Here is a 135,007-nt window from a genome sequence, read left to right as displayed (position 1 = left end):
TGTTTTTAAGCTCGGGATTTCGGGATCCGGGAATCCCTTTTTTTTCGGATTTCGGATTTCGGGATGTCGGGATTTACTCTATTTGAATTCGGGACCTCGGGATTTCTTTTTTTTAAGTCCGGGATTTCGGGATCAGGACCCCTCCTATCCCCCCTCATTTAACCCCATCCAATCCCTCATTTCTGATCCTGAGAAAAAGGGGGGTCCAGGCGGTTTGAATTCTCTGTTTTGAAGATCAATTATAATTCAAAATAGGGACAAAACACACTCTGTTCTTTTTGCTTTTGAGGCTTGTATAAGCCGTATAAGGCCGCGATATTGTAATACGGGATGTCATTTTAATTTAGGGATAAATTGGATTATTTCAATTGTGTTATATATATATATATATAATACAACAGAGTATGAGTACTATAACTTTTCCCGCGTTAATTTATCTCCAATGACAAGGGTTTGAGACTATACAAATCCTTGCCAATGAGGAGTCTAACAACGTCTTTATTTTATTTTAATACAAGATGTTTTTAATTTACAACTATAAAAATTTTATGCATTTAAAATCTTTTGAAACAAGTAAACGAAAACTGTATCAGCTCTTCTTTTACACTAATAACTATATTATCTTAGTGCTACGTACCAAATTTCGGAGGGTCTGTAAACATTTAATTGTCAAATTTTCACCCCTTTTTTTCTAATCTTCAAATGTTTTTAAGCTCGGGATTTCGGGATCGATCCTTTCGGGATCCGGGAATCCCTTTTTTTCGGATTTCGGATTTCGGGATGTCGGGATTTACTTTATTTGAATTCGGGACCTCGGGATTTCTTTTTTTTAAGTCCGGGATTTCGGGATCAGGACCCCTCCTATCCCCCCTCATTTAACCCCATCCAAACCCTCATTTCTGATCCTGAGAAAAAGGGGGGTCCAGGCGGTTTGAATTCTCTGTTTTGAAGATCAATTATAATTCAAAATAGGGACAAAACACACTCTGTTCTTTTTGCTTTTGAGGCTTGTATAAGCCGTATAAGGCCGCGATATTGTAATACGGGATGTCATTTTAATTTAGGGGTAAATTGGATTATTTCAATTGTGTTATATATATATATAATAACGAAAGCTATTTTTTTATTTATATGTTTTAATCTTTAATTGTTAAAATTTTTAATTGAATTTGAAAGGAGCTACCATTTTACTTTAAAAGAGGAGGTGTTCTTAGTCCGAACACATTTATTTGTTTTTTCGACGCGATCAAATTCAGATTATTTTTTTCCAAAATTTAACCTATAAGGTATGGGGAGAATTAGCAATCAGAATAATTTTTGTTTGTCATCTGCTTTCCAGCCCAGAATATTTTTTTTCATCAAATTGGGCATCAGCATATTTTTTTTTAGAAATGGAAGTTGAATAGTCGTTCCCTAGTGTCCTTTAATAGCATCGAACTGAGATTACTATAACAATAAGGCCTTCGAAAATAGTTGAATAAATTACTTTTGGAGTGTCAAGAACTCGTTGGAAGTACTTGATAAATTGCATGCTCATATTGTTGATTTTGAATCTGTTCAAAGTTTTGATTTTTCTACCCTGTATACCACATTGCCTCACATTCTCATTAAGAAAAAATTCACACACCTAATTAAATGGGCATTCAAACAATCAGAATGTGAATATATATGTTCAAACTCTTTTAGGTCATTTTTAGTAGCAATAAACAAAAAAACTATGTTAATTGGACATGCTTTGATACTATATATGCCCTTGAATTTTTACTAGACAACATTTTTGTTCGCTTTGGGGATTCCGTATATCGTCAGATTATCGGAATTCCAATGGGGCCTTACTGTGCACCACTTATTGCGGACCTCTTTTTGTATTGTTATGAGTTACAATTTATGACAAAAATAAGCAAAGACCCATCAAAACAACACCTGATAAACAAATTTAATAATACTTTTAGATATCTGGATGATATTTTGGCTCTCAATAATGACGACTTCAGTATGTATATTAATGAAATGTATCCTGCTGAACTTACTTTAAATAAAGCTAATACTAATAATGACCACTGCCCTTTCCTCGATCTTGATATCTATATCACTAACGGAAAGCTGAATACTAAAATTTATGATAAAAGGGATGATTTTTCATTTCCTATCGTTAATTATCCGTTTTTAGATGGTGACGTTCCCTTGTCACCATCTTACGGTGTTTATATATCTCAACTTGTACGATTCGCTCGTGTTTGTAACAATGTTTTAGATTTTAACGAGAGAAATTTATGTATTACTGAAAAATTATTACACCAGGGTTTTCGATATCACAAACTAGTCAAAACTTTAACTAAATTTTATCATCGGTATAAAGACATCATTCGTAAATATAGCTCAACATGCAGACTTTTTATACGTTCAGGTATTTCACATCCAATTTTTTATGGAAATATTCTTTATAAAGCACAAAGGTGTCAGTATTCACCTCAGAAACTTACAAAACCTTTAAATAGACTGATTAAGAAGGGATATAATTACGATACTGTTGTCAAGTCATTAAATATTGCATATTTTGGCGTTAATATTGAGTCACTGATAAGGTCTTTGCGTCGGAACTAAAGACATTTATTCTAAAAACAGTTGTTGGCATGACACGGGCTATGTTCTTCTCATATATGTTATGATATGGTATGATACTAAACCCCTAACGGGAAGGATTGTGTCTGATATTCATATGATGAAATCATAATCTTTCAGTCAGTTTAATTGAAGTCTGGAGCTGGCATGTCAGTTAACTGCTAGTAGTCTGTTGTTATTTATGTATTATTGTCATTTTGTTTATTTTCTTTGGTTACATCTTCTGACATCAGACTCGGACTTCTCTTGAACTGAATTTTAATGTGCGTATTGTTATGCGTTTATTTTCTACATTGGTTAGAGGTATAGGGGGAGGGTTGAGATCTCACAAACATGTTTAACCCCGCCGCATTTTTGCGCCTGTCCCAAGTCAGGAGCCTCTGGCCTTTGTTAGTCTTGTATTATTTTTATATTAGTTTCTTGTGTACAATTTGGAAATTAGTATGGCGTTCATTATCACTGAACTAGTATATATTTGTTTAGGGGCCAGCTGAAGGACGCCTCCGGGTGCGGGAATTTCTCGCTACATTGAAGACCTGTTGGTGACCTTCTGCTGTTGTTTTTTATTTGGTCGGGTTGTTGTCTCTTTGACACATTCCCCATTTCCATTCTCAATTTTATTATGTGCAATAGTAATCTCAGCATGGAAGTAAAATGAATATAATACTTCCATGGTTATATATATATAGTAATCTCTTGGAGACTAGGAAGCAAAACCCCTCCTTCTTATTTTATTCCTTTCTGTATAACTTATCAGCCTACAAAATCAACAATTGATTGCTGTAAATAAATTTATGATAAAATCAATTTTTAGCTGATTTGATCATATCAATATTATTGATTATTGATCCCGACAGGGTTTTGTTCATAATCAAATAAGTATACAATACAATGACATAACCTTATGTAATCACTATTGAGTGGTCATTATTAAGACGTGTGATAGCGATCTGGACATGTTCGTACACGGATAGATTTGACCAGTATGTAGTGATCGGAAAGCGTGGCATATTCGTTAACTAATGCAGATCAATTACGTGTAAAATTGTGTAACGTACTGTATCATATCTATATTAGTGAAGCATATGGTTATCTGTGAAACATCTTGTGTAAAAATTCTGCATGTATTTGGAGGAAATCATAACATTTAAGCTTAAAGGTATGTTTATGTACACAAATATCTAATGTTCGAACACAAAGGAAACTTGACAAAGATTAAATAATTTACTACAAACAGGATCTAAGAAATTGTTATGAATATATATTTCAAGTACGTGTATTTTTCATCATTATTTTGTTTGAAACTAAGATAATTCGAAAATCTTAGACAAATTAAGCTCAATGATTAGTCCCGATAAAAAAAATAGGACTTATGATAAAATTGTAGGTTCGTATGGTTGTTTCAGTTCATAATCATATGAAAATACGTTTTAAGAGGTAATTTAAAAAGATGCATGAACTATTTGCCACTGGCCTGCATGATGTGAAGCCAACAGCAATCAATCAATATGTATATTATTACTACGTTATATCCAACATAGTTATCACGACAATATACCTAAAATTAAGGAAAATATTACATCTTTATTCTTTCATCGTATCACCTTATTTGCCCGTCTGAATGTGACTTACATAACAACGTTGACTTATTGAAAGAAGAGGAAATTCTATTCATGATTTTAATACATAGACACCTCAGTCACTATCAACAAAGGTTGAATTAAAACGTAGAAATAACAAAAGTATTTTAAACTGCTGACATTTTAAAAGTTATGCAAATAAAGATTGTCAGACTGGCAAATTCGATCTTTGAAAATTATATGTGTTGAATACGGTTGCACCACATTGGTGGCCTTCTGTTTTTTTTCTGCCCTTTGTTCGGGTTGTTGTCTCTTTGAATAACCATTCCCCATTTCCATTCTCAATTTCGTTACATCAATTTCTACGGAAAGCTTCTTTGTTTTACTATATTATTTTACATCCTATTTTCAATGAGTTTCCAACAACCGCCCACCCACCCACTTTTGATCCGCCACTGCCTTTTTTCTAGTTTTTTTTGTGTAGGAGCTTTATATTTAAATATGAAATGCGATACACACGATTGTACATTTTACAACACATACATGTAACATACATTATATAGCATAATACATCGATCCCTGACATATATCTGGAAGTTATGTAAAACATATCTTTTTAAAATACTTCCGTTTATTGTATCGTTTTGCTCAAGGAAAGATCATTAACCTGTTCTTGTCAGCAATATTGTATGTCTATGATTAAAAGCTATCTGCCGGCTTAAAATTATAGATAAGAGATGATTACGCCGCTGGCTTTAGTTATAGAGATGTCGAAGGACACTTTGAGATGTCTAGTCGTGTTCTCTGTCTGTCTTGTACTACGGAAAAGGTTAACAACCTATATCATTTGAGGAAAATTTAAGGAGAATCAAAATCAAACCCCTTATAATGTAGGGATAGTCATACAATCTTGTTTGAAAGCTGTAGGAGTTATAGCCGAACCAGGGGCGGATGCAGGAATTTTCGAAAGGGGGTGCTAACCCAGGGCAAAGGGGGTGCAAAACATATGTCCCGATACAAATGCATTGATCGGCAAAAATAAAGGGGGGTGCGCACCCCCGGAACCCCCCCCCCTCTGGATCCGCCACTGCGAACTATACAAATTCTTGGTACTATCTACATTGCATGTGTTATGTTAAAATGATAAAGCCCAACAATTCCATTTTTAAAATCAAATTACATGCACACCATATCAAGTAAACTAAATATATGCTATATATAACATACACAATATACTGACAACTGTTTGCTTGTAAATTGTATAGTTTATAGGAGTTAATCAGACAAACCATATACCCGTTGTAGGATAGACGGGTAAAATTAAAATCCCCCCCCCCCCCCCCAACACCTACATTTTGTCGCGGGAGATACAACAAAATAGATTTCTTAATACATGTATATAGTAATTGACGATGAAATCTTTGCTCAATGTATTCACCTCCATTATTATTGAAAAGGATAAAACAACAAATGTTTGATATTAAACCTCGATCAATATCAACGGCGTAAGTCTAAAAGTACTACTGTCACGTGGGATCAATCAGAAAAAGAGCAACAGCTTCTGTATAGTCAGTCTGTGGTATAGTGCGAGGTTGTGGGTCAATCAATGATTCAAAAATTATAGTATTTGCTAATCCTCCAGTAAGCATGTATTATTTGGTTGGAGTCACATGAGCTAAGCATGTATTATTTGGTTGGAGTCACATGAGCTAAGCATGTATTATTTGGTAGGAGTTACATGGGTGGTATATCTGTCTGCGGACTGTCATCTTCTGAAATTTGAGCGTTAAAAATTTACGGCTCAGTGTGTCGATCTAGTGTTCACTTCATATTCATATCACATTAATTATAGGCAGTGGCTATTCGTCCGGCTAGCCGGACAAATAGTCAAAAATGTCTATTCATCCGGCAAGCCGGACAAATAGCATTTTTTCTGTTTTTTTGCTATTTGTCCGGCCAAAAAATATGATGAAGCCTGATTTAGCATCGTGTTTTGAAGGTTTTAAATAAAGCTCTAGTTGCTTTTAAATAATTATATTGTCTAACATCGTCTTATGAAAAAGAACTCATTCTAATAAAAACAACAACAAAAAACTATACATTTGATTCAGGTTTTTTTTATTTCTAATATTCTAAAGAAATTTGGGTAGGAAAAAGGGGGGGGGGGGGGTAATAATCTCTTTTGTAGTTCTGCCTATGAATTTCATGTAAGGTAAATAGTCGGGCCAATCATTATTGGCTTTATCTATGATTCAAAAATATCCTGAATTTATGGTTTCTGTGATGTTTGGTTAAAGAAAGGTCCCCATATGATTATGCACGATTCTTCATTTAAATTGTTAGGCGATTTTTTTATTCATAGGAAATTAGAGAAAAGGGCAGACACGTGTAACCTGTCCCCAAAAATATGATTGTGTTTTCGATAAGATTGTTTTAGAAAAAAATGTGTATTAGATACAACAGGAAAAAAGGGGGGTATCCCAACCCTGGTGTCAGGCTTATTCCCAGTCAAGGCATATCAGTATGTTCATATATATCCGTTGTAGTATAACTTGAAAATAATACTTCCAAGCAAGTTTGATATATATTTTATTCCGAATGCGTTTTGTCTCCATAAGCATGATAAGGTAAATGGGGTTAAATCATGCATCAATTTCACTTTGATTTCAGGCTTATTCCTCACAGTTAACATGTACCCGCTATTGTTCTGAAATCACTCCAATAGACATTTGTTTAAAGCAATCACATTCTCTCAGGTTTTCTCTATGACATCTTTAAATATAAATCACGATCCCAATTCTCAAAACGTCCATTGCATGTACGCGAGTTTGTTATCCGACACCGCGTGTGTTATCCGACACCTCATCCGGGACACTTTCCGCGTCACATGACACTTTTATTGATATTGAAGATTTGCGCATCCGCAGAAGGATGGCCGGACGAATAGAGAATTTTAACTATTCGTCCAGCTAGCCGGACGAATAGACACTCCGTTAATTATATGTTAAAAGTTAAGAGATGGGGAAATATATTATATTCATATTCAAACTCATATTTCGAAACTAAACTGACAATGTCATGGCATAACAACAATAAATAAAAACACATAAAGACAAACAACAGTATACAAAACACAACATATGAAATTTAAGACTGAGCAACACGAACCCAACCAAACACTGTAAGAAACCTCATGTGCCAACCCCAAAGCATCTAGCAAGTGCAAAGCGTCCTGATATATACTTAAAACAATACTCATATTGCTCAGATTGGTTGTCATTGTGCAACACATTTAATAACACCATATTTGAAAAAAATTAGAACTCCTTTTGTCACAAGACACTGTCAAACATCCAAACATACTATCCACACTCATCTGTGTCCACACTTGTATATACTCACAATTTATTTTTCAGTGGACATTAATCACCAACCTATCATCATCATCTACTTGAATGAAGGCCAATTAAAAATGTTTATATTTTCAGAATAGAACAATCGCCATGGAAACAGAACCTGTAGTTTATCTGGACATTTTCAGTCGAATAAGAACGTTATATGAAGAGCAACGCTTCACAGATATCACCATTATGGTAGAAAACCAGTCGTTTCCGTGTCACAGGATAATACTCTCTGCTGCCTCAAGATATTTTGATGCCATGTTTTCAGCAAACATGAAAGAATCCGAAATGGACGAAATTTATTTGCACGATATAAAGGCAAACACTTTAAAAGATGTTCTTGCATTCGTCTATTGCAATAAGGATATTATTACTCAAGAAACAGCGGAAGACATAATAAGAACGGCATCAATGCTACAAATCGACAGCCTTCAAAAACAATGTGAACACTTCATGGCGAGAAATATCAACACTGAAAATTGTGTAGGTCTTTGGGCACTCGCACGAAATTTAAATTACAAGAAATTAAAAGAAAAGAGCTATCCTTGTATTTTGAGTAATTTTTTGGAAGTCTGTGAGAATGAAGAATTTCTTCTTCTTGAAAAAAATGACTTGATTGAAATTATTAAAGATGACGGATTAAAAGTTATAGACGAGGACGTCGTGTGTGAAGCAGTGTTTAAGTGGATTAGATTTGACGAATGTAGCCGAAAACATAATCTTCCAGAAATATTCCAGCATCTGAGACTAACACAAGTTAGTATAGATTATGTTCTAGACGAGTTAGACACAAATCCATTGGTTGCCGAATTCAAAAGTTGTGTTAGTGCCGTCAAAACTGCCATAAAGTATCATGCCATGCCAGCAAGAAGACAGACACTGACAAATGTCAAGGACGAATTCAGATGTGTTTCCAATAAAACTCATCTGATCACCGTACTTGGTCGGCGATACAGAAAAGGTGGCGAAACATCATTAGAGTTCATTGGTTACAATATAAAGGAAAAGAAATGGGTATCATTACACAACCACGCCCTTCCATATGACATAGGCGAAGACTTCGCCGTATGTTCGTTTGGCGATGACATATTCGTTACCGGTGGCACGAAAACCATGGAAACGTGTCTCAGATATTCGTCTAAATTCTCACAATGGAGAGAAAGGTCTAAACTATGTAAAGGTCGGTACCGCCATGCTATGGTGGCGTTGAAGAACTCACTATACGTAATTGGCGGATACAACTTTGGAACTCTGAGCTCTATCGAAGAATATGATATGGGAATTGAAACCTGGAAAAAAGTAGGCGAACTACAACATGGAGTTGATGCCACATCAGCAGCGGCTATTGGTGACAACTTATATGTGTTTGGTGGATGGCTAGGATTTGCACAAGAAACCGCAGCAATTCAGTGTTTTGAAACAAAAACAAAGACCAGCTACCAAATAGGAACTCTTCCTCATCCATGTAAATATACAAGAGCAATATCAGTGAATAATCGTATCCAAATTATCAGTCCACAGGGAGAACTTATTTCATTCACTCCTAACGACGGTTCAAAAATCATCAGTACCGTAAAAGACTTTTCCAGGAGGAATTTCGGGGTTTTTGTAAATGCGGATGGAGTGCATATTTTCGGTGGCGAAAAAGAAACCTCAACTGATAGTGCTGAAGGCGACATTTGTGACGATGTTATACTTGTGACGGAAACACAGAGCGAGAAGCTTAAATCAATGAAACTTCCTGTTCCCATGGAGGTCTACGGCTGTATACGAACAGTTGTTGACAAGAAATATTCTTTAGTAGATTTTCAAAAGACTCTTTTAGAGTTTGATATATAAACTAATTAAAACTGTGTCTTAGTTTGCAAAGGCTCTGTTTGAGTTTGATATATAAACTGAGGTTACAGCTGTCTCTAACTTTGCATACTCTCGTTTTGGAGTTTTGATACCTATAAACAAAACGGTCTCTGACTATGCAGAGACTCTCCTTTTTGAGTTTGATATATAACCTAAGCTGTCTCTAACGTAACAAAGACTCTCTTTGTGGTTTAATGTACAAACTTTACTGTCTCATTTTGGCTTAGAAAAAAAATATGAAAGCATTGAAACGGTTATAATAGCGTATTCAAAAGCCAAACTATTTACATGTACAAGGCTTTTAGGAGTGAGAGCAGTAAAAAGAAATTTTCAGGTGAAAGAAAATGTCAAAAAAAACGATGGTGAGAGATGGACAAACAGAGACTACAAATGAAATTTGAAAAACTATTACTTCAGTTATTTGATATTTGATGTTTTTTGTTTGTTACTGGATTATCCATATCAATATTTTTATATATTTATTTATTTATTAATTTATTTTATTTATTTTAAGATAGGACAAGAATTTATTTATAAAAATTAATATAAAATAAATATTTTTTAACATCGTATACTAAGTCTCTTTTTTTCATATATTGCCAAGTCATGATCCTGGAAACTTTTGTTTTCAATTCTTCCCACATTAACAAGAGTGCACACGCTGAAATTAGTCCGGCGGCTACAAGCATATTTCAGACGAATTGTGCACATCCTGTTACAAGCATGAAATTTTGCATAGACCTTCCTCAACTATTTCTCTTTTATTTCAGATAGGGAGGCATTTGAAAAAAATTACTCACTTCCGGTAAAATCCAAAATGGCGGACGTCATACTTAAATCAGCCTAATATCGAAGGCTAGCGTGTAAAAATGTGTTATTATCATGCTTCTATCAAAATATTTGGTACAGACTTTGTTTTTTACTACTTTTGGATAAATTAAATAGATTAGATGTCTTCAGAAACCCCACTTCCGGTTTAAATATAATAAGGCTGACATTGTACTTAAATAAGCTTATTTTTTAGGGAGGGTAACTGAAATGTGTTTTAACGTATTGCTACTATAATTACATTGTGTATGAACCTTTCTTCGAGGTTTCTGATGGATGCAATGCATAAGACATATGTCTTAAAAACCCTTTCTTCCGGTAATATCCAAAATGGCGGACAGAGAAATATCAATTTTTTATTCAAATTTTCATTTTTTTCAAAATGTAAAGAAAATGATTTTATTTTGTGCCGGTCATTAAACTTTTGGCTTAAAGTTATCCTCAAAACCACTTATTCTAGCATGTTGTAAATATTTAGATACAAAGTTGACACTTCCGGTTAAAAATATGACGTAGATTTCAAAGATGAGTCCTCAATCTATTTCTTCGATGTAGAGTTTTGGATAGATTGATTAAACAAAATAAAATCACCATAGTACTAAAAATTATTTAAAATTATTACTATTTGGCCACCAAGAATACATGTTTATTCACAGTCTCCATGACATGCACACTTCGCAGTGCACGGGATACCCGATTTTCCACATTAAAAAGGGCCGCGGTATCCTTTCTTACATCCACAATGTATAAGCTTTTGACAAAATGATGAGGCTTCAAAAAGAGTTTTTCAAAAGTTATCCTCTTGGTTCCCGCCTGGAGTGGGTAGCATAAGAGCCAATCCCAAGCTCGTCTCCCTAAACACCTACCTAAGTATATTGCATGATTTACATGCTGGAAAAGACTAGACCAAGTTGAGGAATAGCCTTAAAAAGCCGTCCCTGTTGCGCAAATAGTTATTTTCTTGCTTCGTTAACCATGTAATACCCATCTGTTAAGTTTGTGCGATCTAACAGTAAAACCCCGGTGATTTAGTCTGATTAATCATCATTCTATTTGTTAAAGTCACATCTTCAAATGCAATCAATGTCTCCCACATAGTCTTTTCCCCCCTTTCAAGTAAAGAGAGAACCATATCACAAGAGGTAAAGACATGGATAACAATAAGTGTTTCAGATCACTCATTGCCTAGTGCATTTGAAAGGCCATTGATAGATATTAATCCAAAGTATTTTGCCCTCCCAAACACAATCCATAGTTCGTCCTGACCATTTGTTGCTATAACTACCATACGCATTCAAGACTTCATCCACTCGTATTTCAGTTTCAAGGTATTTTATTTAGGTAAGGACATAATACCCAATCAGCATACTCAGTAGGCCGCAATTCACAATCGGAGAGCTGATTTCCATCATTTACAAAGACTGTGGTATTGTTTCTGACATCCATAAATTCTGCAAAAACACATATTTTCTTGCCTTGTTAACCTATACTGTTTCTTTTTTTTCTCGATCTTCTAACAAAACCACGTATCGTTTTCAATGACATTAAACATCAAATCCATATGGTGATGTTGGCTGGTCAATCATCATTCTAAATGCTAGTCACATCTTCAAACTCCATTAATGTCACCAACTCAGTTCCTTTCTAGCAAACGTGTTAACTTTTAATGCCTAGTGCATTTGAAAGGTCATTGATTGATATATATCTATACTTTTCCCTTCCAAATGCAAACCAAAGTTTGTATGCCCCTATGTCACGGAATAGCGAAACAGCAATGACATCAGTATCGACTGTTTGAGTCATGACTCAGTTAAGTCTATGTTTCACACACTTTTATTTCTGGCCCATACTTTATGACGGGTTGTGATACTGTTCTCCCTTTGCTTGAAAAGGAAAAAAAAAGACTGGGGTCTGCGTGGGAGACATTGATGGTATTTGAAGATGTAACTTTAACATAAAGAATGATGATTTATCAGCCTAAATCACCGGGGTTGTACTGTAAGATCGCACAAACTTATCAGATCTAACATGATTAACGAAACAAAAAAAGTCAATTTTTGCACAAAAGGGAAAACTCATTTTAAGTGAGGCTATTCCCACGACTTGTTCTAGTCTTTTCAAGCATGTAAAACGTGTAATATACTTATGCAGGTGTTTAGTGAGACGAGCTTTGTATTGACTCTTATGCTACCTAGTCTTGTCACTAATGGATTGCGAAGGGTCAAAGAGGGTCCCTTTTAAAAAAGACTCTTTCTGAAACCTCATCATTTTTTCAGAAGCTTGTACATTATGGATGTAAGAAAGGATGCCGCGGTTATTTTTAATGTGTAAAATTGGGTCTTCCGTGCACTGCCTTGTGTGCATGTGGTGGTGACTGTGAATAAGCATGTATTATTCGCCAAATAGTAGTAATTTTAAATGTTTTTTAGTACTATAGTGATTTTATTATGTTTAAATCAATCTATCCAAAACTCTATTTCGAAGAAATAGATTGAGAACTCACCTTTGAAATTTACGTCATATTTTTAACCGGAAGTGTCAACTTTATATCTCAGCATTTACAACATGATAGAATAAGTGGTTTCAGGGATAACTTTAAGCCAAAGTTAAATGACCAGCACAAAATAAAATCATTTTCTTTACATTTTGAAAAAAGTTGAAAATTTGAATAAAAAATTGATATTTCTCTGTCCGCCATTTTGGATATTACCGGAAGTGAGGGTTTTTAAGGCATATGTCTTATACATTGTATACATAAGAAGCACCACAGAAAGGTTCATACACAATGTAATTATAGTAGCAATACGTTAAAACACATTTCAATTACCCTCCCTAAAAAATAAGCTTATTTAAGTACAATTTCCGCCATATTGGATTTTAACCGGAAGTGGTGTTTCTGAAGACATCTAATCTATTTAATTTATCCAAAAGTAGTAAAACACAAAGGTTTGTACCAAATATTATGATAGTAGCATGATAAAAGGACATTTTTACACGCTAGCCTTCGATATTGGGCTGATTTAAGTATGACGTCCGCCATTTTGGATTTTACCGGAAGTGAGACATTTTTTTCAAATGCCTCCCTATCTGAAATGAAAGAGTAATAGTTGAGGAAGGTCTATGCCAAATTTCATGCTTGTAACAGGATGTGCACAATTTTTCACAAAGCCGCCGGACTAAATGTCTCACCTTCTTTACTAGGGCAGAATCAATTTGCGCCAATTGCAGTTTTGAAAAGGTATTAATTGCGCCACTATCTTTAATTTTGATGGTATTAATTGCGCCAATAAATGAAATGAAATAGCGCCACATTTACCTGTAGATATTTTTTTACCTTTAGCATACCTGTACATGTTTTACCTATATCATATAATTAACCTTTCCACATAAGATTTACATTGTATCTGAACACTCATCAAATTTAAGAAAACTGACCAGAACATGTTTTTTTTAGTAATAAAATATTTTTTCACCAGTCAAAATGTCGGATATACCATTCAAAAAATAGAGTCTGATAGAGGAAAACCGGTCATCATTGTTGAAGAAAACAAAGTCCGTCAAGCATTTGTAACAAAAACTGGAGAAATAAGATGGAGATGTACAGTTAAGTCGTGTTGTGCTAGGTTATTCACAGATGAATCGTGTACAATTATTTTGAATGGAGAATTAGATCATATTCATGAAAAAAATATCCAGAAATAAGAACGTCAAATTTGAGAACTTCGTTCAAAAGAAAAGCAACCGATATGTTGTCAGAGTGACCTTCTAAAATAATAAATTCAGAGCTCTTCAAAATTGAAGAAGACAATTTAGAAAAGAAAGATGTATTTTGGCTGATGGTACCTATAAATGTTGTCCAAAATATTTCAAACAACTTTTAATTATACTATACATGTCTAAGTCTTTATTACCACCATTTATTTAAATTTCGAAAATAGAATGCACAAAACAGTAAGAGACATCTTTCCAGACGTCGTTATAAAGTCATGTAAATTTCGTCTTGGTCAGGCTTGGTGGAGGAAAATTGCCGGTCCAAAGCCCGGATAGAAGGAGGAGGCAAGGGAAGTCATATATAGATAAAAATGAATAAAAGTGGCGCAATTAGATGATTATTTTATTGGCGCAATTAGATGATTATTTTATTGGCGCAAATGATACCTATAGTTTTGATAATTAGGTGGCGCAAAAGAAGTATTGGCGCAATAAAGTTGTGGCGCAAATGAGTTACTTTTTGGCGCAAAAAGATATCGCCCCTTTACTAACCATTATAACTACAACTATTACATAAACTTAACATGATCCAAGCAAATGAGGTCAAGGTCACATAAACCAAACGAGAAATGCATTGTACACTTTGCAATCATTAAGTACCTTTAAAATAGTTGACCTATTGCTTATAGTTTACAGACTAAATACTTAATATTGACCTATTAACCATGAAAATCAGGTCAAGGTCAGATGAATCATGCCAGACAGACTTGTACAGCTTAAAATCTTTCCATACAACAAAAATAGTTGACCCATTGCTTGTGGGCTAAGAAAAACAGAACATTACACATAACTGTACACTAAGCAATGAACCATGAAGATGAGGTCAAGGTTAAATAAAACCTCTGAGACTGATACATACATCATAAAATATTTCCATACCCCGAATATAGTTGATCTAGTGCAAAAAGTATTAGAAAAAGACCAAAAACTTATCTTTAACCACTGAACCATGAAAATGAGGTCATAGTCAGATGGCATCTGTCAGCTAGACAAGTACACCAAATATAGGAGACCTATTGCATACAGTATAAGAAAAACATACCAAAACACAAAAGCTTTACTATAACTGAACCATGAAAATGTGGTCAAGGTCCAATGAAACCTGCCAGTTGAACATGTACATTTTATACACCTTAAAGTCCTTCCATACACAAAATATACTAGACCTATTGCTTATAGTAACTGAGATATGGGCTGACCACTAAGTTAACCTTGTTCACTGTTCCATAAAATGGGGTTCAGGTCAAGTGAAAACTGTCTTGAAGGGCATGAGGACCTTGCAAGCACTTCGTAACATGAGGCATCTATATACAAAGTATGCAGCATCCAGGTCTTCCACCTTCTAAATTATAAAGCTTTTAAGAAGTGAGCTTATGCCGACTACGTGGATCACTATCCATATGTCGAGCTTTCTGTGTCAAAAGTCACAGGCTCCACAACAAAACCAAATTTAGAGGCTCTTAAGAGCATGTGTCGCTCACCTTGGTCTATGTGCATATTAAACAAAAGACACAGATGGATTAATGACTAAATTGTGTTTTGGTGATGGTGATGTGTTTGTAGATCTTACTTTACTGAAAAAACTTGCTTCTCACAAATATCTTCATCTATAATGAACTTGGCCCTTTAGTTACAGAGGTAAATATTTTGTTAAAAATTTACCAAAATTTACCAAATTTATGAAAATTATCAAAAATTGACCTGGTAGGTCAGGTGAGCTAAAAAGACCACATTATATAAAAAAAGAAGATGTGGTATGATTGCCAATGAGACAACTCTTCACCAGTTAACAAATGAAACAGAAATTAACAAATACAGGCCACGGTAGGGCTTTCAACAATGAGCATAGCCTATACTGCATAGTCAGCAATAAAAGGCCCTGAAATCATAAATGAAAAACAATTCAAACAAGAAATATATCTGATATGGAGTATAACAAAATCAGAGTTCTATATTTTAATTAGACTGCCTGTTTGACAGTCAAATACAGAGATAATGAGATCTATGAATGATCATGCCTTATTCCAGTGGCTAATATTACAGAAAGAGCAAAAGTGAAGGCCATATAGATTTTTGTAGCAGAATGAAAATCATTATGGACCAATATGTCTAACTGCTGCTTACTTGGCTGAGAAGTAGCAATAACAACTTTCACATCTTTGGTTTGATTTGACAGGAAATAAAACCAAAATTATCCACATTAAGGGGCCTGAGGGCCATCAAGGATATATGTCATCAAAGGTATTATATTTTAGATAAAAGCCCCTATCATGCCTATTACAATTATATATATATAAACACAATAATTTATAACTTTTAATAATTTATCAACATAATATTACAGTATACTGCAATTTTAAAACACTTCAATAAAATAACTAGCAACAATCACAAATATCCATGAGGTCAAGTTTAGAGTATTTGTTTGTCTCACTTCAATTAAGATCTCAAGATACAAATATATTCATAAATTTCATGTGCATATGCAATGTAAAACTAAAACTTATATCTAAGTAAAATACTGAAATGTCAAGCTTAAGGTGGTACCCAACACCTTCTGACACTAAAATCAATTTGGCTCATTTAATTTTTTTAAATTTTGACAAAGTGTTTACTTTGACCCTTTGACAAAAATATAAAAATTTCAAAAAATTTGAACCAAGCTATTTTATCAAAAAAAAAATACACTGGTTATTTAGCAGTTTTACAAACACTAATTTTGATCAATGAGAAGCTTAATTATACAACACAATGTCATTAAAACGTTTGGCTGATTTTACAGAGTTATCTTCCTGTAGTGTTAGGTACCACCTCAAGAGTGTAATTAAAATAAAAAGTATAAAATATATTTCATTTATATTCACAACAGAAACAAATTCGGCAGATACTAAGAAACAAACTAGCTTACAGATAGAACAAAATTATGACAACCAGAGGGTAAAATCATTTACACATGGTTCTAGCCTCTAGGTATATTTCTTTGCTTTTTATGTACTATTTTCTCTCTTCCTTGATTATTAATGTATATGTGGGTCAAATAATTACATAACTTGGAGTAATTTATGGTGGCATTTAATTATTTAAAATTTATTTTTCTGGATAAATTCTTAGCTGAATAAGTATTTTATGTAGTGTTCACCAAAGGAATTTTCTGTAAAAGTTGCATTGTACATGACAGATATGAAACTTAGACTTTAATATGTTCATGAAACTATCAGGAATCCAATAGAATACTGAAATTGTAAGGATTAGAACAATAACAGCACATAGTACCACAATGCTAATCAGATGGTGATATTGTTAAGAGGAAGAACACTGATAGGAAGACATGACAAATGTATTTTATTAAAAATTTGTAAGGGTTCCGCGGAACCCAGTGTCTCGCCTACTTTTGCTGTAAATCGCAGGCTCAAACAAAATGAGGAAAAAAATCAATAAAAATATTCCTCTTGATACTATCTTATGATTGTAAGAAGCTTCTGTCCAAGTTTGATAAAAAACTAGGATAGTTAATGAATCTTATAAATGTTTTGAAAACTTTAACTGCAGACTGTATGTAATGCTAACTGGAAGAAAATCTAAGTCCATTTAAAAGTAAAATTCAGAAAAAATGGAGTTATCTTTTTACAAAATTTACTTCTGGATACTATCTTATGATCATAAATAAGCTTCTTTCAAGTTTGGTACAAACCCAGGATAGTTTAAGAAAGCTATAAAAATTTTAAAAACTTTAACCACAGAGTGAATGTAAAGTATCCCCGCAGTCCATTTAAAAGTAAAATACAGAAAAAATGGATTTATTTTTTTACAAAATTTACTTCTAGATACTATCCTATGATCATAAACAATCTTCTATCCAAGTTTGGTACAAATCCAGGATAGTTTAAGAAAGTTACTAAAATTCTAAAAACTTTAACCACAGAGTGAATGTTATGTTTCTCCTCAGAAAAAACTAAGTCCATTTAAAAGTAAAATACGGAACAAATGGAATTTTATTCTTACAAAATTTACTTCTGGATACTATCTTATGATCATAAACAAGCTTCTGTCCAAGTTTGGTAGAAATCCAGTATAGTTTAAGAAAGTTATTAAAATTTCAAAAACTTTAACCACAGAGTGAATATTTGTTGACGCCGCCGACGACGACGGAATGCAGGATCGCTTAGTCTCGCTTTTTCGACTAAAGTCGAAGGCTCGACAAAAATTGTCTGAAATAATTCAAAACTTAATATAGATGAAAATCTCATTTTCCTATTAGGTTATTAAAGTATTGTTTGTATATATGCCTTCATCTCCTTGGGGTAGAAATGTGCATTTCATAAATAAATTAAAAAAAAAAAAATTTAAATAACAATTTTACATGTTTTATGTAATCTATTTTGGAAGACCTAACACACTGACATATACAGCTTTGTATTCTTTTGTTTCTCAGAATAAGCTATTTTATGAAATTGTCAGAGGGTCGTATTTCAAACTACTGTGGATTCATTATTATTTGTGGGATACTAATTTTTTTTTTTATAGGGAAACCATAAATTTAAATGTTTAACAGAGAACATATTTTCTAAAGACTTGTATGTATATAAACACCAAATTGTAAATCAAAGACAAATGCTCTCTTTACCCATAAAAATAAACGAATACACAGTAAGAAAAATTGATTCTTGAGGAAAATCTCATTTTTCAATAGTTTGAACTGAAATGTTTTTAAGCAATTTATCTTTGAAGTATTGCACATTGATCTAAATTGTCCTCTCACTCACACTTTTTTCAATTTGTACATAATTTTCATTGTCACAATGAATTACAGAATTAAAAAAAAAATCATTGTCAGTCTACCTGAAAGATGAAATAGAATTTGACCTCACACCTAAGCTCTTTTTCTGACTAGATTTAGCTGAACTAAAGACAGGTACAAATGGTTTAGAAAGAGTTCCATTTTGGGTAAAGCTCTGACTTCTGCCATTGATTGTAGTGGGGTTTTCCCACTTAAAAAAGCCACATCCATTTCGATTACCAGAGCTGTTATATCCGGACGCTCCACAGCAAAAGAAAAATCGTCCCATATTCGGACCAGGTGTCTGTGCCATTCTTCTCTTTGATCTTTTACCACAATTACACAGGGGTGGGGTCCCTTTCATTCCTGAAGAGTTCACAGAATTGTTAGCTTGTCCACTGAATGGTGTTTTGAATGTTCCTAAAGTACTGGACGGTGTTTTAAATGATGACAAAGAAACTTGAGTTCTACAATTTCCTTGAGTATTTACAGGTGTTTTTAAAGAATCAGAATATACTGACAAAGTTCTAGAAGGAGTCATTGTAACTTCTTTTACATTTCTTTTGGATGTATTTGAATATGATGCCTTAACTAACAGTGTTTTGAGTGCCTCAGTCGGGGGCGATGGTGTTTTAAACACAGGGAATAATGTTGAAGTTTTTCCATTTCCTGGAGTAATATCAATCTTTGATTCAGGTGCTGAAATGTTAGGTGTTATAGTTGATTCACAAGAATGAACTGTCCGTTTAGGTAATGTTGTCTCAGATCCACTGGACTTTTCCTCCACACTTTTTCCAGGAGATGAATAAAATTTTTGCACAGCAATTCCAACTTTATTGTTGCTACTCCTTAAACTGTCCGTAGGTTTTTGACCGGACTGTTTTGGGGGTGATCCTTTTCTGACCTTTGGAATACTATTGCTCCATATGACACTATTTTGTGGTTTCTGACAACTTTGTTTCGTTGGTGACAAATGTGGATATGCTTCAGTGATTTTTAAAGGTGAAATATTTTTTTTAGTTGTTGAAACTCTTTTTGGAAGAGGTACATTTACACTAACTTCTGCCAGTCTATTGTTTCCAGTAGAATTTAGACCATTGACAAATGCTTTTGTTTCAACTTCAGGATCAATGTAAATTTGTGTGGGATCAAATTTCCCTGCAATAATTCGTTTAACCTTCACCTTAGTCAACTTTTGAAGGGAAGGTGATTTCTTGGTTGATTTTGAATATTGAATAGGGGATATTTCACTTATCAACATTTTTGGTGAGTAAGACCTTTCTAAAGGAATTCTGCTCTTTCTCTTACGTTCTGGAGTTTCCGTGGCAACACTTATTAAAATATTATCTAATTCCTGACTGCTAGCTATGGCATGATCCAAATCGTCATCAAAACATGATTCATCATCTGCAATGTCGGTCTGCTTTCTGCGTTTATGTACAGGACTTTTTGATGGTGTTGGTTGTTTCCTTTGGTGAATCTTATGTTTGTTGGGTGTCAGTTGCTTTATTGGGAGGTACTTATCCCCACCTGGAATGTTTGACTAAAAAAACAAAGATATAAAGTTGTTGTACACAATCAAAATTAACATGTTAAGCATTAGCATATCCTTGTCCCATAAAGAACTGAGGATTCATTGATTTTCGAGGGTACCAATTTTTGTGGATTAAGGAAAACATTTTATTTAAGTGGTTCACATGCACCCACAAAAATTGGTATTTAACAAAAAAACAATAAATCCTCATTAATGTATTTAAAATGGATCAAAGTCTCAAATAACTGGGTTGTCATATGTCTGACTAACCAAGGCAAGTTTGTACAATTTAATGCCAATTGAATTTAGGAGAAGATTTTTCTGTAATGTCTAACACTAGAAGAACAACAGGAAGCTACTTTAACTCAAGTGATATACAACCTGTACCTTCCTTCATAAATTTTGTTGAAAAATGACTTGTTTTATAAGTATTTAAAAAAAGAAAATAATCCTTAAATAATTCCACAATAGCATATGCAAAACTTCTGATAACATATATACAATCTTCCTGTGCAGTTTCAGGGAGTTGATTATACACATTAGGTTTCCATTTTGACTACAAAAAACTATAAAAAGTCCATTTATTAGTAAGGTGGATGTTTCTTGTTGTCTTATTAGTATTGTGTGATTCTTTTGTTTTCATGGGTACTTATTATTCTTGGATCAATGAAAACTTAAGGTTCTTGGATATTTATTTTCTAGGTTTTGCATGCAAGCTATTGAGTTAAGGGGAAGATTTTCTTTGGTTACATCTTCTGACATCGGACTTCTCTTGAACTGAATTTTAATGTGCGTATTGTTATGCGTTTACTTTTCTACATTGGCTAGAGGTATAGGGGGAGGGTTGAGATCTCACAAACATGTTTAACCCGCCGCATTTTTGCACCTGTCCCAAGTCAGGAGCCTCTGGCCTTTGTTAGTCTTGTATTATTTTAATTTTAGTTTCTTCTTTACAATTTGGAAATTAGTATGGCGTTCATTATCACTGAACTAGTATATATTTGTTTAGGGGCCAGCTGAAGGACGCCTCCGGGTGCGGGAATTTCTTTCTACATTGAAGACCTGTTGGTGACCTTCTGCTGTTGTTTTTTTCTATGGTCGGGTTTTTGTCTCTTTGACACATTCCCCATTTCCATTCTCAATTTTAAACCTATAGAAAAATTGTGATTTGCCTGAATCAAAGTAATCCATGAAAAATTTGTTTCCAATGAATAATAATGAATCCACAGTACATTTTGTACTTAATAATCTGGTTAATTATATAACAAACACAATATGCAGTGGTGTTTACTTGTTTAGTAGAATTCTGTCAATCCAGTTTTAATGATTTTCAGAAAAACAAACATGTCTCAATGTTCAGGCTAAAAAATACAAACAAAGAAACGTGGTATGATTTCCAATGAGTTAAATAAAGTAACCTAAAAACAAATAAAATAATCAGTGTTCTCCCCAGGCTGTTTTAGTACTGAGCTTTTCAGCGCTACCACAATTTCCCGCTGTTCTGTTGCACTGACCGAAGCCCTATCAAAAGGAAGAGTGTCGCTATATTTTTTTCTTAAATTTTCAAATTTCCCTCTTATTTTCACTCCAGATCATGTGATCTATTGGTTTACTATTTCTGAATGTATTATTTCCGTTGTATTAAGTAACTCCGGGGGACCAGTCTAAAATTTTTTACAAAATGGCAACTTTGAAAGATAAAAAAATCCAAAGATTTCAACATTGAAATCTAATTTTTTAATAAAAAAATAAATAGAGGCATATATGAATGAAATGAGATGAAATAAATTGACTGCATTTCCAGACGACACTCACAAACGTGTTTACGAACTATGAACAATCAATGATTTTAAAAACGATTAAACACAGGGGTTTGTTACAAATTATTTGCCAGGTTTTCTATCTGAAAATGAGCATGTCTTTAAGTAATAATTATCACCTATTCAAACTTATAATTGTTCAGTCAGCAATTTTACTATTTGAAAACAATTGAAAGGATATGATTAGAAAGATATGAAACCCCAAACTGATACGACTGGAGAAATTTACTTTCTTGATGTCCAGTTTGGTTGAAGCTATTTGAATATTATAAAACATTAAGGTCAGAAAAAAGAGAAATCATTATGCTAAAAAATGTCAATTCCTGTCAAACGTTGTAAGCTCAACAGTTCACTGCTAAAATGGGTTATAAAACCAAACACAGAAGCTGACAATGACCTAGTCTTTGTTGTTGGTCCTACATGTTCTGTAACATCATCTGTTAGTGCTTAGAAATCTTCACATAGCAGTCTGGACCAATAATGGAAAAAAGACTTCTCCTTGGTTTTTATACACAGATAATATGAGGATTATATGAATTTACAATGGAAAAAAAAAGGAAAAAAAGACTCTTCTTCTATATCCAGATATTAACTATGGTCTGGTTGTTGTCTCTTTGACACATTCCCCATTTCCATTCTCAATTTTATTTTATTAACATTAACAAACAAAGGGGTAACTTCCATGAGCATGATGAGGACATCAGAGAAAACATCAATAGCATTATATAAGAAAAACACATAACAAATCAACCAGAAACAAAGTGTGCCGAGTGAAAGTTACTGAGAATTGTCGAAATTTACACGCTTACCACAGCGCTATCCAAAATTCTGTGGGGAGAACACTGATAATAATATTCACATATATTGAAGACATTTACTTGTCATACCCCCTTCAGTGATTTGGTAATGTTAAGTATACAGCCATCTTGTATCATTCTGTACGCCAGTATTGCTGTGTTTCTGGAATCATGAAGACCTAAAATGTAAAAAATCTTGATCAAGAAAAATTTGTAAGGGTCCCCAAACAAGAGTCTAACATACTTTTGCTGTAAGTCGCAGGCTCAACAAATATAGGGAATAAATTATTAAACATTTTCCTCTAGATACCAGCATTTGATCATAAACAAGTCGATGGAATGTAGAATCGCTATGTCTCGCTTTAGCGACAAAAGTTGCAGGCTCAACAAACATGAAACCTACAATTCTTTATAAAATATCAAGTAATGGATATTTTTTGTTGTTGTTCAGATTTTTCAGTTTTCCTTACATTGACAACTCTGAAGGAAATGTCTGTCATACAGGAAGTTCAGCTTTATTCAATGTACTGGTAGGGCACTCATTGCAAAATAAAATTATTTGTACTTGTATTCATATTTTTTATTTCAGAGCTTTCTGCTTGTAAACAAAACGTATTTTTAAAATTGTCAGAATTTGTAATTAAAGTGTATGAGATTTACATGAAACTTTAATACCAGAAGTCTGAGACAGGCCTCAGTGGTTGTCGTTAGTTGATGTGATACATCAAAAGTGTTAATCGTTTTTCATATAATTTAGACTGTTGGTTTATCCATTAATTGGTTTTACACTAGTCATTTATTGGGCCCTTTATAGCTTGCTATTTCATTTGAGCCAAGGCTCCATGTTGAAACCAAACCTTGACCTTTAATGGTTTACCTTACTTTAAAAATTGTGACATGGATGGAGAGTTGTCTCATTGGCACTCATACCACATCTTCTTATATCTAATTACTACAGATGTGATTAAATCATACAAACCAGAATGCTCTCGTCCTTCAAAATCTATACCCAAATCCTTCAAGGCTCCATTTAAACCATTTGGTTTTCTGCTGTAAAACTTCTGCAAAGAAATAGAAATATCAATTAAAAAATATGAAATTTTTAATTTCTTATGTTTCAATTTGTTTAAAAGTTAGGAGCACCAGAGATCCCTCCCTCTAATTTACATCTAATGCTAATGTGCTGTTAAAAGACGAGAAACCTTGAGAGCCTGAATCAGTCCCCTGGCAAAATATGAGCAAAAAAATAGACTTTTCTATAATTTTGGTATAATTAGTTCCAAAAGTAATACACTACACTGTAAAAAAAAACATTTGTGCACTAGAAATAACTGTGTTCTCAAGCCATCTTGCATATCCTGACATGTTGAAATTAATTGTGGACTTATAAGTTTCTTGCTATCTTATAAAGTTCTCAAGAGAATGGCTATAAACTACAGGCAGGGGTACTACTTGTACAAGTAATGTTTATTAACTTAAGAGGTAAAACAAAAATATACTTTAACAGGTGAATTACAATGTTTGAATAAATAAGTAAATCTTTTTTACAATCCCACAAAATTCTCAAGTTTTGAAATGTAAAAACATGCCTTAACTGATTTTTCACAGGTTAGCTCATAAATCTTTATTAGAGTTCAATGTTTCATCTCATTAATTCAACAAAGAAACTGATTGTGCAAAGATCTTAAGTATTTGTGCATAGCCTTCAAATATTGCTACTTGGGGGCTTGTAAATGAGCAGTGTTCTGAAGAAAACAGACAAATGGGATGTGCATTGTCATGAAACTACACTTAAATGATTAGTTAAGACAGCTGCTAAGGGCAGACAATTTAAATCCTAAGAATTTAAGAAATGAAGATAGGAAGACTTTTTCACTTATTTATACCTGGCCACGTCCACTTGTATTTTTGGTCTATCTGATGAGTTAAGCCTTTTTCAACTGATTTTATAGTTCGTTCTTATGGTGTACTGTTATACCACTGTCCCAGGTTAGGGGGAGGGTTGGGATCCCGCTAACATGATTAACCCCGCCACATTATTTATGTATGTGCCTGTTCCGAGTCAGGAGCCTGTAATTCAGTGGTTGTCTTTTGTTTATGTGTTACATATTTGTTTTTTGTTCAGCTTTAGAATTGATAGAGAAATGGTTTGGTGGAGAGGAAGAGGATGAGAGTTTAGCTCCCACATCTACAGATGGTAATGCCTATCAATTCAATGCAGCAGCAACCATTCCACAACAAGGTTTCTCTTTCTGATCTCAGGACATTAGAAAAGTAGACTGTGATATCAATTAAATGATTAGGATGATGATGTCTTAGTGAGGTTAAATGCTGAGAAACGTTTTAATAAGAACAGAGAAGCATAATACTGCAGTGAAATTATAATAGAATACAAAGTGCTATCACTGTTTCCATGTTATGTCTATTTGTAAAGTGCTCAATTGTACTAATATTTTTAATATGGAAGAATTTATGATTTTGAAACTGTTAATATATTATTTCTTGTCTAAAAAGAGGCAACATATTGTAAAAGTTTAATTTATATTATTTTAAATACCATGTGATTTATTAGAAATTAATTCACTTAGATGCAAAGAGTTGTTTAATATAAAAATGATGTGGGAAAATTTGTCAACTGAGAAAAATAAATTGACAATAGGGTTGCAATGATACAAGTATGATTCTCTTTTATTTGAACCAATGCTTTACAAATAGTTCTATTTCCTTTAGTAAGAAATAGTCAGTGTTTCAACCTGTTCTAGCAACGTAAAATTAAAACATTATTTTTTTTTTTTACACATTTTTTGTCCAATTCTAATTCTAATGTATTGTGGTTATTAACATCATTGCAATCCTAGTCTAGAACAGAGATAAATGTGCAATAACAAAATGTAAATGCTCAAAATGCCATGTCGTGTGTATAATGTAAGCATATTATTCATGAGCTATTTCAGAAAAAGAGGTCAATCTAAGGGGTTTGAAGAACGTTTTCTTCCCCAAAAAAATATGCTTCTTGGAAGTAATCTGTTAATGTACTTTTGTTTATATTAAGTGCCTTTCAACACATTCTATAATATGAAGAAGAGAAAAATATATGGAATAGCTCTTGGATTAATGATCTAAGTTTTACTGTAACATTGTCTCTAATGCTCAATTTTGAGTTATGGGTACAGTATTGTAGTCGCTCATAAGACCACTGAAAGTATGTCCTGTCAATACAATATACATGGATACACAGTAGCATTGTGAGTGAGCTGTTAAGCTGTATCTATATCAACATGTATTCCTTCATGTGAAGATGCTAGTTAATTATAGTGCTATTAATTATTTTGAAAGGAGTTCTGGCAATTTGCTGTAAATGTATGGGAAGTATGAAATTTTATTCTCATTTTTGTATGAATGTCCTTTCATCTAGTCTTTCTTTCGATCTTGTCTATCATTTTGTACATTTCATTCATATCAACAGATAAAAAAATAGAAACTTAAAAAAAAAAAAAAAGAGACAGCTGCTAAGGGCAGACAATTTAAATCCTAAGAATTTAAGAAATGAAGATAGGAAGACTTTTTCACTTATTTATACCTGGCCACGTCCACTTGTATTTTTGGTCTATCTGATGAGTTAAGCCTTTTTCAACTGATTTTATAGTTCGTTCTTATGGTGTACTGTTATACCACTGTCCCAGGTTAGAGGGAGGGTTGGGATCCCGCTAACATGTTTAACCCCGCCACATTATTTATGTATGTGCCTGTTCCGAGTCAGGAGCCTGTAATTCAGTGGTTGTCTTTTGTTTGTGTGTTACATATTTGTTTTTTGTTCATTTTTTTTAAATAAATAAGGCCGTTGGTTTTCTTGTTTGAATTGTTTTACATTGTCTTATCGGGGCCTTTTATAGATGGCCTTCAACTATGGGCTTTGCTCATTGTTGAAGGCCGGACGGTGACCTATAGTTGGTAATATTTGTGTCATTTTGGTCTTTTGTGGATAGTTGTCTCATTGGCAATCATACCACATCTTTTTTATAAAAGTAAAACAATCTGAATGCCTAAGGGGACGTAACTCAGCCATTTTTTTTAACTACACAGCTACTTTTGCATAGGTACTATTTTTGTTCTAAAAATTTGTAGTACTGGAAATCTTCTTTTAAAGTTCAGTACTATTTTGTTACTCTAAAATTATTGTAATATTTAGGTACCTGTATTTTACAGTACTTTATTTGTACTTGAAATTTAGGTAATACAGATTTTTGGTTACTACCGTTACATTTTCAGCATTTTGAAAGTTTTTCTATTTCAAATCTCTTAAAGTTATGATTTTCAAGCATGAAATATTATATTTTTTCTGTACCAAAATATTTAGTACAATCAAGTACTGTAAATTACAAGTACCTAAATATTACAATAGCTTAAAAGTAAAGAAATAGTACTAAATATTAAAAGTAAATTTCCAATACTGCATTTTTTTAGTACAGAAATAGTACCTATGCAAAAGTAGCTGTGTATACAAATCTACTGGTATAAATATCCTACAAATTTACTTATATAAGTATATCAAAATTTACTTCTTCAAGTAAATAAAAATTACTTGTACAAGTAGTACCCCTGACTGAAGTATGAAATTCCTTAAAAATTGACAATTCAGGGGCATTAACTCCAAATATCAAGGTTGACAGGAATCCATGAAAATTGGTATCCAACAAATTTAAATGAATCCGCAGTATTCTAAATATTCTGTAATTGTAACAATAAAATAGATAGTGTTTGAAATTAAGTTCAGGCTACAGTTTCAATCAAATTAACCAAAATCATTCAGGCCTGCATTTTTGTAAATAAGTCATACTGTGTTATAGATTGTAAAAACAATTTCTGATATCATAAAGCAGGCTGGTTACTGTAAATTTAGAAATTATTTAATACATGCACATATTGCGATCTTGTCATTTTAGACTAAAATACGTTTTAAATTTTGCAATATTGAGAAAAATCCTGTTTAATTCGTATAAAAAATGAGAGTTTAAATCATTGCCATTATAACCCTGTCACATTTTTGAAATAATAAAAACATTACAATAATTTCTCAATTTAAAGTAGTCTTTCCTGTATATATCAAACAAAGTTAAACTCCACTCATTATAGAATAGAATAGAATAGTTTAATATTAAAGTGCAATCTAAATTATAAAAAACAATTACATTCATATATACGAGTAATTTTAAGCCAGCCGAATAGGCTTATGATGCATTGTACATTGTGTATCATTATTGAAAATAAAATAAATAAATAAATATAGTTCAAATTTACACGCATATTATAGCAAGGCACGTTTTCAGTTGATCACAGATTGTTTGGTGGTAAAACAGCTTAAAACAAGTAAAACTGCGAGCTACTGCTCACTGATGATACCCCCGCCGCAAGTGGATAATATTAATAGTGTAAAAATATGCAAGTGTTCGGTAAACAGGAAGTTGTCGAGTGATGAATCTGAAAACGCATCACACGGTATAGCTGAGTTATATAAATCCTGAAACCAAATTTCAGAAATCCTTGTATTGTAGTTCCTGAGAAAAATGTGACGAAAATTTTCAACTCGGCTATTATGTGTAAAATCATACAAGTTTTCGGTAAACAGGAAGTTGTCAAGTGATCAATCTGAAAACGCATCACACGGTAAAGCTGACTAATACAAACCCTGAAACCAAATTTCAGAAATCCTTGTATTGTAGTTCCTGAGAACTAGAGGCTCTAAAGAGCCTGTGTCGCTCACCTTGGTCTATGTGCATATTAAACAAAGGACACAAATGGATTCATGACAAAATTGTATTTTGGTGATGGTGATGTGTTTGAAGTTCTTACTTTACTGAACGATTTTGCTTCTTACAATTATATCTATCATGAACTTTGCCCATTAGTAACAGAGAACTATATTTGGTAAAAATTTACATAAATTTACCAAATTAATGAAAATTGTTAAAAATTGACTATAAAGGGCAATAACTCCTTAAGGGGTCAATTGACCATTTAGGTCATGTTGACTTATTTGTAGATCTTACTTTGCTGAACATTATTGCTGTTTACAGTTTATCGCTATCTATAATAGTATTCAAGATAACCAAAAACGGCAAAATTTCTTTAAAAATTACCAATGGAGGGCAGCAACCCAACAACCAGTTGTCCAATTCATCTGAAAAATTCAGGGCAGATAGATATTGACTTGATTAACAATTTAGCTTCTTGTCAGATTTGCTCTAGATGCTTTGGTTTCATAGTTATAAGCAAAAAACTGCATTTTACCCCTATGTTCTATTTTTAGCCGTGGCGGCCATCTTGGTTGAATGGCCAGGTCATCGGACACATTTTTCAAACTAGATACCCCAAAGATGATTGTGGCCTAGTAGTTTCAGTGGAGATTTTGTAAAAGATTACTTAGATTTATGAAAAATGGTTAAAGATTGACTATAAAGGGCAATAACTCCTAAAGGGGTCAACTGACCATTTTGGTCATGTTGACTTATTTGTAGATCTTACTTTGCTGAACATTATTGCTGTTTACAATTTATCTCTATCTATAATAATATTCAAGATAATAACCAAAAACAGCAAAATTTCCTCAAAATTACCAATTCAGGGGCAGCAACCCAATAACCGATTGACCGATTCATCTGAAAATTTCAGGGCAGATAGTTCTTGACCTGATAAACATTTATATCCCATGTCAGATTTCCTCAAAATGCTTTGGTTTTTGAGTTATAAGCCAAAAACTGCATTTTACCCCTATGTTCTATTTTTAGTGGTGGCGGCCATCTTGGTTGGTTGACCAGGTCACGCCACACATTTTTTAGACTAGATACCCCAAAGATGATTGTGGCCAAGTTTGGATTAATTTGGCCAAGTAGTTTCAGAGGAGAAGATTTTTGTAAAATATTACTTTAATTTACGAAAAATGGTTAAAAATTGACTATAAAGGGCAATAACTCCTAAACAGGTCAACTGACCATTTTGGTCATGTTGACTTATTTGTAGATCTTACTTTGCTGAACATTATTGCTGTTTACAGTTTATCTCTATCTATAATAATATTCAAGATAATAACCAAAAACAGCAAAATTTCCTCAAAATTACCAATTCAGGGGCAGCAACCCAACAACCGATTGACCAATTCATCTGAAATTTAGGGCAGATAGATCTTGACCTGATAAACATTTTTATCCCATGTCAGATTCCTCAAAATGCTTTGGTTTTTGAGTTATAAGCCAAAAACTGCATTTTACCCCTTTGTTCTATTTTTAGCCGTGGCGGCCATCTTAGTTGGTTGACCAGGTCACGCCACACATTTTTTAAACTAGATACCCCAAAGATGATTGTGGCCAAGTTTGGATTAATTTGGCCAAGTAGTTTCAGAGGAGAAGATTTTTGTAAAAGATTACTTTAATTAACGAAAAATGGTTAAAAATTGACTATAAAGGGCAATCACTCCTAAACGGGTCAACTGACCATTTTGGTCATGTTGACTTATTTGTAGATCTTACTTTGCTGAACATTATTGCTGTTTACAGTTTATCTCTAACTATAATAATATTCAAGATAATAACCAAAAACAGCAAAATTTCTTCAAAATTACCAATTCAGGGGCAGCAACCCAACAACCGATTGACCGATTCATCTGAAAATTTCAGGGCAGATAGATCTTGACCTGATAAACATTTTTACCCCATGTCAGATTTGCTCTAAATGCTTCGGTTTTTGAGTTATAAGCCAAAAACTGCATTTTCCCCCTATGTTCTATTTTTAGCCGTGGCGGCCATCTTGTTTGGTTGACCGGGTCACGCCACACATTTTTTAAACTAGATACCCCAATGATGATTGTGGCCAAGTTTGGTTTGATTTGGCCCAGTAGTTTCAGAGGAGAAGATTTTTGTAAAAGTTAACGACGACGGACGACGACGGACGCCAAGTGATGAGAAAAGCTCACTTGGCCCTTCGGGCCAGGTGAGCTAAAAATGTGACGAAAATTTTCAACTTGGCTATCATGTGTAAAATCATACAAGTGTTTGGTAAACAGGAAGTTGTCAAGTGATCAATCCGAAAACGCATCACACGGTATAGCTGACTTAGATAAACCCTGAAACCAAATTTCAGAAATCCTTGTAATGTAGTTCCTGAGAAAAATGCGACGAAAAATATTTATGGGACGGACTGACTGACGGACGGACTGACAGACAGAGGTAAAACAGTATACCCCCCTTTTTTAAAGCGGGGGTATAATAAAGTTAGAAACAAGCTTGCTATAATTACAAAATAAAATTAGAAACAAGCTTGCTATAATTACAAAATAAAGTTAGAAACAAGCTTGCTGTAATTACAAAATAAAGTTAGAAACAAGCTTGCTATAATTACAAAATAAAGATAGAAACAATTTTGCTGTAATTACAAAATAAAGTTAGAAACAAGCTTGTTGTAATTACAAAATAAAGTTCGAAACAAGCTTGCTGTAATTACAAAATAAAGTTAGAAACAAGCTTGCTGTAATTACAAAATAAAGTTTGAAACAAGCTTGTTGTAATTACAAAATAAAGTTAGAAACAAGCTTGCTGTAATTACAAAATAAAGTTAGAAACAAGCTTGCTGTAATTACAAAATTAAGTTAGAAACAAGCTTGCTGTAATTACAAAATTAAGTTAGAAACAAGCTTTCTGTAATTACACATTATAATACCAACCCTGTAGGTAGCTCTGAGATCTATCCAACTATTAAGTTGACATGGTCTTAATATCTGTTTCCTTCTCAATTCATTGTATAAACATACACCTAAATCCCAATCTGAAATAAAAAAACGTGATTTTGTTAATATTATTAAGTCAGGAATCTGAAGTTCAGTGGATGTCTTTTGTTAATGTGGTTCATAAGTGTTTCTTGTTTCTTGTTTTTTATATACACATGTGTAGATTAGACTGTTGGTTTTCCGGTTTGAATGGTTAGCACTAGTAATTTGTTAGGGCTCCTTATAGCTTACTGTTCCGTGTGAGCAAAGACTCTGTGTTGAAGACTGTACTTTGACCTATACTATAATGTTTACTTTTACAAATTATTACTTTAAACTTGAACTGGAAATATTGTTTTTAATTTTGCAAAAATGACAGCCCTAAAAATCTACAATGAGACGGAGGGAAATTCGACCGCTGTTCCACCAAAACAGAAATTTGAGAATAGGTTTTTACAACATAAAATTAAAAGTAAATCTGTACTAAAAGCAAGATGTCTAATCCTTTCTAAAGAAGATTCTAGACCAAGCAGAAACATTTTTTTACTGTTGAAAATGGACAATACTTGATTACATGATATGTGTGTATCTTGCAATGTAAACTCTTTTGTCAGATTATAATTGTCCTTGTTAATGGATAGGTAAACCCAAAACTTTTTCTCTGGCAAGCTCTATATGATTAGAACTAACTGAACATGCATTTCTACTGCTTCTAATCATGATGGCAAATTTTAAATGCATATCGGATTTCAAAATAGGAACAAAATTTGCATTCTTACCTGACCATGCTACCTTTGTTGCTAGGTGACAGTTATCTGATTCTGTTGATAGTTGTGTAAACCCCGGGGGGAGGGGGGATACTTCCTTTTTTTTGGTGGTATAGGTGTACAGCAAAACAGGATAACTTTTTCATGCCCTGCTGGTTTGAACAGGGTCCCCTTTTCATGTCCTGCTGGTTAGAACAGGGTTGCTTTTTATGCCCTGCTGGTGAGAACAGTTGCTTTTTTGTCTAGAACAGGATCTCTTACTCAACTGTGAAGAGACAGTCAATAATCCGGGTCTAGAACTGCATCTATTTTATACAGTCTAAAACAGGGTATACATTTTCTGAATACACACATGTTTTTCAACATTTTTGTTTAGAACAGGGTATGTTTTTCAATGTTTTCTGAATAGAACAGGGAATGATTTGTCAAGTGCTGTTGGCACAGTTATACCTGAAATGATAGTCAGTAACCCCCTGGGGTATAAACACAACATCTTTCATATTTTCTTACCTGACCATGTGACTATTGTTGCTAAGTGACATTTTTCTGTTTCTGTTGATGGTTGTGTAAACACCACACCCTTTTTCTCTTTAAGAGAGTCCAGCCAGCGTACAAATTTCCTGACACATAGATTTAATGGAATACCATTGTCTACCTGATCCTGTCAAATATCATATAACAAAAATGACAAATTTTCAAGGTAAATCCTAAAAGGAAAAGTCAATAAAAATTGACTAAACTAAACACTTGATTTTATCAACCAACTGAATGACTGAAACTAAAACAACTGTCATATTCCTGAACTGGCATCAACATTTTCAGAGAAAATAAATGGTGGGTTAAACCTGTTTTAAGATGGTACCTAACACCTTAACTAAATTTAATTTGGCTTGTTTAATTTTCTTAAAGTTTTGACCAAGTATTTACTTTGACCTTTTAACAAAAATATAAAAATTTCAAAAATGTTGAACCAACCGTTTTGTCAGAAAAATTACACTGGTTATATAGCAGTTTGACAAACATTTATTTAGATCATTGAGAAGCTTAATATTCCCATTACAACACAACGTAATCAAAACGTTCTGCTGATTTTACAGAGTTATCTCCCTGTAGTGTTAGGTACCACCTTAATAGCTATTGCAACCTCTCACTTAAATGATGGTTTGATATAGTTTGGTAATATTGGCAAAATATTGACAAATTGTGTGTGCTACCCAATGAGACATTTAGAATCCATAAACATGACAATCGTTGGAATCTAGCAGCCAAAATTGTGTAAACAAATGCCAAATCTCCGTGGTAAAGTCAGTACTTTGACCTGTAACAGTTTAGTTTTACAAATTGTGACTTGGATGGAGAGTTGTCTCATTGGCACTCATACCACATCTTCTTATATCTAATCATAGATAATTTAAGTAAATACATGTACAACCTAACAAAATAAAATAATTCGAACAAAAATATATAATCAAATCAAACAAGTATTTCCTGTATAAAACTTTTACTATTTGTAAGTTTGGACAATAAATATAAAGTAAAACCCTTTATTTATCATATATCTGTTAAATATGTTTTAGCTGTATGGTTTTTGTCCTGAACTGCTAATGATCCTGTTGATAAAAGAATGTCATTAGACAGCATGGTGTGATCTGTACATCTAATTTTGACCTCCACCTAGACCCCACTGGTTGTTAGTCTCTAAGTCAGCCATCTTGGATTCTAGCTAGTAATATTAACAAACCTGTGTTATACCAGTCAGCTGTTTACAGAATTCACTTAGGTTTGGTTGTTCTTGTGGTTGTACATAAAACTGAAACTCACTTTCTATCTTTCCTGTAGAAGTGTTCAGTAATACTGCAGGAAACTCAACTGAAAAATAACAAGAAATATACAATGTAGCTTTTTACAGGGAAGATCAGGCATAAATTAGGTTCATTATACATTGTAGGAAATACCAAGCATAACCCTGCCACATTCTGTATGTATGCGCCTGTCCCAAGTCAGGAGTGGTTGCCGTTTGTTTATGTGTTACATATTTGTTTTTCATTATTTTTTTGTACATAAATTAGGCTGTTAGTTTTCTTGTTTGAATGGTTTTACATTGTCATTTCGGGGCCTTTTATATACCTGATTAAATGTGAGGTATGGGATTTGCTCATTGTTGAGGGCCGTAAAGTGACCTATAGGTGTTAATTTCTGTGTCAATTGGTCTCTTGAGGAGAGTTGTCTCATTGGCAATCATACTACATCTTCTTTTTTAGAATAACTTTTTCTTGATACAAAATACTAATCATAGCTATCCATCTTTTTAAACACTACCAAGCTTAACAATAACCCTTTATAGGATATATACAGAGCAAAACTTTCCATGCTTATAAGAACTTGTAATGCTTACCTATAGCCCTTTATAAGAAATATCAAGCATAACTAAAACTACAGCATTTTAAAGGAAATACCATGCATACTTAAGCTCAAAAGTCTGAATAGTGAACATATCAAACTTAACTATAGTCCAAAAGTCTGAACAGTAATAATTTGAATTTCGTATTTATGAACTATAATACAAAATGGGTTTGTTTTCCATTTGAGAGCTCTCTGATACATATCACAACTTGTTTATTCCAAATACATGCTGGTCAGGCCAAAGATTAATCTTTTTATGTATCAATATTACATGTAGGTACATAATATTGTCACCATTGCCATGTGCTGTTAGTTGTTTGCATGCATGTGCCTTAGCTTACCCATCTGGAGCACCTGAGATTAACCCGTTTTGTGTGGGGTTCATGTTGCTAAATTTTTTGTTTTCTATGTTGTGTCTTCACAGTCTTGTGTACTATTATTTGTATGTTTGTCTTTCCTTTTTAGCAATGGCATTGTCAGCTTATTTTCGATTTACCAGTTTGAATGTTTCTCTGGTATCTAAATTCAGTTTCCTATATTTTTTAGTATCACTGTATTTGTCAAAGATGAAACACAACACATTTTATAAATATACATTAGTGTGTCTTTCTTTTCTCTTCATTGTAATCATTGATTTAACTGTATTCAAATAATTGTAATCATTTGTATCAAATTTAATTTGTGATTTTTCTGCCTGTAATGGGCTTCTTAAATTGACAATATAAAAATATATTTGATTTGATTTGGTATCTTTTGCCTCTCTTTTGAGTGCTTTTCTTTGTTTACCACAAATTTAATTTTGATAAATTCTTGGTTGATGTTTTAATTATTTTTTTGTTTTAATTGTAAAACTTTCCCAAATGGATAGTTTACTTACTAATTTCCTGAGTTCTAAATTTACCATCCTGCCAACATGTTGATTCAAAATCTAATACCACTAAATATGGAAATGTTTGATCTAAAAACATGAAAAATAGAGAAATAATGGTTATTAACAAGATTAATGAAATTTTAAACATGTTTAAGGCCATGGAAAATTAATTGTTGGTTTCCCCTAACATGGGAAAATTTAAAAGACCCGTCAGGCAGGCGGTCTTTTATTTTTGTAAGCATGCATAATTTTATATATATATATGTTTTTTGTGTTTCTATAGCGGAACACTTTTAGTTGTCTCTGTAATACAGAAAAATTAAATGACCTGGCGGTAAACAAATGACCTGGTCGGGTTATTAGGGGAAACCATCATTTATTTTTCCATGTTCCTGTTTGGATGGTTTTGCTTTATTCTTTTCATTCAGAACAATCTTGGGCAAAACTATGCTGACTGATTTGGAAAAAGTTTTGAGATGCAGCAAAATTTTTCACTATAATTTTACAATTCTTTGATTTCAATTAATTCAGATCACAATGCTTCACAATAGAACATTTTAACATTTGTCAGGAAAAGACTCTTCAAAAAACAAGGAGGTATAATTTGAATGTGCCTGTCCAAAGTCTGGAGCCTGTAATTCAGTGGTTGTCGTTTGTTTATGTGTTACATATTTGATTTTTGTTCAATTTTTGTACATAAATTAGGCCATTAGTTTTCTTGTTTGAATTGTTTTACATTGTCAATTTGGGGCCTTTTATAGCCGACTATTCGTTATAGGCTTAGCTCATTGTTGAAGGCCATACAGTGACCTATAAATGTTAATTTCTGTGTTATTTTGGTCTCTTGTGGAGAGTTGTGTCATTGGCCATCATACCACATCTTCTTTTTTTATATAAATACTGGGAAAATTTCATGAAAAGATAGAATTTGATCCTTCAATTCTCCCATAAACCTAATAAATCGGCCTGTTGGGTCTTCAATGCTCCCTTAAATTCTGAAGGGTATATATAGTGTACATCTTCAATAATATAAATGATCCTAGACTGGAAGATAATATTTGGCTGGTTCATAATCTAAAGAACCATGGATAATTTCTTTGTTTGTACCCCAAAATTAAAATAACGTCACTTCATTGGTTCAATTTCTATTGTTTAATTAATTATGACATCTTTAACAAATTGTTTAACCAATCATAATGTTTCCTTGTTCAGTACATTTTGAAAATATTACCCAAGATGCATTAGATTCTGAAACAACAAATTGTATGCTTACCTGTTGATGGTTTCCTACTTGTACTGGAATTTATACTTCTTTTTCTTAGTAATCCTAATTCTCTGTAAAATAAAATGAGATAAAATATAGTGCCTAAACATGATTATTATGAATTTTATGTAATACATGTAATATGGTCTGACAGTTATTTGTCCCATGGTATGAAATAGGATTTCATATGTAAACATGTGTACATGAATACAATGTATAACAAAGAACACACATCATATCGCATGGACATCACTTAGCAATGATTATTGAATGAATATAAATACATTTACATATAGATCATGCATATATACATGTACATGCTATACAACATGGTTTTTGTCCAAACTCAGTAGCCACTAATCCAGTGGTTTCTGTATTCAATAATTTCTTTTCATTTATTCTTTTAATATACATCTGTAGACATTAAAGATTAGGCCATTGGCCTTCTCTTTTGAATTGCATGAATTGTTTACACAATTGTCACCTCAAGCCTATAATTACATACATTACTAGGGTTCTCCCTAAGGCGAGTTCATGAGTCCTGGACTCATGAAAATCTGTCACAACTCACCATTTTCAAAACTGCGGAGTCCAAAGATACATCAAAATTGAAATATTTTGTATAAAATGAACACATTTAAACACAAATATAATCATTTTATATCAAAAGTTTCAAATTAATTTGGCCTTCAAAATAATTGCTCCTAAGAATTTAAGAAAAGAAGACAGGATGAGTTTTTACTTATACATGTACATGTATGTACTATAAGTAAAAAAAATCTGAATGTCTAAGGAACATTACTAGGTAATTTTTATAAAATTTCCTTCTAATCTAGATACCAGCTTTTGATCATAAACAAGCTTTTGTTCAAGTTTGGTAGAAATCCAGGACATTTAAAGAATGTTATTAAAATATTTAAAACTTTAACATGTTGGGAAAAAAAACCCTGAATGGTTATTATACCTGAATAGAGGGATAATCCTTCTATAGAGGGGTAAATTTGTCCCTCTATAGAGGGGTATTTTTGTTTAAACTGGATTTAAATCAAAATAGGGCAGAATGGCATTCTCTACTTTTTATGGCAGTAACGTGTAACAGTTGATGCACCAATTGATGTACTTAATTTAATATGCACATGCCCAGATTGATTCCCATACTTTCAAAATATAAAATCTTTAGTTCACCATGATTGAAAGCTGTGATGATCAGGTAAATTCTACTCACTTATGCCTCACTGAACAGAATTTCTATTGTTAGATTTAACATGAAATTTAATTTTGTGGTTGATCAGGTGTTCAGATACAAAAATGTAGGTATACAATAGATTGCACGTTTTGTCACTTTAGCAGAAAACTAGTTATCTCAATTTTTAGTAAAGTGCATACATTGTATGTTGAAGCATATAACATGTATAATTCTAGAGATTTTATCCAATATAACTAGAAAATGCCATTCTGCCCTAATTTGCTTTAAATCCTGTGCAAACAAAAATACCCCTCTAAAGAAGGAGTATCCCTCTATACAGGTATTATCACCATTCAGGGGGTTTGTTCCCAACCCGTTTAACCACAGACATTTTTGACAGACTGAATGCACTGAACGCAGTCTGTCTTCATGACTAAGATGATATATATTTTTTACCAGTTTTAGTGGCCCTTCTTTATAAATTACATGTATTTGAGAAACATGAAATTTGGGTCAATTATATAATTTGGCATTTAAATTAGAAAGATCATACAATAGGGAACATGTATACTAAGTTTCAAGTTGATTACTGTAGACTTCAACAACTTCATCAAAAACTACCTTGAGTTTGACCAAAAACTTAATAAACCTGAAGCGGGACAGACGGATGGAATACCGAACGGACCCACAGACCAGAAAACATTAATCCCCTCTACTATCGTAGGTGGGGCATAATAATCATTAAAATGATGTTTGAACCTTGCAAGTTGTTTAGTTGTTTTCATGCTTTGTTTTGAAATTGCCGCTGCTAATCTATGTCTTTTTTACGCTTATTGCAACGTGCCCATCGATGTCATGTCAGTGTTTGAAAATAGCTTCTTCTCGCCATAAATAACTCGGCCTATTCAAATTTCTCCTCAGAAACAAGTAAATTGTACACTGAAAAATAAACTTACTTCAAATTTCTCTCAACTTAAGATTACGAGAATAATAAGATCTCAATTTAGAGAAACTTGCTTTCCGTACAACCCTTATCAATTCAATATTTCAAAAACTTTTCAAGTTTTATGGTGTTTTTTTTATCAAAATTTTATTTTTTTCAAATTCATTATAAACTTTTTTAAAACTTATAGTAAAGATATTTAATTCAAAAATACTAAACTCAACGTACAGTTTTGATTAATTATTTTTTATTTTTATTTTTGGTTCAAATATAGGAAAAAGTAATAGAAAAGGGATGAAGGACTCAAAAGTGGATGCCTGTTACAAGTGGAAACGGTAAAAGAATGGAAGGAAACGAAAAGAAAAACGAAATCCATATTTTCTGAAAAACTATAGATGATAAAATTATAAAACAAGTATAAACTTGTGATCTACCGAATTACTTATTACCGGGTGTGTAACAATATGAGCAACACGACGGGTGTCACATGTAAAGCAGGATCTGCTCACCCTTCCGGAGCACATAAGATCAACCCCCTTTGGTGGGGTTTGTGTTGCTAATTCAGACTTTAGTTTTCTATGTTGTGTTAAGTTTACTATTGTTTGCATGTCTAGTGATCTTTTTTTTTATCCATGGAGTTGTCACTGGTTTTTGTTTTGTTTTTTTACATATGATATACAAATAATAACTTGAGATGTGGTATAAACCCATACACTCTTAATAAACTATACTTGACCCAAGAATGTCTTTTATTTGTAACAACTGCTATAAAACATATTTTATCGAAGTTCTGTAAATATATATAGATATAAGAAGCCGTCATGTGGTATGACCAAAAGCAACTTCATCTCCGAAAAAGAAAAGTTATAAACCAGGGAGAAAAACACCCAAACATACACCACTTAGAGTACTTAACATAAATTTCCAATCAATAAAAAACAAAAAACCTGAACTAGAAGAGATCTTAGACTCTGTTAAGCCAAATATTATATTTGGAACTGAAACTTGGCTAGATAAAGAAACATCCTCATATGATTACTTTCCAATATCCGACTACAATGTATACAGGAAAGATCGCCCACCAAATGAAAAAAATCAAAGTCATGGTGGTGTCCTAATTGCCATATCAAAAGACATCATATCTGATGAAATCTCAGAACTTCAAACAAACTGCGAAAATGTATGGGCTGGAGTAAATATAGCCAACTCCAGAAAATTAATTCTTGGTTGCTACTACAGACCACCTTCAGACACAGGTTCTTCACTTGAAGAACTTAATATATCTCTAAGCCGTACAAATGGGAACTCAAAAGCAACTATAATCTTAGGGGGGGATTTCAACCTTGGTCATATAGACTGGCAAATACCATCAGTAATTCCTGGAAAGCCAGATAACAAACAACACCAAATTTTAATTGACATAATAAATGACCACTCCCTGGAGCAAATAGTAGACAAACCAACAAGAGGTGAAAGAATACTAGATCTTATCTTAACAAATGCACCAAACATAAAAAATAAACTGGAATTAATGCCACCTATTGGTAATGCAGATCATGACATCGTATTCACTGAATGTTCAATTTCACTGAAAAGGAACAAAAAACCAGCAAGACAAATTTGCCAATTCAAAAAAGCAAACTGGGAAAACATTAAATCAGACATACAAGTACTAGAAGGAAAGATTAAAACTATATACAATACAAGTAACACCAATGAACTTTGGCAAACATTCAAAGAAGACCTTATAAAGACAATCAGTACTAACATACCACAAAAACAAATAACACATAAAATGAAATTGCCTTGGATCACAGACCAACTAAGAATCAATATTAATAAAACTAAACGTCTGCACAAAAAATCAAAGAAAAATCATCATCTGCAAATTAGATACAAACATATGAAAAAAACATTGCAGGCAGATATGCGTTCAGCCTATTGGCATTATATTGAAAACATGATCCTAGACCTCCCAATTGAAGAACTTGGAACCACCAACAGAAAGCACACACCAAAAAACTTGTTTTCATACATCCAGAGCATGAGAAATGATAATTCAGGTGTAGCTGCACTAAAAAAGGATGGATTGCTCGTAACAAACACCAAAGATAAGGCAAACATCCTCAACCAGCAATTTCAAAAGGCATTCTCTACTGAATCATCTGCAGATCCAATACCAGTAAAAAACTTATCATCACATCCACAAATGAATGAAATTAAAATATCAGAAAAGGGCGTCAACAAACTTCTTCACAACATTAATCCGAATAAAGCCACAGGCCCTGATGAACTATGTGGAAAGGTATTAAAGGAAATGAAAGATCATCTCAGTCCTATCATCACACTCATATTTCAAAAATCTATTAACACTCATAAAATACCTACAGACTGGAAACATGCAAATGTCTGTCCTACATTCAAAAAAGGCGACAAAAACAATGCCATAAATTACAGGCCTATTTCACTAACATGTATACTTTGCAAAATAATGGAGCATATCATAGCTAGTCAAGTAATGGAACATCTTGAAAAAAACAATATTTTATATGACTTACAACATGGCTTCCGATCAAAACGTTCTTGTGAGACACAACTATTATCTTTCATTCAGGACCTTGTAAGAGACAACAATATTAACATACAAACTGATGTCGTTGTGATGGACTTTGCCAAAGCTTTTGACAAAGTCCCTCACAAAAGATTACTTTACAAATTAAAATACTACGGCATAGACAATAATACCTTGGAATGGATTGGTGACTTTTTAAACAACCGTACACAAACAGTCATGCTAGATGGAGAACAATCAGAAAAAATTGGGGTAACATCTGGGGTGCCACAAGGCACTGTCCTTGGCCCAATTGTATTCCTCATTTACATAAACGATTTCCCAGAATACTTACAACACAGCACCTTAAGATTATTTGCCGATGACAGCATCATCTATAGAAACATAAAAAACACAGATGATGCTGCCAAACTACAACAGGATTTAAATTCAGCGGCACAATGGGAAAAAGACTGGTTAATGTCATTCCATCCAGACAAATGCTCCATACTAAGAATTACACAAAAAAAGAAACCAGTCGACCATGACTACATCCTACATGGTCACATTCTCCAAACTGAAACAGCTACAAAATATTTAGGCATAACCATCCAATCTGATCTAAAATGGAATAAACACATCAATAATGTAACAGCTAATGCAAACAGACAACTGAATTTTCTCAAACGTAACCTTAAAGTTTCATCACAAAAAATCAAAGAAAGGGCATACATGTCTTTAGTTAGACCTAAGCTTGAGTACAGTTCTTGCGTCTGGGACCCTCACACAAAAAGTCAAATCAACCAAATTGAGATGGTCCAACGCAGAGCTGCTCGCTACACATGTAATAAATATCACAATACCAGCTCTGTCTCAAACATGCTTGATCACCTACAGTGGCCTACATTAGAACTGAGACGTATACAAACAAGACTAGTGGTATTCTATAAGATCATACACCAACACATAGCAATTTACCCTAAAGATCTTCTAGTTAAATCAGACAGTAGAACAAGATATAAACATACAAACCACTTTAAACAAATTCAAACAAATAAAGATTCATACAAGTTTTCATTTTATCCACATACAATAGTACAATGGAACCTACTTCCTACATCAGCAATCCTTTGTACAACAGTCGACGGCTTCAAAGAGCAGATTTCTATATCTGCTCTTTCACAAATATTCTAAAAAATGCATAACATGTACATAGTTTTAACAAGAAATATACATAGGATAACAATCCACAAAAAAAATTTAAATCACTGTTATATTTTTACTTTAATTATTTTTCTAAGCACCAATGCAATGTAACGTAATATTACTGCAAATTTATTTCTTTTTAATTGTAAATAAGCCACGCATGCAACGGCACGTAATAGTCAGAGTTGTGACTGAGTGCGGAAATATGAAGATAGAGATAGATAGATGAGTGCAAATGAGACAACTGTCAAGTCTCCATCGAAGTTACAATTTGTAAAAGTAAACCATAATCGGTCAAAGTACGGTCTTAAACAAACAAATATAGTACACATAAATTTGCGTTTTTCAACACAATTGTTTGTTAAACTCAAACCATAAATGCCTCCAAAGTCATTAATGAAAAAAAATACCCTCTATATGAAATATACAGAAAAAATGGACACATGAAGAGTTAGAGAATCAACTGTCGAAATAAGATTTTGCTAATTATTGTTTAGATTTAGTGAAATATATTTCTCTTTTTAACTCTTTAGATCAAACAAAAGAGGGACGAAAAATAACAGAGGGACATTCAAATGCATATGTCGTCTCGATAATAAACTAACAACGACATGGCTGAAAAAGGAAAAAAAATATCAATAGACAAACAATAATACACAAAACACAAGATAGAAAACTGAAGAGTGAGCAACACGAATCCTTGGGATGATCTAGGGTGCCCCCAGAAGGACCAGCAGATCGTGCTCCACATGAGGCTACAGTTGTGTTGTTCGTGTCATTACACACCTTGTAATCAGTTATTCGTTAGGTCACAAGTCAGCCTCTTGTTTTATATATTTTTAAAGGAACACTAGCTGTCAAATTCATGGTCACCGATTTGTCTTAAATTCTTATATTTTATTTGTAACAATGTAAAACATTTATCAAAACTATCAAATCTTTCTAATATAAAATTACCAGTGCACGTGCAATGCATGCGTTGTCTATCTCTAGTTAAGGAGTTAAATTGAAGTTCACATGAATACGAATTCAATGAGGTCGAATTATTCACTTGCAAGTGTTATTTATCTTATTTTGACAAAATTGAACCATTTTGGCTGCTAAAATCGAAATATTATTTCACAATTTCACTTTCAAGTTATTGACAGAACAAAAACAAATCGTACTTTAGATTTTTTTATGCCAGTATCTCGTAGCGCCCCTTTAATATATTTAGTTTTTTTCTTCAGAAAATACTGTTTTCGTTTTGATTTGTTTTGGTAAATTTCATTTCGTATCTTTTTATTCTTATACCGTTTCGGACTTGTAAGAGGTATCCACTTTTCATGCCTTGTCTCTTTCCTATATTTTAATAATATTTTTTTTTCTTTTCAAAAAGCGAAATGATTAAAACTGTCCGTTCAGGTTAGTACTTTTATAGTTTGCTTAAATATCTAAACTATTACATTTGAAAAGGAATTTTATAAATTTGAAAATTTTAATTATTTGGTAGATTTCCAAATTTTATTTTTTTTAAAGTTGGACTATTGATATATTTAAAACTTTGATAAAAAAATCAATAAAACTCAAATTTGCATAACACGGACCCCACCTCATCCCCTTTTCTAAGGGGTTTTAAAAACAAATACAAATTTAGAGACGAATAATAGAGTTTCAAAATTAGGGACGAAAATAGACATATTCAAGCATGCATTTAACATTGAAAAAAAGTTTATCTATATACCCAAAAATTTGCAGCATGGAAACTTGCAAGATTTCTAACATGTCTAAGAAAGATAAAAGAGTTGAGTCAAAGAAAAGAAAAGCAAAGGCTTTCCTGCAGCTTGCTAATGAAGTAGACGAGGTAAAATCTGACATTTTTTTGTCATGAAAACAAAAAAAAATAATCTCAGGCCTGAGGATGAGGGGCAAAACAACAAAATGACAAAAAAAAAACGTCATAATGTTAAAACAACCAAAAACTCTCTGTGTTTAGTTGAGAAGGTTGGTAAGATTTTACAATACACGATTTAAGGAATATAAGAATAGACTACTGTCAGGACTGTAGTTGTAAGTTGAAGAGTTGCCACTGTCTTCTTCGTAGTACGGGAAACCTCGGGGCCTGAGGTGGAATATCCCAGAACTGTGGCGCTATGTACATGCAAATTGAGAGGGGGTTAGGAGGCCTCAGGGGTCCTGATCCAGACACCTACCTTAAATACACGAAATCATGATGTCCAGAATTTAAATAAACTAAATCCTGTCATCCCGAAATATATGAAAAACGAATTACAGGACCTGGAAAGGGTCGATCCCGAAATCTATAGCTTATAAACACCTGATCCCGAAGTCCTGATAAAGGTAATTTCCCTCCTCAATGGAGGTTGAAATTGTGAAATAATAAAAAAAAAATTAAATAGCCACAGTTTAATTACAACTTAAAATAACATTAGTCAATACATGCAATGCAATGAGAGCCGTGGTGTAGTGGTTAGTGCATCGGACTACTAACACAAAGGTTCCTGGTTCGATTCCTGTTTGGGATGAAAATTTCAGGAACTCTATTTTCGGCTCTCCCTTGACACCATTAGCGAGTATGGTCTTAAGGAAACCATGATAGTCCGTCGGAAGGGGATGATAAATGGCTGACCCGTGTTAAGAGAGAGCCAAACATCTCTTGCAGGTTAAAGACATCCTTGTAGATTTCGAAAAAGAGTAGGCTAATGCCGCTATAAGGCAGCACTCGCACCCGCAAAGTGGAAAGGAATTTATATAAGTTGCAAAACTTGTTTCCCAATCCACTCTAAATAAATATGTTTCAACTAAACTAAACTACGTGCAATACTAGGAAGGCGTCCCAGAAAAAAATTAAAAACTTTAAACAGAAAATACTTGTGGAAGCGGCTGAAGATGAAAACACCAACGATGGAATATACAACATGTAGGATCTGCAATATTCTTTTGCATCAAAAGTCACAAGATCTATCGCCTTAATTTCAGCTTTAGGGACATTGGCAGAATCAGTCATGAATGTATATATCTACAAATAGAAATATATTTTTTTTCGCAGGTAACAAAACAAAATGAAGATTCTGAAGATGAAGATAGTAAAGCAAAGAAATCTAAACTTACAGAACAGAATCAGACTGAAACAAAGACAATGGAAGATCTAGTTCGCTTCAGAAAACTTCTGAGAGACAGACAGAAAGCTAGTATGGTATGTAGCTTGTATGTGGAAATCATAAATATACCAAATCTCCCGACTCATAATTTTTATATTACAAATGTATATCAATGTGTAATTAGGAAAAATATTTATTGTTTGTTAACATGTACTAAATAAACTTTCATTTCTTAGTCTGATAGATATAGGAAGATGTGGTGTGAGTGCTGATGAGACAACTCTCCATCCAAATAACAATTTATAAAAGTAAACCATTATAGGTCAATGTACGCCTTCAACACAGAGCCTTGGCTCACACCGAACAAAAAGCTATAAAGAGCCCCAAAATTACTAGTGTAAAACCATTCAAACGGGAAAACCAAAGGTCTGAACTATATAAAAAACGAGAAATGAGAAACACGTATAAATTGCATTAACAAACGACAACTACTGTACATCAGTCGATTTCACAAAAAAACTTATGACTAAGATTTATCGTAAGTATACTGATTTGTTCATGACTTAAGACCAATCTTAGTCGTAAGTTTTATTTGTGAAATCGACTACTGTAGTCGATTTCACAAAAAAACTTACGACTAAGATTGGTCTTAAGTCAGACTTAGGACAGGTTCAAACATTTGCAGCAGGATTAAACATTTTAATGGTACCAAACACTCCCTTTTTCTTAAACAATAGCATAACATCACAATATAGAAAATTACACAATAAAATATCAATTGGAAGGCTTAATTCAATAAAATAAAACGTAAATTAACACACTTCATGCACTATGAATGAATAATTTTGATCTGATGTTTGATTACAGAAATTTCTTAAAAAAACATGTTCTGGAAAGCCCAATAACAATATTTGTTAGATTGTGGGATGAAATCTCAGGAATGATAAAGCAACAAATACCATGCACATCTCCTTATTTGTATATATTTCCTCCTACAAATATAATATTGAAATTTGTGATGCATTTTAAAAGCTATATTAAGATGAGATGTGATATGATTGCCAAATAAGACAACTTTAAAAAAAAGTTCAAATCAAGTGGATGTAGGCAATTATAGGCAATTGTACATGCAGCCTTCAACAATGAAATAACTCATACAGTATTGTTGGCTAATATTAAAGGCCCTGAACATGTTGGTCAGTCAAAACAAATAAATTCATCATAGATACCAGGCTTAAAATTTGTATGTCAGGTGAACGATTTGTCAACAAGAGACTTGTCAGTGACACTAGAATCATAAAGGTAAAAAAAAGGCCAAATAACATTGAATAGACATGATAGATGAATAAAGTATGAAGTTGAGCATTGAGGACTGAAAAAAACATTCCAATTTAACCAGATTTTTTATTTTTAAAGGAGAAGCCCAAAGTATTTTTACTGCTAGATGAACTACAAATGCAACACAGTCGACAGGTGTCACAAGATTTAACTTTCAAGGAGATGCCACCTTTGTTCCTCTTGGATTTACAACATTTACTACTGTATGCTGCACAGGGAAATGTATCCACCTACAAACCTAGGTAACATCAATATAGTTGTATCTAGTTTAATGTATATATATATACATACTGGACATAAATTTAGGTTTCATTGTCTATCATTTAACAGAGTTGTGTCCCTTTTTTATTAGCTCACCTGGCCCACAGGGCCAAGTGAGCTTTTCTCATCACTTCGCGTCCGTAGTCGTCCTGCGTCCATCGTCGTTATTTTTTACAAAATCTGCTCCTCTGAAACTACTGGGCCAAATTTAACCAAACTTGACTACAATCATCATTGGGTTATCTAGTTCGAAAAATGTGTCCGATGATCCGGCCATCCAACCAAGATGGCTGCCATGGCTAAAAATAAAACATAGGGGTAAAATGGTGATTTTGGCTTATTACTCTGAAACCAAAGCATATAGAGCAAATCTGACAAGGTAGAATTGTTCATCAAGTGAAGATCTATCTGCTCTGAAATTTTCAGATGAATCTGACAACTGGTTGTTGGGTTGCTGCCCCTGAATTGGTAATTTTAAAGAAATTTTGTCGTTTTTGGTTATTATCTTGAATGCTATTATAGATAGAGATAAATTGTAAACGGCAATAATGTTCAGCAAAGTAAGATCTACATATAAGTCAACATGACAGAAATGGTCAGTTGACCCCTTAAGGAGTTATTGTCCTTTATAGTCATTTTTTACCAATTTTTCATATATCTTTTACAAAAATCTTCTCCTGAAACTACTGGGCTAAATTTAACCAAAGTTGGCCACAATCATCATTGGGGTATTTAGTTCAAAAAATGTGTCAGTGATCTGGCCAATCAACCAAGATGGCAGCCATGGCTAAAAATACAACATAAGGGTAAAATGCAGATTTTGGCTTATTACTCTGAAACCAAAGCATTTAGAGCAAATCTGCCGAGGGGTTAAATTGTTTATCAGGTGAAGATCTATCTGCTTTAAAATTTTCAGATGAATCGGACAGGTGGTTGTTGGGTTGCTGCCCTCCAATTGGTAATTTTAAAGAAATTTTGTCATTTTTGGTTATTATCTTGAATAGTATTATTATAGATAGAAATAAACTGTAAACAGCAATAATGTTCAGCAAAGTAAGATCTACAAATAAGTCAACATGACCAAAATGGTCAGTTGACCCCTAAAGGAGTTATTGCTCTTTATAGTCAATTTTTAACAATTTTCATTTATTTTGTAAATTTTTTGTTAATTTTACCAAATAATTTGTTCTGTTACTAATGGGCAAAAGTTCATTATAGATATAATTGTAAGCATCAATAATGTTCAGTAAAGATATATCTTTAAGGTGGTACCTAACACTACAGGGAGATAACTCTGTAAAGTTAGCTAAACGTTTTAATGACGTTGTGTTGTAAAAGGAATATAAAGCTTCTCAATGGTCAAAATTGGTGTTTGTAAAACTGCTATATAACCAGTGTAATTTTTCTGACAAAACGGTTGGTTCAAAATTTTTGAAATTTTTATAGTTTTGTTAAAGGGTCAAAGTAAATACTTTGACAAAATTTTATGAAAATTAAACGAGACAAATTAATTTTAGTGAAAGTGTTGGGTACCACCTTAAAAACATCACCATCACCAAAACACAATTTTGTCATGAATCCATCTGTGTTCTTTGTTAAATATGCACATACATGACATAGACCAAGGTGAGCAACACAGGCTCTTTAGAGCCTCTAGTTTAGTTTAATGTTTATACATACTGGACTTTACTTTAGGTTTTATTATCTATCTTCAAGGAAAGTTGTGTCCCGTAATTGGACATCTCTATTTTAATTTGCATGAATATATATATATACGAATGTATGTAAAAAATGTATGTCATTACTGTAAATTCAGAAATTTATTGCTATTTTGTCATTTTAGAGCAAAATGCGATTTGATTTTTTGCAATATTGAGAAAAATCCTGTTTAGTTCATACATGTCAAATAAAAAGTTTCAAATTGCAAGTTTAAGTTATTGCAATTATAACCCTGTTACATTATTCGCAATAATAAAAACATTACAATAATTGTATCCATTTACTTGCTAATTTACCAGACTGGGCCGATAATTAAAAGTGTATCAACTGGCATATTACTGTAGGTTAGTTAGAGTAGGAAAGGTGATCAGCATTGTTATAATATTATTTATTATTTAACAGATTATGAAATGTAAAACTGGTCTCTTACCTTTTAAGATGATGTAGAATATTTAGAGTAGGGAAGGAAACCAGTGTTGTTAAAATATTAGTTACAATGGTTTTGCAGTTTTTAAAAATTTATCAATTTGTTTCCTTTAATTTCATGGCATCTTTCTATTTCAGATGGTGTAAGTTGCTCAGAGTAGGGAAGGTTACCAGCGTTGTTGTTATTGTATTAGATTCTGTAAGCAGTCATGAATACCAGACATATCCAGACTGCTTCACAAGACTTAATGCACTGTTTGATATGGTAATATATATATATATCCACCAGTATGTTTAGTGTTACGGCAGAATGCATTGAATGTGTAGGTAAAGATAGAATCTTTGGTTAGCTTGCTTTTTAGCTGAACCGTGAAGTCATTATTAGGTTAAATAAAATACCCTTATTTAAGAGTAGACTATTCCATCAGATAACCAATCTCTCTGTCTGTAGGACTAGACTACTCTGAAAGGTGTGTGGTATACCTAACCTAATAATGACTTCTCGGTTCAGCTAATGAGCAAGCTGACCAAAGAATCTATATTTACCTACACACTCATGATCAATGCATTATGCTGTAAGGGTTTCTTTACCTATCATGTTGACTGGTATTAACTTTTAATATAGTCCATGCATACCTTGTATAAGAATTAAAAAAAGGGCAAAAAGAACTAATAACTGCCTCCTGATAAATAACTTGAATGTCATAAAGTCTTGTCATGAAATGATGATACACTTGTCAAGAAAATTACATAACTTTTGCAAGGTAAAGAAATTCTAATAGCTGTTCTAAAATTAAAAATGAAGTCATTGTTATAAATCTATCTTTAAAAATTGGAGTTATCTTCCTTTGTCTAGAATTTCTCTTGAATCAACTACAACCAATGCAATATTTAATTTTACTTCCAAATGATAAACTGAAGCAATCTTTACCCTCAGTGCTTACAAGCACTTTGATTGGCTTTTGAATTCAAGAAGCATCCTCATATATCTTGTTCTTTGTGTTTTAGTCAGCGGATATGATTTCACCAGAACAGTATGGAAGTACAGTCAGTGAGGATTTGTTTAATGTTCCTATAAGTAACAGAGAAATAAGGAAAATAAATGGTATGTATACTAACTATAATTATCTGTGTGTGGGATTGTCTTGCTGTATTTAAGACTCATTGGTGACCTTCGGTTCTTTTCTGTTCTTTGGTCGAGTTGTTGTCAATTTAACAAGTTTTGAAATTTTCATTCTCAATATTTATACTATTAAATCCAAAAGATTGAAAAACATTCTCTTTGTTGTCTCGATCACTGCTTAAATTAAGGTACTTTGGATTCATTTATTTTCGTGGGTACCAATTTTCGTGGTTTGAGGAAAATTTACACATATTCATAGATATTTAATTTCTCGGTTTTGGCAAAGTCTACACTCATTCCTTTTGAAAATGTGTTTTTTGTTGAACATTTGAATTCGTGGTTCTCCTGTACCCACGAAATCCACAAAAATTGGTATCCAACAAATATTAATGAATCCACAGTAGACCTAGATTAAGGGAAATAACTCTTAAAATCATCACAGGGTTCGAAATAAGCGCTATCCCGCTTGCCCGAGGCAAGTAAAATCTGCAGCGGGCAAGTGAATCCCATCACATAGTTGTCTGCCCGGCAAGTTGAAATTTTGTGTTTGTGTTTCATTCTATCATGTCAATTAATATAATTATATATGCAAAGGGTCTTAACCATTTATTGTTAATGAATTTGTGCCAATAAAATATTTATACCCCCGCTTTAAAAAAAGGGGGGGTATACTGTTTTACCTCTGTCTGTCAGTCAGTCCGTCCGTCCGTCAGTCAGTCCGTCCGTCCGTCAGTCAGTCCGTCCCATGAAACTTTCGTCACATTTTTCTCAGGAACTACACATCCACCCTTTCTGTAATTTGGTATCAACATTTATATATGTCAGCCATACCGTGTGATGTGTTTTCAGATTCATCACTTGACAACTTCCTGTTTACCAAACACTTGTATGATTTTACACATGATAGCCAAGTTGAAATTTTCGTCATATTTTTCTCAGGAACTACAATACAAGGATTTCTGAAATTTAACTTCAGGATTTATATAAGTCAGCTATACTTTGTGATGCGTTTTCAGATTCATCACTTGACAACTTCCTGTTTACTGAACACTTGTATGATTTTACACATGATAGCCAAGTTGAAAATTTTCGTCACATTTTTCTCAGGAACTACAATACAAGGATTTCTGAAATTTGGTTTCAGGATTTATATTAGTCAGCTTTACCGTGTAATGTGTTTTCAGATTCATCAATCGACAACTTCCTGTTTACCGAACACTTGTATGATTTTACACATGATAGCCAAGTTGAAAATTTTCGTCACATTTTTCTCAAAAACTACAATACAAGGATTTCTGAAATTTTGTTTCAGGATTTATAAAAGTCAGCTATACCGTGTGATGCGTTTTCAGATTCATCACTCGACAACTTCCTGTTTACCCGAACACTTGCATATTTTTACACTATTTATATTATCCACTTGCAGCGGGGGTATCATCAGTGAGCAGTAGCTCGCAGTTTCACTTTTTGTATTTGTATAACTATGTCAGACATAATTTTCTCAATGTACAGTGTGTATGATTTTATTACTTTTTTAGTCGTCTTTATTTATTTCATATGCGCATGCCAGGAAAATCGTAAACATCGTAGTTTATCCCGAATAATCCTATTGGTCAATTCCTATGCGTAAGCCAATGAGCGCCGGCGTTTTAGAATGTTCAGTCGCACCTGCTCAGGGATTTCCTCTACTAATCGTGAAAGGAAGTCGATACAACAATCCAATCAGAACGTGTTTTGCAAACAACTTTTGAGTTGATTTAAAAATGAAAGTAGAAACAACAGGCTGACTTTCTTTAAAAAAATTAAAGTTTTCAAATTCATTCAATGTAGAAACAAGCTCTTATAGTATTGCTGTAAAATGTAAAATAAATTACAATTGCATTGTTTAGAATGAAGCATATTTTTTACAGGAAATTTGACAATTGGGTCAGTTTCTACATGTACATTTGAAATTTTTTTGTCACTTTTTTTTGTAAAAGTAAAAGTTTTTGTTACAAAAAGGGTGTATAGAAACTTGAAATCATCTGCAAGGAGAGGTCTAGAATGCAGGATTTGGCACCATTTATCCCAGAGCTTCTGGGGGCCTTACGCGGTTAATATTTAAAGCCTGAAGCTTGGCGAGCTTTTTAAATAATTAAGATTTAACTGTTGAGAGTGGAGAAATATCGTAATACACGAGTTACTGTGGTAAAATCTGTTTCTCTTATGATTTTAATCCTTCCTTTTCAAAGATTTGAGGATAGTTGTGTACTTTTTGAGTGATGTCGCCTTATTTCATGATGTCACAATAAGAAAACAAGAAAATTTAACATCACAATTAAATTTCAACCAATCATTTGCAGAGAACAGATTTTTCACTTGTGAGGAGAAGAAATATTTTTCTCACACCGGTCATGAAATGTGAAAATAGCACAAAAATTAGAGAAAGTAATTTTTAAAGGCTTTTGTGCAGACATTGTTTAAACCACAAAATCAAAATTAAATATCTATGAAAATACACAATTCTTTAATCTTCCAAGATTGATACCCATGAAAAATAGATTTATTTACAGTATGTTAGCATATAAATGTAAGTATGCTTTCTTTGAATAGTTTTTATATTTTTCTAGGTGTGATACCAAAAAAGACAAAAAACTTGATAAACAAATTCACCAGACCACCTGGATACAGTACAGACTTGCAGAACAAATCCAGTAACAATTTACCTGACATGGAAAAACACAACAAAGACAAAGAATTAACAAGCATAGATAAATATACATTTTCCAATGCCAGTAAAACAGACTCACCAGAAACTGGTATGGACAAGACGTCATCTAATGCTGCTGATACCAACTTATCACATGACCAAAAACAATTAGAGAATAGTTTTCAAAATGCCGGTATCAACATAGATCCAGGAGACCTTCATGAGGATGATTCGTTCTCCAGAACAAGTCTGCTGCTCAGTCTACCACAGATGATATTGGAAGATTTTCCACTTCCTATTTACCATGGTAACTATAAAGTATCTTAGCTATATATATATATATTTGCGAAAGCAAATTTACAGATCTAACATTGTTGGGTTGATGTTTAGACGAGTTGTATATACATTATGTACACAGCCATGTATCACCATCATTGATGGCGATCCGATTGATACATCTGTTGTAGGGTTGTCACTGACTCAGACGTACTTATGAATATAATTATTTTCTGTGACTGTATCTTACATTAATTTGTAGGATCCTTTACTATAGATAATTTAGCTGATCTGTAAACAATAACATCTTCATGCCTTATATATCATGTACTGTAGTACGCCGCTAGATTAAAACTGACGTGGAAAGGTAACATATGCCCACCGAAAGCTCTTTTTAAGAGAGCCCAGGTGGTCGTGTGGTCTAGCGGGACGGCTGCAGTGCAGGCGATTTGGTGTCACGATATCACAGTAGCATGGGTTCGAATCCCGGCGAGGGAAGAACCAAAAATTTGCGAAAGCAAATTTACAGATCTAACATTGTTGGGTTGATGTTTAGACGAGTTGTATATATATATATATACTAGAACACACCCGTGATCTCACGTGTCCGTGACTTAATTAAAGTATATAACTATGCGCAAGCCTTATTTTGGTATTAGTATTGTCATCTGATAAAGTCATGCCGATTATAAGATACACAGTTTTCCCTGCTTTCAAATCTTTCTGTTTGAACCCGTCGAACTGGAACTTATCAATTATTGGTAATATTTATTATTTGGCAAACAATAGGTCCTGGAATGGAGTTAACAGCATTGTCCTATATAAGTTATAAATAAAGTTGAATTCTTTGATTCGCTGTTTTAAGTCATGCCCACTAAAAAATTGAAAACTGCACCTATACTACACCTTATTTTTAGTCCAGATTTTTAGTATTCGTATTGTTATCTTAGAAAGTCTTACTGATTAAAATACTACAATAGGTAACAATTTGACAATTTAGTAGTGTCAACCCTGTGATTATGACCAGTGTATATAGCGGCATATTAATCCTGAATACACCGTTTGGTGGTGCGCCTGTCAGATGCGGAACGTACAGATAAAGTAATACGTAACAGGTGAATATATATATACTATTGGTATCGGTATCGGACTCGACCCGGAACTTCTTAATTATTGGCAATATTAATTACGTGGAAAACAAAAGGGCCTGGAGTGGTGTAATTTTTAATCTACACCTCTGTACTATATTAGTTATATATAAAGTTGAATTATGTGATTTGTCGTTTTTACGTGATGACGGCTGACTAATTGGACCTCGTAATTTTAGTATTATAGATAGTATGTCAATAAGACAACAAACTTACAACACATGCTAACAAAAATAGACATGCAAAAGTTAAATGACAAACCTTTATTATAGATACTCATGATAAGTTGTGTAAGATGAGCGAAAGATACTAGAGGGACATTCAAACTCATAGATAAAAAATAAACTGACAATGCCATGGCTAAAAAAGAACAAAGCCAAACAGACAAATAATAGTACATAAGACACAACATAGAAAACTAAAGACTTAGCAACATGAAATATAATGTTTTTGCACCTTTTGAATCTGTTTGACACCTACTACTTGTTTTTGGTGTGGGAGTATGCTAAACACAGCAACATGTGCATTTTTTTTTTCTATGGGAACATATAAGACAGGCAGGTGAATCATTATTTTTTTCTTGCATATATAATAGGTAGAAGTGGACAATTTAAAAAATTCTCAGAGGGCATCAGGGGCCCAGTGGTCACTACTGTAATCACCAGCAAGTCAACACTGAAGTTGTGAGTTGAAACCCCCTTGTGGCTCATGGCACTCTGGCTACCTCCACCAATAAAAACTGGCCGCCACGAAATAGCCCAGAAGTGGTGCTTTAAGTGGTGTTCAAACACTAAATCAAATCAAATTCTCAGATGCACATTAAGTTCAGAAGTTACAACAAATTTATACTACAAAGACTTTTTTTTTAATAAATGGAATTTATTTTTCCAGGTGGCTATAAAAAGTATGCGTTTTCCAAAGAAGGCTATTCCACAGTGTCCAACCAGAGTCCTATGTTTGCTATTGACTGTGAAATGGTTAGTATATAGGTCATGAAAAACAAGTTCCTGGAAGTTCATAATAAAAAGAAATCAAAACGAACAAATATTATAAAATATTTTCCTAAGGAAATAAAGGGTATAGGATAAGTGTTCCAACAGGAATTGATAAAATGGCAGTGTTTATAGAAAAAAATCCAAAGAAACTTCTATTAGGCAGAAGAAATATAGTTGACACTTAGTTGGAAAGTTAATATATGATATATGATGGTGGTAGTAGGAAATATGTTAACGTTACAATTTTTGTGTTTTTTAGGAAAATACTCAACAATTTTATGTTTAATTTTTGGTTATGAAATAAATACACTTAATACAGTTTTATTAATTTAATAACTATGCTTCCAAAAATAGATGGTTTATAGTGATGGAACAGTAAATGATATAGGAAGTTTAATTTGAGTAAATAGCAAATACATTAAATTTGTGTTTTTATCCATTTTATAATTTCATTGATATTGTTATTTCCTGTGTATTTTTTTAGTGAATGATTAATTTTAAGTTTATACTTTCAATGACTGTTTGAGTTTCAATGACTTTGAATTTCAGTTTAAAGTTTCAATGTATGTTTGAGTTTATTTATAGTTTCAATGACTGTTTGAGTTTGTTCATAGTTTCAATGACTGTTTGGGTTTGTTTATAGGTTCATTGACTGTTTGAGTTTCAATAATCAGTTAATAGTTTCAATGACTGTTTGGGTTTCAGTGTATATATAATTTCAGTGACTTTGTTAGGTTTCAGTGTATAATTTCAGTGACTTTGTTAGTTTCAGTGTATAATTTCAGCAACTTAGTTAGTTTCAATATATCATATCAGCGACTTTCTGAATTTCAGTGTATATTGATTTAATGACTGTTATTTCAGTGACTTTGTTTATTACAGTGTGTGACAACAGCAAAGAAGTATGAACTGACGAGAGTATCGGTTGTTAATGAGAAGTTGGAAGTTGTTTATGATAGCTTTGTTAAACCTTATAATCCCATTACAGATTATGTCACAAGGTAAATTGATTTTACTTATAAAACAGAGGGTCTCTATATGGTTTACAAAAAAGAGATGATGCTGATGAAAATGATGGATGACATTTTAACGTCTAGCTGCAAATAAAGGCATATTCTGGATGAGTTCTGGACAAGAAAATGTTAATTTACTGTGGATTCATTATTATTCGTTGGATACTGATTTTTGTGGGTACAGGTAAAACAGGAATTTAAATGTTGAAAGACTATCAAACTTTCTATAGGAAAAACCACGAAATTAAACATCCACAAACATTTACGTTTTCCTTAATCTACGAAAATTGGTACCAACGAAATATAATATAATCCACAGTAAAATGAATAGTTACTCTGCTTCATATAAGACCGACACTCAGTTGGATTTTTAATGTGTTACTTCAAAAGATTAAAGTCCCCAGAAATTCATTCACCCTACTTAGACACTTAGCCAAACATGCATTGCTCTTACTCCTTAATGCTATATGCTTATTGGAGAGGCATCAAATACCAATTTTCAAATCTTTTTTAAATCTGGCCAGGGAACTCGAAGCCTCAAGCACTAGAGGCAAACATGCTGCCACAAGACCATCTAGGCAATATTTTACTTCAAAATTAATATAGCTTTAATAACTGGCTATGTTTTCATTATATGAGTGATACAGGTGTCCCTCTTGTTTAATTATTTATTTTTATATTCAAGGTTAAACTACTGCAAATTCAGGGCGAAATCAGTTGTTGTAGAAGCGTAATGAGAGCACAGTAAGGTCGTAGTAATATCGCAAAGGTCGCTGTTCCATCGAGAAATTATTGCCTGCATTTATTATTGCAATTTTGTCATTTTGGACACAAATGCGATTTTAATTTTTATATTTATTTTTTGCAATATTTCAGAAATATCCTGTTTGATACATTTAAAAAAATTCAAAATGCAAGTTTTAAATATTAGGTTTATAACCCTGTTACAATTTTGGCAATACAGTATATGATATAATGTTTATATTTACATTATTCAATTGTGAATCATAATACTATCTGATTACAGGTACAGTGGTGTTACCAAAGCTATATTAGATCCAGTGAAAACAAGATTGAAAACGGTTCAAAGGTTTCTACATAAAACTTTACCTGTTGATGCAATTGTATGTGGACAATCACTTAAAGGAGATTTAGCAGCTCTCAAGGTATGTATCTTATCTATTTTCCCATAGTTTGAACAACTAAAAAGTTAGGAATGAGGATTTAAACATACTGTCATCAATGTAAGGAAAACTTTTATTGAACCTCTGAAGAACAAAGATTGTTATCTGTGCTAAAAACCAACATTGTGATTAATAACATAACCATATATCTATCTATCTTTCATTAATTATCTATGTGCTTATGTACAACTCTTCCTGAAACAATGGCATTCAAACTTTTATAGAATCTTTTTAACAATTTCCAATTTTATTTTTTAATCTGGATATTTTTGGGAATTTTACGCTTCTACATATGATCTTATTGAAAAACAACTATGGGAAAGCAGAGAATGTATGATTGCTTAAACTTTTTGTGCTGGTGCAATTATATATGGTGCTACTTTTTTCTGTTTTAGTTGTTCCATCCATATGTGATAGATACAAGTGTGATATACAACCTGTCTGGTCACAGATCACAGAAAACTAGTCTACGTAGACTAGCCGCTCACTTCTTGAAGTAAGTTTTTGAGATCAACATCTTCTGTCCTGTACCATACTGTTAGCTAGCTATGTAATACAGTCTGAACTATTCTTTTTTTATAATTGAATTAATTAAATAATCTTGAAATGTATTACAAATAAAATCATTATTTTTATCCCAATGCTGATAGACAAAGGGGACATTGAGGTTTATCCTTGTCTGTTTGTATATGTTCATACTTTCTCATACTGTATCATTGTGTATGACCAAACATCTTTGAAATTGCTTTCTGTTCTTTAACTTAAAATCAATCAACCAAATGTTATAAACTTATATATACAATGCTTATTTCCCCCCAACACTGATCAAGTTGGAATTTGGGTGGCATCAGTACACTCATCTTTTTTAAAAAAAAAAGAACAAAAAAAAAAGTTTTTCTTGAATTATTGTAAATATGTTTAGTTTTTAATGTTCTCCTAGTATGTGCCTTCTTGTAATCTTCAACATATTGAAGTTAAGAAGTATTATGTAGATGTAGAGTGATCTCAAGATATATCCCTTTTTAAATGGATCAATTGCTGAATTTGAAGTTTCAGCCCTCTAACTTAAACAGTTTGTTAAGTAGCCTCTACCAAATGTTATAACACTTTTACACAATGCTCATTACCACCCAACACAAGTTCAACTTTTGGTGGAATCACTATCACAGACCTTGAGTTATGTCCCTTTATAACACAGGACAAGTTCCAATTTTGGTGGCACCACTTACACTATTCTCAATTAATGTCTCTTAATAAATGGAAAAAATGCAGAAAAAAAATCATGTAGTTAAAACTAAAATATCATTCAGTAGATCATCCAATAGATTTAGTGTGAAGAGTTTATTGATAGTCAGATAAAAACATGACCTTGTGCAGTGCCAAATTATAAATACTAACAGGTTGAAGGAGCATGAAAGTACAATTAATGCGTATAATAATAGTATTTATTCTGATTTTAATTTGTTGATAGCAAAATACATATTTATACTGAAAAAAGACAATCTTTAAAGTATGTTTCTTCTATTTCTAGTAAAGATATCCAGAGTAGTGACCAAGGTCATTCTTCTGTAGAAGATGCTATTACCACAATGGAGCTGGTTCAACTCAAACTTAAACATTGTAAGTTCAATAAGAGACCAGAGGAAATAACATTTACAGTAACAATTTTGATAAACCAGATGGGTATTTTGACAATACATGTCTCTCCTTTCGTTTGATGTGATTTATCATTTGATTTTGCTGTTTGATTTAAAAGGGGCATTCTGTTTTGAATTTTCCTCAGAAATCAGTATTTTTGTGATTTTACTTTTTCAATGATTCTCAAGGACTAAATAATTGAAAATCAAAAACTGTTTTAAATAAATGAAGAGCTTATTAACCAATAAAGACAAAAAGAATAGCCAAAGCTGGTCAAGGAATCTGAGGATTGCATGAGGGAGATACATTCCTTAATATATATATATATATATATATATGAAATTTGAGAATTTAAATGTTCATCACTCGAAAAAGATCTCTTTTAATGTACAAGTTAGGGGTGCTGTCGTACAAGGTCAGGGTCAGGGTTTTTATTATACAGAGGATTTAAGTTTATTCTCCATTAAAATGAATGTGGAAAGGTATTTAAAAGTGACTTCCAAAATTCCCCAAAAGTTTTGCTTAATGCTAAATATAGACAAACAACCAGAAGTGAAAAACAAATCATGTTCTAAAATAAAGCTCCCCCTTTCATTTGTTTCTATATATAAAGGATCTCTAAAAAGACATTCAGTATCAAATGTAAAATTCTCTGATTTCTCCATGATTTTGATGGTTCCTTTGAATTTTATAGGGGAGATCTTTATTGCAATTAATCTATGAAGCCTTACACTGATTGCTAATATTTTCAGCACTAAACTTTGGTGATGTAGTCAATGGAGGAGTTATATTTCCACAGAAGGTAGAAGTGAAAACAGAAGAAAAAACAGAAGAGAAAAGCACATCAGATGGAAAGGAAGAAGAGAAAACAGAAAAGAAAATAACAGAGGGGAAGGATGAAGTGAAAACAGAAAAGAAAAGCACCTCTGAGGAGAAGGTTAACAGTTCATTAGACCGTGAAAATACAGATCAGGTGGAAATAAAGACTGAAAAATGTGAAGATAGCAAAAACAAAAGCATAAAAAAATTAGAAAAAGGAGATAAAGACAGTTGTAGTGATGGAGAAGAAAGTAAAAACAAAATGGAGTCAAATACTAGTGCTGAAGAAATAAGTAAAAACAAAATGGAGTCAGAACATTGTACTTGTGATGAAACAGAGACTGACACTGAATGTAAATCTTGTCAGGCTGAGAGAAAATCAGGACCTGATCTCATTCAACAAAGGAAAGCATTCTTTCAGCAGGCTGGTAGCCATCTGTATGAAAGTCTGTTTGCTCTGATAAAGAAGCAAAATAAAATGGGTAAGGGTGATGATTTGATTTTTTAATAATGTTACCTCGTCTATTATTGTGATGACAGCGTAGTTTGAAAATTCAAATACAAAAAACAACACACATTCTTCAAAGAGATCCAACAATAGAAAAAACTTGAATCAAAAAAAATTTGTCAGGGTTCCAAGGAACACAAGTGTCTTGCCTACTTTTGCTGTTGGATGAGGAATGGATCACTATGTTTCTCTTTTGGGACAAAAGTTGCAGGCTCAACAAAAATGGAATGAGGGGGGAAATTGTTATAATATTAGTGGCCTTGAGTGTTTTTCTGCTCTTTGTTCAAGTTGTTGTCTCTACAACACATTCCCTGTTTCTGTTTTCAATTTAAGCCTCAGGGGATCCTGGATTTTATTTCTTTCTAGGCCAGAAATACAATATTTATTTGCTAATACTCTTGAAAGCATTTAGGAGTTAGAGGTGACTAATCAGGTGTCAGGGTTCAGTATGGTGATCTGCCTTTCTAAAGATTGTTTACTAGCACATTTCTAGCATTTTGATTTTAGTACAATGCAGGATTCAGTGATATCACATGTATATATGTTTTCATCCTGTTTTATATGTGTGAAGTAGTTGTCACTGGACTTCATTTTTGGGATACGATTGCTGTCAAGCAATCTGTAGACTTTTACCATTGACCCTATGACACACTCCCTCACGTCATTCGTTTTATTCTAAACATTCGGCAACATCTCAGATTCTTATGATTGTCTTGCTTTAAAAGGTAAAAACAAGCAAAACAATTCATTTGCAATTGAACATAAACAACTTTCCTGTAATGTTTTACTCATAATCTTCATGTATGATATTTTCCTTGACTTATATGCGTGTTTTTAACAATACGGAAAATCAGAATTAAACAGTATTTATATTTAGTGTTTTTATAAATTTAGAAACACGTCAGAGGGAATTCCCAAATTTTGATAACTTGCGAGAGTTCTCTGAAAGTCGATCGATAATTCTATTTCTGTCACAAGAACTGAAGTGGAGTATTTCTATATTTTACCGTTATGAAACTGATATTTGATACTGTACTCTCATAAAGAAATGGAGAACCATTCATCACATCATTTAATAAACGTTCTTGTTCCAAATCGCAAGTCGCGGTTTGTTTATGTATTAATGTCTCACTAATTAGAGACAAAAAGAATTGTAGAGACAAAAAGCGTCAAGAAGCGACAAGAAGAATAATATTAGCAACAAGAAACTATTTAGCGACAAAAAAACATTTTTATACGACCGCAAATTTTGAAAAAATTTTCGTCGTATATTGCTATCACGTTGGCGTCATCGTCGTCGTCGTCGTCGTCGTCCGAATACTTTTAGTTTTCGCACTCTAACTTTAGTAAAAGTGAATAGAAATCTATGAAATTTTAACACAAGGTTTATGACCATAAAAGGAAGGCTGGTATTGATTTTGGGAGTTTTGGTCCCAACATTTTAGGAATTAGGGGCCAAAAAGGGCCCAAATAAGCATTTTCTTGGTTTTCGCACAATAACTTTAGTTTAAGTTAATAGAAATCTATGAAATTTAAACACAAGGTTTATGACTATAAAAGGAAGGTTGGTATTGATTTTGGGAGTTTTTATCCCAACAGTTAAGGAAAAAGAGGCCCAAAGGGTCCAAAATTAAACTTTGTTTGATTTCATCAAAATTGAATAATTGGGGTTCTTTAATATGCCGAATCTAACTGTGTATGTAGATTCTTAATTTTTGGTCCCGTTTTCAAATTGGTCTACATTAAGGTCCAAAGGGTCCAAAATTAAACTTAGTTTGATTTTAACAAAAATTGAAACCTTGGAGTTCTTTGATATGCTGAATCTAAAAATGTACTTAGATTTTTGATTATTGGCCCAGTTTTCAAGTTGGCCCAAATCGAGGTCCAAAATTAAACATTGTTTGATTTCATCAAAAATTGAATAATTGGGGTTCTTTGATATGCCAAATCTAACTGTGTATGTAGATTCTTAATTTTTGGTCCAGTTTTAAAATTGGTCTAAATTAAAGTGCAAAGGGTCCAAAATTAAACTAAGTTTGATTTTAACATAAATTAAATTCTTGGGCCTCTTTGATATGCTGAATCTTAACATGTACTTAGATTTTTGATTATGGGCCCAGTTTTCAAGTTGGTCCAAATCAGGATCTAAAATTATTATATTAAGTATTGTGCAATAGCAAGTCTTTTCAATTGCACAGTATTGTGCAATGGCAAGAAATATCTAATTTCACAATATTGTGAAATAGCAAATTTTTTTTTAATTAAGAGTTATCTTTCTTTGTCCAGTATAGTAAGCAAGAAATATCTGCAAGAATTTTTTTTAAATGGAGTTATCTTTCTTTGTCCAGAATCAACTTAAATCTTTGTTATATACAATATACAATGTATATTCACTTTTTACTACCAACTGATAAATTTAAATAATCTTTACCATTCAGTGATAACAAGCAGTTTTTTTACATCTTAATATTTTATGATGTATTTAAATGAGTAGTAATTGTTGCAAACTCCATTAGAATATTTTAATTGAAATTAGTTTTGGAATAAGGGAAAGGGGGATGTGAATAAAAAATTGGGTTCAATTTTTCTCATTTGAAATTTCATAAATAAAAAGAAAATTTCTTCAAACATTTTTTTGAGAGGATTAATATTCAACAGCATAGTGAATTGCTCTAAGAGAAAACAAAAATTTTAAGTTCATTTGAATACATTCATTCTGTGTCAGAAACCTATGCTGTGTCAACTATTTAATCACAATCCAAATTTAGAGCGGAATCCAGCTTGAATGTTGTGTCCATACTTGCCCCAACCGTTCAGGGTTCAACCTCTGCGGTCGTATAAAGCTACGCCCTGCGGAGCATCTGGTTTTATTTATATTACTTATTCGAAATAAATATTAAAAAAATATGCAAAAGAAAACAATTTCAACGACAGGAAAGTTAATTTTGATAGGGGGGAAATGAAACTTGTAAATCTAATTCAGTTGCTACATTTATTTACATGATATTTTATAAGGTATCACAGGAAGTATATTTTGTCTTTTTATTTGTTTTTAAAACCATTTTTGTACAATATGTAATTAACTTGGAAAATGCATTATTTGTGCATAATTGTCCAGAAAATTCATACACAAATTGTGAAATACAAATTAAGAACTGAAATCAAACAAGAGGAAAACATAATTAAAATGTGAATATTTTTCATCATTTTATTTAGTGTATTGTCTCATTTAACGATATTTATCATGTTTATGCATATAGATTGAAGATTAAAGGAAACTGATGACAATCTTGAGTTTTCAACAGGTGTTCACTATTCGGTACAATAATTTTATATTCTGGTGCGTGTAATTGATGAAGGTGTTAATGGATGTTATTGTTGCAATAAAACAAAGGACACGCACCTAGTTAATCTCATTTGTTGCTCTTAATTGTGTATTACCTTAGAGTGAAGCCACAGCTAATGTTGGTCCTATCAGGAAAAATTAATTGTACAGTTAGGAAGGAAATAATATTTCATGTTTTTGTTTTATTAAATCCTTCAAAAGGAAGGTGACAAATCTGTTTTTATTTTCATTTTATAGCGTTTACATTTACTTTGCTCTTACACATGTTTAATTTCTACATCTATCAATATGATAATAAATAGTACACAATCTCTTCATTGAATTTTTTTTTATTTCTTCATCTTTCAATATAATCCTAAAAAACATTTTAATGTATGTGATAACAAAATGTATTCTTGTCGCTAAATAGCTTCTTGTTGCATTTTGTCACTTATTATTTTTCTTCTTGTCGCTTCTTGACGCTTTTTGTCGCTAATTAGTGAGACCCCACATGCGTGTAGTTTTCCTGATTTCAAGGGGTATCAGATTTGAGTGATTCCCCGCTTCATTGATTAATTTGAAACTCATTGGATTCTTTCTATGTCTGTCTGTATATGGAGGGCTATTGTTGTTGCATAATTTTAAATCACATGCATAATTTAAATTAAAATAAAATGTTTCATCGTAAAAATTACCTATAACACCCCTTCAGCAGATATGGAATCTTCCATGTTATCGTTTCGAGTTGTCTCCCTTTTCGAAGTATTCGTCAAGAAGAATTAACTCGTTAATGCCGGTAAACATCGTATTATATTAAGAACGATCTCAATGTAAACAGAGGAGTGTGTACGGAAAGGAGTCATGCCCTCTGACCCAAAGGAACTTCAATAATTAAAGAGTAAGAAATGGGGTTCCTCCTAAACTGGTCCGCCGTTCTATATATAGCTTCGCACCGAAGGTCAGTGTAGCGATAAGTGATAAGGGTCCAGTTTAGGGTTCCTCCTAGAATTACGGTGATAAGATACGGAAGCAAGTTAACTCGTACCACGGCATTGGAACCAAAAAAGTTAACTTGTACTACTGGGAAGTCGTAACATTCAGAAAAATATGTAAAAAATATGATGTTTTATGGGTTTCTGTTTGTAAACTTAATAGAAATAAAGTTGAATTACTTGAATTTTACACAGGAGTTAAATGAAAACTTGGACAAAAATAAAGAATGTTTTAAAGCATTAATGTTTTAACTGATCTTTCAAACTAGAACATAGGCGGATCCAGCCCCCCTTTTTTTGTGGAAAAAATTTGGTTGATAATAAAGGGAATCATTGAAGCATGACTGGAGCGGGCCCCCTCTTAGGTCAGTCAGTGGGCTCCCCCTTAGGAAAAGTTCTGGATCCGCCACTGTAGAACTTAATCCAGAGGAAAGTTAAAACATTGCTTTAACTGTACCTTATTAAAATTGAACATGTTGAATATGTATATATCCAATTTAAGTTAATTAAAGCTGTAATCCATGATCACAAATTGAATGCTATGTTTACAATTGTTGAAAGCCATGTGCTTTTTTTGCGGGGAAAATGCGGACCCCCTTAACAGGAATCAGTTAAATTTCATTGTTACATTTATTTATAGACAGTAAAAATAATTTTGGCAATCATTTTGACTAACTGCTAAGATTTTATTATTCATGAAAAATTTTCTTCGGGTGAAACTGTGTATACCTTAATTATCTACATCTGCCACAGTATTTTCTATCCAATATACAAGGAACATAAGCTACAAATTGGTCATTGTACTTTCAAATTATATACATTTTACAGACTTAAGAGGTATTGGGTGAAAGTAACGTATATCATGTATATTCATCATTTAACACCATTTGAAAGCATTTAAATAAGTTGGTACGAGTTAGCAATGGTTCGAGTTTTTTTTTTTTTTTTAATGGTACGAGTTTACAATGGTACAGGATAACTATAATTCGATAAAACACAATAAGTACATGGCTAATACACTTGTAACGGGGATTGGCTATTCTTTAAGTTGAGTGACTATTCAGATTGTTACATTTTGCATGTGCAGTTGAATTAGTTTAGAGAATAATACTATCCAGCTGTACCAGGGTTACTGGCCAAAAATGCTTGAGACTCGCGCATGTTCATGCTTTTTTTGCAACAGTATTCTTGGATCTATTTCTTTCCTCTTTGATCTTTTGAATTTTGGCCAAATCTCATGCTTTTGTTTAATGAAAATTTGGCAGAACTGCTATACATGGGTCAATGAAAACTATGGCAATCGTATCCCTCAGAGCATTCTGCTCTTTGATTATCATCTACTATTGTTAATGCAATTATTAGGGAACTATTTTTTGCAATTTTATAGGTTATATATAAGAAGATGTGGTATAATTGCTAATGAGTCAACTCTACACACAAGACCAAATGAGACATAAAGTAACAATTATAGGTAACAACACAGCCATCAACAATGAGTTAAACCCATGTCCCATTATCAGCTATAAAAGGCTCCAAAACAGCAAATGAAAAACAACTTGAACAAGAACATGAAGAAAACTAATAGCCCGATTTATGTACAAAACAAAAAAAATCAAACAACAACCACTGAATTACATGCTAGCCTCTTGAGTTTGGACAGGCACATATAGAATGAGGAGGATTTAAACTTGTTTCCCTATAAATTGGGAAAGTACAACATAAGAATAAACTATAGAATTAAATTTAATGTGCCCCACTTGGGGCCTTAATGTAATGTGTTATGATCTGTTCCTCTGTTTATCTGTTTGTTCAACAGTACACATGTTCTGTATGATAGGATCTTTCATTTAAATGCCAAATTACAGCTTTGACCACAATTTCAAAGGTCCACTGGACATAGAAAATGAAAGTGCGAGTGGGGTATCCTTGTACTGTGGACACTTTCTTGTTCAACATATTTTTAATTTTGATACTTGCCATGATAAAAAAGAGAATGAATATAAAGATTAATGCATTCTTAAGAGACACCTCCGGGTGCGGGAGTTTCTCACTACATTGAAGACCCATTGGTGGCCTTCTGCTGTTGTCTGCGCGGGTTGTTGTTGCTTTGACACATTCCCCATTTCCTTTCTCAATTTTATTAAATGTTATTTCAGTTGGGTTTATTGACAAAGCTGAAACATTGGAGCAGTTTAAGGATGACACTATGACAGCAGTTCCTACCAACTGTGATAGAGATACTAAATCTACAGGGAAATCATTGGTACAGTTCCATGACTTTGTTTATTTGAACTTTCCTTCTTACAAAGAGATGTTGGATAGTAATGATGAGGAAGAAAAAAAGGTATGATTATATTTTATCTTTAGATTATGCCACTGATTACAATTCCCTTTTAAACATATTTAAGAAGGTACCAAAAACCTTGCTTTAAATTAATTTGCCTTGTTAAATTTTCATAAAATTTTGTCAAAATGTTTTATACTTGACCCTTTGACAAGAATTTAAAAATTTCAAAAAACTTGAACCATTCATCATATCGGAAAAATTTCATTGGATATTTAACAGTTTGAAAAATACAGATTCTACAACTGCAACAAGTGTATAACGATATTTCACCACTGGAGACAGTTTAATATTTATATTTAAAGTGTGAGGCTTGCCAAATTTACTGTTTAGAGCAAGCAGGGAAGCAATTTATTAATTTTTTTGCGATATTGAGAAAAATCCTGTTTAATTCATTTAAAAAAAATGTGAGTTTAAGTTATGTTGATTGTTACCCTGTCACATTTTTTGTAATAATAAAAACATCTCAATAATTACTGAATTTATAGTAGTCTGTGTATCCAGCCTACTGATAATGGCATTCCTATCATCAACAGATTTATTTGTATATGAATTTATTTATTTCCAGCATCTATTACGGAAACAAGACAAAAGGATGTCAAAGGTGTTGAAACATGCGAGGCCCAACTCCTTAGTTGCCGTGGTGATGACAGGGAGATGCTGTCAAGGACAGGATTACAGTGCAAAGACTTTTGTTAAAATAACTTGAAATAAAGTTACAAATATAATCTATTGTTGAATATAAAAAAAGAAGAGGTGGTATGATTGCTAATTAGACAACTCTCCACAAGAGACTAAATGACATATAAATAACAACTGCAGGTCAACATATGGCCTACAACAACGAGTAAAACCCATACCACATAGTCAGCTAAAATAGATATAGGAAGATGTGGTGTGAGTACCAATGAGACAACTCTCCATCCAAATAACAATTTTAAAAAGTAAACCATTATAGGGCATTGTACGGCCTTCAACACAGAGCCTTGGCTCACACCGAACAACAAGCTATAAAGGGCCCAAAAATTACTAGTGTAAAAACATTCAAACAGGAAAACCAACAGTCTACTCTATATAAAAAAAAACGAGAAACGAAAAACACGTATATATTACATAAACAAACGACAACTACTGTACATCAGATTCCTGACCTAGGACAGGTGCAAACATTTGCAGCGGGATTAAACATTTTAATGGTACCAAACCTTCTCCCTTTTTCTGAAACAATAACATAACATCACAACATAGAAAAACACACAATTGATTATGAATTGGCAGGCTTAACTCAATCCAAAAACTTAAATTAATACACTATGAACGAATAAATTTGATCTGCGATATCTGAATGCAAATGCAAGGTTAATGAAATATTAGAGACAAACGTTCAAGGCCAAAAAGCAAACAAACAAGTCCAAACAAAGTCATGGCAAGACACCACTGGGAAATAAACAATAGGCCTGGAATTGACAAATGTAAAACAATTCAACAAGAAAACTAACAGCTTGATTTAGGTAAAGAATAATGAACTAAAAACAATTAGTATAAACAGCAATATACATATGTTGGGACTCCTTGTTTTCCCCCTACTACAAAAAGTTAAATATCTTGCATCATAAAATAGCTCATGAAAAGTTACTCACAATATTATAGGAGATTCTAGATTTCGTTTTTTTGGATTTGAGACCAAATACCAATACAAATAAAAGTAAAAGTATAAATATCTTGAAAAATATCTTGAAAAGGAGGAGCTTAAATTTTTTAGCTTTTATAAATTGAACATAGTTTAATTTCACTCAAGTACATCCCTTACTCATCAGATCCATACAAAGCAAAAAAAACACAGAGTGGAGTTGAGTGGAGTGAATGTTTCCCTCTAGATTGTATTGAATATAAAAAAGAAGATGTGGTTGAAGAATTGACAATAAGATAACTGTCCACAAGAGACCAAAGTGACACAGAAATTAACAACTATAGGTTACCATACGGCCTTCAAAGCCCATACCGCATAGTCAGCTATAAAAGGCTGAGAAATGACAATGTTAAAAAATTTCAACAAGAAAACTAACGGCCTTATTTATATAAAAAACAAATAACAAAAAACAAATATGGAACACATAAACAAACGACAACCACTGAATTACAGGCTCCTGACTTGGGACAGGCACATACATACATACATAATGTGGCTGAAGACTGAATGTTACGCTCTAGATGTCTTCTGGTTATTAAAATGTGTTGACTATTGAATGTTACCCTCTAGATGTCTTCTGGTTAATTTTTGTCAAGCCTGCAACTTTTCTGATGTTACCCTCTAGATGTCATCTGATAATTTGTTTAGAAGACTGAATGTTTCCTTCTAGATGTCTTCTGGTTATTAAAATGTTTTTATCTAGATGCTTTTTGGTTATTTGTGTTGAAGAATGAATGATGCCCTCTAGATTTACTGGGGATATTCGTGTTGAAGACTAAAATAAAATTGAGAATGGAAATGGGGAATGAAGACTGAATGTTTCCATATAGATGTCTCCTGGTTATATGTGTTGAAGTCTGATTTTATCCTCTATATGTCATCTGGTCTTTTGTGTTGAAGACTGAATGTTTCCAATAGACGTCTTCTGGATATTTGTGTTGACTAAATATATGTAACACACTGACATAAACAAACGACAACCACTGAACAACAGGCTCCTGACTTGGGACAGGCACATACATACATACATAATGTGGCTGAAGACTGAATGCTACCCTTTAGATGTCTTCTGGATATTTGTTTAGAAGACTGAATGCTACCCTCTAGATGTCTTCTGGTTATTTGTGGTGAATACTGAATGTTACCCTCAAGATGCCTTCTGGATATTTGTGTTGAATACTGAATGTTACCCTCTAGATGCCTTCTGGATATTTGTGTTGAAGACTGAATGTTTCCATATAGATGTCTCCTGGTTATTTGTGTTGAAGTCTGATTTTATCCTCTATATGTCATCTGGTCTTTTGTGTTGAAGACTGAATGTTTCCAATAGATGTCTTCTGGATATTTGTGTTGAATACTGAATGTTTCCATCTAGATGTCTGCTGATTATTTGTGTTAAAGTCTAAATATATGTAACACACTGACATAAACAAACGACAACCACTGAACTACGGCTCCTGACTTGGGACAGGCACATATATACATTCATAATGTGGCTGAAGACTGAATGCTACCCTTTAGATGTCTTCTTGATATTTGTGTTGAAGACTGAATGCTACCCTCTAGATGTCTTCTGGATATTTGTGTTGAATACTGAATGTTTCCATCTAGATGTCTGCTGATTATTTGTGTTAAAGACTAAATATATGTAACACACTGACATAAACAAACGACAACCACTGAACTACAGGCTCCTGACTTGGGACAGACACATACATACATACATAATGTGGCTGAAGACTGAATGCTACCCTTTAGATGTCTTGATATTTGTGTTGATGACTGAATGCTACCCTCTAGATGTCGTCTGGTTATTTGTGTTGAAGACTGAATGTTTCCAATAGATGTCTTCTGGATATTTGTGTTGAATACTGAATGTTTCCATCTAGATGTCTGCTGATTATTTGTGTTAAAGACTAAATATATGTAACACACTGACATAAACAAACGACAACCACTGAACTACAGACTCCTGACTTGGGACATGCACATACATACATACATAATGTGGCTGAAGACTGAATGCTACCCTTTAGATGTCTTCTTGATATTTGTGTTGAAGACTGAATGCTACCCTCTAGATGTCTTCTGGTTATTTGTGTTGAAGACTGAATGTTACCTCTAGATGTCTTCTGGTTATTTGTGTTGAAGACTGAATGTTACCCTGTAGATGTCTTCTGGTTATTTGTGTTGAAGTCCAACTGTTACCCTCTAGATGTCTTCTGGTTATTTGTGTTGAAGACTGAATGTTACCCTCTAGATGTCTTCTGGATATTTGTGTTGAAGTCCAACTGTTTCCATCTAGATGCTTGGGACAGGCACATACATACATACATAATGTGGCTGACGACTGAATGCTACACTTTAGATGTCTTCTGGATATTTGTGTTGAAAACTGAATGTTACCCTCTAGATGCCTTCTGGATATTTGTGTTGAAGTCCAACTGTTTCCGTCTAGATGCCTTCTGGATAATTGTGTTGAAGAATGAATATTACCCTCTAGATGCCTTCTGGTTATTTGTGGTGAACATTGAATGCTCCCCTTAAGATGTATTCTGGTTATTTGGGTTGAAAACTGCATCCTTCCCTTTAGCTGTCTTCTGGTTATTGGTGATGAAGACTGAATGTTACCTCTAGATGCCTTCTGGTTATTTGTTTTGAAAACTGAATCATTCCCTTTATCTGTCTTCTGGTATTCTGTGTTGAAGACTGGATTACCCTCTATATGTCTTCTGGTAATTTGAGTTGACGGCTGAATGTTTCCTTCTAGATTTCAACTGGATATTTGTGTTGAAGTCCAACTGTTTCCATGTAGACGCCTTCTGGATTTTTGTGTTGAAGACTGAATGTTACCCTCTAGATATCTTCTGGTAATTTGAGTTGACGGCTGAATGTTTCCTTCTAGATTTCAACTGGATACTTGTGTTGAAGTCCAACTGTTTCCATCTAGACGCCTTCTGGATATTTGTGTTGAAGACTGAATGTTACGTCTTCCGGTAATTTGAGTTGACGGCTGAATGTTTCCTTCTAGATTTCAACTGGATATTTGTGTTGATGTCTAACTGTTTCCATCTAGACGCCTTCTTGATAATTGTGTTGTAGACTTAATGTTTCCATCTAGATGCCTTCTGGATATTTGTGTTGAAGACTTAATGTTGCCCTTTAGATGTTTAAAAGTAATGTGTGTTGAGGAATGAATGATGCCTCTAGATGTCTTCTTTTTATTTGGTTTGAAGACTGATTATTGCCGACCTCTTGAAGTATTCTGGTTATATTTCCCGTTTGAATTGGTTTACAATAGCGATTGTTGGCCCTTTATAGCTAGCTGTTTGGTGTGAGCCAAGGGTCCGTATTCAAGAGCGTACTTTAACCTATAATGGTTTACTTTTATAAATTGTGACTTGGATTGAGAGTTGTCCCATTCGCACTCATACCACACCTTCTTTTATCTATGTAGACTGAATGTAAATACTCTCTAGATTTCATCTAGATATTTGTGTTTTAGGCTGAATGTTTCCATTTAGATGTCTTATGGATATTGTGTTGAAAACTAAAAGTTTCCATCCAGATGTCTTTTGGATATTTGTGTTAAAGACAGAAGAGGGACGAAAGATACCAAAGGGACAGTCAAACTCGTAAATCTAAAACAAACTGACAACGTCATGGCTAAAAATGAAAAAGAAAAACAGAAAAACAATAGTACACATGACACAACATAGAAAACTAAAGAATAAACACGAACCCCACCAAAAACCAGGGGTGATCTTAGGTGCTCCGGAAGGGTAAGCAGATCCTGCTCCACATGCGGCACCCGTCGTGTTGCTTATGTGATTACAAATCCGGTAAATAGTCTAATTCGGTAGGTCAAATTCATGAAAGGGAAGGGGATTGTAGTTACGACGTTAGGAACATATCCGATATCATTTGTGAAACGGTTATTCCATAACGGTCAACCAACTCGTGATGGCGTCCGTAAAATTTACGAAGGGATGATTTCAACTTCACCATTTGGAACTCTTGGTTTAATAGCTTCTTTGTGAGCAGTAACCCTCTATCAAGAAAATCATGATAGGAAATGCAAGCACGGGAATATCGTATCAATTGGGAGATATATACCCCGTATGCAGGTGCTGGAATGTTGCTACTTAGAAATGGAAAGTTCACAATTGGAAAGCTGAAATCATCTCTTTTGTCGTAAAGTTTTGTCTTCAACCGACCCTCATTGTCAATTTCTAGATGTAAGTCAAGATATGAAGCCGACTTAACTGTATCTGTAGTATCCTTTATCTCCAATTGGATGGGATAAATGCGATCCACATAGTCACCAAATTTTGAATTGTTAAACAGTGAAAGAACGTCATCTATATAGCGGAAAATAGAGTTAAAGGATATTGCTAACTTCTTATCCTTCTTCCTAAGAAGTTCCTGCATGAAGTCAGCCTCATAATAATAAAGAAACAAGTCAGCAAGTAGAGGGGCACAGTTTGTTCGCATTGGGATGCCGACAGTCTGTTGAAAAACACGCCCTCCGAACGTAACAAATATGTTGTCAATCAAGAAATCAAGCATCTTGATAATATCGGTTTCAGAGAATTTTTTGTTTGAATCAGAATGATTCTTTACAAAGTAGGATTTATCCCTCCCTAAGACAAGATACTTGTATCTACGTTGGCCATTCTTTTTTATGAAGCAAAGTAATACCAACTCTTTTAATTTGTCTTTTAGTTTGGAATGTGGAATACTTGTGTAAAGAGTAGAAAAGTCAAATGTTTTAATACTGTTACAAGATGAAAGAGAGTTAGATTGTATGTACTCTAAAAGTTCTTTGGAATTTTTAAGTATCCACATCTGATTCACGCCACCTCTAGAATAGGCAGTTTCACAATAACTTTGAAGCCCGTCTTTGATTGCTGATAAAATAGATGTTAATAATTTAGAAAGGGGTTTCGTGGAGCACTTGGAAGACCCAGCAATATACCGTTGTTTGTAAGGACACTTATGTAGTTTAGGTATCCAATACAGTAATGGAAGATCCAGTTCTTCATCTTTGGTTGAAATACCAAAGTATGTGAACTTTTATATGTCCTTTTGTTATTGGTGTTGCCGACTGAATGCTTCCCTCAAGATGTCTTCTAGTTATTATTTTTGAAAACTGAATGGTACCCCCTAGATGTCATGAGGTAATTCGTGTTGAAGACAGAATGGTATCCTCTAGATGTCTTTTGGTTATTGGATATTGAAGACCGAATGCTACCATCTAGATTCTTCTAGATTTATCTGTTGAAGACAATGTTACCCTCTAAATTGTGAGTAAATGTTAACCTGTACATTCTTCATAAAAAGCAATAAATGATAAGGAGTTTTGTGACAGATTTAATTGTAGATCTTGTCTTTCTGATCATGTTTGCTTTTGAAGCTTTTACGAAACATGTATTGCATAAAAGCATACAGGATAGCACAGGACAATATTCTCGCCTGCTTTACTGATTGTTGATCGAGTTTATGTTGAAAGTCTATTAATAAAAAAAAAAACTTAAAGTACCACATGTATCATACAAACAATTTTTTTTAAAACCTATGACAATAAGTTCAAGATCGAAAAGCCTAGTCAGACAGACAAGTTCGCATAGCAATCTTCTTTACACCAAATATTGTTGACCTACTGCTTATAGTATTAAAAAAACACCAAAACATATAAATTAAAACCTTACAATAATCAATGCACTATGTAAATGAAGTCACGGTTATAAGATACTTACTAGACTGACATATACCCTTTACAATCATACTACACATCAAATTTAACTGACACATTGCTATTAGCACTTGAAAAAAAAACAGACTGAAACCCCAAATTCTTATATTTACCATTTAAACTATGCAAAAGAAGTTGAGGTAAGATGAAACCTATCAATTTGAGATGTACTGCTTACAATCATTACAAACACCACATGTAGTTACCTACAGCTTAAAGTATCTAAAAAACAGACCTAATGACGTATATTTAACAGTGAGAACTGATTCATATATAAATGAGGTCAATGTCATGGGAAATCTGTTTGTGGACACAGCCTTGCAAGGAACCCATATAATACCAAATATAATTATCTTATAGGAGAAGAGAAAGAAATCAATATTAAATTACACTTTCTTTGTCAAGCCTGCAAGTTACCATCTGTCATATGTCCATTGTCCTTGAACTCATTTTCATGGTTCAGTAACTAGTCGAAAGAAAGTTAAGATTTTTTTTTATTATACTTAATTTCTCTCTTAATATGAGTAAAAAGATAACTATATTTGGTATGTTCATACGCTTATATGATAGGTGATAACGTTACACATTATTTTTAGATTTTAAATGTTTACTTGTCGCTAAGTCATAAGTACAAATAACAATGTAATGGTTCAATATTACCTTAAGTTTAAGAATAAACTATCCTTTAATGAGGCTCTCTGGTTATAATTAGGGGTATATACTATGTGTAGGTGTAAGGGTTAGGACTTACAGTTTGCATTTGATGAGTATGTTTAAGTATAAGGAATGTGAATTAGACATTTGCTGAGCTGAGCAAGTTTCACAGTCAATGTGCATTGTGGATAGATGTGATGTATATATATTCTTTCGATGAGGAGAGAGACTCAAGTGAGATAAAGGACAAAATAACAGTGGATGAATCTATCAAGTTTTGGATTTTAAAATATGACTGTATACACAGTTTGAATACTTTTAAATAAGTGTGGTGGCGGTGTATATAAGTGTATAAAGAAGATGTTTTTAATCCAATAGTGAATAATAAAAAAATAAGGGATTCTACACTTCAAGAGGATCTTCCAACTGAAGTGGTTCATCTGATAAAGGTGGAAAGTACAGAAAAGGTAACAGGTAACAAGGTGCTCATGCCCATCAGATAGTTTTCATTTTGCCTTGACCTCATTTCATGGATCAATGAACAAATTCTCAAAGTTAAGTTTTCTTGGTCAAGTCCATTTCTTAGATACTATAAGCAATTTGTTTACTTTATTTGGTGTATGTAATGATTGTATGGTGTACATGTCCAACTGGCAGTTGTCATCTGACCTTGACCTCATTTTCATTGTTTAGTGCTTAAAATTACGTTTTTCAGTTTTGGTCCGGTTTTTTTTTTTAACACTGAATGAAATAGGTAAACTATGTTTGGTGTATGAACATATTTTTGTCTGTGTACATGTCAGTTTGGCATGTTGTATTTGACCTTTTGATCTCATTTTTATGATTCCGTTTGCTCCGTTTGGTAAGTTTATGTGTTTTTGCAGTAACTTTTGTAATAGGTCAACTATATTTGACGAATGGAATTGTTGTAAGGTGAATATGTCTGTCTAGAAATTAAAATCATTATGAATTTAGTCTGACCATGACCTCATTTTCATGGTTCATTGGTAAAATTTTCCTGGTTAATTTTATTTCTTAGATACTCATGATATTCAATGGGTCAACTAAATTTTAAGCATGTAATGATTGTAAGGTGTACATGTCTGTCTGGCTGGATACATCTGACCTTGACCTCATGTACATAGTCACGGTATTGGTCAATGTTTTTTTCTGGCCGGTAAAGTTTGAGTCTTAGATACTATGTGCATAGGATCATCTATATTTAAGGCACAGGTACTTGTCTCAGAAAAAAATTCCTATATACCTTAATATTTAAAGCATGTTAGGTGTACTGTATTTCCATTGTTTTCTGACCTTGACCTAATTTTCTTGGATCTTATTGGTTATCTGTAAAAAATATTCTTATTTTGGTGATTAGTCGTATCGAGACAACTGGTTCACGGTCCATGCGATCATATTAATCTCGGGAACAGTTTAATTGTGTTGGAAAATTATCTGTAGCCGGTAGAAAACTATAGTTCTGAAACAAAAGGACCCATTAGACTATTCAAGACTGACATCGATGAGTATGTTGGAGGAAGCGTCCCTTTGAATTTAATTTTTATATATAAGCAACTGTGAATGGATTCACTGTTAGCATCGACAATCTTAGACTTACCCAATCAGTTAAAAATTATAGCAACTTGCACATACATTTATGTAGTCCAAATAATTATGACGTCTGGCAAGGCTAGTTTTATTTTTTTGGGGACGCCTTCCCTTGCCAGACGTCATAATTATTTGTACTAACATTTATCTAGCACAATGAATGGTCTATCACATCTTAGGGGGTTGTTTAGTGGGTCAGAAGAGGTTTTACTGCCAATGGCGATCGCTATCCTATATAACATGTTTAAAAAACAAATATAGGATAGAAATCGCCATTGACAGTAACACCTCTGACCCACTAAACAATACACCTTATCGCTATTTGTCCGCCATTACTGGATATCACACAGGTTCCCTTAAATTTTGACGTCATAAAACAAAATATCTGACGCCACAATGGAAAAGTGATTGTTCTATGCGTCAAAAGTTCAAGCGGCCTGATCTACAGGGTACAAAACAATGAAGACCTCATAGTCATAGACCACAATGAAATAATGTTTTGCTATGTGTGTGTGGTCATTTTGGAACCTTTGGCTATTAAAATGAGGGGAGATATTTAGGACCTTTATCTGAACTCTGGTATTGGGTGTTTTTGAGCTCAGGATTTCCTGATTGACCTTTTCAGGGTCTGGGAATTCTTTTTCCAATTTCAGGATTTTATTTCATTTTAATTTCGGACCTCAGGATTTCATGTTTTCAAGCCCCGGATTTCGGGATCAGGACCCCTTTAAACATATGCAAACCTAGTAAGACAAAAATGGCGCCAATTTGCCAATTACCGATTTGATTCTGTTATTACACACTTTTTAAACAAATTACTACGTCAATGGTAGACTGGTTCCATACCGGACAAAATTGTTTTTTGTCATTGTAAAGCATGATGAATTGAAAGTGATGTATCTGCGGTTTAACTAATTTTCCATGAAAAACTATTTCTGATGTCAAAAGTATTTAGCTAAACAACAAATTGATGATTTAAATTAAAAGATTTTAAAACCTTACTCATGTACATGTAGATTACTCTTCTTTCTGCTAGCGCTCCATTGTAAATAAAAATTAATGTCCCACATAAGGGAGACAACTAAAAGAATGAGAGGGATCTCTAAACAGGTTCCAGCTTGAATCTCAGGGCAGAAGGGTGCTAGTTGTCTGAAAGGGCACTTTAGCGCAATAACCCAAATTGTAAGGGCACTGTTTGGCAGTGTATATATAACCTTGAATACATTGTACATGTATGTATATTGCTAGCCTTAGCTGGAGAACATTACTTTAATTTAACCTTATTCAGAAATTAATGTGTTCCTGGTGTTGGTTTCAGTAAGATTTTTTTATTATCAAATTATCATACCATGACCCAAAGCATATTATTTTAATTGATGTTAATTTATGCAAACTGTGTATTTAGTAAATACAGTGTCAATTACAGGAATTGACAAATAGCCTATTGATTCGCAAATTCCTAAACCTTTATAAAACAGTTTAACACTTCATTTCAAATTAAGGTGGTACCTAACACTACAGGGAGATAACTCTGTAAAATCAGCTAAACATTTTAATTATGTTGTGTTGTTTGGGGAATATTAAGCTTCTTGATGATAAAAATAAGTGTTTGTCAAACTGCTATATAACCAGTGTATTTTTTCTGATAAAACGGGTGGTTCAATTTTTTTTTTTTTTTATATTTTTGTCAAAGGGTCAAAGGAAATACCTCGTCAAAACTTTATGAAAATTAAAGGAGCCAAATTAATTTTAGTTAAGGTGTTGGGTACCACCTTATATTGGCCATTTTACATACATAAAAATACATCTATGCACTATGATAAAGCTTGTATTTATTAAATAATTTGAGGGTCCTCTGGTTTTGTTGTAATGAATAAAACACACCTTTAAAAAATCATACATGTATGCAGGAATGTCATTAGCTAATAATATGTCATGTGATAATTAGAAAAGCAGAATGGAGTGTTGTTAAATCTTTGTACAGTTCATTCAGAAATTATTGCGTGCATTTATTATTGCTACTTTGTCATTTCAAACTAAAATGCAATTTTGATTTTTGCGATATTGAGAAAAATCATTTTTAATTCATGATATTGAGAAAAATCATTTTTAATTCATATAAAGATTTGAAATTCACGAGTTTGAATTATTGCGATGATTACCATGATTACCCTGTCACATTTTTCACGATTATCATTATAATAAAAACATTGCAATAATTTTTGAATTTCGATTATCATATATTATAAACATTGCAATAATTTTTGAATTTACAGTATTTCAATCAGATTGATCCCCCATACATCCATATGAAGTCTGGTTTGAAATGAAAGTTGATCGCTTTACCATGTGTTCAATGTCAGTTCCATCAAAACATCCAATCAATATCAAAGATAGGTATAGGCTACGACCATGATAATTAATCAAATTCAAGTTTTGTTATGACAATGAAAGAGTTGAAGATACAAATTAACATGATTAAAGTTGCTGATATTAGCCATAAGGGTAAACAAAATCCAAGTCAGAAACCTAGGTTCTTTTAAAGATTCATCTTTAGCGTGTGTTCAGCAGATTTACATGAATGTACAAAAATTGTACATGTATTCTTTCAATTCTTTTTTAGATAAGGAATGTAACAGCAAAAGATGACAACCAAAATTTTACAGAAGTTAAGACCTCTTGACTTCCCAGAATGCTCCAAGCAGGCTATCAACTATCTTGTTTCCTGTTTCTCATCAGATGACCATGGAACTTTACCTGGGTTATCAGGGGCACCAGAAAATTTGGCACATGACGTTGCTAAAGATTACATTTTATTTACATCTCAGAACCAAAGAGGCCATAGAGTAAGCTATGCAAATATCTTTAACTCATTCTTGCTGTCACATAACAATACATGACATTTAACTCATCTAGGATGGAATTTGTTTATAGATAGAGGAAGATTTGGTATGAATGCCAATGAGACAATTTTCCATCCAAATAATAATTTATGAAAGTGAACCATTATAGGTCAAGGTACAGCCTTCATTACAGAGCCTCGGCTCACACCGAACAGCAAGCTATATATGAAGAGTCCCAATAATATGATTCATGTTGATTTTAGTCATTAAGTCTTTTGCAAAAACTTTGCTTTTTCCATTTATTAAAAGAATCATTATATAATTATAACACAGAGGCAAATTAAAAAGGAGGAGAGGGGAGAGGTTTAGGCTTTCAATCTGTGAAACATAATTAACTGTTATACTATGGGTTTTAAATGTCTAAGGTTTGTGTTATGTTTTAAAATTGCAAATCATAAACGGAATGTTGTGTTTTTATTACATATTGAGAAAACTTTTTTTGATTATAGCTCTTCATCTTTTATATAAGCTTTGGATTTCAAATATTTTGGCCACGAGCATCACTGAAGAGACATGTATTGTCGAAATGCGCATCTGGTGCAAGAAAATTAGTACCTTAAATTTTATTCATAAAGATAAACACCAATAGGAAAGATATTTGTCATGCTTGTCTTCATTCCTTATGAGGGTTTTGTATATATTCCTGAGGCCTGACCCTAATCATGCTTCGATATAGAATATATATTCAAAAGGTACAAATGAACATGTAAAACAAAACAAAAAAGAAATTCCATTCAGCAAAACATGAAAATAAAATTTAGAATGGAAATGGGGAATGTGTCAAAGAGACAACAACCCAACCAAATAAAAAACAACAGCAGAAGGGCACCTACAGGTCTCCAATGTAGCGAGAAATTCCTGCACCCGGAGGCGTCCTTCAGCTGGCCCCTAAACAAATATATACTAGTTCAGTGATAATGAACGCCATACTAATTTACAAATTGTACACAAGAAACTAAAATTAAAATAATACAGGACTAACAAAGGCCAGAGGCTCCTGACTTGGGACAGGCGCAAAAATGCGGCGGGGTTAAACATGTTTGTGAGATCTCAACCCTCCCCCTATACCTCTTACCAATGTAGAAAAGTAAACGCATAACAACACGCACATTAAAATTCAGTTCAAGAGAAGTCCGAGTCTGATGTCAGAAGATGTAACCAAAGAAAATAAACAAAATGACAATAAAAAACATATTTAGAAACATTATGAAGAGATATTGAAAGTTTCAGATAATCACATGGTGTTAACTCAAAAGTGTTAAAAAAAATAGAATTGAGAATGGAAATGGGGAATGTGTCAAAGCGACAACAACACAACCATAGAGCAGACAACAGCTGAAGGCCACCAATGGGTCTTCAATGTAGAGAGAAACTCCAGCACCCAGAGGCGTCCTTCAGCTACTAAACTAAACTCAGAATTGTACACAAGAAACTAAAATTAAATTCATACAAGACTATCAAAATTACGTTGGGTTAAACAAGTTTTTTGAGATCTAAACCCTCCCCCTATACCTCTAGCCAATGTAGAAAAAAACAAACACACAACAATACCCACAGTAAAACTCAGTTAAAGAGAAGTCTGAGTCCCATGTCAGAATATGAAACAAAAGAAAACAAAATGACAATAATTCATAAATAACAACAGACTACTTCCAGTTACTGACATGCCAGCTCCAGACCTCAATTAAACTGATTGAAAGATAATGTCCTCATCATATATGTTTATGTATATTTCAGAGATTAAATGCCCTTCAAGAATTACATATGTTAGAAATGTTATCTACAGCTATAGATGAAATCTCCCAGGGATCCCGATATAAATTATTTAATGTTATATTTGGTGGTAAACATGAACCTGCAAAGACAAGTCTACTGACAAAATTAGTATCACTAGCTTTGTCTGTCAGATGTGGAGCTGTCCTTGACTGTGCTGCCCTCTGGATGCAGGTAATTCACCAACAGTAGAGTGTCAAACATCAATTTATCAACCTCTAATTAGAAAAGATAAAAAAAAAAGTCAGGCTGTAATTTCCAAAGGAAAGTAATTTCCTGTTTAAAAAAATAAACTGTTACACATTACACATTATTGTGCCTTGGATGGAGAGTTATCTCATTAGCACTTATACCACATCGTTTTATTTCTATTCACAATGATATATAAACTAAAAGAAAAGACAAACAACAGTCTACAAAATAAAAAACATTAAAACTTGATTTAAAACTGTGAGTGATCTCAGGTGCTCTGGAAAGGTAAGAAAATCTTTCTCCACATGTTGCACCCTTTGTGTTCGTCATATTGTGTTAGTACATGTAGAAACCAATTTCTTTAAAAGTGAAACAAAATTTGAAGCGGGAAAATTGATAATTTGAGGAATTTTGAACAACATTGAATAAATTCTTGTTGGGATTTGATCCTTGTACCCAACCCTAAAAATTCTTACCAGGTAACCAGAATATGATTTTTAATAGACAAATGATGTACCAGTTCTGTATTTAATGGTTTATTTTTATCATTGTTTATATGAAAATGGTTAATTTTAGGGTAAAATACATGATACACATTGCTAAATACTTTAAATTATATACTTTTCTTTTTATAAGGAGCAAGGTTGCCATAGTGATGGAGTGTGTAAACTTGCCCATAGTTTGGTAGAAGAATATTGTATGTTGTACCCCAGTGTCAGTGAAGCTTTCCATGGTCTACCTAAAGTGTCTCCATTATTTACTTGTAATTTCATATCGGCAGCTGTCACCATATTTTACTTTAATGGTAAGATATATTCCAGTAAACCTTTAGATAAGTATCTCCATATAAATATAAATAGATGTGATATGATAGCCAATCAGACAGCTCTCTACCAGAGACCAAATAATCTTAATTTTTTTTTATCAAATGGCCATTATCAATGAGCAGAACATTACAGTATGCATGGTTTACATGTTATTTTATGTCAGAAATAGGCCTTTCCTTATAACTAGACTTGAAAACTAACACAAATAGAAACTTTCAAAAACAGAAATAGGGTTAGCAACCAAAGATCAACAATTACCAGTAAGTCTAATTACAAACACTGTCAATAGATTGTTTTTATTATGGAATACGCTTTAATGACTATTTTAAATGTATTAAGGGATACACGAAATACAGAGCTGGTACATCACTTTGACAAAAATAGATTTGACTTGTTTAATTTTCATAAAGTTTTGACAAAATATTTAAAAATTTACAACCCATATTTATGTAACAGAAATATTCTACATTCCAATAAGTGGCTACATTATGTGAAAGGTAACATTTTAACAATTTTGTAAAACTGCCATATTTTGGGGCCAAAAAGGGTCTAAATGGACCTACTTCTTTAAACCACAAAATTACAGGAATAATAAGGTTAGATATATAATTTTAATCGTTTAAAAGTTTGATTTCTCCTTACTATTTGAATGTGATTAAAACGCTCTGATTTTTAAGAGTTTACTCCCTTAGGTGTTCTGTACCCCTTTTAAAGCAGTCTTCTGATTAATTGATAAAAAACCTAACTAAACATAAAAAAAATCAAAAAAGATTGAGATGTGTTATGATTAAGAAATAATTCCTTCATGTCATGCTCTATGCTCATTTTAACATGGGTATCATATTTGTCGATATTTTACACTGAGCGCAAGCTAGTAAAAATGTTTGGCTGTTCCTGTTTCCTCCTTGAGGAGCCTGTACATTGCAGTATGTTGTTTCATAAAAAAAATATAATAAAAGTTTATGTTAGCTGCTTAAATGTATATATTTTAAAGGATAATGATGGAAATAACGTTAATATACACAGTAAGTTTGTGAGCATGTGTCAAACATATTTTGTGCTCATTAGAACACAGCTTTGTCTACAAAGCGTAATAAGGACGTCATTTTAAAATTGCAATTAGACAACCATCAACTAAAGACTGCAAAGGAACAAGCTTTTAAGGCTGTAAACATCTACAAAAATTGTTACCTCCTTCAACAATGAGCATACAACATACTGTAAAGTTATTGTTCACAATTCAGTAGAGATTTGCAGAAACTAGCGGTATGATTTAGTTTAACATAGTCAAATGTCAAACATTTATAGCCGATAGGAAAAAATTTAAATTTGGCTGTACATTTTGTACATAAATATAATAGATGAATTAGTGGTATAATTTAGACTTACCTACACACCAATAAGTCTAAGTATCAAAATTGATTGGCATATGAAGTATTTTGCTTATAAATTAAATACAGTTTGTAATTGAGAATGGAAATGGGGAATGTGTCAAAGAGATAACAACCTGACCAAAGAGTGAAAAAACAGCCTAAGGTCACCAATGGGTCTTCAACATAGCAAAAAATCCTGAACATGGACTAAAACTGGCCCTTAAACAAACATGTGTACTAGTTCAGTGAAAATGGACATCATACTAAACTCCAAAACATATGAATGAATTAAAAAGTTAAAACTAAATACAAGACTAGCAAAGGCCAGAGTACACCAGTTTATTTATCTTTATATTTTTGTAGATAATCACAACATTCCACCATTGGGACTATTAGATGCCATTACAGATTGGATCTCATCAGACTCTTGTTTGTGTTTTGAATCAGTCAGACTTGTCAGAATTCAGTCAAGTTTCTCTTGTCCTGTTTTTGGTCTATTCCGCTGGTGCATTCTGGGACATTTAGTGACTGCTTGTAACCATGACAAAAAAATTGACATGGAAACGTCAACAAAGACATTTGCCTTACTTTCGAAACTTCATTTGTGTATACTCCAAAATTTACAAGCTTACAAAAGCATGGAACTTAATCAGATTTTGTTTCACTTACAAGACTTTATTAGCATTGCCACTGCAGTGAGACAATGTTGTCAAAACTGGAAAATTAGTGAAGATAATTTTTACATGTTGATAGAAAGAATTGGTCAAGTTTTACAGGTTGCCATAGTAACAGAAAGTTTAAAAATAGATCAAGGTAATTTTTTATTAAAAGATAAGTGATTTTGTTTAATTCAATTCTTTATTGTGTTCTTTAATTAACCTTTTCATATTGTTTTTAATTATGTACATATCCTTCATAGAATAACATGAATAATGTCATTTGCATGTCAAGAATCATAATCATGGTATCAAATCTTCTTCCCGATTCCTAAAGCATTGTTCTGAACTCAAATGTATTATGAGAATTTCTTCTATGAATGGAATTAAATTTTCACAATACCATCAAGTTTACATAGATATAGCATGTGTAGGAAGATGTGGAATGAGTGCCAATGAGACATCTCTCCATCCAAGTAACAATTTATATAAGAAAACCATTATAGGTGAAGGTACGGCCTTCAAGAAGGAGCCTTGGCTCACACCAAACAGCAAGCTATGAAGGGCTCCAAATATTACTATTGTTAAACCGTTCAAATGGGAAAACCAACGGTCTCATCTATATAAAAATGAAAATGTTTATTTATAACAGCAATTAAAAAGGGAAATAACTCAATTGCTTAAATTACAGATTAAGACTACTTATGGCATACCTGCCAACTTTTCAAAATACCCATGGGGGTTTTGCATGCATTATCTTCATTATATATACTCTCAGAATTATTATTTATTCTTTTTAGTGACGGGAACAGAAGGTTTAAAAGAGTTATGCAGCATACTCCCACCAAATAGGTATTTATAGTAATAATTGTTTAAAACTGACACAAAAGAAACATACAGCAGTTAGGTCAAATAAAATAATATGTGTGTTTCCTTTTACATTTTTGAAAAAAAGGGTAGTTAGGTAGGGATTTTTTTTTTATTTTAAAATTTTGTTTTTACATTGTGTCATTAGGTGAGAAATTCTGACTTTAACAATGCTTATTGAAAAGTGACCCATAAACTTTAAGTTAGGCTATTTCTAAGCTTATAATATAGGGAAGGAAGGGAAATAGGAAAAACATTTTGGCCTCAGTAGAAATCTTGTTTTTTGTGCATGTTTACAACATTTTAGTGTCTTGATTCCCAAAATTTTAATCTCATCTATTCAAGAAAATGAAAGATGATCAAAAAGGAAAAAAAAATAAACAGGAGAAATATTGGCCGTGAATTTTTTATTTACTTCTGAGTATTGCTCTGCACTGAATTGGACCAGTATTTATACCTGTAGAAATAAAACATCTCAACAAGGGAAATAATTTGTATTCAGTTTAAATTTTAATACTGAATTATTTCCCAGAAGTGAATTTCATGAAATCCCTTATTTATTATTTTTTTATGTCCCACCATGATAGTATAGGGCATTATGTTTTCTGGTCTGTGCGTTTGTTGGTTAGTCCATATGTCCATCCGTTTGTTTGTCTGTTCGTCTGTCCGCCTGTCCCATTTCAAGTTATAGTTTTGGTGAAAGTTTTTGGTCAAGGTAGTTTTTGATGAAGTTGAAGTCCAATCAACTTGAAACTTAGTACACGTGTTCCCTATGATATGATTTTTCTTATTTTAATGTCAAATTAGAGTTTTTACCTCAATTTCACGGTGCACTGAACATAGAAAATGATAGCGCTAGTGGTGCATCCATGTTCTGGGGACACATTCTCGTTTTTACATAATACTGAAAGGATTGTGGTCTATGGCCTCATATTGATATATGATCTTGTACTGATGAATTTTGCTATTTATCAACCAACAATACAAGAAGTTTATATACACAGCTACTTTTGCATAGGTACTATTTCTGTACTAAAAATCTGTAGTACTGGAAATTTACTTTTAATATTCATTACTATTTTGTTACTTTAAAATTATTGTAATATTTAGGTACCTGTATTTTACAGTACTTTATTTGTACTTGAAATTTAGGTACTACATATTTTTGGTGACTACCGTTACATTTTCAGCATTTTGAAAGTTTTTCTTTTTCAAATCTCTCTAAGTTATGATTTTCAAACATGGAATACTGTATTATCTCTGTACCAAAATATTAAGTACAAATCAAGTACTGTAAAATACAAGTACCTAAATGTTACAATAATTTTAAAGTAAAGAAATAGTACTAAATATTAAAAGTAAATTTCCAGTACTACAGATTTTAGTACAGAAATAGTACCTATGCAAAAGTAGCTGTGTATAACTACAACAGTAAACAACAAATATGATCATAAGTCAAGATATACAATATACATGATATAAGTCATGTTTTAATAATAAATGAACACTTTCCAATTTTGTTTTCCAGACTACTCAAGATAATATACAACCACCATTCACAGAGAGGAAATCAACATTTTCAACCTATGGACACGTCATGAACAATACAAACAGACATTCAAACTTTGGTGCTTTTATCTTGTGATGAACAAATGGAATTGATAGTATAACAATGCTTCTGTATGATCTGACTGATTTTTGTCCTATAAAAATCGTGTATTGATATCATGTCTTGTCAGGATTGGTTTATAGATCTATGGATTCAATTGTTGAATTATACAAAGAAAATTTCCTTGTAAGCTGAAAATATCAGTCAATATTCAAAAGTGCATAATACATAAATAAAAGATGCTACAACATTGAGTATGAGTTCCCTGTAAGTTCATTCAAATAAATCAGGATTAAGATTATTTATGCCAGACCAGCATTTGGGTCACAAAAGACTCATCAGCTGTGTGACACTTAATTCAGAAAAGTTCAAATACAATACAAAGAAAATACTATTGCTTTATTTTATTTGACCTTGAAGTTGAACTCTTTTTTGCAGGTCATTGCTAAATATTAAGATTTGTTATTTTTCTGTTTTTCTAATACTATAAGCAATATCTATAGGTCATCTATATTAGGTGTATGGAATGATTGCAAGGTAAATGTCTGTCTGGCAATTATCATTTGAAATTGACTTCAATTATTGTTTTATACATGTAGGTCAATTTTAAGTTTTCCTAGTAAAGTTTGTTTCTCAGATACAATATGCATAAGGTCAACTATAGTAAATCATGTACCGAAAATGTTTAATTTGCAAGGTGTACATGTCTGTCTAGCAGGGTTCATCTGATCTTGACCTCACTTTCATGGTTCATTGATCAATGTTAAGTTTTTTTTTTAGATACAATATGCTTTTTAGATAGATATAAGAAGATGTGGTATAAGTACAAATGAGACAACACTTCATTCAAGTCACAATGTGTAAAAGCAAACCATCGTAGGTCAAAGTACGGTCTTCAACACAAAGCTCACACAGACAAAATGATATAAAGGGCCCCGAAAGTCATTAAACAGGAAAACAAACGGTCTAATCTATATAATAAAACGGAAAATGAGAAACATTTATGAACAACATCAGCAAACAACAACTACTTAACATCAGATTCCTGACTTAAGATAGGTGGGTCTCATTAAGGTCGAAGCATATTGCACCTGCCTTTGCAGGATTGGCCAATTATTTGTAAGCGTGACACTAGTCCAAATAATTATGACGTCTTGAAAGTCTAGCCTTTCAAGACGTTATAATTATTTGGACTAGTGTGACACATGAAAGTTAAAATATTAAGAGTGAAAACAGTAGTCAGGTAGGACACATGAAATTACAAATGTTATAACAATGATGAGCAGGATACCAGAACTTGACAAAACAATTGGTGGGTTCAGGGATCACACCCCCTCTGACCACTTCTGATTATGATCAATCTAGAAATTTGCATTTATGGCAGAACTTTATATCTGTATTTACAACTACATGTATTGATCACCACAAACAGCTAAAATATTGGTTGATTTCTTTCTTCACACTGAACAATTTTGTTTATATTGTTAGAATTTTAAGATAAATATAGATTCTACCACTGCTTTGAGTGTAATATGATATTTATCCACTCGAGACAGTTAAATTATCAAATTTAAAACGAGAGGCTTGCCTGAGCATTTTAGATATTTAAAATATAACTGTCGAGAGTGGATAAATATTGTATTACACAAGATTTTGTGGTGGAATCTGTTTCTCTAATGATTTTTGTCGAGCCTGCAACTTTTGTTGCAGAAAGTTCGACATAGAGATAGTGAGTGATGAGGCGTTGGGGTTAGCTAACTTCTAAAAAGCTTTATATTTTAGAAAGTAGAAGACCTGGATGCTTCAACGTTGTATATAGGTTGATTTTTGAGCTATCCAAGGTTGTTCTAAAATATCAGATTTGAATATTTTGTTGGTCAAGCACACCTATTAACAACATAATTTCCCTTTTTTAATCTCATTATCATATTATATATACCAGGCCTCTGTGGCAAAGTGGTTCTACTACTGTTATCACTAGCCACTTGACCTGCTTATGCAGGTGCACTGGACTTTAATTTTAATTGACTAGAATTGTCAGTTTTTCTATAGACAGTCAATGGTTTCTCGAGGCACTCCAGCTCCCTCCACCCTTAAAAACTGACTGCCATGAAATAGCTGAAGAGTGGCCCTTAAATCATCAACAATCAATCAATAAAATTGAAAATGGGGAATGTGTCAAAGAGACAACAACCTGACTATAGAGCAGGTAACTGCCAAAGGTCTCCAATGGGTCTTCAATGCAGAGAGAAACTCCTGCACCAGGAGGAGTCCTTCAGCTGGCCTTTTAACAAATATGTATACTAGTTCAGCGATAATGAATGTCATAAAAAACTCTAAATTATACACAAGAAAACTTAAATTAAAAATAATTCAAGACTAACAAAACCATATCAATACCAATCTGATTTAAATACAATTACTGTGTCCAAGCTTTCTTGAAATACAAGGATCAACTTTCTGTTCCCATAAGTATTACAATACCCAATGAAACGTCAGTCTTCAAATTTTTGAAAGTGTGTATTATTACTAGAGGATCATAAAAAGAGTTAAAAACAGAAAGTAGAATGGAGTGTTTTCAGATCCTTTTAAGCTAATCATGGGACACAGGATCTGTATAATGTGACGAAATTGCTTCCCTTAGAAAATGTAGTAGATACTTAGTCAGCTGTAAGCACATGAGCTAATGAAGTGCTTCTTTATCTCAATCAGTTAACAGGCTGCCTTGTAACACAGAGATCCCGGTGGAGACAAAGATGATTTTATATGTAGAATCATACTCTCCATTGACAATATGGAGATCATATTATTGCAGAAACACTCATGCATGGAAAAGGAACAATACCAAGAATTCTTAATATTATTTTATTAAAATAATATGTCAATAAGGTTTAAATTTCCTAGCTGCCTTCATTAGGGATATCCTCTGCTTGTCTTCTTCAAACTTTTTCCGTAATGTTGCTATTTCTGAAAATATAAAGTACAAGATAATTGAAAAGTTACTTAAAAATATGTAAAAAACAGTCCATAAATAAAATGTTTCCTCCTTTCCTTTTGTTTGAAAAATGGCTCTACAAAGGAGAGGTCCCTTATGGAAGTGTATTAGTAATCACATAATAAAACAAGAGTGCACACACTGAAATGTCTCGCCTTCTTTACTAATCCTTGATACTATCTTGATAGACCTAAATATAAAGCTTTATTACAACTGTCACATAAACTCTACATTAACCAAAAAAATGAAACATTGATCAATGAACCATGAAAATGAGGTCAAGGTCAGATGAACCATGCCAGACAGACATGTACAGCTAACAATTCTTCAATACAGCAAATATAGTTGACTTATTGCTTATAAATAAAGAAAAACAGACCAAAACACAAACACTTAAAACTAAGCAATGGACCATGAAAATGAGGTCAAGGTCAAATAAACCTGCGTAACAGACATATAGATCATAAAATATTTCCATACACCAAATATAGTTGACCTAATGCATAAAGTATAAGAAAAATAAACCAAAACTAAAAAACTTAACTTTGACCACTGAACCATGAAAATGAGGTCAAGGTCAGATGACACCTGTCAGCTAGACATGTACACCTTACAATCATTCCACACACCAATCATAGTAGACCTATTGCATATAGTATAAGAAAAACAGACCAAAACACAACCAGATGCTCCGCAGGGCGTAGCTTTATACGACCCCAGAGGTTGAACCCTGAACGGTTGGGGCAAGTATGGACACAACATTCAAGCTGGATTCCGCTCTAAATTTGGATTGTGATTAAATAGTTGACACAGCATAGGTTTCTGACACAGAATGAATGTATTCAAATGAACTTAAAATTTTTGTTTTCTCTTAGAGCAATTCACTATGCTGTTGAATATTAATCCTCTCAAAAAAATGTTTGAAGAAATTTTCTTTTTATTTATGAAATTTCAAATGAGAAAAATTGAACCCAATTTTTTAATCACATCCCCCTTTCCCTTATTCCAAAACTAATTTCAATTAAAATATTCTAATGGAGTTTGCAACAATTACTACTCATTTAAATACATCATAAAATATTTAGATGTAAAAAAACTGCTTGTTATCACTGAATGGTAAAGATTATTTAAATTTATCAGTTGGTAGTAAAAAGTGAATATACATTGTATATTGTATATAACAAAGATTTAAGTTGATTCTGGACAAAGAAAGATAACTCCAATTAAAAAAAATTCTTGCAGATATTTCTTGCTTACTATACTGGACAAAGAAAGATAACTCTTAATTAAAAAAAAATTTGCTATTTCACAATATTGTGAAATTAGATATTTCTTGCCATTGCACAATACTGTGCAATTGAAAAGACTTGCTATTGCACAATACTTAATATAATAATTTTAGATCCTGATTTGGACCAACTTGAAAACTGGGCCCATAATCAAAAATCTAAGTACATGTTTAGATTCAGCATATCAAAGAGGCCCAAGAATTTAATTTTTGTTAAATTCAAACTTAGTTTAATTTTGGACCCTTTGCACTTTAATTTAGACCAATTTTAAAACTGGACCAAAAATTAAGAATCTACATACACAGTTAGATTTGGCATATCAAAGAACCCCAATTATTCAATTTTTGATGAAATCAAACAATGTTTAATTTTGGACCTCGATTTGGGCCAACTTGAAAACTGGGCCTATAATCAAAAATCTAAGTACATTTTTAGATTCAGCATATCAAAGAACCCCAAAGTTTCAATTTTTGTTAAAATCAAACTAAGTTTAATTTTGGACCCTTTGGACCTTAATGTAGACCAATTTGAAAACGGGACCAAAAATTAAGAATCTACATACACAGTTAGAATCGGCATATTAAAAAAACCCAATTATTCAATTTTGATGAAATCAAACAAAGTTTAATTTTGGACCCTTTGGGCCCCTTTTTCCTTAACTGTTGGGACCAAAACTCCCAAAATCAATACCAACCTTCCTTTTATAGTCATAAACCTTGTGTTAATATTTCATAGATTTCTAATGACTTATACTAACGCTATGGTGTGAAAACCAAGAAAATGCTTATTTGGGCCCTTTTTGGCCCCTAATTCCTAAAATGTTGGGACCAAAACTCCCAAAATCAATACCAGCCTTCCTTTTATGGTCATAAACCTTGTGTTAAAATTTCATAGATTTCTATTCACTTTTACTAAAGTTAGAGTGCGAAAACTAAAAGTATTCGGACGACAACGACGACGACGCCAACGTGATAGCAATATACGACGAAATTTTTTTCAAAATTTGCGTATTTGTCGTATAAAAACTTAACTATAACCACTGAACCATGAAAATGAGGTCAAGGTCAGATGACACCTGCCAGTTGGACATATTCACCCTACAGTCCTTCCATACACCTAATATACTAGACCTATTGCTTATAGTATCTGAGATATGGACTTGACCACGAAAACTTAACCTTGTTCACTGATCCATGAAATGAGGTTGAGGTCAAGTGAAAACTGTCTGACAGGCATGAGGACCTTGCAAGGTACGCACATACCAAATATAGTTATCCAATTACTTATAATAAGAGAGAATTTAACATTACAAAAAATCTTAACTTTTTTTCAAGTAGTCACTGAACCATGAAAATGAGGTCAAGGACATTGGACATGTGACTGACAAATAGTTCGTAACATGAGGCATCTATATACAAAGTATGAAGCATCCAGGTCTTCTACCTTCTAAAATATAAAGCTTTTAAGAAGTGAGCTAACACTGCCGTCGCCGGATCACTATCCCTATGTCGAGCTTTCTGCAACAAAAGTTGCAGGCTCGACAAAAAACCCATAACAAGAGGCTGTCACAACGACAGCAAACCGGATTTATTAATATTTATTTGTGTCCTGGCAATATCACAAGAACCATTACTGATGAATGGTGAAAGTGAAATCGACAATATCAAATTTGACCTCCATTTTATCATCAGTATCAACATATTAAAATTTGAAAAGCTTAAGATTGAATGGTTCATGAGTAAATGCAACAATCTGAAAGGAAACGCCATTTAACAATCTTTCAAGAACCATAACTCCTGAAAGTAATAGTCAAAATCGTCATTATTGAACTTGACCTCTATTTTGTTATCAGTAACAACATATATAAATTTCAAAAGCTTTGGTTGAATGGTTCATGAGAAAATGCACGGACACGACTGGAAACACCATTTTTCAATCTTTCAAGAACCATAACTCCTGAACAGTAAAAGTCAAAATCGTCATTATTGAACTTGACCTCTATTTTGTCATCAGTAACAACATATTAAAATTCGGGAAGCTTTGGTAGAACAGTTCATGCGTAAATGCACGGACACGACTGGTAACTCCATTTTTCAATCTTTCAAGAACCATAACTCCTGAACGGTAAAAGTAAAAATCGCCATTATTGAACTTGACCTTCATTTTGTCATCAGTAACAACATATTAAAATTTGGGAAGCTTTGGTAGAACACTTTATGCGATCACCCGCCCGACCGCTGTACATCCCCAATTCAATAACCGACATTTTTGTCATAAAAATCTGGTTAAAAAGGCTCAAAGGAGCATGGCAATATATGGCATTAAAATTAGAAAGATCATATAATAGGGAACATATGTGATATTTAAAAACTTTCAAGTTGATTGGACTTCAACTACCTTCACCAAAAATCTTTAACCTGAAGAGGGACAGAAAGAAATATGGACAAACGCACTAACAAACAGACCAGAAACATAATGCCCCTAGATGGACCATAAAAATATCACATTTTTATTTTTACAAAGAATTCTACATGATAATGAAATATTTTATCATATAATTTTTTTTTTATGGAAACTTATTGCATATTTTTTTCTAGGAACCACCAAATCTCTGTATTTGTATAAAAACCAACTTTTGAAAGTAACTTTCAACATGACTTCTTTTGTTTAAATGCAGATATAATAAAAGTCGACTGACTGATATGTACTGATAGTAATGCAACTTCATAGTAAATATCAATAATCTATCACAAGTAGTTTTTATCAAACTATTTTAAGCAGAAAACAGAGTCGTCATACATTTTGCCTGGAAAGCAATCACCATGTCTCAATTTCCAAAAATTTTGTAGCAGGCGAGATAAAAACTACCTTGTTTATATTTTACAAACTGAAACAACAAGCTTTACTTACAATTATTGTTTTGACAGTTGAGTGATTGTTTTATCAATTTGAATTCAAAAATATACAGAATCCATTAATCAGATTAAATATATCAAAATAACCTACCATTTCTTTTGGTTTCTCTAGATTGAAAGGTGTAAAAATTCTTGAGTTCCTGCAAAAGAGACAAATGCACCGATTATATCTTTTTACTCAATCAAATGCAATGTAACAAATATATTAGGAAATGTGTGTCAAAAAACTTTTCACTATTTACCACTTTTGGGCGTGTGCATATACTGTAAATTCAGAAATTGTGGCATGCATTTATTATTGTGATTTTGTCAATGTAGTCTTAAATGCAATTTTAATTTTTACAATTTTGAGAAAAAATCCTGTTTAAATTCAATATAAAATATTTCAAGATGCGAGTTCAAATTATTGCGTCTACAACTCTGTCGCATTTTAGCAAAAATAATAAAAAAACTCGCAATAATTTCTGAATTTACAGTAGGTTTATCCATATTCAAGTTTTCTGTTTAATGTCTGATATACAGAATTTTTGTTGGACCTGCAATATTCTTGCTAATTTTTTGGTATCTTATAATATTGTAAGAGTTACAGATTAATTTTCAAAAAAAAATCAAAAGAACATTAAATCTTGAATGAAATACAATTTAAAAAACTCAAAACGACCCACTGAGGATTCCTTATTTTTTGTTGGATACCAATTTTTGTGCATTTGGTTGGTACAGGTAAACCACGAAAAAAGATCTTCAATGAATGATAAATTTTCTATAGTATAAGCTTGTATGCAGACTTAGTCAAAACCACAAAATTAAATATCCACAAATACAAGTTTTCCTTTATCCACAAAAAATTGGTACCCACGAAAATAAATGAATACACAGCATCTAGAAAATTTGTAAATAAATGAGAGAGGACAGAGAACTATTCTAAATATTTACCAAAAATAAAGATAAAATAAAAATGAAAACATGACTTAAGATACAAATGACAAGGTCATAGACAAGCACATGCATTTTGCTCCCATTGGCTTTCTTTTGATGATCTTTACAGAAAATTGAACATTAATTGATAAATTTTTATACTTCGATTGACATTTATTCACCATTCACAAGACAATCCCTTTTATTCATCATGTATTATTAGACTAGCACATTAACAATGAAGCTACAAAGTAATGGGCTCCTATTGATTATCAATTGAAACAAAACACATATATAGGAACCTGATGTTCAGTGGTTGTTGTTTGTTGATGTGGTTCATAAATGTTTCTTGTTTTTTATATAGAATAATAGACCATTGGTTTTCCCGTTTGAATGGCTTTAAACTATTAATTTTTTTAGGCCTTTTATAGCTTGGTGTTTGGTGGAAACGAAGGCTGTGTTAAAGACCGTATTATGACATATAATGGTTTACTTTTACAAATTGTGACTTGGATGGAGAGTTGTATCATTGGCACTAAAACCAGATCTTCTTATATCTACATGATTACACAATGGCTTTAAATACCATCAATGTAGAAAGAACAAGTGAAGTTTGAATTCTTACCATATTTTGCTTTTTCTTCCTCTCTATCTCTGTAAGTTTAGACTCCATTGCTTCAGTTCTAGGGACAGCTTTGTTTTTCTTGCTGTGTCTGGTGACAGTAACCCATCCATCTTCATCAGGAACACCCTCCTGCTCCATGGCCTTTTTCTTGTCCTATAAAAGAAAATAACTTATCTATATTATCTGAGAAATAAGAATGAAGTACAGTGAAACCTTGCTAAATTGAATCCTGTATTACCGAAAACCTGTATAAACCAAACATGTTCTTAAGCACTGTCATATCAACTTGTATGCGTTGTAAACCTGATGAAACCGAACTTCAGCCAATACCAAAAAAGATCTTTAGTCCTGAAGCGGTTCCGTTTAAACAGGTTTCAATGTATAATATATTGTGGATTTGTTATCAATCCTGGGATATCAATTTTCATTGATTTCACACATAAAATTAGGTGAATACAACTTATTTTTTTTTACAAATATATCATGCTTATTTCAAAGAATATTTGTCAAAAATACTGGTCGGTGGTAAACAAATTTCCTGAGCAGTTAGGCAAGTGAAATTTGTTAACATTGAAACTGTTTTTTTTTTGTAAGTGTGATATTTATAGTATAACTAATCGCCGTATTTGAATATAAAAAATAAGACAACGCGTGACCAAACAATGCATGGATTAATTGAGTGCGCAGCACGAGTTTAATCCAAAGCAGCGTTCGGTCACAAGTTGTCTTATTTTTGATATTCAAATACGTGATTAGTGATACTTTTTATTACATAGTCAAATTGTTTTTTTTAAATGAAATTAATGTAGTAAATGTAAGGAACTATATGTTTATCCTACGCATGTTTTGTTACAACGTTATCGACGTCTTGATAACGCCTATTGTTATATGACTTCAGAGAGTGAAATAACCACGTTTATTTCACATGTGAAATTATCGGTTTTTATCTCACTGGGAAATCAATGTAATTCATTGCAACTAATGTAATAAAATAGTTTATTTTCACCGAATGATTTTTTGTATCCATCTCAAGAAAATTCTACAGGTCTTCTAATGTCACATCAATGATCATTTTTAAACCAGGTACATGTATTTCACATCTACTGTCATGACTAGTATTTTCTAGCAAGTTTTGTGGCACATGATATTCCCTTAATGACGAATACACTGACAGAAAACAAAAAATCTCAACAAGTAGAAATTTTTTGAAAAATACAATTTCTCTCATTCAATCAAATACAGCAATTAAACATAAGGTCCATTATTAAACAAATCTAAAAGTTCCAATTTAAATCAATCACCAAAAATCACTACGAAATTAAATCAATACACACTTCCTTTGTCTTTTTACCTATATGATATTCAATAGCCTAGTATGTGTATTTCTTATTTTTTTGTGTCATCGATCAGTCTGTGATGTTAAAACATTTCTTACTTGTACTTATAGCCAGTCAAGGTCGTTAAAATCTTCCATTTGTTGTTACTTGTAGAATATTTGGTTATTTAATCAAAACTAATATTTAAGCAATATTGAAGCCTGCATATTGCCTGAGGCTTCAGTACAAAGTGTAACATTCATTTTAAAATGTAAACTACTTTAAATAAAGGTAAATGCTACTCCTTTAACATAAAACATATCTTTATGAAATTAGACACGCTCTCTGTGCTGTAATTCAGGATGTACATGTATGTCTTAATACTCTGTTGTATAATGAGTAGGGGGACAAAAAGTAGACATACCGCCTCCACAAGTTTATCATAAGACTGCATGTAGGTGTCTATTTCAACCTGTAACTGTTTCACATCAACTCTGCTCTTCTCGTATTCGTCACACCATTCTATAAATAAAACAACAAAATACATGTAGACAATGGACTGGTTTCAGAATTTACAATAATTTTTTGTGCGAAATAAACAACTACTATGGATTCATTATTATTTGTTAGATACCGCTTTTTGCAGTCATGGGACTTATTGAATTAAGTGATTTTAAATCACTTATTTAAGTAGCAAATTCAAATTTTTGTCATAAATTGTGATTTTGTAGTTTTATTAAAATTTTAAATACATAGGTTTAGATAATATCTTTTCATTAGTAAAACTTTTTGCCTCTTTTAAGATGCATGGTTTATGCCTTTGATGCTATCATTTAGCTGTAAATTCCATTTTATTGGAAAAAATGCTAAAATAATGGCTTGATTCAGTACAAGGTCATCACCTGACATGACCTGGTCATCCTAGACAACACAGATGTTGGTTCAGACAATTTTAAGCTTGACTTACTTTTAACACCTGTTGACACAGGGTTTTTAGTTGTAGAAATAACCAGAGGTGTATCGAATGGAAGTTGTTTAACTGTTTCTACAGAGGCCGGTTTTCTAAAAACAATATATCCTACTTTAAATCCCTGAAAAAAAGGACAATAAAATATTAATGGTAGCTATAGATGCTCATACACATAGCTTTTAAACCTACCAGTACAGTAAAATCGGGATGGTAACATGTAGCTTTTTACCTACCAGTATAACATGTAATTGCAGCTTTTTAAACTTTCAGTACAGTGGAATCAGGATGATTACATGTTAATGTGAACTTAATTTATCCCACTTTGTACAATATTTATTAATTATGTCATACTATCATTTGGTTTTTTGTTGTTGCTTTGTTTCATTTTTCCTTTCAATGTTTTTTTTTTAACAAAGAGAATGAAGAATGGCTTTATATATATATTGTTGTTGGAAGCATGAATCCTTTATTTATACATTTACCTTTTGAAGCTGCAGATCAGGAAAAAATTGTGATTTATTGATGAGCAGATCTTTTGTTGGTTTATCTTGAAGATGGATATGTAAAATCTTGCCAAATCGTGAAAATATATGTCTCAGACTCTCCTGGAAAAAAAGAACATATTCACAATAATTTTATTCGTTAAATGAATTTATTCTTCTGGTGCCTTTCAGATTTTAACACATGCACATACTGTAAACAAAAAAAATGTCTCAATGGTTTTATTCTAGAGTTACAGTTTGTGAACATGAAAAATAAAACTATTGTGAATATTTCTAACATCGTCTAAGGCTACATGTAAGGCCATACATGTACATAAACATATATTGATATAGGACTATGTAGATAATAGATATAGGAAGATGTGGTGTTAGTGCCAATGAGACAACTCTCCATCCAAATAACAATATATTTGTTTACTAGACTAGGGCATGGGACTAGTGACTAACGTTACGGTGCAGACTGTGACTGTGGATTTTGCTAGTTTATATATTTATATACATTTTATTGCTGATTTTGCTAGTTTTAACATGTGCGACATTTGACCATGTTGATTGCAGACTGTTAGTTTTACATGTACAAATCTATGCATTTCATTATTTCGTTGTCCTTCATGAGGACAATTGACATGATCTTTTTTTTTAGACTTTTGATAATGATAATCTTTGATAATGTATAATTGCAGACAATGCTGGTTTTAATGTGTGTGATCTGATTACAAAGTGAAACTATAAATATGATAAAATTTGATTTATTTTGAAAACTGAAAATTTGAGATTTTATAACACAAATGGTAAAATGTCTCTGCATCTAAAATGTCATAGTTTTGAGGCTTTGTTAGGATACATCAGTAAAGACATGCACAGAACTAGTACTCCTTAATCAATTTAATTATTACCTTTGTGCAGTATGGTGGCATGGTATATTAAAAACAAATAATGTTCTCTAAGGCATTGTGTAAGGAGGTCTTTCTAATTATTACCTTTGTGCAGTATGGTGGTATATTAACAACAAATAATGTTCTCTCTGGCGGTCTTCTTGCATCCTGGTCTTTAGCGGCATGTTCCTTTACATACAAATAATGTCCAGACTTAGATTGATCTGTGAATCTTGTCTGTAACACTAAAATATAAACAATCTGTAACCATTGTAACCATTAAACAAACAAAAACCTAATTCATTTCAAATAAATGTTTGCAGGTAGGTGAAACTTACATATCCTACTGTAGTCTAAAATCGTTCATCTTGTCAGTTCGTTAGGTATTTGTGTTTGAACTTAACACACGGGGAAACTCCACATTGATGTCACTACACTACAGTACTTCCGGCGTAGAAAAACCGTGCAAAATACGTTTTTTCTGCACTTTTGAATAAAAAAACATTTCTAAAGGTAAGTTTTCATTGTTGTTCTCAATTATTGCCAAAAAATGCCAATTTTCTAATGCCCGTTTCAATCCCAACTTCCGAATATTTAAAAACATTCTAGAACTTCACAAAATCCCATTTCCGACCTCCATTGCTTTGTGTACATCCCATTCAGCGTCATCAATCTTGTGGCAGGCAATACAGGTCAAGCAAATCGTATTTTTAGGAATTTAAAAATGACATGCTCCTTACCTCTTTCTCGATTTTCCCGCGAAAAAAGCCCAACCAAAATGAAAGGAAAACTAAAAATATGAAAAAACGATGACCATGCCATAATTTTGAACAGGCATATAGAGTTGGTTAATAATAAACAATTTACATTTATTTTTCATAGAATTTTCTTTTTATTCATTATAAAAAAATCGATATTCTGACCATCATGACTGTAGGTAAATATTCATACAAAATTCCCTTGATGTCAAAAGGGATGGCAAAAAAAGAGTTTTCCTGTTGAATAAAACCCAGAACTATTGCAAACTATTTTGAAGCAATATCCCAGAAAGAAATAACGTAATTGCCGTAGACTGAAAAATCCCCTAATTGACAGTAGAGCAATTTGATTGGATATAACGAATTGACATCACATGATTTTGATGCCATTGAAATTTTAATGTAAACAAACAAGGTCAGAAGGTTCCGTATGGGACATCATCGTACATTTAGTTACTGAGAAACAATTACGAGTTATCAAGCTTGCCAATGCATGGTTATAAAAAATTAAAGCTAAGTCTACAGAAAAAATAAGAAAAAAATAGCCTTAGTATAACGACTTATCATTACACCTGGATACATGGAGAGATAAATAAAAAATGAACAGATTGATGGCAGATTTATATAATTCCAAGGCTGTCAGTCAGCACCAGAAACGATGAAGCAGCGCATCTATTTTGGGTGGGCAAATATCCACTTTTTGATATGGGACGAGATCTGATGGAAGCAAGTTAACTCGTACCAACGGAAACTCGTACCATGTTAACTCGTACCAAAAAAGTAAACTCGTACCAACGTAAAGTCGTACCACTGGGAAGTCGTACCATTAAAAATAAATTAAAAAATATGAATGTTTTGTGGTGTTTTTTCTTTCTAAACTTAATACAAAGAAGTTGAATTACTGAAGTTTTCTACTGGATTATGATGAAAACTTGAAAAAAAGACGTTTTTTTTAATTAAGACACTAATATAATTTCTTCATTACCTTAATACCCTGCTAATTAATATATGATATTCCTTTGATTTTGTGATCAAATTAATACATAATACATATAAAAATTAAAATATATATCCTTTGTTATTCTGCCAGTACTACCATTGACCATTCACAATTCCATTATTCACAATACAGATGGACAGTCAATCTCATAACTCATAAGTAGAGATAAATTAAAGAAGGTTCTGCTATCACTACCATTACGTATACTGGCTATTCACAATACCATTAAAACCATATATCAAATCAAATCCAATCATTTTATTGGTGTAAAATCCAAATATTGGATTGTTACCAGGACAAAAATGACAATCATTTCAAACATATAATATATCAATTTAACCATCATTCATATTCTTTTAAGGCTAATAAAAGACTATTTATGAACATGAACATATGCACCATGGCTTTATAGTAAAAGCTCAAAAGTCATACTGACACAGCAAACTATTGATTATTTACTTTATATATATGGAAGTGTTTAACGACCTTGACTGGCTTTTCAGCCCTCGCACGGTCGGCTCGGTGCCCGAAGACGATTGGTGAGCATTTAAATATTTTGTGCCGTGGGTCAGGAACGGGTAGCAAAGGACGCCGAATGGAGGCCGCCATCTTGGTTTTGGTGAGTTGTTTTTGGTTTGTTGACTATTTTGGATTTTACTTCTTCACAACGGCTGCTTTCAGGGCCAGTTTGGTCAGCTTGGCAGCCCGCTAGCCTCGATGATGGAGTACTGGTAGATGAATCGTGGACGTAGTTCTAAAGATGACAGGAAGCGTTATCAGGACCCAAGCCGTGAGGCAGGAAAATGAAGGTCGTATCACCCAACAGCCTAGGATACAGCCCTCGGACGTTAATCGGCATGACACTCCCCATAATAGACAATGGTTTTGGAGGCATGTTAACGCGGGTACGCCAACTACTACGTCTCTCTGTACGGCATGGATTGGTTTCTGTCATCTTAGTAGTATGTCGTTGACCATCTAGCAATAAACCCTCATCGAAGATAGCGGGTAAAGGAGAGCTGACCCAGCACGTCCGTTCAGCTGTAAGGACTGAGACGTGACTGGTAATGGATATGTTATTTACTTTCAAATGTATCGTGACTATATAGTACTGGTAGATGAATCGTGGACGTAGTTCTAAAGATGACAGGAAGCGTTATCAGGACCCAAGCCGTGAGGCAGGAAAATGAAGGTCGTATCACCCAACAGCCTAGGATACAGCCCTCGGACGTTAATCGGCATGACACTCCCCATAATAGACAATGGTTTTGGAGGCATGTTAACGCGGGTACGCCAACTACTACGTCTCTCTGTACGGCATGGATTGGTTTCTGTCATCTTAGTAGTATGTCGTTGACCATCTAGCAATAAACCCTCATCGAAGATAGCGGGTAAAGGAGAGCTGACCCAGCACGTCCGTTCAGCTGTAAGGACTGAGACGTGACTGGTAATGGATATGTTATTTACTTTCAAATGTATCGTGACTATATATAAAAAGAATCATACTTTTAACATATTGGTCATAAACAATTTACAACTTTTAAAACACACAAAATTAATTCTTTTAGTGAATAAAATTCCTTTGGGAAACAGAAGAAAAGTACCCAAATCTATTTAATGTAACTGATTTGGAATGATTAAAAATTAATTCCAATGGTTATCAGTAAAAGTTTTAAAAAGGGTGTATTCAAGGGAGACAACAAATCAAATCTGCCAAGGTATTGTCTACATCTAATACACATGGAACATTGGTCATTGTACTTTCAAAATTATATACATTTTATATAGGTATAGAGATAAATAGCAGTATATATTCATAATTTAAACACCAATCAAATACATTTAAATAAGTTGGTACGAGTTAGCAGTGGTACGAGTTTACATTGGTACGAGTTGTTTTTTTGTGGTACGAGTTAACGTTGGTACGAGTTTACGGTGGTACGGGTTAACTGTAATTCGATCTGATGTCCCATGGGCCCAGCTTGTCTGGCAAAACAGCTGTTGGACGTCAGAGAAATCTCAGACTACCCGAAATTAAAAAAAACCTGTTGTCATGGTTGTGCCATAGAGAAAAAATCCTTCCAAATCACTGCCAGGTGTCATTATATGTAATTAAACTTTGTGATAGTGAATCGATGAGACAAAAGGCAGTTTTATCATAACTTTGCCTAGCTTTGCCAAGACTGCAAAAACGTTAACTTTGCCAAGACTGCAAAAACGTTTTTTGGGAAAAGGTGTGAGGGAATCCAAAGTGGGATGCCCATCTTATTTGGACTAATAAGACCACTGCCATTACAATATATATATTGTTGGTCTATGGGTAGTTATCTCTATGGAGATAGTCGGAAATTGAAAAAACAAACTTGTCAGTCAAGTGCCTGTGATGAATAAATTTACGGACATGTATACGTATCTCGAGCTCTTCGACATGTGTCTTTCACAGATTTGTCCTGCCTAACTTTATATGGATACAGTGACAAGGATTCGATCTAAACATTATGCTGCTATAATATTACCAGTGAATCCATTTATGACCATGTGGTTTTTAAAATCTGATTTATTAGCATGTTCCATGTTTATTTGTTAATTTCTGCTCTGTGTCGCTGCAGTGTTTAATTGCTTCATGGCAATATTCGGTCCACAGTATTCTCGGCCTAAGAGAACTGTCTAAATACCAACATGATATTGATCTAAAGTGCGAAACGGAACGAACCAAAACAAACCTAGACGATTTTTATAGATAGTTGATATTCAAAAAGAAAACAAGAGACAGACGAATTTTATAGTTACCGTTGAAACAATTTATATCAAATTCAAATTATAAACAAATTCTAATCAAAACATGTACATATATTTTGAATATACAAACACTTCAATTCTTCTAAATGATATTTTTCATGAATTTGTATATTGTTTTGGTCAATCACGCATGAGCAACAACATGTATTCTTCATTATTTCTTATGCAGCAAGAATACTAAAATCTGATTGGTTGACTACCCCTTTGTAAATAACACACACCCTTGTTCACCCGGGGATAAAAGGTACTTGGAAGGTTATAGGAGAAAGAAGTCATATGAATAGAATAAGGAAATGTTCGACACAAAACCATAAAGGCTGTAAGAAAGACACAACACAAGCTATAGAGTATTAGACAAAAATGTTAGGCGAAAGACTAGAGCAGAAAAAGAGCTTACATGGCGGAAGACCTTGCCAAACAATCAGATGAAGCTGACCAGCTCCAGATGAAGAAGCAATTATGATTGAGGCACTTCAAAATTTGGGAATAAATATTAACAACCAGAAAGACAGGAAATAATAATAGCAATAAAACATTAAAAAATGGAAATCACCAGGGCAGGAAAATCTAAATGCAGAACTTTTTAAAGTCGACCAGAATTTGCATGCAGCTGAAATTCTTCAATCTCTATTTAATTCAATATGGCAAGGAAACATAATACCTGATGATTGGATCAAAGGCATAATAATAAAGTAAGCCAAGAAAGGAGCTCTAAGTGATTGTAACAATTGGTGAGGTATAACTATAACGCCAATCCCAAGTAAAACCATGGCCAAAATTATTATACAAAGAATAATAGATGCAGTGGATAAACAACTAAGAGAGAAGTAAGCAGGATTACGTAAAGGTAGAGGGTGCATCGATCAAATCTTTGCTTTACGTAACATTATCGAATAATGTACATAATGGCAAAGACAGCTTTACATCAACTTTGTGGATTTTCAAAGGGCTTTGACAGTATCAACAGAAAGACCTTGTGGCGAATACTCAGATCATATGGAATTCCAAAAGAAATAAATGAGCTCATCAAAAGTTTCTGCAACAATTTCACTTGCAGTGTAGGGCAAAGCAACATCTGGTTTGAGGTAAAAATATGAGTTCGACAAGACTGTGTGATGTCTGCTCTTCTTTTCAATGTCGTAATTGACCGGGTAATGAGAAAAACAACGGAAGATGCTCCAAGAGGAATACGATGGAACATTCCATCAAGTTGAACAGCCATGACCCTAAGCATCAATAAACCAACTCATATCCTAGAAGATGGAAAAGATCTCCCCTTCACAGAAACATTTACATGCCTAGGAAGTACAATAAGAAACGATGGAGGTGCAGGAAATGACACCATGAACAGATTGAACAAAGCCAGGAATATATTTAGATCACCATGATCACTTAACAATGTATGGAAATCATCACAGTACAGTAAGAAGACCAAACTAAAACTGTACCAGAGTTGTGTACTATCTACTCTTTTATACGGATCAGAATGCTGGAGGATGACAGAAGTCGATCTAAACAAACTGTCAGTTTTCCATACCAAAAGCTTAAGAAGAATCCTGCGCATTTTCTGGCCAAACAAAATATCTACTGAAGATCTTCTAAATCAGTGTCATCAAGATAGCATGGGTACAATATTAGTGAGAAGGCGTTGGAAATGGATTGGGCATGTTATTAGAAGACATGGTAATTCCATCACTAGAACAGCATTACATTGGACTTCAGAACGAAGGCGTAAGCGAGGAAGTAAAAACAAAACACATAGAGACGTACTGTAGAAGGAATACTGAAGACCATGCACAAAACATGGGGAACAGTAGAAAAGATGGCCTATATCAACAATGAGAAAAATCAGCTTTATAAAATCCCCAAATGACAAATGAAAAACAATTCAAACAAGAAAGGTAACGGCATGAATTATGTACACAAATTTTTTTTAACAAAAACAAATATGAAATACAACGTCTCACACCAACTATTATTGGGGAGGTGTTAAACATGTTTGCAGGCACATAAACCTCACCTACCCTTGAAAGTGGCGTAATATCATAACAAAAACAACCCAAGAGGCTGTAACAACGACAGCAAACCGGATTAATTAACATTTATTTGTGTCCTGGCAATATCACAAGAACCATAACTGATGAACGGTAAAAGTGAAAATCGTCAATATCAAATTTGACCTCCATGTTGTTATTAGTATCAACATATTAAAATTTTAAAGAGCTTAGGTTGAATGGTTCATGAGTAAATGTAACAACACGATTGGAAACTCCATTTTTTTCTTTCAAGAACCATCACTCCTAAACGGTAAAAGTCAAAATCGACATTATTGAACTTGACCTCCATTTTGTCATCATTAACAACATATTAAATTTCGAAAAGCTTTTGTTGAACAGTTCATGAGTAAATGCACGGACAGACTGGAAACACCATTTTTCAATCTTTCAAGAACCATAACTCCTGAACGGTAAAAGTCAAAATCGTCATTATTGAACTTGACCTCCATTTTGTCACCAGTAACAATACATTAAAATTTGGGAAGCTTTGGTTGAACAGTTCATAAGTGATTGAACGGACACGACTGAAAACACCATTTTTCCATCTTTCAAGAACCCTAACTCCTGAACGGTAAAAGTCAAAATCGTCATTCTTGAACTGGACCTTCATTTTGTTCTCAGTAACAACATATTAAAATTTTAAAAGCTTTGGTCGAACGGTTCATGAGTAAATGCACGGATAACATTTGGTTCACGCCCGCCCGACCGACTTCTCGACTGCCAGGTCGCCCGCCATACATCACCAAATCAATAACCGACATTTTTGTCTCAAAAATCCGGTTAAAAACTGTGTAAAACGCCAAGAACAGTCAGAGAAAAAAAATCATTATTTTTTTTTGCAGAGCCCAATATTATATACTAGTATCTATATAATGTAGAAACGTAAAACGCGTACGTCAAAGCTGTAGAAAAATAAAATTAACTTATGTTCGAAATTATAGATTAGAAAATCAGTGTTTGTTTTGATAACAGCAATATTCAAACACTTTTTTTAGAGTGTTAATTGAATAACCATTTAGAATAAATTATTCTAGTGATCGATAAGTTTGCACGAATCGTATCTAAATGTGCAGGCTTTATATAACCGTAAACATAAAGATATGCTATCCGGTTTGTAATAAGTTGTCCTTAAACAAAATTTCAAAACCAAATGTATCGATGAAAGAATATAGAAATGCTTTAAGCAATTTGTAGCAATGAAATTTATAACTTTTATCGGACCACAGATGAATTATCACGTTGTGATTGGTTAAACGCCGTCACGTGGTGACCCCCTATGAAACCGTATGGGGTTAGTAAGTTTCATATGGGGTTCATGACGCGTTAATGGCGACGTCATCTATAAATGTTGTTGTTTTTCATTGTTTATTTTTCAACAAAACACCGCAGAAAAAGTCCAGCGTCCGATAAATTCGTTATACGGTTAACAACTGACCCCCTACGGATCCATAGAGGGTGAATAAAATTCATAGGGGACTCGGCCTCCGGCCTCACCCCCTATGGATTTTACTAACCCTCTATGGATCCGTAAGGGGTCAGTAGCGAACCATATAACTTATAATATTATATACCATCAATATATTTTAAGCTTCGCTCGGGAATCGATAACGTCACTACAGACACGGGCATATCAAACGAGTTTAGGTGTCAAATCACGGAAAGATGGGCGTAAAGGAACAATATCATACCAAAAAGGAAAATTAACTTAAGGAAAGTTTAACGTGAAACCAACTTTTTTGTTATAAATAATTGTATAGGATTTTACGTGTGAAGCAAAGCTATCTTAGTATAGAAAAGGACAGTTATTGCTGTAAATATTTCTCTTTGTCAAATAATATAAGTTCTTTTTGTAACCTGTGTTTACATTACAAAGCGTTGTTTGTGGCATATAATTTTGTTCAAAAGCATAATTATTATCTTATTTTCAACATTTATCCATACATATTTGTTGTTTTTAATCCGTAACTTTTCATAAAATTGAGAATGAAAATGGGGAATGTGTCAAAGAGACAACAACCCGACCATAGAAAAAAAACAACAGCAGAAGGTCACCAACAGGTCTTCAATGCAGATAGAAATTCCCGCACCCGGAGGCGTCCTTCAGCTGGCCCCTAAACAAATATACACCAGTTCAGTGACAATGAACGCCATACCAAACTCCAAACTGTACACAAGAAACTAAAAAATATAATAATACAAGACCAACAAAGGCCAGAGACTCCTGACTTGGACAGGCGCACAAATGCGAGGGGTAGAGGAATTTCCTTATGTTTGTTATTAATGAATTGATTTATTGTTTCATATCTCCATCATTTCTGATGTCAATTAAAGATATAAGAAAACAGTGTTATACTCATTTATGATGGAGATGACTCAACAATTTTGAGAACTATTGACGTAACATTAATTATTAAATCACAGTCATGTATTATAAACAGATGAAGCTGGACATCGATTAAATCAAAATGTCGTTTATTTCTTTAAATAAGTGTGACATGTTTTTAATTTTTTTAAAACTTTATATCATAAAAAACAAGTTTAAATGATGTTCATTGACATCGTTTTGTAACGACTTGAACATGTTGAAACGGAAATATTTCACAGCCTTTTTCGAGTACGACTTTCGATTATTATCACTTTTTCATTTCCGTTGTTCAATCCTCAGAATGCAGACTTTAGTATAGTTAAACTGTCTGATTTCTTCTTCCCAGCTGCTTTTTATTTGCTAGATGAAATGAATTTTAATAGCATAAAATTAAGTACTTGGATGAGAAATCAGAAATTACATCTGACAGTCACAATGTTGACCAAAATTCCATGCGAAATTGAATGCGAAATGACAAGTTGTAGTTCAGCTATGAAGTTCCTGTATCTTCTTCACGGTAATTTTCTTACTCTTTGTTATATAGAAGAATTAAAACCATTTAGCAAAAATGTTATGAAACCGGCTTTTCTGTATTAGTCCTGTTGTAGTTTGTGGATAGCTGTATAATTTTGGATCCGAGACTCGAAGACTCTTCTTGAATGAAGTTGCCTTTATAGTTGGTTAATAAAATTATCAATATATGGACTTTTTCATATTGGCCCTGTAACATGCCCTTGATATTAATAATGGCCTTGGACAGTTGTAATGACCCTCGGCGTTGCCTCAGGGCCATTACAACCATCCTTGGCCATTATTAACACCTCGGGCATGTTACAGGGCCAATATGAAAAAGTCCATACATTAATACTATATTACAACATGCCTGCTGTGAAGTGCCCAGTACCGGATTGCCAATATGAGACAGATGTTCTCGACGCTGTTGTGATTGAAGCATCGCTTACAACTCCTGCAACAGTTCACTCTCCATTGTCTCAGCAAAAGTAGAAAAGTGAAACGTCCAACTGCTGCATCAGCTGGTTCCAGTGAAGATTGGACATACCTTGTCTCTCGATAAAAAGATAACATACAAGCAACTAAGGTCAGTGGAAAAAACCTTGTTATAAAGCTATTTGAATGTTGTGATGAAACTTTGCGACGAGACATTACAAGATCTGTTGGTGGACAAATCTGAACAAGAAGTACTTGCAGCCATGCGAACTCTGGCAGTGAGAGAAGAAAACACTATGGTAGCACGTGTTTCTCTCATGGCATGACACAGGATCGCGACGAGACAGTTTGTTCATTTGGAGCCAGACTCAGAGGCCAAGCCAGCGTTTGTAAATTCACATTACAATGTACAGGATGTGAACAAAATGTCGACTACACTGAAGCTATTTTACGTGATGTACTTACCCGAGGGCTAAGTGACCCTGATATTCAGTAAGATCTCTTAGGTGACAAAAATCAGGATATGACACTGGAACAAGTTTTCAAATTCGTTGAGGCCAAGGAAACCGGTAAGCGTTCTGCATCACGCCTTCTTGATTCACATGGCGCTGAAGCCGTCTATAGTTCATATCGTAGAAAAAGAAATGCCAATGTAGCCAAAGACACAAAAAAATATGACAACAACAAGGTTGATACATGTGGTTACTGTGGAAAAGGGACACGGAAAAAGTGCTCCACCTAAAATTAGGCAGAAAGAATCTCCTGCATACGAACACACGTGCAAAAACTATGAACGTGACAACCATTATGAATCTGTATGTCGAAGCAACACCAGTAAGCCGAAAGTGAAACAAAATGAAGAATCTAAAAGTGCTGTATTTGATTCTCTTTGTGCGGCAACTGTGTACACTTTAGGAAAAAATCCAACTTGATCATCATCTTTACTCGCAAATGTATAACACATGGTTTAAACGACCGTCACAACCCCAGCCGTTCATCAACAAAGTTGTTAAAGTTGTGGAAGATAATTACAAGCAGCTTGGTTTTCAAAACTCTTTAGTGTCTCAACAGAGAAGTATCATTCCTGCAATGGCTAACACTGGGTAAAGTTGTCTGGCTTGCATCAAAGTGCTTTATAAAATTGGACTAACAAAACATGACCTAATACCGGTAAATATGCAGAAGCATGCCGCTAATAATAAAGGCATAGTTATACTTGGGGTCGTCATTCTCAGACTATCAGGAAAAGACCAAGGTAAGAACGAACTAGAAACTAGACAAATTGTCTACATCACAGACAGCTCAGACAATTTCTTTCTCAGCAAAGAAGCTTGCATTACACTTGGTATAATATCAGAGAACTTTCCTACTATTGGTGAAATTACCGGAAGCGTCACTGATACCTCTACACTGACAAACGATTACAACAGGTTCACAACACACATTGATTGCAGCTGTCCTAAGAAGCAAACACCTCCTCCGATACCAGTGACACTTCCGTTCCCACCCATAGAGGAGAACGTAACAAAACTCCAAAACATTTTACTTGAACACTACAAGTCAAGAACTTTTAATACTTGTGAACACCAACAACTACCACTTATGGAAGGTACACCTTTGAAACTTATGATTGACCCTGAACCAATACCAGTTGCATGTCATACTCCTGCTCCAGTTCCCTTACACTGGCAAGATGATGCGAAAGCTTCATTGGACCAAGATGTCAGTCTTGGTGTTATAGAGCCCGTTCCAGTCGGCGAACCTGTACCCTGGTGTCATCATATGTTCTAAAAAGAATGGAAAATCAAGACACACAGTAGATTTTCAAGCTTTCAACGCCCACGCAATAAGGGAAAAACATCATACACAATCTCCTTTCCATCAGGCAAGATCAGTCCCTTATACACAATCTCCTTGCATCAGGTGATGATTACACAAGAAAATTCGACGAGATCGTGGCCGATGTGCCACACAAGACAAAATGTGTCGACGATACTCTGCTGTGGTCTGATGATGTTGAGGAAAGTTTCGTTCAAGCTTGTAATTGGATGGAGCTTTGTGGAAAACATGGAATAACTTTAAATCCAGAAAAAGTCCACTTTGCTCGAGATACAGTTGAGTTTATTGGATTAGAAATAACAAACGACAGTGTGCGCCTGTGTAAAAGATACCTGCAAGCAATATTATATTTCCCTACACCGAAGAACATAACAGACGTTCGATCGTGGTTTGGCCTTGTCAATTAGGTTTCGTATGCATTTAGTATGGCCGATCGCTTAAAACCATTTCGTCCATTGATTAAACCTGGTACGCCATTTCTTTGGGATAATCAGCTGGAAACTCTCTTTCAAGAAACAAAGACAGTAATTGTGAGCGAAATTGAGGAAGGAGTACGCATATTTGATAAATCCAAACCGACTTGCTTAGCAACTGACTGGTCAAAGTCCGGACTTGGATTCTGGTTATTCCAGAAACATTGCAATTGCCATAAGATTCTTCCATTCTGCTGTAACGAGGGTTGGAAAATTACACTGGTAGGCATTCGCTTCACTCATGGTGCTGAATCACGGTATGCTCCAGTAGAGGGTGAAGCTTTAGCTGTTGTTGACACACTAGATAAACACCAGGTATTTCGTTCTTGGTTGTGAAGAACTTATTATTGCCGTAGATCACAAACCACTACTCAAATATTTTGGTGATGCATGTACCAGGAGCAAAACATCGTGCCGCAGATATCGTTTCGCGGAACCCAACAGGAAATTTTTCAGAGAAACTCAAGTTTATTGATGACATAGCATAGATTACAGAAGACAGCAACCAATTCGATTACTTGACTTTTCAGACTATTCAGCACAATTTCTTGTCATCATTAATCATGAAAGATGATTGTCGTGAAGTCTGTTCAGATGAAGAACTTCAACTTGCCGCAGTTTCGTCAATAAAAACCTTAAATCAACATGGTACGTGTTGCTACCAACAGTGACGATGATATGGTTAAATTGGTAGAAATAATCGAGAATGGAATGCCTGAGTTCCATCATGAAATGACGGCTGAACTTCGTGAATTCTCCCAATTGCGAGAAGACCTCTACACGGTAGATGGTGTAGTCATGTATAAGGATCGCATCGTAATTCCTCCTGCACTCCGCAAAAATGTCTTGACAATACTCCACTCAGCACACCAATGTATAACATCAATGATGTCAAGAGCAGATTCGTCAGTCTTTTGGCCTGGAATAACCCCCAGATATCACTACTCTATGTAATGAGTGTTATCAATGCAATCGTATGGCACCATCACAACTATGTGCTCCACCAACACCACCTGTTTACCCAGATTATCCTTTCCAATGTTTGTGCGCTGATATTCTAACTCGCCAATCATCGCCCATAATGGTGCACAAGGTCTAATTGACTGTCTAAGAAGAACATTTGTAACTTACGGAATACCCGATGAGTGATCTTCAGACGGAGACCCAGAATATACTGCCTCTACAACAAGACAGTTCCTTAAAGTATGGGGAGTGCATCATCCCTTTCATCGGTTGCTTTTCCGCATAGCAATTTCAGAGCTGAAGTTGGCGTAAAAACAGTCAAACGCTTAATCACTGATACCACTGGACCAAACGGTGAACTTGAAACAGATTCTTTACAACGAGCAATCATACAATATCGCAATACACCTGATTGAGACACAAGATTATCATCAGCTATGTGTGTATTTGGACGCCCTATTCGTGATTTCATTCCAATCCTTCCTGGTCGGTATAAACCGCATGATACATGGCGTGACACTTTATCGAAACGCGAGGAGGCTTTGAGGCATAGACACATGAAAGTAGCAGAAACTTTCCGAACACACAAAACAACTACCTCCATTAACTATTGGTGACCATGTCCGAATCCAGAATCAGATTTGTGCGAATCCATTGAAATGGGACAAAACAGGACAAGTTATTGAAGTAAGACAATTTGACCAATATGTAATACGGGTTGATGGATCGGGTAGAGTTACCCTTCGCAACAGAAAATTTATTCGAAAATACGAACCAGTGAACAAATACCCAGAAAGGATATCTATTGATACTGATTTGAAATTAATAGCAAAACAAATAAAGCCAGTGTTACGTGAATCATCTCCTAAGGGCAAAACAAAGCTCTCTAGTGCTCCCTGTGCAGAAAAGAACGTGGTCACTGAAGACTTGTCTACTTCGCCAGATGAACAGCATTACGAGGATCGAGACTCTTTTCAAAAAGAGTCACAACCTACAGATATTGTTGAAAAGGCCCGTTTCATAAAGCACTCCGTTGGATTTGACACACACTAATTCTCAGGGCCGTAACTATATTGAGGCAAATGAGGCAAATGCCTCATGCTGGAAATTTAAAAAAAAAAAAAAGTGAAAAAAAAATTTGTTTTCACGGAAACTGTCTTGCAAGAAGCAAGTTCTCTTCACTCCCTGATGTCGCCTCTGCATTTTTTTCGGGATCCATGTTTCTATTTTACTTTCGGTTTTCGGAGTTTATGGTCTATAATTGTTTGTACTTATGGTCTCGGGCTTGTCTTTTGTTCTTTTATTGTCCTACTTTATCACTATAGTCTGAGTGTTGATTTTCATTTGTAAATGTGTGCAATGTTGCTTGTCCACCAATGTCCAGATATTGTGCGGGAAAATATTTTAAGAATATGCTCTACGATGAAACTGGACACAGAAAAAAATTGTCGTTTCTGCATGGATAATTGAACTTGATATCAAAGAATACTAAACTGCCTTTTTGTATATAAAACCACAGGCCTTGGGTATATGATACAGATATTTTCAATTTTTTTTTCGTTGATTAAGATATTCAATTTTCTATATTAATAATACATATCTATCACTTTTGTGCATGTCTCACCTAGTTTCGAGTGATTTAAACGACTCAGAGAAAATACCCAATTTTTCTGAGTATGGATTGTAAAATTGGGTAATCTGTATCATATACCCAAGCGCCTGTGGATAAAACTAGATAGCTGACATGGTTAAAATTAAAGTAAGACCACCAATTTCCCGGTATCATTTATCATTTGAAAAAAAATCAACAATGTATTGCCATATGACCTTTTACATTTGCATTAAGACGTGTTCAGACAGAAAATAAAGGAATTAATATGGAGTAAACGTGTACGGGACCTAATTGCACACAAAGTCAATGCATAGAAAAAATACAAATGATCAATGGTCAAAGTTTTTATTCCTGTTCTTCATCTTGATAGTTGCTGGAGGGTCTACAATAATAAAAGAATCATTAATACCGTAAACGAAGGTCAAGATGGTACCTAGTGTTGACTTAAGCAATACTAGTACTTAAAGTATAAGACTGCACTGTCACTATATTTTAATCTAGTCATAAAAAATATCTCCAAAGTCAGCACAATACAAGACAACAGCAGACAGACAGACCCGGTATTAATGATTATGAGAAATACGATTTTTACTTTATCCTACATGTTTTACTGATGTTTCCCCTAAAACCTAAAAGTCTTAAATTACAATGAATCTATGTTTTTACTTTGAGACCAGAATATTGTCGAAAAAATAGGTCAAGATAATTTGCGTTTCAATGTAAGAAAGAGTCTGTGGAACGCTCAGAATTCACGATTTTGCAATATTTTTCTCAGAGCTTCTGGGTGCAGCCCCCAGACCCCTCGCAAAAAATTTTCGACTCGCTACGCCCGGCGATTATATTTTGCCTCACTATTAAAAGAGGCAAGTTACGGCCCTGATAATTCTTCGCCGCCTAAAGAAGCTTCAATACCAATCATACATTACAGTCGTCAAAGAAAAGAACCGTTATGGCTCCAAGATTACGAACATTAGTTTGAACAATACATTTCATATAAACACTTTCTCAATACACTAGATCAATAGAGAGATCTTCTATTCACCAGTCATCGCTATATTTCAAATGAACATACCAATGACTTGTGGGGGGATAGAGGAATATCCTTATGATTGTTATTAATTAATTGATTTATTGTTTCAGATCTCTATCATTTCTGATGTCAATTAAAGATATATATCTTTATACATTGCACTTTTATTTACAAGTATTATATTATCACAAGTCTCATTGTTAGTCATAACTAAGATTGAATTTTGCCAAGTATTTGCCGTATTCGTCACAAACAAAATCGTAAGATTCATCATTTCCCTTAACAAATTCACTTAGGATTATTCAATCTATCCTCTTTTCTAACCAGAACCTTACTATCATGTCCATCTTTTGATACTGCTCTTATTATACTAGATAACCGGTCAGCTACAATTATGTTACCATAAGTATCTATACAGAGTCCTGTAGGGGGCCTGTAGGACCTTCTAAATCCTGTTTATAGTGCCAGATCTGTTTACCTAAATTATCAACACAATATACTGCTTTACCACTATAGTCACTAAAGATTAATCTGCTATCAGAGTAAACGAGGAAATTCAGGAACGATTCACTCTGAACCTGAATTGACTTCAGGGTATTTCCTTTCAAATCTATTATACGGATTTCATCCCCGTGTATACCTACAGCAAGAGATTCATTGGAGAATGATAATCCCCAACAGCATTTGTCTAGTTTCATAACTTTGCGCACTGTTTCATCCTCTATGTTGAAGATCTTTATGGCACTTTCCAAAGAACAAGTTATAGCAACCGTATCTTTACTTATCTGTGTAACACCGAAGGCCTCACCAGGTATAGGTAACTGTTTTGAAGTCTGCCATCCGAAGTAAGTAGGTTAACATTACCAAACTGTTCAACTACTATAATTCTACCATCAGACAGACAAATCATGTCACTAATTCCCTTCTTTATGTCGACCCCTACTTTTGTCTTTGACTCAATATGCATTTTCAGTTTGCCTTTGTAGGATTGTTTTCGTGTTCCTACTTGTGCTTTAGTGTTTTCACTTGTTTCTCTATTAATGTTTATTTCAGTTTTATAGACCTCCACTTCTCCTAATGATTTTATTGATTGTAGTTCGCTCAGTATCTTTTCTATCTCACCATTTTTCTCTACTTGTAGATCAACTTCATAACCCATGTCATTGTTTTCCATATCATCAACATAACTTTTACATTGATGTACTTTTTCACCAATCTGGTGTAATCCTAAAAAGAATTGAAATTTTGAAGTCTGCTCTGTATCTGTTTGTAAATCGTCCTGCATTTCCTTAAATTTTATCTTTTTTTCATCTATTTCAGAAATGAATCCTGATAATATGGATTTCTCTTGACCCCATACAGTATCTGCTTCTTTACACAACTGCTGTGCTAGATGATCTAAATGTTTGTTGATTACCTTCCGAATTTGTCCAATTGATTCCTTTATTCTTTCGCATTGTTGATCTCCTTTCGTTATATTACTTGACTTTTCGATAGCCATTTTATTCAAGAAAAGTAAGATAGAGTCTATATTTTTATCTACTGATTCTTTTGATTTTTCAATCTTGGTTTTCTCCACTACAGTTGTTAAACTTTCTATTCCGATGCATTTTGAATGATAAGTGGATATACATTCATCACAACAAGGCGTCAAATGAACGGGGCAGTACAAGTTGAAATGGTGATTATGCTTATCGCATTCTGTTTTGATGTAGGTCTGAATATCAATGGTCTTGTAATCAAGGGTTGATATAAACTTTTTATGATGACCAGGACATGCCTCATCACAATTGTAACACCATATGTCAGCTTTAGTGTTTTCTCTTTCCTGCTTACATGGTCCACATTGTACAGGTTTACTTGATGCCATAACCTAAATATAAACAAAACCCAATCAGAAATATACTTGAATTATCACTTAATGTTTTTTGTTTTTTTTGTTTATTTTACCAACTCCAGATTTTTTTTTTATGACTGCTGTTCACTCTGTTCTGAGTAATATATCTAGAGTTTAAGATGTGGTTTAGATAAGTGTGTATTGTTGACTTAAGTCCGTCAACCTCTACCTGTACTATAACTTTTTGTGTAGTTGGTTGCTCACTCAATGAAGTTTTGCATTCCTTTTTTTACTTACAAAATAAATTTTAAATGAGCTTGCATGACATGGACAGTATCATAAAGACTTAAAGGATATGATTTAAAATATAAACTCCCACTGGCAAAGTTGACATTAGATAAGTTTTGCTATTAGTTTTAAGTCCCCTTTTACCATATAGCTATTTATCATGCAATTAGTCAACTAATATAGTATTATTTATTGAGCAAACGGTAATGTGGATATTTCTTTTTGTATGACAGTTTGTTCTGGGTCCACTTTGCGGTTCACGTTTAAACTATGTCGATTTGTTTCAAAATTATGGTCATCGTAAAAATTTAAAATTTGGCTCTCAAAAAAATTCAATTAAGTGTTCAATAACGAAGGGAGGTAATTCTAGATGAGCGCTTCAGACATATAAAATTTATACAGTATTTATTTGCGTATCTTTCTGAAACCCACAAAAGAAATGGAAATAATAAATTTAAAGAAGAATGCTTATATTAATAAGTGTTTTTACTGAACAAAATAAAATCATAATTATGTCTGTTTGTCCTTCACGTTTTGTCTGCGGCTTGTATCATTTTAGAACTTCATACCAGCGTCTTTTGTTAAACAAAAGTTTTAAATAGTTGTTAACATGCTGTGAATGAGTAGTTTTGTCAGTAGATCTTAAAATAATTCCTTTATATTGAAATAAACGTACAAACAAATAAAAAACACAGATGTGTTTTCTAAAGAGCAAAAACAAATATCTTTCTCTTACAAATTGTTCCCCGAGTTAACCAATCACTTATGAAAAGCGTGATGCGTTACTATTACATGATTTAACTAAAATTGTAAATGATAAGCTATTAAACATATATACATAACCTAATTTAGTGTATCTAATCACCTTAGCTGTTATATTTATGGTAAAACATTCATTTCCACTCACTATCTTAAAATGGCTGCTTATAACGTACCAGGAAGTTGAAAGTTCTACATTCAAAGGATCAATTTGTTTCAATTGTTTGGATTGAAATTTAACATTGAAAGAAGTCTCAAACGGAGGGTCTGGAAGGGGGAACTGCTATTTCTGTATTATTGTAGGCTGTTTTCTCTATTATTTCTGTTTCAAGATGTGTGTCAATTATTATCTAGTACTTGTATGTAATCATGGTAATGTGATTGAAGTTCTTTACAGGGCCCTTTAATTGGAATATATATATTCTTTATTTTCATTCCTCTTATACTTTTGCCAATTTTCTCTTCTTTATATTTGAGCAATTCATTATTTATTATTCAAAAATAAATAATGTCCTTTCTTCTGTATTCTTTATATTTTTGCCCATTATTCTCTATTCTTTAACCCCCACCCTCACCTCTTAACTAGGAAATAGCTTGGTTAAATTTTGTATTTTTAATAAGACTCTTATCATGCCAATTTGACTTAAGTTTTGACTGCTATCTCCCACATCCTGTCACTTTAACTAACGACGACTGCTCTATTGTCTCAACTAACTTTGCCAATATAAAGGAACAATAATATCTATAAACAATTTCCCTATACGTGTGAGGTCCAACAAGCTGTAAAACCAGGTCCAACCCATAAATTCCCGTACCAAGGGGACAAATACACTTATTTGCATTCGTTCCGGTGGTTGATCAAGTCTAATATTTAACTTGTCAAGTTTTAATTTACATTGTAGTTCGTTCTTGTCGAGCCTGCGAATTATGTTGCAGAAAGATGTACATGTTAGGGAAAGTAATACTACGGCGGCGCTAAATAACTTCATTAAAACTTCAGAAGGTAGATAACCTGGTTGCTTCACACTCTGTTTAAGGATGCCTTATGTCATAAAGTTTCGGTCTTCACACTTTGTTTAGAGATGCCTTATGTCATAAAGTTTTGGTCTTCACACTTTGTTTAGAGATGCATTATGTTATGAAGTTTCGGTCCTTACACTTTGTTAAAAGATGCCTTATGTCATGGAGTTTTGGTCTTCACACTTTTTTTAAAGATGCATTATGTAATGAAGTTTCGGTCTTCACACTTCGTTTAAAGATGCCTTATGTTATGAGGTTTCGGTCTTATATGTATTTACCAAAAGTACATGTATTGTCTTGATCTTGGCTCATTTACATTTAATATATTCAAGTGAACTTTAAATTAAAGATACTACCGACACAGATACTACTTCATATGTAGACCTTTTTCTCGAAATGACTACTGATGCATGTGATGGTAGGTTGAATACCAAAATTTATGACAAACGCGATGATTGTAATTTCACTATAGTCAACTTTCCATTTCTGCGTAGTAACATCCCAGCGGCACCAGCATATGGAGTATATGTTTCTCAATTGATACGTTACTCTAGAGCTAGCTCAAAGTACGTTTATTTTGTTGAACGAGGAATACTGCTTTCTTAAAAGTTGCTAACACAGGACTAAGAATCAATCAAGTTAAGGAAATTTTACGGTCGCCATCATGAGTTGATTGGCCATTGTGACAAAAGTGTGTCAGAAATCATTTCTGATATTCTTCCCCAGTTATAATAACCTTCCATCATTACCGAACTGAACAAAGAAATAACACGACGGGTGCCGTATACCGTGCATGAAATGCTTACCCTTCCGGAGCAACTAATTTCACTCCCGATTTTAGTGGAGTTCGTTTTGTTTCTTATTTAATATTTATAACTGTTGATGTAAATGTCCTTTGATTTTTTTAGTCTTTGTTTACTCCTTGGTTTTGATTATTATTGTCTTACATGGTTCAATGACTACTGAAAAAAGATACTATTTTTGAAATGTTATTTGTTCTCTTATTATGAGTAAAAGGATGACTCTATTTGGTATGTGCATACTTTGCACGGTCCTCATGTCTGACGGACAGTTTTCCCTTGACCTCGATCTCATTTCATTGATCAGTGAACAAGGTTAAGTTTTCATGGTTAGGTCCGAATCTCAGTTTTGTGTTTTTCTTATGCTTTATACATTAGGTCAAATTTATTTGGTGTATGGCAAATTTTAACGATGAATATGTTAGCCTGGCAGATTTTATTTGACCTTGGTATCATTTTCACGGTTCAATGTTCAATGGTAAGGATTTTTTTGTGTGTTTTGTTCTGTGATTCTTCTGTTGTCTGATTGTAATGTGAATATATCTGGTTTATTTTGTTTAAGAAATAATTGATGCAAGCTATAATTTATTGTACTTTTAACATGGGTAGGCATTATATTCGTGATTATTTTTGCCCAAGCGATCGGGAGGGTTAAAATAACACGAATATAATGCCTTTCCATGTTAAAACTACAATAAAGTATAGCTTGCATCAATTATTTCGATTCTGATCAGGACTGTTAAGGTAATTTATATGTCCAATGTGTATAAGGGTAAAGCGATTGTGTAGCCTCTTCCATGAACCTCCCTTTTTTGTTTGTAAAGAAGCAAACGGATGGCACTGTGATTTTTGAGAGGGAGAAGTTTTTGAACAGCCAGCATAAACGGTTGTCGTATCTAGGTCAAATATGTCAATTTCGGAATGCAACACATTACAGTCATAATAAATGAATTAATAACAACATGTGCATCATTTAAGAGATTGGAAGTGTTTTATTAAATGCATGACAATTTGATAAATTTCATAATTCTGCAGTAGTCAATATACGCATGTGCAAAACAAATTGGATTTAGAGCATGGGTTTATTAATAAAGCAAAAAAATCACGTCATTGTATTAGAATTCTTAAATACTGTGTTTGATAAAGTATAGATGTCTATCTGGTAGGGTCCATTTGGCCTCATTGTTGCATGAGAGATTGAGATTTTGATAAGTTTTTAGATTGAATTGTTTTTCTTTGTATAGTTATTGGAATTTTGTTTGAAAATTATTTTTACTCTAAAATAATTACTATTTAGTGATTAAGATATTCAAAGAATATATAAAACATGTAAAAAGAAGATTATAATTTGATTGTAAAAAGAGATTTTTGATACTCTCGGTCGTTAAAGTTGACTGCGATTGCGCAGATAATAGAGTGGGTAGTTTAAAGAGGTTGACATTTATTTTTATTATACTTCACGTTAAAATGCCATATTTTGAGTGGCTAATACGAGGGTGTCATTTTACTCTATCACATAGCTGAGAGGGTGACAATTTTTTTTAATGTTACCCTTTCGTCTAAACCAATCAAAAATCGACAATTTAAAGGACAATGGATTGAATTTACATCAAGTAGTTGAATACAATGCTTAAGTTTTACGTTTTGGATCAAATTTTATTATTTAACTGTCAAAATAAAAAAATAAAATCTTGTTGTTTATTTCTAATACTCGTAACGTTGTTATGTATGTGACGTCATAGAAAATCCTTTTGAAATAAAATTAATCTGTAAAAGACAAAAATGGTAGGACGTTCAGTATAATAAATTAAATAACACACAGCTGAGAGGGTGATAGAGCAGATTGGTACCCCTTGAAAAAGCATTGTCAACCTTGGCTTCGCCGCGGTTGACAATGTTTTCTCGGGGTACCAATCTGCTCTATTACCCTCTCAGCTATGTGTTATTTATATATTGTCACACACTGACAAATTTTGGGAACACAATTTGACAGGTGTAATTGGAAACATAGTTGTGAACATTCAAATATTGTGTTTACTTATAAGATTATTGTGACCAGCTATGATTGTCAGAAAGATTGATAAAGATTGTGATTATCTGCAATGAGACGTATACCCTCACTTTACTTAGGACGTTGCCTTAAATGTATATAAATTGAAACTAGATTGTTAAATTAAAAGTGAAATTTTTATAACAAAAGAAATAGTTGTGATATTATGATGATATATTTATATATGAAGATTTTAATAAACTATTCTGAATATTTTCATACATCTTATTCATAACGCCTGTGTCATAACAAATGGCGTCGTCGACAGGATCTATTTAATTTAATATTAAATTTAAAACTTGAAATAGATATTTTGTTATGGCATATACCGTAAGATGACAAGAAATCCACTATATCTATAGATTTAAATAAACAATTAATTTCCCCATAGGCGACAATGGTAGCCTTTTTCGAGATACAGACTTTAGAAAGTTGATTTTCCTAACGAAACCTTGCTAGAATCAAAGAAAAGTTATTAGGACAGTATTTTTTGGTCTAAAAAATATAGGGTCGCGTTGCTTTTCTTAGCGTATTTTGTACTTATCTCCCATGCCTATCAATTTTGCCCTTAAAAAAACGGGTCTTGTCCTAGCGTTGAAAAGTCATCTCAGTGCCTTTAGGGCTACGGAATAATTTTTATTTTGCCTTTTGTATAAAGCAGAGTGCACGAAGTCTCTAAAAATAAAAAATAACGGGAGCACATATCGACCAATACTCTTAATTCTGAATACCATGTTATGCTCATAAAATGGCTGCGCCCATAAAATCTAATGGTGTATTGTAACCTAAAGAAGAAAAGTTAGAAAGCGAACTGAAGAAACAATTAGACATTTTACATAAAGGAAAAGGGGTAAATGAAAATATTAAATATAAACTATGTTTGAATTATAAATTGATAGATATATTGCATAAACCGTCGAAACCTGTACACATTGCAAAATAAAAGAAATTATCTAAAATTAATGGTAGACCAACCAAAGATACTGATCATTTAATTTCCGATTGGATCGACGATGCAACGGAAACATTGAATACATTTAGTGATGAAAAGGCTAGGGTAGAATTTTTAATGGACCATGTTACTGGCCCGGCTAAAGATGAATGAAGAGTCGGTGCAGACAAAATATTGAAGTTTATACATATGATATATGATGATTTTGACTCTGTAAGTCAGTTACAGCTTTTCTTTCCACGTAAGCAGAAAGAGTATAAATCATTGCTAGATTATTCTTTAATACTCATGAAAATTGCGGACCAAATAACAAAACGTAATAACACTCATTAAGTGATAAAAACGTTGCGTTGAAGGATATGTTTATTGAGGCGATTTGTGATAAACAATTAAAAAGAGAAGCGAAGAGGTTTAGTTTGGGACATAAGCCATTGACCTTTATAGAATTTAGACAAGAAGTTTTAAAAACGGTAGACGAGTTGGGGGATAAGAATTTAAAAGTTAAATTATCATCTCAAGAAGTATCAAAAATTGTAGTGACTATAGTAGTAAATTTTCAGAAATTGAAAAAAACCCTGATGAAGCAAAAAACTTTAATTGAAAACAACAACTAATTGATTCTCTATCAAGCAACTGATCTAGTCCAGGACAGTCTAATAATAATAGTTATCAAAAGTACCAGGATTATAATTTTATACGCCAGACGCGCGTTTCGTCTACATAAGACTCATCAGTGACGCTCAGATCAAAATAGTTAAAAAGCCAAACAAATACAAAGTTGAAGAGCATTGAGGACCCAAAATTCCAAAAAGTTGTGCCAAATACGGCTAAGGTAATCTACTCCTGGGGTAAAAAAATCCTTAGTTTTTTGAATAATTCAAAGTTTTGTAAACAGAAAATTTATAAAAATGACCATATAATTGATATTCATGTCAACATAAAACATATAATATATTTTCAGATAATAGACAGTCACAATCATTTTTTTTTCAGATAGACAGTTAAAACCAAGTTTTTCAGATAGACAGTCAAAACCAAGTTTTTCAGATAGAAGTGAAAAAAAGTGTTTTAGCTGTGGAGGTAAAGGTAATATAAAAGTAAATTGTCTGTCATTCAAATTTACAAATACAAACAATATCAATTCTTCAAGAGGTAAACAAACATATAAAGGTCAAGGCCGATGTTATTCAAGTCAAAGAGGTGCAAGTTTATGTAATGTACAAAATAGCGAAGAAATTGAATCACTGCTAAAAACGACAACCTCCCCAAGTAGAGAGTCAACTGATGGGAGTAAAATCAGTAGACTCAGTAACTTTTAGTACTGAAATGTTTAATAATGTGACTAGGAAATGCCCAGAGATAGATATTTTAATTGAATATCAGCCAGTGAGATCACGTATTGATACTGAATCACAAGTTTCTACAATTTCTGAGACATTTTTTAATAGTTCATTAGAAAAGAAACCAGTTTTGTATGATATATTACAAAATAGATGAAAGTGACTGGTGCTTATGATTTATCTATTCCTTATATTGGTTATATAGAGGTTGGTATTAACATTATAAACACATGTAAACCAAACATTGGCATGTTAGTTGCAAAAGACAGTGAAGTACGCATACCTAGTAGAAAAAGTAAAACTCAGTCGTTACTTGCAAGTAATGTCTTTAGAAAAGTGAAGGACATTGTGTATTTACATAGTGAAAATAAACAAATTGAAATGATTGGAAACCAACTTTTTAGTATTTTAACATCGTACATGTTGTATAATATTAGTGCTATATTGACTACATGACACTTGAGAATATTGATGCTAATGAGAAAGTAGCTTTATCTTTTGTTAAAAATAGTAGAAAAATCATCAATACTTTTACCAGCTAATTCCACGCGAATTGTGTCGTGTACTACAAGACAGAGCAGTAAAAACAAGATTTGTTTTTGTGCAGAAGTACAAGCATTACATGGGTTGAATGGTTCTTTGAATAGAAAACTGTTGTAGTAGACAGTTTCAGTGTAGTGGTGAAGGGTAGGGTACCAGTTCAATTAGTAAACATAAGTTCTAAAGATATTTGGCTAAATCCCAAAACACGTGTTGGAACTTTACAAAATGCAACTGTAGTTCATGAAAGTCCAATTGACAAGTCGATAGAAATTAATTTTCAAATTCACAAATTAAAGTTGAAGTTTCTGTAAACAACTCAAATCCAAGTACATGAAACAGTTAAATCAGAAAAGAAATGAACTTTAAGGGATATTGATATAGGAAGTGTTGCACTCACACATGGACAAAGTGAAACATTACAATCAATTATTGATAAGTATAGTGATGTTTTCTGTTAAGATGAATCTGATTTAGGTTATACCGATGTGATTAAAAACAAAATTGTAACTGTTGATAACAAGCCTATTGCAGTTCCACAAAGGCGTGTACCACCTCATCAGATGGAGGAAGTTCGTGAACATATTAAGAAAATGGTTAAACAAAACATTATTAGGAAAAGTAATAGTCCCTATACAGCCCCTATTGTCATTATACGCAAGCCAGATTAAAAAAAAAGACTGTGTACAGATTTTCGCCAATTGAACCAGATAACAGTTCGTGATGCCTATCCCCTCCCGATAATTGGGGAGGCATTAGATGCACTTCATGAAACAAAGTTTCATACGACGCTCGATTTAGATCAAGGATATTATCAGGTAGCAATGAAACCCGATGATATAGCGAAAATCGCATTTAGAGTAGGTACAAGAGATTTATATGAATATCTACGCATGCATATGGGTCTATCGAATAGTGCCGCAACTTTGCAGCGTTTGATTGAAGCTTGTTTTAATGTTGAAAACTTTGAAATTCTTCTTAATTATTTGGACGATATTCTTATATTTCCCAGGACCATAGAAGTACGGGGCGCCGAATGGGACTCTTGTGGTTTTGTACAAAATTCAATTCTGTCATAACAAAATCATTTTTGTCTTACAAAACTATGTGCTACAGACTTGTTTTGTGAGAACTTCAATTTTGTGATGACAAAATTCATTTGTGTAGACAAAATTCATTTTTGTCATGACAAAATTCATTTTTGTAGACAAAATTCATATTTGTCATGACAAAAGTCAATTTTGTCTTAAAGGTATGCAAATATAAACATATTTGCATACAAAATTGACTTTTGTTACCTGATATGGAAATTAAATCACAAAAGTCAATTGTGTACGGTAAGATTCAATTTTGTGAGACAAAATTGACTTTTGTGAAACAAAATTAACTTTTGTGAGACAAAATTGACTTTTGTGAGACAAAATTGACTTTTGTGAGACAAAATTGACTTTTGAAAGACAAAATTCAATTTTGTCATTTTTGTTGAGACAAAATTCAATTTTGTCATTTTTGTTGAGACAAAATTCAATTTTGTCATTTTTGTTGAGACAAAAGTCAATTTTGTTAATTTTGTTAAGACAAAAGTCAATTTTGTAAATTTTGTTGAGACAAAAGTCAATTTTGTTAATTTTGTTGAGACAAAAGTCAATTTTGTCAATTTTGTTGAGACAAAAGTCAATTTTGTCAATTTTGTTGAGACAAAAGTCAATTTTGTGACGACAAAATTCATTTTTGTGATGACAAAATTCAATTTTGTAACAACAAAATTTACTTTTATGAGACAAAATTGACTTTCGTGAGACAAAATTGACTTTCGTGAGACAAAATTGACTTTCGTGAGACAAAAATCAATTTTGTTGAGACAAAATTCAATTTTGTTAATTTTGTTGAGACAAAATTCAATTTTGTCAATTTTGTTGAGACAAAATTCAATTTTGTCAATTTTGTTGAGACAAAATTCAATTTTGTCAATTTTGTTGAGACAAAATTCAATTTTGTCAATTTTGTTGAGACAAAAGTCAATTTTGTTGAGACAAAAGTCAATTTTGTTAATTTTGTTGAGACAAAAGTCAATTTTGTGTAACAAAAGTCAATTTTGTGTAACAAAAGTAATTTTTGTGTAACAAAAGTCAATTTTGTGTAACAAAAGTAATTTTTGTGTAACAAAAGTCAATTTTGTGTAACAAAAGTCAATTTTGTGTAACAAAAGTCGATTTTGTATGCAAATTAGTTCACAGAAACCAAACTAAACTAATTTAAATACAAAATTGACTTTTGTCGCTCAATTTTCAAATTAGGTAACAAAAGTCAAGTCTGTGTAACAAAAATGAATTTTGTCATGACAAAAGTGACTTTTGTCCGCTGATAGATAATTTTGTATGACAAAATTTCAAATTTGTGTTAAACTGAACTCATTTTTGTTGAACAAAAGTCACTTTTGTCCGTACAAAATTGAATTTTGAGTACAAAACCACAAGAGTCCCATTCGGCGCCCCGTAAGAAGAGCATATAGAAAGATTAGAGTTTGTATTTGAGCGTTTACGTAAGCATGGTTTAAAACTGAAAACATTTAAATGTCATTTTGTAAAGACTGAAGTCAAATATTTAGGACATGTTAAATCTCAAGAGGGAATGAGAACTGATCCAAACAAAACTAGTGCTACAAAAGAATGGACAATTCCAAATACTGAGGAAGAATTGAGGTAATATTTAGGACTATGTAGTTATTACCGCAAATTTGTTCAGGGATTTAGAAAAGTAGCTGCACCTTTACACACTTTATTAAATAAATATGAACAAAAGAAAGGTAAAAGTAGAGGAACTTACATGTTAAATGCAAACAAATATAAACCAAAGTGGATAGGTGAATGTCAGTCATCATTTGAACAATTAAAAGAAAAGCTTGTAAATGCTCCAATTTTTGGATACCAAGATTTCAAAATACCATTTCATGTTGACGCATGCCTTGATGGATTATGTGCTGTTTTGCCTCAAGAACAAGAGGGGAAATATGTTGTTATAGTTTATGCATCTAGGAGTTAACACTCTAATGAAAGGAACAGGAATAATTATAGCTCAATGGAATTAGAATTACTAGCTTTGAAATGGGCGGTGTCAGAAAAAATTAGAGATTATTTACTAGGTGGCAAATTCATTGTATATACAGACAATAACGCATTTTAAAAGTTATATAAATACTGCAAACTGGGAGCTACAGAAATGCGCTGGGTTTCACAACTAACTCAGTTTAATTTAATTTTGAGATCAAATATAGGTCAGGACGTGCTAATACTAATGCTGATGCATTCAGTCGTAACCCAGTAAACAAAGAAGTACAAGAAGTGAAGTTGATAGTTATCAAAAGTACCAGGATTACAATTTTATACGCCAGACGCGCGTTTCGTCTACATAAGACTCATCAGTGACGCTCACATCAAAATAGTTAAAAAGCCAAATAAATACAAAGTTGAAGAGCATTGAGGACCCAAAATTCCAAAAAGTTGTGCCAAATACGGCTAAGGTAATCTACTCCTGGGGTAAGAAAATCCTTAGTTTTTCGAAAAATTCAAAGTTTTGTAAACAGAAAATTTATAAAAATGACCATATAATTGATATTCATGCCAACACCGAAGTGCTGACTTCTGGGCTGGTGATACCCTCGGGGACGAAACGTCCACCAGCAGTGGCATCGACCCAGTGGTGTTAATAGTTATCAATAGTACCAGGATTACAATTTTATACGCCAGACGCGCGTTTCGTCTACATAAGACTCATCAGTGACGCTCATATCAAAATAGTTAAAAGCCAAATAAATACCAAGTTGAAGAGCATTGAGGACCCAAAATTCCAAAAAGTTGTGCCAAAATTCCAAAAAGTTGTGTGTTGAATCAGATTACTCAAAGTATATCTTTATAAGAATTGTCAGGTTCAACCACCAACGTGATGATATTTGTAGTTAAATTTGTGTTTGATCAAGATAAACAACCAAAAGAAGTACGCAAGATTTTGCAGAAATTTGACTCATTATCTTTAGTCAATGGTGTGTTATACAGAACAATTGTCAATTTGAAAATCCAGAAATTGTTAAATGTAAACAGTTATTAGTGCCAGAAACAATGAAAACGTATGTCCTAGACACTGTGCATAATTTATCGGGTTATCAAGGTATGGAAAGAACATAGTTATGCTTTAATACAAAAACATTGTTATTGGTTGAATATGCTTCAAATATTAGGCTCTTTTACAGCCGACTATATAGTATGGCGTTTTCTCGTTTTTGAAGGCGGAATGATTGCCTATATATGCTTACATCCACTTTATAAAAACTTCCGCGAAAAGTTTTAATTCAGATAAATAAATCTAACGTTGATATTACATGTACAACAACTCCACGCCATACTGAATGTTATTAAAAGACATCAAGAGGTCAATATACAGTCTGGAACAGTCAGGTACAAAAGACAAAATTAAAACATTACAGCAAAATATTGAAAAGAATAACTATAACATGTATTTGCAAGATTTAAAATGTATCTTTCACAATTGTTTGAGTTTAGGGTTTCAACTACCATTTTAGAAAATTGGGATTTCATTGCGGCTTCCCATAGTCTATAAAAAGAAAGTCAATTGGAGAAGCCAATAGTTTTGAAATATTGTTTTGAACGCGGACTTTTACCAGCTGGCTTTTGAGAAAACATTTTTGAGGGAAAAACTAGTAAAAAAAAGATCGTAATAGAGATATGCCATTTTGCACATATTCCAAGGGGTAACTTGATGCAAAGCATTATTTTTTACTGTTCCATTGCATTTAATAGAAAAAGAGGACTTTGTGGCAAATAAATCAAGATTTTTATATAAAAATTTCTATAAAAATCTTGATTTATTTGCAACAAAGTCCTCTTTTTCTATCAAATGCAATGAAACCGTAAAAAATAATGCTTTGCATCAAGTTTCCCCTTGGAATATGTACTAAAAGGCCTATCTCTATTATTAATTTTATCTGTAGTTTTGATACAATTAAGGTTTAAAAAAATCGTACAAAAATGACTACAGAAGGGTACATAAACCTCAAACAATTCAAACTAAAAGATATAGGAAGATGTGGTGCAAGTGCCAATGAGACAACTTTTCATCCAAATAACAATTTATAAAAGTAAACCTTAAAACAACCAAAATTGTAAAATTGCTGAATTATTAACGAAACTCAACTATTACAGACATGTGCGGTCTCATTGGTCAAGTTTTACCGTCAATATAACAATGATATACAGTATGTATGGGTGTTTTCATTGGTCATGTTTTATCGTCAATATTCAAGTACATGTGTGTTCTCATTGGTCACGTTTTATCGTCGATATACATATGTGTTTTCATTGGTTAAGGTTTATCGTCAATAGACATGTGTGTTCTCGTTGTTCAAATTTTATCATCAATATAAACGTACATGTGCGTTCTCATTAGTAAACTGTTATCTTGAATATACAAGTGTATTCTCATTGGTCAAGTGTTATCGTCACTATACATATGTGTTCTCATTTGTCAAGCATTATCGTCAATATACATGTACATGTGTGTGTTCTCATTGGTCAAGTGTTATCGTCACTATACATATGTGTTCTCATTTGTCAAGTATTATCGTCAATATACATGTACATGTGTGTGTTCTCATTGGTTAAGTTTTATCGTCAATATACATGTGTGTTCTCATTTGTCAAGTTTTATCGTCAATACACATGTGTTCTCATTTGTCAAGTTTTATCGTCAATATACATGTGGTCTCATTTGTCAAGTTGTATCGTCAATATACATGTGATCTCATTTGTCTCAGTCTGTAAATGATCTCTTTGGTAATCGATTTAATCTAGGACTATTATACTAATATATAATACACTATTTCCCAGATTTAATATAATACATCACATTTACATGATTTACAATGTTTTTTTCAGCAGTGTGAATCTCCATGTGAATGAATGTCAATTTACACAGACGACGCTTAAACGTTACAAACATGACTCCTGTGTTTATGAAAATTGCTTTTGTCACTAAATCCTTTACCACACACATCGCATTTGTAAGGTTCGTCACCAGTATGAGTTCTCATGTGTCTAAGACAAGAACTGTTGCGGCCAAACTCTTTACCGCAGACATCACATTTGTAATGTTTCTCACCTGTATGAATTCTCATGTGTCTATGAAAGTGACTGTTGTCACTAAACCCTTTACCACATACATGACATATGTACGGTTTTTCTCCGGTATGTGTTCTCGTGTGTCTATTATAGGAACTGCAGTCATTAAAGCCTTTACCACATTCAGCACATGTGTAAGGTTCGTCACCAGTATGTATTCTGAAGTGCGCGTCTAAAGCCTGACTTGAACTAAACTTTTTTTTACATATTTCGCATTTAACAGGACTAAGAGTATGTGTTTTCTTGTGATTCTTTAAGATAAAGCTATGAATGAATTGTTGTCCGCATTCGTCACATTTAAACGGTTTATCGTCAGTATGTACTTTCCCCATGTGTCTCCTAAGGGTCCACTTTTGACAAAACCTGTTGCCACATACATGGCATTTATAAGGTTTGTCGTTTGTTTTCCCACCAGGCTGACTTTCAAAGTTTGTAGCCTGTTTCTCTTCGGTTATCATCATTTGACGTCTCGTAGTCATTGATGACAGCTGATATCATGGATATAGTTATCTAAAATCATGAAAGAAAAATCATTGTATAAATAGAAGATTGTTAACTGCTCTGACGGAGACATATAATACAATTTATACGTTGACATGTCTGTATGGTGTTTACAGAAAAGACATCAATGAGCCAAGCATAGGAATATAGAAAAAGGCAAAAAAATATATAGAATAATGAAAAATGGGGTGTTAATCTGTTAAATATAAAGAATAGAGAATAATGGTCAAATATATACAGAACCGCGATTATTGGCAAAAATATAAAGATTTCAAAATGGCTTAAAATTCAAAGAAAGCAAAAGTGACGTAACACCATAAACATGTATTATAATTATATGTTAATATACAGTCGGGAACCAGGTTGAAATAGAACAAAAGAATTGAAGCTCTTTGTTAGTCAAAAGTGGGGACCCACTGACTGACCTAAGAGGGGACCCGCTCCAGTAACGCTTCAGTGATTCCCTATAAAAGCAACCAATTTTTTCCCCAAAAAAAAGAGACGGCGGGCCCCCTGACCCCCCTAAATCCGCCTCTGCTGTAATGTATACTATAATGACAAAAAATTTAAACAAAATTACACAAAATTTAAACAAAATTACAATTTTTTCTCAATTACAAAGTGTTTTAATTCAAAAACACCATTTGCACAAGTTTTCAACTTATCTAGTACATAGTTAAGCAGAACAATTAGAGTCGACGACATGGGTATCTTTCAAGTTGGATGAAAAAATGCATAACCTCCGATTTTTAAAAAAACTGAGTGACGTAAAACATAATAATCTATCAGTTCAGTAATTTTCGTGTCTGCCCTTCCATTATGTGACTCAAGAAAAAAAAATCCAAAAAAGTAGTAACAATAGTATCGAAAGGAGAAAATCGAGTGCACCTTTTTATGTTAGAGCGTGTTTGAGTTGAATGTTTTGTCTTGATATCGTACAAATCAAGAATATTTCGTACATCGTCTCGCTTCAGATTCTATCATTTTTATTTATCAAAGCTACAGGTTGACTTTATAACATAAAAGAATCACAGTACTAAAATATGCAATATATGGGTCAAGTGAAATGAATCGAATGAATCACAAAAGCAGAGTAGGTGGGTTAAAATAGCATTTTTTTTTTACTAAAAGTACTTGACGACAGTCTTTCAAGTTGGATAATGAAAATGCATATCTTCGAGAAAAAAAAATGTGTTTGTGTGTGTGATTACTAGCTATAGGGTTTATAGTCTTAAACCACTAAAAAAAATCTAGTCCAAATGCGAAATAATTGATTAGAATTTTTATAAATGTTTACGAATTTTCGAAAATTCCACCTGACAACCGATCAGACAATAGATTTAAGTTGAATAAATGCAGACAAGATCACTAACTGATGCTTATTAGCTAGTTGATACTTTTGTCTTTTAAAATACAACTGACATATAAGGATCGTAATGGTGCAATGTGTGGATAAATTTATCAGTTTCTAAGAGCAAAATTGGTAGCGCGTCATCACTACAATGGCTTCCATTTCTACCATTGTGAAAATGAATTGGCGTAATGGGGAGATAATTTTGATGAAGCAGAATCCTGACTGTATTATGTATAATCTGTTTTATACAAACAGAATTAAGGTAAAGGAACAGTAAATGGGCTATGTCGCAGATTTTGCTACAAAATTGCATACAACCTTGGCTCGTTGAACTACAACTGAAAATCGAAAAAATAATACATTTCTCTCTTTTATTTGCTGAAAAGTTGCAGATTGATTTCTCTTAATATGGGTGAACATTTGTATAGAAAGCACATAAAATCGGCGAAAAACCTTCTAAAATTTGTCTTAAAATCGCCAAATCTCTAATTCTACTCCATCGATTTTTCTTAAAAAACTATATATTGTTGACACATAAATTTCTGTTTTAATGATATAAAATAATCATAGGGTCACCGACCTTGTTTTTTTATCTAATAATCAATTTGTTACCTTATTGGTAGTGAAAAACGTCAAAAATCAACGTTTTACGGCCTGCAACGCGATAACGTAAACAATTATTTCGACGTTTTGTTGGATTTTTTTTTACAAAGAACGCAACTTTGAATGATGTATACTGTAAAAACGAAGTCGGTGACCCTATCTTCATTTTGCATCATTATAACGGAAATTTATGTATCAGCAACATATAGTTTTTTAAGAATAATCTATGGAGTAGAATAAGAGATTTGGCGATTTTAAGACAAATTTTAGAAGGGTTTTCGCCGATTTTATGTGCTTTCTATACAAATGTTCACCCATTTTGTAAGAATTCAATCAGTAATATTTCAAATGATAATTGAGATAAATGCATTATTATTTCGATTTTCAGTTGAAGTTCATCGAGCCAGAGCTGTATGCCAAATTTTACTGAAATCGAAGACATAGCCCATTTACTGTTCCTTTACCTTAAGATCTATTAAGCTTGCGTTCCATAGACGAAATGTAATCCTTTTCAATCTTATTGAAAAATATATTCTTGTTTTGCATTTTGATGTGTAAAAATTACATCGATTTTAGTTAATAAATTACAAAACATTGTCTTCTCACTATCTTCACAGCAACCACTCAAGATAAATGAATTTTCGCAACTTTCAACTGCACAGGTATTAAAGGTCGATAACCACGAAATAATACATATGGAACGCAGGTAGGAACATAGTCACGTTGTTTTTGTACAGTTACCGGAAAATTCAACGTACAAAAATGTAGCTGAATATTCTCGTTTCC

General features: G+C 33.1%; 6 protein-coding genes across 6 annotated transcripts; 3 read left to right on the top strand and 3 right to left on the bottom strand.

Moving 5' to 3' along the window:
• The first annotated feature begins 3,533 nt into the window (after positions 1–3,533).
• LOC134725206 (kelch-like protein 24) lies at positions 3,534–9,713 on the top strand. Its single transcript, XM_063588845.1, has 2 exons — positions 3,534–3,781; positions 7,691–9,713. The coding sequence occupies exon 2, from the start codon at positions 7,706–7,708 to the stop codon at positions 9,440–9,442; it is 1,737 nt and encodes a 578-aa protein (XP_063444915.1). The 5' UTR covers positions 3,534–3,781; positions 7,691–7,705; the 3' UTR covers positions 9,443–9,713.
• A 7,405-nt stretch (positions 9,714–17,118) lies between these two features.
• Positions 17,119–39,090, bottom strand: LOC134725205 (ERI1 exoribonuclease 2-like). The gene is made up of 9 exons (XM_063588844.1): positions 38,993–39,090; positions 37,057–37,118; positions 35,790–35,870; positions 34,251–34,378; positions 33,020–33,170; positions 31,701–31,801; positions 23,967–24,048; positions 23,078–23,166; positions 17,119–20,379 (listed from the first exon to the last, which is right to left on the bottom strand). Exons 1-9 carry the CDS (start codon positions 39,016–39,018, stop codon positions 18,895–18,897), a joined length of 2,205 nt encoding a protein of 734 aa, XP_063444914.1. The 5' UTR covers positions 39,019–39,090; the 3' UTR covers positions 17,119–18,894.
• A 5,555-nt stretch (positions 39,091–44,645) lies between these two features.
• Positions 44,646–68,560, top strand: LOC134725204 (uncharacterized). Its single transcript, XM_063588843.1, has 14 exons — positions 44,646–44,776; positions 45,983–46,129; positions 47,451–47,614; positions 49,917–50,043; positions 50,787–50,883; positions 53,511–53,897; positions 55,906–55,991; positions 56,892–57,010; positions 58,050–58,188; positions 58,602–58,702; positions 59,738–59,826; positions 60,597–61,145; positions 67,645–67,832; positions 68,401–68,560. The coding sequence occupies exons 1-14, from the start codon at positions 44,672–44,674 to the stop codon at positions 68,539–68,541; spliced, it is 2,439 nt and encodes an 812-aa protein (XP_063444913.1). The 5' UTR covers positions 44,646–44,671; the 3' UTR covers positions 68,542–68,560.
• Positions 68,561–77,318: 8,758 nt separating this feature from the next.
• Positions 77,319–87,973, top strand: LOC134725202 (integrator complex subunit 15-like). The gene is made up of 7 exons (XM_063588842.1): positions 77,319–77,457; positions 80,163–80,385; positions 82,180–82,389; positions 83,044–83,212; positions 84,971–85,420; positions 86,064–86,115; positions 87,659–87,973. Exons 2-7 carry the CDS (start codon positions 80,185–80,187, stop codon positions 87,729–87,731), a joined length of 1,155 nt encoding a protein of 384 aa, XP_063444912.1. The 5' UTR covers positions 77,319–77,457; positions 80,163–80,184; the 3' UTR covers positions 87,732–87,973.
• Positions 87,974–90,592: 2,619 nt separating this feature from the next.
• On the bottom strand, positions 90,593–104,562 carry LOC134725201 (ribosomal RNA-processing protein 7 homolog A-like). Its single transcript, XM_063588841.1, has 8 exons — positions 104,417–104,562; positions 100,248–100,387; positions 99,247–99,369; positions 98,762–98,885; positions 98,219–98,316; positions 96,479–96,631; positions 95,030–95,078; positions 90,593–90,706 (listed from the first exon to the last, which is right to left on the bottom strand). The coding sequence occupies exons 1-8, from the start codon at positions 104,472–104,474 to the stop codon at positions 90,621–90,623; spliced, it is 831 nt and encodes a 276-aa protein (XP_063444911.1). The 5' UTR covers positions 104,475–104,562; the 3' UTR covers positions 90,593–90,620.
• A 12,205-nt stretch (positions 104,563–116,767) lies between these two features.
• On the bottom strand, positions 116,768–117,856 carry LOC134726474 (uncharacterized). The gene has a single exon (XM_063590880.1). It carries the CDS (start codon positions 117,854–117,856, stop codon positions 116,768–116,770), a length of 1,089 nt encoding a protein of 362 aa, XP_063446950.1.
• Between the last annotated feature and the right edge of the window lie 17,151 nt (positions 117,857–135,007).

The sequence above is a fragment of the Mytilus trossulus genome, chromosome 7 (assembly GCF_036588685.1).
Source record: "Mytilus trossulus isolate FHL-02 chromosome 7, PNRI_Mtr1.1.1.hap1, whole genome shotgun sequence".
NCBI lineage: Eukaryota > Metazoa > Mollusca > Bivalvia > Mytilida > Mytilidae > Mytilus > Mytilus trossulus.
This window is presented reverse-complemented; position numbering and strand designations above follow the sequence as displayed.

Excerpts from the sequence above, each read along its gene's own strand:
- LOC134725206 (XM_063588845.1), top strand. The coding sequence starts at position 7,706 with ATGGAAACAGAACCTGTAGTTTATCTGGACATTTTCAGTCGAATAAGA.
- LOC134725205 (XM_063588844.1), bottom strand. The coding sequence starts at position 39,018 with ATGAAAACAACTAAACAACTTGCAAG. Across the intron at positions 31,802-33,019 it reads AACAATAGTCACATGGTCAG|ATTGGGATTTAGGTGTATGT; the intron begins GTAAGAAAATAT and ends TTTTTATTTCAG. Across the intron at positions 20,380-23,077 it reads TTACCAAATCACTGAAGGGG|TCAAACATTCCAGGTGGGGA; the intron begins GTATGACAAGTA and ends TTGTTTTTTTAG.
- LOC134725204 (XM_063588843.1), top strand. The coding sequence starts at position 44,672 with ATGGAAACTTGCAAGATTTCTAACATGTCTAAGAAAGATAAAAGAGTT. Across the intron at positions 53,898-55,905 it reads TCCACTTCCTATTTACCATG|GTGGCTATAAAAAGTATGCG; the intron begins GTAACTATAAAG and ends TTATTTTTCCAG. Across the intron at positions 58,703-59,737 it reads CTAGCCGCTCACTTCTTGAA|TAAAGATATCCAGAGTAGTG; the intron begins GTAAGTTTTTGA and ends TTCTATTTCTAG.
- LOC134725202 (XM_063588842.1), top strand. The coding sequence starts at position 80,185 with ATGACAACCAAAATTTTACAGAAGTTAAGACCTCTTGACTTCCCAGAA. Across the intron at positions 82,390-83,043 it reads GTGCTGCCCTCTGGATGCAG|GAGCAAGGTTGCCATAGTGA; the intron begins GTAATTCACCAA and ends TCTTTTTATAAG. Across the intron at positions 83,213-84,970 it reads CACCATATTTTACTTTAATG|ATAATCACAACATTCCACCA; the intron begins GTAAGATATATT and ends ATATTTTTGTAG.
- LOC134725201 (XM_063588841.1), bottom strand. The coding sequence starts at position 104,474 with ATGGAACATGCTAATAAATCAGATTTTAAAAACCACATGGTCATAAAT. Across the intron at positions 99,370-100,247 it reads TACCACCATACTGCACAAAG|GAGAGTCTGAGACATATATT; the intron begins GTAATAATTAGA and ends CTTTTTTTCCAG. Across the intron at positions 90,707-95,029 it reads TAGAGAAACCAAAAGAAATG|AAATAGCAACATTACGGAAA; the intron begins GTAGGTTATTTT and ends TTATATTTTCAG.
- LOC134726474 (XM_063590880.1), bottom strand. The coding sequence starts at position 117,856 with ATGGCATCAAGTAAACCTGTACAATGTGGACCATGTAAGCAGGAAAGA.